The sequence below is a fragment of the Patagioenas fasciata genome, chromosome 28 (genome assembly GCF_037038585.1).
Source record: "Patagioenas fasciata isolate bPatFas1 chromosome 28, bPatFas1.hap1, whole genome shotgun sequence".
NCBI classification, from domain to species: Eukaryota; Metazoa; Chordata; class Aves; order Columbiformes; family Columbidae; genus Patagioenas; species Patagioenas fasciata.
Window position 1 is genome coordinate 2,532,459 of NC_092547.1, and position 142,091 is coordinate 2,674,549.

The window sequence follows — 142,091 nt, forward strand, 5'->3', positions numbered from 1 at the left end:
TGTCAGCCCTCGCCATGAACAGCCAAATGCTCGGTGCAACCGCCCTGGCTGGTTCATCCTTCACCTCTATCCATTCTCCACACCTTCCCAACATCTTGAGGGGGAAGGTGAGTTTTAGTACGCAGCACATGGCTGTGCAGCAAAACCCACATCTGTAGGTGTGCTGGGCGGGGTGGTGGAAAATCTCTGAAGCTCTTCCAAAGCACCGGCCCCCCTGCTGTGACGTCCCTCTTCAACATCTCAGAGCTCAGTCTGGCTGGAAGGTCCCAATGTGAACACCAGTACTAATCCTTATTTGAAGCTCCACTCCTGTCCCGGCCTGCTCTCCCTATTTTGCCTGCTTTGCTGGGACACCGTCTCCTGCAACCAGAATCCCACCTGCCAGAAAAGGCACCCCACAGCCTCTGGGGTGAAGATGCTCTGATGCTTCCAACCCTCCCAGGAAACGGAGGGACACTTCAAAATCTTTGGTTATTTTAATAGTATGAAAGGGACTCAACAGCTGGGCAGGACAAAACAGCTAGAAAGGTTCTGAAACTTCACTGACGTAACACAACACCCATAGGGCTCTCTGTCCTCCTCTTGCCCTTAATGCTCGCGCTTAGCTGCTCGCCGGTGGCTCTCCATGTCCTTCCGTTTCACCTCCGTAACGATGCCTCTGAGGTCCGGGATAGACTGCTGAATCTAAGGTAGGGAAGAGAGATGGTAGAGGTCACAGCAGGGGTGGGAACAGGAGGCAGAGAGGAGCCCATTGGCCCTTTTGGAGTGCAAATTTCACCAACCAAAGTGAGCAGGAGGATGAAGGCAATTGCCCTGCTGGATCTGCACCACCACAATGGGCTTTTACAGGTGACTCAGAGGGGTGAATGAAGCCAGACTATAGACATGGGTGGATCTGCACCCCCTGCCCCAGCCTGCCCAGCTCCCAACAGGCATCCACCCCCTGCTCTGCCTCCTGGGACGAGACAGGTTTGCCTGGTGTCCTCCGCCCATTCCCCATGCCCAAGAGACAGCCCAGGGGGAAAGGGAAGTGTCTGTTGGGCACCTTGATTTCTCTGGGCTTTCCCCTCCCTTTGGGCAGCTGAGGGTCATTACTGCTCCTCTTTCTGGGCAGGGAGGGGTCTGGCTTGGCTCTACCATGTCCAGCTGTCTGAGGCTGTCATCCTCCGGCACATGCACTTTGGCTTTCAGCTGCGTGTTCACGCACTGGAAGAGGTTGTGGACGGCCATCTTCATCGTCGTCAGCATCAGGGCATTCTTGGCATTCCTGTTCTGGATGTCGGCCCAGCGAGCAGTCTGAGGAGGGGAGGAGAAGGAGAGACACACAGCATGGTGATATGTCCCAGCAAAGATGCTGCTTCAGTGCTGGAGAGCCTGGCTTCCGCACTCCTTTGTTTTGCTAGGAAGAACCTGTCCTCACCCAGGGCTATGCTGGAGCTGGTTCAGCTTGGTGTGGTGGAAGCAGATCCAGGAACTACCACAGCTGCTCCTTGAGCAGCCCCATCTCTCTGCCAGCTCCTGCACCCCTCATTCCAGTGGGTCCTCCAGATACCCCGATAGTTGACACCCTGGGGGCAGCGCATCCCACCACCACCCGCCCAGACCACGCGCTTTCCAGCTTTGCCTGGTGGGACTCAACTCCTGCAGCCTGGAGTATCCAGGAAGGGAATTTGGCAAGGCCCCCTCAGAGTGATGCAAAGGGAAGAGAGGCCAGCAGAGCTGCGCGCGTTTCTACACATTCATGTGCCTTGGTACAGCCCAGATGACCACCAGTTGGGTCACTGTTGGACTTGTTTTAAGCCCTGACATAACCTGCTCCAGACCTGGTCTGTCATTTGTCATTCTGCAGCCCCCTGCTGCAGGGATGAAATGAGGCATCTCCTCCAATTACAAAGTCTGCCACTGTGCCTTGCCATGACCCTGTGGCTTCACCCAGCCAGGCCTTGGAGATCTTCCCCTGCCCATCCCGCAGTTCCTCACCCAGAAGCGGACATCACTTTGAGCCTGCGCAAAACGTCGTTGGAGCTGCTCCAGCTCATTTTGGCACTGCAGGATCTCAGCTGCTTTCTCTGCCTCGTACTGATCCAGGAGCACCTTGGCTTGCTCCATCATTTCCCTGTCCTTCTCTTGGGACTGCTGCAGGTCCTTGCGCGTCCTCACCAGCAGCTTGTAGCGGGAAATGACGTCCTGGATGTCCTCAAACTGCAGCACAAGGATCCTGGGTTTAGTAATGCCCCTGCCCTCCCCTCATGACTGCAAGTCTCGTGCTGTTTGGCACCCTGTCCTGACCAGGGACAACACCTCCCCCAGCTGAAAGATTTCCCCTCTTGGCGAGCCTGCTGCCCCAGTTGGTTTGTGAGCGTCACACATTCCCTGTTTGATGGCCCCATTGTGCCGGTCCCAGAGCTGCCACTGCCAGCAGCAAGGGGAGATGTCGTACCACCCCCCAGTGCTCTGATAGGAAACAAAGCACAAGTGCAGCTGCCAGGGCCAAGTCACCCAGCCATGGGAGTGGGGCAGCCGGGCCGGAGGAGTGCGAGCGATGCAGGGAGGGACGCCCGCACACCCTTGAGAAGGGCTCAGCTTTCCCGACAGCTGCCTGGGCTCCCATTCTTGGGCAGCTTGGCCCTCCTCCCAAACCATCCATGTCACGTGAAACAGTGACACAAAGGGGTCCCCATGCCCCTCAGCTCTGTGCTGTTCCCCCTTCTAACACTTTTTCTTTGGTTTTCTCAAGCTTTTGTCTCCTTTTCTGCTTTTCCTCCCCTCACTCTGGTCCCCTTGGCTCACCTGGCTTGCAGGGAACCTCCTCCCATCCCACCTGAGGTCTCTGGGTTTGACCAAGTGTCATGATTTCCCTGGACTTGCCTTATCTCCTCCAGGTTTAACATCCACATACAGCCCTCCCTGAGGCCATGATCTGTCTCTCATGTCCAAACTCACCTGTGGGGAGATCTTCACCACATCCTCCAGGTAGTTTTTGAAGATGGAGTGCTTCTGCACTTGGCTGCTGAGCTTCTGGTGTTCCTTTTTCAGGGCTTCGAGTTTCTTCTTAGCCCTCAAAAGCTCCATCTCCTTTTGTGTTTTCTCCTCTCTTTCTCTCACGGCTTTCTTCAGAGCTTGGACTCGCAGCTGATCGTCTTCCTAGTGATGTTTCCCCCACCAATACACACACACACAGAAGGAAAGGAAGGCAAGGGCAGATGGAGCTGGGTCACCCAGCAGCACTGGGAGGAGATACACTCACAGGGGACAGAGCAGTGCTGCAGCACCCCGGGAACATCTTCCACATCTTTCCACACAAGCAGAGCTGTGGAGCCCTGTGTGTCCTTGTCTGCAGTGGCTGTGCTGCTCTGGCTGAAAACGAGTTCATTTCCTTCCTGCAGTTAGAAACCTTTCTTTATCACAGCTAGCACGCTCATTATTTGGAAGGCATCCAAATGCACCCAAAGCATTTCAAGATGAAAGAAACCTGTGAGCGTCCCCAGGTCATGAGCAAGGGAAAGAACACGTTTCAGAGCCAATATATTCCTATTGCTTCACTGAGGTTATACCGCCCATGACACAAACTCCGTGCTGTCAGACCACAGACTAGTGCAGAGATCATTGCTAAAAATGCAGTTGCAACCAAAGAAAGATTTTCTAAAACTTGATTCCTATGTCTTATCTTGATTTCAGAATTGAAATAGTTGCTTTTAAAGGAAATTATCAAACTTAAAAAAAATCATGTAGGAAGATACATCACAGGTGACAATCTGTCACTACAGTGGTACTAATCAAGGTGAAATTAAGCCGTATTCAGTGTAAAGCACACACACACATATTTATATGAAAAGAATTGCAACCATCATTTCTATGTTTCTTTTTAATGAAATATTTTCTTCTATTTTGTGGTTCTTCTATGTGAGCCACAATCTACCTCCATGTCACACGTTCAATGTGATTTTGTTAGTCTGCAGAAAGACACAGGGCAATACTCATCCTTCAAAATCTCCCCGGAAACATCAATGGCTCTTTCAAAAGAAAAAGCTACTTTCCTGTTTTAATTAAATGCTTCAGAAGCATTCAGCGAGATTTAACCTGAAGAACATGAAAGCATAAAACTCCTTCAGCGGTTGCATAAAACAGATCTAAATCGGCACAGGAAGGGACTTTTCTGCTGTTTGTCTTTGACCCCGGATATCTGAGCATCTCAGAGTCCCAAACGCATTTGTCGGCAAAGCAGCCGCCTGTGCCGCAGCCGGGCTGCACGCGGCTCTTCCAACGCAGGCACACAGATATTCAAGATGAAGGGTCTTTTTTCCGAAGTTTCCCAGTACCCAAGCACGCAGCAGGTGAACTCCGCACTTTTGGGGAACACTTTCCTGCCCTTTTTCATGTGTCTGTGAAAACTCACCCGAAATCTAAACAGTTCTGAAAATCCAGGCTAAAGCAATTTGCTGAAGGTCACTTAAGAAGGTCTGAGAGTACGAAATGTGGAACAGAGCACAACTCTGCATGTCCAAAGCAAAAAGCTTAACCATTTGACTTCTATATTTATCACTGCATGCTACATTGGGATAGATGCAAACAGATATTTTACTTTATATACAGATTACAGCCAATCAGAGAATCCTGCATCACTTCTAGACATACCTTTGTACTGGGATGCAGCTGCCACCAGCTCCACCAGCAGTAGCAGCTTCAACAACACAGAGACCAACCTGCATCCCTGAAGATGGGCAGAGCAGGCAGGATGGTCTCCTGGAGATACAGGCCGAGTCTCTTGGGAAAGAGAGCGGTTCAAACACAGCATCTCCCCTGCCGCTGGGAGGAAGAGCAGCACGGCCGCTTGCCTTTCAGGGCTGCTGCAGGCCCAGGCTGCAGGTCACAAAGCAGGGGCCACACGTTTCAGTGAGTTTTGCCGGGTCACAGGACAGGCTCGGCAGCTGTGCACATATCCCTCACCCAAAACAGGGCACGGGAGGAGCTCTGCACATGAAGAGCTGCAATGTGGGAACGCAACTGCCTAAGTCCAGACCTCCACCTGCATCTTCCCTGCAGGTCTAGCATGTCGGATATTTTAAAAACATGGAAAAATCGGGGCTTTCCACTGAGATTATATCAATGTGTTCAGTTTTTGGCCCCTCACACCAAGAAAGGCCTTGAGGTGCTGGAGAGAGTTGAGAGAAGGGAGCGGAGCTGGTGAGGGGCTGGAGCACAAGTGTGATGGGAGCGGCTGAGGGACCTGGGGGGTTCAGCTGGAGAACAGGAGCTGAGGGGAGACCTTCTGATCTCTGAACTGCCTGAAAGGAGCTTGGAGCCTGGGGTTCGGGCTCTGCTCCCCAGGAACAAGCGATGGGATGAGAGGAAACGGCCTCAAGTTGCGCCAGGGGAGGCTGAGGTTGGATCTGGGGAACAATTTCTTCCCCAAAGGGCTGTGGGGCATTGGAACAGGCTGCCCAGGGCAGTGCTGGAGTCACCATCCCTGGAGGGGTTGAATAGATGGAGATGACACTCTCAGGGACATGGGGCAGTGCCAGGGTGGGTTAACTGTTCGACTTGATGATCTTGAGGGGCTCTTCCAACCAAATGATTCTGTGATTCTATGATAATGGTGCCTTTGTGTGCAAGAGGGGGAGCTTGAGTCAGCAGAATCAGCTGCTAGAACCAGCTCCAACACCACCGCCTGGCAGGGCAGAGCTCAAGCACCAGTCAGTCTCCTGCAGCCCTGTTCCATTGCTCAGAGGAAGAACTGGCTCGCTCGGAGCTGACAGCCAGTGCGGAAGCCAAAATGCAAAGCATTAAGGGCAATTAAGGCACTGGATGCGAGCTGGGGCTCCAGCTAGTGTGAACAGAAGCCATCATCTCTCAGTGTCTTATCTGTGAAGTAGTGACAAGGGCATTGCCCCTGCAGAGGACTAGGAGGCTGCGTATTTTGAAGATACAATAGACTGCAATGCATAGCGATGGACTGATAATGGAGACATGCGCTGCTTTTTTAGAGCTTTTCACTATTAACTTTTCATAATTTCTAAACCTGCAAAGCTACTGGCATATTCCTGTCTTTTTTTTTTTTAATGATACGATTTTTGAGTAATATAGTTTTGGCTCATCAGTACTTGATCAAGCTTTTAAGTAACAAAAAGGAGATGAGACCTGTGAAGAGGGTATAGCAATACGAGCAGTGCCTACCCTGATGTATGAAAACAGCCAATGCAAAATCATTTTCATTACTGAAACTTGCTGCAGTGCAGGAAACATATTCCAAAAAAATGAGAGGATGTAACGTGCTGTGCGCACGTGGTTCGCATCTCAGCAGCACCTGGTACCTCCCATTCATGCCACCAGAGCTGCATCTGCTGACACTCACCAGTCGATTCGCAAGAGCAATGGTACACGCTGTCGCTTCGGCTTCTTGCTGACACTTGAGTTTGTCGGAAGTGCCCTTCTCAAACTTGGCTGTGAGCTTCCTCAGGTTCTCGTTGAGGCGCTGTACATGAGAAAAGAAAATAAAAGGAGAAAATCACAGCACAGTTTTAAGGCAAACCCTTCTGGAGAGATACTCCCCCTGCGGCAGCAGGAGCAGCGCGGAGCAGCCAGGTCCTGGGTTACATTGTGTGCTTGGAACTCACACCCTCAGCGCAGGGCACAGGCGAAGAACCTGCAAAACTAATGTATTTGGTGTGAATTTAAACTGGGAAAAGGGGTCCTTATGGCCAAGCACCTATGAGTGGTGCTATAGCTATGAACAGGGCAGCTAAGAAAACCAAGTCTTTTGTTCTCTGATGCTGCAGCCCCTCTGGTCTCGGTCCAGTCCTTGAGGCTCTGCTGAGTTGCGCGCAGAACCCCAAGGGGCTCCTGGGGCTTGAACCATCGCCAGAACACACCTCCTGTGCCCTCTTTCTAGAAAGGACTATGACATAGAAGTCAATAAAGTGATCCTGCTCCTAAAGCTGCCTGAGCTGCCTTGGACACTGTGACAGAGGAGCGCAAGCAGCTCCAGGTGGGACCATCTCACGTGCAGGCCGGCTGCAAAGTGTTTGAGGGCTGGGAAGGGGCAGAAGCTCCCAAAGCACCTGGAGCCCCCCACACTGTCCCTTTGCTTGGCCAGAGCTGCTCACACTCAGGTCTAAAACAAATCAAGGGCTCCCACAAGCACTTGGAGCATCTCACTTCTGATAAGAGAGGCAGAAGTAATAATAGATTTTATCTCCACCCAGTGCAAACTGCTTAAGGATAAACTGCTCGTAAATCACTCTAACGCTGTTTGAGCTACGCTAGAAACAAACCTGAAAACAAAAAAGGATTCTATTCTATTCTATTCTATTCTATTCTATTCTATTCTATTCTATTCTATTCCATTCCATTCCATTCCATTCCATTCCATTCCATTCCATTCCATTCCATTCCATTCCATTCCATTCCATTCCATTCCATTCCAGTATCTGCAGCTCTCCAGGATACTGGAAAACACAAAGCGCTCCCTCCTTGACCTGTCTTGGAATTAATAACACAAAAAGTTTCTGTCCCTGCAGGTACATGAATGTGTGTGCATACGTACACTCCTATATATAAAACCCCATTACACAAGCACAATCTGATACATGAGCGTGAGCTGTGAGAACAGGTCAGAGCTGCAATGCCCACCAGACCCACTCTGCAGTAACACACAAACACATCTGTGTGCAGCTGGGAGGACAGCTCTCACTTCTATATCTACCCTCCCCAGATTTGTAGTGACCTTACTTCCCAGGCAAAGTGATAAGTATTTTTGAAAATCCAAATAGTCTCATTTATTCCTAAAAATAGATATGCGGCAGCTCAGGGCCCTGTTGTGAGCAGGTATGAATCAGCCTCACGTCAATGAAGGTATCCAAGATATCACAGTTTGATAAGCAGGGATATCCCTACAGATCCAGCCCTGCGCCGAGCAGTGTGTCATTACCCATCTGCAGAGGGGAAAACTCACCTAAACCAATCAGTTTTGCAAGCGCATGCTGGTGAGGTACCAGTAATCCCCCCAAAGATAGGGGGGATTGCCACTTCCTTTACCAAATCCCACTTCTTCGAAAAAAGAAAGAAGAGAAAAAGCTCAGACATTAAAAGCTTCAGAAACAAGAACCATAAAGGGATAAAAAAATGTTTCCCAGGGCTGTATTTCACATCTGAGATGGGAGAATTAGAGGCTAAATAGCTCTAAATCCAGCCCTGCTCCAGGTGCTGTGCCCACCTCTGCAGCAGGAAGGGGCTACTGGAGGAATCTGCAGCCTTTTCTTTAATATTTTTAGTTAAAAAGTGTAGTAAGCATTTTAAGAAGCCTAGGAGGCATCAAAAGAGCTATATATTTTCTAAAACGAAGATGGAACAGATGAGTCCTCGCACGAGCTGGGCTGCAGGAACAGCGCTGCCCCTCTCTAAGTGCACATCTCAAAGCCGCATATTTCAACACAGAACTGTCAGCCCAGCTGACAACACATGTTGATTTTTAAAGGGGATTTTGCACACACTGTGGTGTCAGTACGAAGGCACAGACACACAGGATCCTTCACTCATGAAGGAGGATGCCAGATCCACAGCATGTTAAGAAAAGGCAGGTTTCGGGGCACATGCTCCAAAATAAGTCAATATTTTTACTTACTTGTCAATATTTTTTACGTATTTTGATTTTATTGACTTATTTGTCTGGGTTTTTTGTGGGGTTTTTTTGCTGTCTGCAGTGCTGGTCCAGCTCTGGGTCCTCAGCACAGGACACACATGGACCTGCTGGAGCGGGGCCAGAGGAGCCCCAGGAATGATCCGAGGCTGGAACAGCTCTGCTGGGAGGACAGGATGAGAGAGCTGGGGGGTTCAGCTGGAGAAGAGAAGCTCCGGGGAGACCTTAGTGTGGCCTTTTCATACGTCAATGGGGTTGATAAGAAAGATGGGGACAGACTTTTGAGCAGGGCCTGTTGCGATAGGACAAGGGGTGATGGTTTAAACTAAAGGAGGGAGATTCAGGCTGGACATGAGGAAGAAATTGTTGCCCTGAGGGTGGTGAGAGCCTGGCCCAGCTTGGCCAGAGAGGTGGTGGCTGAACCATCCCTGGAGACATCCCAGGCCAGGCTGGGTAAAGATGTCCCTGCTGCGCTGCCTTTTTTCTTTTTTTTTTTTTTAATTAGCAAAAAACTAAATAAGGATGATGCACAAGATTTGCCATCAGGGAGCTGTGCAGGGACAAACTTTTAGCCTCGTACTTCAGCAGTCGTCATCCTGCAAAAAACGCCCATCATCGGGGACTGAGCGCAGGGAGCCAGCCCAGCACATGCTATGAGTGCTCTGAATGAGCCTCCGGTTCCTCTTCCCCCCCAGGAACACACTGGTTTGAGACAATGAGTGTCCTGAGGACCCAGGTGTAGAGGTAAATTACGTTTTGAAAAACTAGGTGGGAATAATAAGAATTATTAATTAGCCTTTCTTTCAAGGTGTAAGCAAGGCTGGCGAAGAACAGATGAAATGTAGAAAGCAGCAGTAAAAAAAAATCTTTGGATTCCCACTCCACACGTGAGCACAGAGAAGCAGTTTGCTCCAAAGTGGAGGATTTCTCCCCAGGCAGTGACCAGTGTGACAAGTCACGGAATCCCAGAATGTCAGGGGTTGAAGGGACCTGGAAAGCTCATCCAGTGCAATCCCCCCATGGAGCAGGAACACCCAGCTGAGGTTCCACAGGAAGGTGTCCAGGCGGGTTTGAATGTCTGCAGAGAAGGAGACTCCACAACCCCCCTGGGCAGCCTGGGCCAGGCTCTGCCACCCTCACCATGAAGAAGTTTCTTCTCGTATTTAAGTGGAACCTCCTGTGTTCCAGTTTGCACCCATTGCCCCTTGTCCTGTCACTGGTTGTCACCCAGAAGAGCCTGGCTCCATCCTCCTGACACTGCCCCTTTCCATATTGATCCCCATGAATGAGTCCCCCCTCAGTCTCCTCTTCTCCAGCTCCAGAGCCCCAGCTCCCTCAGCCTTTCCTCACACGGGAGATGCTCCACTCCCTCCAGCATCTTGGTGGCTGCGCTGGACTCTCTGCAGCAGTTCCCTGTCCTTCTGGAACTGAGGGGCCACAACTGGACACAATATTCCAGGTGTGGTCTCCCCAGGGCAGAGCAGAGGGGCAGGAGAACCTCTCTGACCTACTGACCACCCCCTTCTAACCCACCCCAGGTACCATTGGCTTCCTGGCCACAAGGGCCCAGTGCTGGCTCATGGTCACCCTGCTGTCCCCAGGACCCCCAGCTCCCTTTCCCTTACACTGCTCCCACCGAAGGGCAAGCACTTACAGCAATCTTGGCCTTGATACTGGCCAGCTTGTCCTGGGCAGCCGCCAGCTCGGCGTTGGCCCTGCTCAGAGCCTGCCGCTTGGGCTGCACCTCGCAGAACACAGCGTGGAACCGCACCATGTTCACCACCCAGGAGCAGAGCCCGGCCGCCGCCAAGGACTTGGTGGTCACAAATTCGGGTTTAAACTTGGGATCCTGTAAATAGGGCTGAAGGGCTTTGAGGCAGTTCTCATGGATGTTCTCCTTGTCGAACTTGATCAAGGAGTCCAGGAAGCCATCCACCCTGGCCATGGCGGCTTTGGCTGCTTTCCAGCTCCTGTCCTTGGGAATCTTTCCTCCTGGGGCCATCAGCACCATCACGGCTGCGGTGACATTGCTGACAGCTGAAGGTGGTGAGCCAAAGGACCTCAGCTCCGTCAGATTCTTCTGAAAACGGGAAAACAAGGTTGTTAGACAAAAATTAATGGGTTTGCTTTCTACTTTGCAACTAATAGAGTCAGGCTCCCAAGCTATCAATCTGATAAATTGGGTTTCTTCCAGCCCAAACATTCTTGCCTCTAAATCACCGCTGTGCATGTCTGCAGCACATGTGCTCAGTTCCCTGCACCCGGACCAGCCCAGCCCCATGTTCCTCCCCACACTCCCACCCTTTCCCTGCTGCAGGAGGTTTTTTGCCGTCTCAGAAGATCAGGATAAGGAAAAAGGAAAACTTTCCAAATAATAACCTCTTCAAATTGCCCCCAGCCCCTCTAAAACTGCCTTGAAGCTCTTCTCTTTGTGCTCAACTACTCCCTGTGCCAGACACCCTTGCACTGAGGTCTTGTTGAACTATCTGTGTGCACCCCTGGGGCCATCATCCAGCCCAAATTTAGGCACTTAAACAAAGCACCTTTAGCAGGATGGCAGTCATTGGGGTGAACAGACAGTCCCCTCACAAGAAAATCAGCTAATCCACCTCCTCCACTGTCAACACAGGCAGCTTCAGTGAGTCCCTAATAGAAAGTGGGATGAATCTTAACCTAAGTTAAAAAAAGGTGAATTGCGGAGAAAGCACCTATTTCCTAACACCCTTGCAACTGTGACAATAAAGCAGTGCTGAGGATTTGATCTGCTGACATCTTAAATCTTGTCTCCACGCACACGCGATTTAGCTTTAGCATAGGAAAAACCAGCGCGGGTAACTCAGCTGTGCTCAGATGACACGCTGTTGTCAAAACAAGGATAAGGGCTGTTTCAACACTGGTTTAAGGAAAATCTATGAGTTTCAGTCAGCTCCTGTTTCTATCAGTTCTGAATAGTTTTTAATCTATTTTCTCTGATGTTCTGCTTCTATCAGTTTCTATCTGTGGCAGCAAGGTGCGAGAGTCTGGTACTTCTGAGCATTCATTTTTTAGATAAAGGTATCTGCCATGAATCTATTCCTAAATGTGTCTTCGTTTGCTTTGAGCTTTTCTGAATCATCGAGCTGGCAGAAACAGGCCCTTGGGAGCTGTGTGCATTTCCAGTGTGAAACGTCTCTAATTAACATGCTCGATGACACGGAGCCAACCGTGAGCACAGGCGAGCAGCCCGACATTCCCTCCTGTGTCCCCAGCACCCAGCTCAGCTCAGCCGGGAGCAGCACGGACGATGTGGCCTCTCCGGAGCCCCCGTGTGCTGGGGGTGCTGCTTGGGGGGCTCTGGCAAAGCAGCCTGTCTTTCACAGCCTGCATCTTGCTGGCAATGGGATGCTGAGTGGGTGCTGTTGTTCTTTCCCTAGGAAGTGAACACTTCACGGCATGACAGGAACGGGGACGCCACTGCCCTGGGTGGAGGGGAGGATGATGCTGTCCTGGTCAGGAGATGGAGGAAGCCCTGGGCAGCATGGGGTGCCTGGTTTCCTTCCCTATTGTGAGAGTTTCTGGCGCCACGGGAAGAGGACAAGTCAAGCCCATGGTGAGCGCCACGCTGATGAACTTGAGTACCATGTAAAAGGAGCTCTGCCCTTTTCCCTGATGGCATCAATCTGTTGCATTTTAATCACAGAATCATGGAATCATTTTGGTTGGAAGAGACCCTCAAGATCATCAAGTGCAACCCATGACCTGACTCTGGCACTAATCCATGTTCCTATGAACCTCATCTCCGCATCTGTTCCACCCCTCCAGGGATGGTGGCTCCACCACTGCCCTGGGCAGCCTGTTCCAATGCTTGACAACCCTTTCCATTCAGAAATTTTTCCTGATATCCAATCTAAACCTCCCCTCGTGCAACTTGAAGCCATTCCCTCTCATCCTATCGCTTGCTATTCAGGAGAAGAGATCAACACCCTCCATGCTACAACCTTATATCACTCTAAATTCTTCTTCTGCACACTGGAGTATCCCCAGGATGGAAACCAGACAGGACACTGACACCGAGTGCCACCTGCCTCAGGAACCACTATGGCATCCTCAGATGTCTCTGGACCATCTCCAGGGGGATATTCCTTGCAGGCAATTGCATGGCAAGTTTGTTGCTTTTGATACTGTCACTGTTTTCTGCTCTCTGTAACCTGTGCGGAGACTGAGCAGCACTGGCCAAGCACCATCCTCCTCCTCACACGGGCACAGGCTGCCCAGAGAGACAACTCTGCCTCCTCTTGCAAGTGCTCTGTGCCAAGCAGAGACCCACGGGCAGGGGAAGGCAGTCCCGGAGTCGCTGTGCCTTCATCTCCTCCTTCCCTCCTCCCAAAATGAGATGAGGATGTCGAAACATCAGATCCCCCGAGTTCCACGTCCTGCACTCCTTAGGGGATGCAGGTGCTGAGGAACAGCCCGCAGACAAATTGCACTGCAAGAGATAAAGGGCATTTTTGTCTCTAAAACCTGATTTCCTAAGTTTTCAAACTCACTGTCACATCTGGCTTTGCATTTTTTTGATTTTGCAGGTGCTCTGTGCTGGGTCTGTCATAACCTGCTGGGCATCCATCATGGTCCATATACTTATTACCTTAATTATTTTATGCATATACTATACAAGTCTGAATAGACATGGTTGTTCTTCTTTTAAACTAGCAGGTGACACTGGCACAGAAATGTCCATGTATCCACATACTTACTGAGCTTCTTGGTAGCTAACTATGTATATTTACTGCTGCATTCTACTTGACAGTTTTTCTCACTATTTTCCATATTAATGTTGCATATAGCAGTGCTGCCCAAAGAAGACAGATAATTGGGGAGAAACTGTATATACACACACAAATATTGCAGATTATTCACATTAGTAAGCAGGTCAAGCTCTCCGGCGCATCTCCGATCAGCAGGTAAAGGAGACCATGCCTTCCAGTGCTCTGCTACTGCAGCTTCACAGGTCCCTAGAGAAAAATCCCAGCATCTCCCTAATCTTTGCCTAATGAAATATTCTACAGCTCCAGTACGAAACCAAAACTAATAAGGAGACAAACATTTTCCCTTTGTACAGTCCTTTCCCTTCCAGGAACAAGAGCCAAAGCAACACATCTCTGCAGCAAAGCCATGTTTTCTGAAAGCTAATTAAACAGCAAACCCATTCCTGATGACGGAGAGTTGTTTTCCTCTCCCCCAACAGGGCTATGACTGAGCCATGGTTTGAGGCATGACAGAGCCTTGCCTTGCTGCAATCATGGGATTCATTCTGATTTTCCAGCTGCACCAGGTGCTTGGCCACTCCTCTGCCCTGGGTGCAGCAGGAGTTTTCTGCTCCAGGATGCCGTGTGAACTTCAAGTCAAGATAAATTGTAGGTCCGTCCAGGTTCCAGTATAAGTTGGGGAATGACCTGAGCAACCTGAGCTGTTGAAGGTGTCCCTGCTCATGGCAGGGGTGGCACTGGGGGAGCTTTGAAGGTCCCTCCGACCTAAACCATCCTGTGATTCTATGGATCTATGATTCTAAGGTGACCTTCCCTTCCTTGTGGGGCAGAACCAACGAGCAGTGGAGCCAGCCAACAGTGGAGAAGAGGTGCAAACGAAACACCCACCTCCAGTTCCTCCTGCTCTCCATAAACATGAGTAAAAGGCAACTTGGTGCAGCCTTGCTGCTACTCTAAGTTACACCAAGAACCCAGTATGCACCAGCTGGGAGGAAGCTGGAGGAGGGTGAATACATCGCCCAAAAATTTGGGCCATCAGATGATATTTCCCCCTGCTCCAATGCAGTCGGCAGATACTGGATTCCCAGGGGAATCTTTACCCTACCTTGTTAAGGGTGTTCAGAGCAGCCTGGGCAGCCTCCAGGGCAGGCTCAGCTTTGGCCAGGTCCTCCTCGCAGTCCTTCTGTTTCTGCTCGACCTCCTGGGTGATAAGTGCCACTTTCTGCTCCTCCTCATCAGCAATCGCCTTTTCCCTGCTCACTTTCTCCGTCTCCACTCCCACCACCCGGATCAGCTTGTCAGCATCCTCATTCTTCTGCTTCAGCTCCACTTCTTGGGCTGCCAGCCTGGCCTTCAGCTCATCCACCTGGAGGGAAGAAACACATGTGGGAGCACAGACATGCACCAACCTGTTCCTGCCCTGCACAGCAGCACAGGCTCACACTCCGGAGGGGCTGAGCAGCACTCAAAAGCACAGAGGGCCTGTGGGCAAAGCAAGCAATGCCACGGTAGCACAGAAAAGTGGTATTCTAGCTGTTAGCAAGATTTGCTGCTCTCCTTTGCCCATGGTTGCTTGGGTCAGGGTCGGTGTGTGTGGTGCACACAGTGGAGCAGCCTGCGAGCGGTGAGGAACCCAGCAGGGGAGAAACCCCATCAGCAGATGGAGCTGCTGAGGTTGTCCCAGCCCTGCTCCCTGCCTGGAAAGAGGACTGAGGTGCCAGGGCAATGCAAATGCTGCTTTGAGTATGATCTGATGGGAAGCAGGTGGAAACTTTCATTTCAGCTGTTCCTGGGATTGCCTTTGTGCAATCAGGAGCCTCACCATAGGCCAGGCACTTGCAGCAAGCTGTTCTCATCAGAAAACCAAATACACCCAGCTGTCACCTCTCTTTGAACACGAGATCTGGTGTCACATCACGTCCCCTCTAACAGAGGCACGCATGCACTGCACATATGTGTTTGGCAGTGGCGATGACGCACTACAATTCAGCTACGCTTTCTTTCTCTTCTCAGCCTTGACACCTACAGAACAGAGCAGGTGTTATTTTGCCACGTGCAGGTTTTGAGGAGGTCCTGTGCACCAGGAACCCCCTGCTTGCCAGGCACACCCTGCAACACACCTCCTCCCCCCCGCACCCCGCACACACACGGCAGAAGAAGATGCCCATCAGTTCCCTTACAACCATCAGGTCCTACAGACTTGTGGCACTAAGGGCATTTTTCACACCACAAACATCATGATTGTGATCTGCTGACACATACAGCCCTTGTCAGACGCCCAAGGCTTGAGGGACTTTACATTGTGGAATCATAGAATCATTTTGGTTGGAAAAGACCTTTAAGATCACCAAGTTCAACTGTTTAACCTACACTGGCACTAACTCACATCCGTAAGAACCTCATCTCCACGTCTGTCCACCCCTCCAGGGATGGTGACTCCAGCACTGCCCTGGGCAGCCTGTTCCAATGCCCCACAGCCCTTTGGGGAAGAAATTGTTCCCCACATCCAACCTCAACCTCCCCTGGCGCAACTTGAGGCCGTTTCCTCTGCTCCTGGCGCTTGTTCCTGGGGAGCAGAGCCCGACCCCCCCTGGCTCCGAGCTCCTTTCAGGCAGTTCAGAGATCAGAAGGTCTCCCCTCAGCTCCTGTTCTCCAGCTGAACCCCCCAGGTCCCTCAGCCGCTCCCATCACACTTCTGTTCCAATTCGTGATGTCAAATGAGCTTGAGAAGGGATCCCCCATTCAGCTGGCAGCCTCGAGGCACAGCAGTGGTAGCAGCTCCACCAAGCAGCTCCTCAGACGCGTAAGGTAGGAGCACTTTCAGCAACAGGCTGGAGCGCTCACATGGTGGGGCAGCTCACACTGGCTCTCACTCCAAGACAGAAAGTCTCTTTCTAAAAGCACCGTATCGATTAATTTCCACAGGCTCTGTGCAGACCATGGAGTTTTTCCCTGTCCTGAGGTCAGGCGCATAAAGGATTACTTAATGCTCCTTCAATACATCTTTACCTACATAAAAGTACTTACTAGAAGGGAAGTCAGACACTTGCTTTTGTTGATAATTCCATTTTTATACCAGAAGAGAGAGCAAGATTTGCAATCATATAAACTGAAGCTATTGACATTCGGCATCAGCTTCAAGTGGAGGGCGGTTTCTTAGAAGTCTCTTTGTGCGCTTCAGTCATTGTCACCTCCTGCTGCCCAGCACTACAATGCTGTTTTCACCTGGGCAAAGACGCAACTGTAAATCCAGATGACTCCAGCCTTCAGGAGCATGTAATCCCTTCATTCAGCAAACTCAGCAGCAGCTTCTTGTTCAGCTCCACATCTTTGGGGATTGCAGGAAACTGAAGTGGGAGGCTTCACTGATAGCAGATATGGCTTGTGAGCTTCTGCCCAAAAATGATGTGCTGGATATAGACATGAATGGGAGCTTTAGGGGTTTACGTGGCCACAACAAAACAAGTGAGGGATTAAAACCCACCAGCACTCAACAGCTGATGTAAATTCAGCCCTCAGCACAGCCCCTGAGAACAGAAAATGTTCTGACAAAACCTTCTTTCAGCCAAGCACATGTAATAGCGGAAGGGTAAATGACTTGCTATAACACTGTCAGGATTTTAAAATCAAGAAATTCAGTTGGGGCTTTGCCCGAATGAAACATTTGGAAGGCCAGAGGTGTGTGTTACTGTGAAGGTGTGTGTTACTGCCCAGTTTGGCTTGGGCAACACGTTAAATTCCCAGTGGAAATGATCCAAGTGGGAGCTGAGGACCCTCTGCTAACAGACCTCGCCACATCTGGGGGACGTTTGCTGACCTCCAGCCTCCCTCACCTGTGTAAGGAAACAAATCACACTTCCCCAGTGAGGCTACAGCTCAAACACAGTTGAACAGGGACAATTTAATAGTGTTTGTGCAGTGGAAAGAGAGAAACAGGAGCTACGCCTAAACAACTAAATCCACTCTCTTTAGTGGTATCCTGGGGGCAGCACCAGGAATGCAGATTTATGAACTTCACTCCTCCAGTTTCACCCCCTCAACACATCAAACAAGCTTCCTTTAATGTCAGGCTCGTTTCCGCAGCAAAACCAGTCTGTCACATCCATTTCTCCTCCCTTCCCACACAGCCTGATGCCCAGACATGAAAACGCCTGATGAGACAGCGCTGAGCGGGGCGGGCTCACACCGCCGCCTCGGGAAGGCACAGCTGGAATATCTAATGCGCTCCCATGGGTGGCCTGCGGAGCCGTCCCTGGCACAGCAATGCCAGGAATAAAGGCATGAAAAATTCTCCTCTTTCTACAAACGTCACGGTAACCAGGTACTCAGATTTCCCCTCTCTCACACCAAAAAGGGTGGCAGCTTGCACACAGAGCTATTTGCTGCTTCTTCGGAAACTTTTGGGTAACACTTCAAGAATAATTGTACAAAGAGAGACCGAGGTGGCAGGAAAAATGACAGCAGACCATCACCCCAGAGTGAGGAGAGAACACTATTAATCTCTCTGTGTGTGGTATTTCCAGCAGACATTGGTGGGTTGAAGTCCCCCACAAGAACAAGGGCTGGCGATCAGGAGACTTCTCCCAGCTGCCCACAGAATATTGCACCTGCCTCTTCATCCTGGTTGGGTGGGCTGTAACAAACCCCCACCAGGATATTGGCCTTGTTGGTCTTCTTACCCATGAACACTCAACCAGGACAGAGCAAGAAGAATTATTAAAGAACAGAAAACCTGCAGGGCAGGTTCCCAGAAGACTCATTTTACCTCATTTTCCCTGCTTTGTTTCAAGAACACAAAATACATCACAAAGGTCAGCGACTAATTGATAGAGCAAGCAAGACTTGGATCTGGAATCCAGTGATGCAATATTAACCAAGGTCATCCAAAAAATGACTCAGCAATGAGCTCTGAACAGAGCGCTGACCTCTTCATGGTGAACATCACTTGGAAAAACAAATTACTCATCCCATGCATCTTCCTAAGTCTTCTATGTCCTAATAACTGGAAGCCGGCTCCTGCTTTTCAGGGTACTGAGGACAGTCGCTGTCTTCAGGGAAAGATGGTGAGGAAACATAGGAAATGGAAAACATTTCTTTAGAAGAAAAGTTGGTCAACAGTATCAAGTTGTCCAGAGCAGGGACGAGGGGTGGAGAGGGGAAACAAGTCAAAGGAGGGGGAAGAGGTTATTTTGAAGTTGGAATGGTTAAGTCAAAATGTACCCCGCAACTATTTGCACAACAGCTCCCTCATGCTGAGGCCACACTGGAAGGTCTATAGAAATGCATAAAACTCATAATTAACTTGTCGTGGCATCCAAGCAGCAGGAAACTGGAGAATCCTGGTGACAGGAGCACTAGTCCTCAGACGTAAGGCCACACCCAGGTATCGAAATCCTCCACCTTTGCTTTGAAATTTAAAGAAAAAAACAAAACCAAAACAACCCACAACATATCACTTTCAAGCACCACGACACAGCTTGGAGATGACACACCTGAGACATAAGACTCGTCAGCTCCTCAGCACCAGGACCAACCATGGGTGAGTGTAAAGTTCAGACAAGATTGAACGTTCTGGTATGATTTTCACTACTGCTAAATATCCACACCCTTGTTTCAACTCAGCAGCAGTTTTGACTATTGCACACATCTGATATTTCAGGTGTTTAATTTTAGGCCCCCAGTGCTAATCTCAGATTCAAATTTGACACATTTCTCCTCACTGCTCTGCATCTTCAGGAACCTCACAAACAGGCGTTTCTCACCCAGCCTTACTCCAACCAGATATGAACATCGCTTCCTTTTATCCTTCTCGCAACAGTAAAATAGACAAGACCCCAAGGTGCTGTGGCTCCCCATCTCCTCCCCAGCCCTCCACCACTCCTCAGCACCTCTTCTGTGGCTGGTCAGAGAACCCTTGCCAACAAAACACCTATATGCAGATACAACTGAAGAATACAAAAGGTTCCCATGTTTGACCGACACTACAGGGACTTGTTTCCCCTCAAAAGGTTGGTTTCATATTAGTTGCTTGCAATAAAAAATAGACCTAACACAAATTTTCCATCACTGGGACACCACCAAAACCAGCAGCAATGCACAGGTCAGCAAAATGATTTCCCCCCATAGGTAGGGTGGGTGTGAGGTCGCTCTGGTTGACATCACTGGTTCTAACTGGTGTTCTCTGCTACTGGCTGTTCAACCGCAGCCCCATCCTTCCGCAGGAGATGACAGAACCTGCAAAGGGGACATGAAACATGCCCCCTCCCATTCTGTGTCCTCAAAGACCTGTCCTGCACCATGAAGAAAGCAAGTGCTCAAGTGAGACGCAGGCTCTCAGAGCCAAGAGGCACTAATAAAGCCCATACATCACCCTCCAGCGAGGCACATACCCTTCTGAGCACGACAGACGTTGTTTGTGTCAGCAGCACTACCCAGAGCACATAGGCAGAAGGGAGTGAACCCGCTAGTCCTTCATTCCCACCAACCCCCTGCATTTCCTCAGAGCAGCTTCAGGAGAGGTCCATTTGCCACAGCAGAAGCTTGTAAGAGAACATTTGAAACAGTTAATAGAATATGAAATGGAGAGAAAAACGGGAGCTAGCAACTGGTGTAGACAGCAAAGCTCTGAAAGGCAGTTTGAGTCACTACAGAGGGGTTTGTGAAATACTCAGAACAACATCTAGTCTTTACTGCACAAGAGTGCCAGTGCTGGTCCTTAGCAGGGCGATTTGGGGATGGCTGGTCTACATTTCAGACACGCAGTAGTTTCCCTCAAAGATGGACAGCATAATGCAAGGAAAAATGACCATCAGCTATATTTTAAAAGGATTCTTGCTGAAGTCATTGTAGATCCCCTGGATGCTACTCCAAAAATCACTGATCTCCCTCTATTTTATAAGGTATCTTGTCACAACTGAAAGATAATAATTAAAAGATGTACACAGCCAGTTGGATCCCTATCTCATTTCAGTTCCTGTGATCTGTCACCAGGGACTGGCACCACCCCAGCAGCAGGGACTGAATATACATCCCTCCCCTTCTCCTTTCCAGCACAGACACAACTCCTGCTCCTCAAAGAACCAGTTCACACCAGACTAGAGCCAGGATCTAGTGCAAATTTTACACTCTGCACAGTTCCAGCCGGTAAAGTTCTCCTTCAAACCAGGATGAGGAGATGCCTCTAACAGAGAAACACGAAAACCCATCAGCTTTTAACCCCAAGGGTTTGCTTACCTGTGCAGATGTGCTCTTGAGCTTCTCCAGGCCATTCTCCAGCCGCTCCATTTTTGCTTTTAAATCCTTGCCCTTCTTCAGTAGCAAATTCTGATAGAGTTTGATTTGCTCAAGGAAGGACTTTGGAGTGGTGTAGTTATATCGTCGCTCATTGCTCAGATACAATCGCGAAATCTCGTTGACACTTGTGTGGACATAGGCCATGAATTTGCTTATTGAATCTTTCACTGAATCCTAAAAGTAAGATGAGAAGACAAGGAGAAAATATTTCAAACTGAACAACTATATGTAGTGCAGATCTGTGCCATATACAAAGGAATTTATTAACATTTTATTCTGCTGCAGCAAAATCCAGGCTGGAACATCTAAGTTGATCCCTTTTCATTTGTTATCTCTAAAATAACTTTGTCTGTTCATGTACTGTATACCTCTTTTTATATCTTTTTATCTCATATTTTATCTTATTCCAAGCAATTTTTCTAGCATTAAGCTCTATAAAATAACAGCCTTTCAAGCATAAATTTGGGCTTTTCTCCTCTACAAATAGGGAAAGCACACACATAAAAAGAAACATTGTAGACTTTGTTCTACAAAAATCCTGCCCAGAAAAGCTAAATAAACATAACTGAATCTCTTTTAGTCTAGCAGCAGGTTGTCATCAATGAGAACTTGACATAATTTTGCCCTTGAGAATTACAGGCGCTCAGACACGCCTGTGGAGAGCAAAGCCCATGTTCCCTGCAATAACCATAAGCATTAGGTTATTTCCTGCACCGATTTGTAAGCTGCCGCTCTTGCTTGCAAAGCAGTGGTGTGTCTGGCAGTGCTATCAGTGCACAAACACAACATGGTGCCCACGGCCATGCTTCAGCTGAGGGCTGTGCCCCTCTCTGAAAAACCTGCTTTGCTTAAGTTAATTAGCATCATAGAAACATTTTGGTTGGAAGAGACACTTGAGAACATCAAGTGTAACGATAACTTAACTCTGGTATTAAATCATGGCCCTAAGAACTTAATCTCTGTCTAACCCCTCCACAAGGATGGTGACTCCAGCACTGCCCTGGGCAGCCTGTTCCAATGCCCGACAGCCCTTTGGGGAAGAAACCTTAGTTAATATCCAACCTGAACCTTCCCTGGCACAACTTGAGGCCATTTTCTCTCATCCTAAAGCAGTAGAGAGTTACCAGCAATTCCTCTCTGAACGGTCACCCAGATGTCCTGGGTGAGTGCTGTCCCTGCAGTGCTGTCCCCATCGCGAGAGGCACTGCTTGCACCAAGCAGAGGGACATGTCACACCTGGCTGCCACCAGCACCCCCCACAGAGGAACCCAAACCCAGGCACGGCCATGGCAGCCCCAGATGCCAGTGGGTGAGGTGCTCACCTCCACGGTCTCTGTTTCTTGCAGAAAGCGGAGGCTGACAGACTCGAGGGCCTCCTGCGGCCACTCCTGGAACCAGTCTATGGCCGTGCAGCTGATGATGGCAGGGAACCTCCTGCTGCGGACACGGAGCTTGCTGCCCACGGGCGAAAAACACAGCACAACCTGCAGAGCCCAGGGAAGGAGAACATGAGAAGACACAGCCAGGAGCAGGCATGGGGTTCCAGCTGCACAGCCCAGCTCGGGCTCTTCCATCCACTTCCAACAGGCACAGACTGAAACACAGGAGGCTCCATCTGAACATGAGCAGAAACTTGTTTGCTGGGAGGTGCCAGAGCCTGGCCCAGGCTGCCCAGAGCGGGTGTGGAGTCTCCTTCTCTGAGACATTGAAACCCGCCTGGACCCACCTGTGTGATCTGCTCTGGGACCCTGCGTGAGCAGGGCTTGGACTGGGGATCTGCAGAGGGCCCTTCAGCCCCCACCAGGCTGGGATTCCATGAATGGAAGATCTCACAGCACCAGCTGAGGTTACAGCAACCTCAGTCCTTGAGCCCTTGCACTTCAGGCCAGCAAGCCTGGCATGGAAAAAAACGTAATGTGGCAGTGAACACATTTTTTCTCTGCAATAAAGACAAGCAGTGGTGTTAAACATTGCCATGGTCAAAAGCAGAAGCCTGGCACACTTTCAAGCTTGAAGCTGGGTTTTAATAAAACCACCCTTCCCTGCTTCAGCAGTGAAACAAAGCTTTGCCCAGCAGGGAACTGGCATCTGTATTCAAGTGGTGCAACCAGGAATTAAAGTGAATGGATCTAAATTCTCCTGGCAGGACCACAGGCCCACCTGGGCTGTTTCCCCGAAAGCAGCATTGAAAAGAGTCGAGGTGGCTCAAACTCAAAATCTGCTTCTATCAGAGTGAGACATTTTTTGAATAGAGAAACCTCAAAACAAAGCAGAACAGAAATAAAAGCATTTATGAATATATTTTCCCTACTCATTGCATTTTTGTGCAGCAGGTCCTTTGCTTTTCAGGCTTTTATTTCAGTCCAGCTGCTAAAAGTTTCTGAGTTGCAGCAAATTGTGCAGTGTATGTGGGCCCCTGGGGGTCTCTCTTTGCATTATTCTGGGGCCTGGTCAAGGGGCTGTTACTCCCTTGCCCAGCATCCCCTCTGCCCTGCACCATTTCTCCTTCCTCCAGCCTTATCCCTTCCCTCATCCCCTGCCTTTCCTGCAGGCTGGGAGCCTCCTGCCCCACAGCCGCTTGGCCCACAGCTCCTCTTGGCAGCACAAGCTCTGCCTTTGCCAGCAGGAAACTCCTTCTGGAAGGACGTAAAGTCAGGACAAGGCAAAGTACCTTTCCTCTTTGTTGCCTCACAACCAGCTTTAACAGCAAGATAAGACCCAAGAACCAAAACCTACCACTACTGTTCATCACAGCCCTTTTCCTGTGAGCCCGCTGTGGCTCATAAATCCATATAAGCTTTGTTAATTGGCCACAAAGAAGGACATGGACAAGATGCCACCATGCAATGAAGTAGCAACATGTGAGCAAGGACCAGCTTGGGAAGCAGTGTATCTCACTCAGTGCATCATCCCTCTCCCACTTGTTAGCCCTGGCTGGTACCTTAGCAAGTGTCATAGGACAGGCTGCTGTTAGCTCAGATGTCGCTATAGTGGGTCAACACCTCCATCATGATCTGTTTTTTAGAAGCCACAAAAGAACTGCCTGTAACAAACCCACTTTAGTTTCCATTTCAGAAGAGGTAGCTGAACTTAGAGCTCCTGCTCCTCTGCCATGGCCACTGCGCATGGGGACAGACACACAGAAATCCTTCCTGCACCTTCAAGCATATGCCTTGGGCACCTCTACGTTTTTCTGTCAGGGCCAGGCAAGTTTCAGGAAGCTGTCCATGTACAAAAGCCTCTTCACAGGATCCCAGACGATTGGGCTGAAGGGCCCTCTGCAGATCCCCCAGTCCAAGCCCTGCTCACGCAGGGTCACAGAGCAGATCACACAGGTGGGTCCAGGCGGGTTTCAATGTCTCACAGAAGGAGACTCCACACCCGCTCTGGGCAGCCTGGGCCAGGCTCTGGCACCTCCCAGCAAGCAAGTTTCTGCTCATGTTCAGATGGAGCCTCCTGTGTTTCAGTCTGTGCCTGTTGCCCCTCACCCTGGCGCTGGGCACCACTGTCCATCCTCTGACACCCACCCTGGAGATATTTATAAGCATAAATAATACTTCCTAGCTGACCCCATCCATCTGCTGTAACACACGGTTAAGGAGAAGGGTAGAAAAAAGAGAAGGGATCAGCCTCAAGTAAATCATATTCACACTGCCCTTCCAGTGCACCACAATAACAGGAATAGATCCATGAGGGGACGGGAGGCAGAAGACAACCAAGATGCTGAAAAGTCACAAAACAGCATCAGGACTCATCAGAAAATCCCCTCTACACCCAGAGAGGGAAAGAGCAGGACTGCATTCCCTCTCCTTGGGCACCTACACTGTGGCATGGTCCTCAAATTTTCCCTCAAAAATTCATTTTCCAGTTGTTCCCCATCCTAAACATGTACCTTCCCACATCAAAAAAGCAACGGGCCACCCTATCGCAGTGACCGTGTCCCACCAACACAAACGGAGCAGTAAGGAGGAGGACATGCTTTCATTGAGCAAAGATCAAGGCTTCTCTCTTTGCCCTCCCCAGCTCCTGGCCCTGTGCCGGCAGCAGTGAACAGCGCTGCAGAGGGGTAAACACCTTCTGGAACAGTCTCACTCTCCTGTGCGCCTCACTGTGCTTTCCCCGTGAGCTGAGCACACATGGGAAATAGTCCTGAAACTGTTCTGGGATCTTTTGGACATATTCATAAGGCCTTTCTATGCTGGATTATGGGCTGTGCTGGAAGAAATCCTGTAGGCACATTGCATGCCACTCAGTTTCCAGCACTCTGTTTTTAACATAATACTTCATTTCTTCTGGCAATGGAACCCCAACAACATGAACACTGATCCCTTCAGCAGCTCTTTCAAGCAGCAAGACCTCGTCCTGATGCACCCCTGTGCCCGGCTTTGAAAAGGGAGCGGCTGGTCCTGCTCAGCTCTTGAAAGAGAACGTTCTCAACTTCCATAGTGCTTTCTAACACCCAAGAAGTGATGGCAACAGAGAGCATTTCCTGCACTTCAGTACTACTTGCTGAGTGCATCACAGCTCTCATCATGAACAGGCAGAAAAGCCTTTCAGGCTGCGGTCTGACCTTCCTACCAGGCAGCCCAAAGCATCTTCACCCCATGCTCCTGCACCAAGGCAGATGGCGAAGACCTGAACTCCCCCAGCCTGTCTCACCTTCAGCTGCCGTCGAACACGCTCTGTAAAAAACTTCCAGCAAGTCTCCCTGGAGTCCACCAGCCCTCGGCCTTTGACTTCATTCCTCACGCTGTTGATTATGTTTTCTACTTCATCATCGGGGAAGAGATCAGGGATTTCACCTGAGAAGAAGGCAGGTTTGGGTTTACTGGTCTGGATTTTGTTGCAGTCGCAGAGCAAAGTGAAGCAGGTGCCTCCCTCTTCAGGGCCTTGGGGAAAACCCTTCCTTGAGAAAAATCGTTGTGCCAGGCGCCCATAGGCCCCAGCAGCAGCAAAGTGGCACAGAACATCATTCTGCTAAAAAATAAGCCCTTGTGAGAGCAACATTTCTCATAAAAGTATGAGCTAAACAAACACAGAATAAAGCCAAAGTACAGAAAGTCCATTTTTGTCAGATCGACAGTGCTGATTAGATTACAAAAAAAAAATCGCAAATACCTAATATGCTATACACAATAATGAAATAATTTCAGTTTTGCAAATCCATTAGTTACCTGTACCGTTCCTGCAGCTGTTCAATGCCATTGCCAGTGCTGGTAAAATAACTCCCACATCACCAAAACATTTTAAAAGTCAGAAATCTTTTAAAAACTTTTTAAAGTTAATAGTTATGCAACTGATTGCCAAAAACATAACCAGCCAATTTTTCTTTTTTTTCTGGTTACTTAATTTATCACCTATTCACTTCCCTTCTGGCTTCTGATTTGATTGAAATCATTATTATTGAGTGAGATACTGTCAATATGAGCACTAATTACTTAGGAAAATACACTAATCAGATATCTGCTTGTTTATAAGAGAGTCTAAAATATATATTCTGTTCTAGCTCCTTAGGTGATGGAAAGAAGTGAAACAAGTAAGAAAAACAAGCCTGCAGAGAGCGGGAAGCAGCCAGAGCCCTCAGGCAGCACCCGCTGGGTGGCACTAGGTCACGTTTTGGGAGGTCATAGAACCATAGAACGTCCTGACATGGACAGGACCCCCAAGGATCATGGAGTCCAACTCCTGTCCCTGCAATGACAACCCCACAGTTCACACCGTGTGTCTGAGGACGTTGCCCAGTCTCTCCTTGAACACTGTCAGGCTGGGGCCGTGACATCGCCCTGGGAGCCTGTTCAGTGTCCAGCACCTCTGGGTGAAGAACCTTTTCCTCATGTCCCACTGACCCTCCCTGGCACATCTTCTGCCATTCCCTGGGTTCTGTCACTGTCACAGAGAAGAGCTCAGCCCTGCCCCTCCTGCTCCTGCTGAGGAACCTGCAGCCCCATGAGCTCTGCCCTCAGTCTGCTCTGCTCCAGCTGAACAAACCCAGGGACTTCAGCCGCTCCTCATATGGCTTCCCCTCCAAACCTTCACCAGCTTCATGTCCCTCTGGACACTCTCCAGTAGCTTTATCTCCTTTTCTCCTGTGTCCCCAGCCCTGCACACAGTGAATGCTGCAGGTGAGGCCGCCCCAGCACAGAGCAGAGCGGGACAATCCCCTCCCTGCCCGGCTGGCCGTGCTGTGCTGGATGCACCAGGACACGGGGCCCTCTTGGCTCCAGGGACACTGTTGGTTCATGTTCAACTTGCCACTGACCAGAACCCCCAGAGCTCTCCATGGAGCTGCTCTCCAGCATCTCGTCCCCCAGTCTGTCTGTACAGCCAGGGTTGCTGTGTCCCAGGTGCAAAATCTGGCACTTGCCCTTGTTACACTTGTCATGGTCCCTCCCATGGTCCCTTCCTCAGTCCTCAGTCCAGCCACAATTCTGAGCTGCCTCCCCAGACCCTGAGTGGGGACTTCTGATCTGTCCCCTCTTCCCCACATAGCAGCTACAGGAAAATGTGACACCTTTCTGAACCACCGCAAAATGACCTGGACATCCCAAACCAGGCTGCTTGGCCTGCCCCTTGCTGCAGGACACTGCAGAGCTTCACTTCATGTCATGAGATATTTGTGCCATCTACACAGGTGACAGGAGCTACTCACCAGCCTCCACAACAACCCCTGTCTTTACTCCTGATTACAAATTTATCACAGGCAGAGATTGTTTGCTGCTCAAACCATCTGGCCAATTTACAGCCACATATGTCAACTCTGGAGTTTCGCACAAACTATCGCTTCCCTGTGCTTTCAACTCTCCAGTCCTCACCATGCACAGAGGTCACCCGAACCAGCTGGAGTCTTCCCACTCCTGACTCATAAATAAGGAAAAAAGCATCATGCAGTTGGTAGCAGTGATTTTCCAGGGACTCTGGGGAATATGCCCAGGCTGGGTTACCCCCTGCGGTCACGGTGACACAGCCGCACGCTCCCATGTGCGCTGTAGCTGCAGTGCGCCCTGCATGGGGAGTGCTCCACCACACATACTCATGCCATGTTCTGCAGCGAAACAGAGCATCTGTGTGTAGGCTGGCTATTCTGCAATTGTTTGGGCAAGCAACAACTCAAAAACTTTAATGGAAAAACAAAGAGGAAAAGGACTGCAATGGGACAAGCAGCTAGGTGACGCACACAGACACGGTCATTTGGTGGCTTTGTACCATCCACCAACTTGCAGTCAAATATTCCAGCCAGGAAAAACCTTATTAGGTAACTAGAGTGTGGATGCATGAGATCCACAGGTCAAACTCTTCATCTGTTGATACATTCCTTGGGCTCTGTCCTCAGCTGCAATGTCACAACAGACACGTCTCTTAACTGTAGAGAGTATACCATGAAGTATGGAAAAACTAGGTACACAACATCAGAGAAAGAAAAACTATCAGATGATGGAGTACATCCTCACAAAGGAGACCTTATCATGGCTTTTAGTCCAGAACTTAACCCACATATCTTCTAGCTCACTTCATATATTGCCCTTCTGTATATTCTAAAACCACAGATGCTACCATGAGCACAACCACACTGAGAAGGGGGAAAGGGGAAATCAAGCAATGACAGAGGTACCTGATGCTAAGAAGTCACTCACCAGCACCAAGAACTGCTCATCTGCCACTTGAGCGTCGGTCATCAGGAACACGATGCCTATGTTCTTCACACCGGCTTTCAGGTACAGGTTTGCCAGGTCTGCCTGGACGTTGAAGAGCAAGAGGACTTAGGGGGTGCACCTCCATTCTGCAAAACTCAGGTAGGTACCACATCTACAAGCAGGAGATTTCAGAATCTTCCCATTAACCAAGAATAAAGCAATGGCAATTAATTAGCGTGAAACTGCACTTTGGCCACTCTCCATCTTCATGGCTGAGTCTGCCAGGTTATATGGGGGAGTCTATCGCTGTCATCATTGTAAGACTTTACCCAGTAAGACTTGACGTTACGGCCAGGTCTGTGTAACACAAAAAAAAAGAGAAAGAAGCCCTGGCCAGCACCGCTACACACAGGGAAATGCTTGTAGCTGGAACACCTGGAGGTCAATGGATGTGGCTAAAGACATCAGTGCAGTCCCTGGTTGTGGAGGCTGCCCTGGGAGTTCAGAAAGGCTTACTGTGGGCACAATAAGTCACTATACGGGGACATTAAAGCACCACAGGGACTGGGAGGGACAGCAGCCACTGAAAATGTTGGACCTTGGTGTCCCCATGCTGTAGATTTCTCTGATTTCACAACTATACCTGAATTTTCTTTTTTTTTTCTGAGGTGCTGCAACACATTTCTTTCTGCTTGTGAAGAAAGGAGAAGGACACCTTGTGCAAACAGGGATGTTTTCAGTTTTATTCCTTTCCAGAGTCTGAGCAGGGACTCGCCCTTCAGTGTCCCACTCAGTGCAGTGATGCTGACAGAGAAACTGCTCATATGGAAAAGCTGTTTCACCTCAAAGGGGACAGTGTCCTGATGAAGGACACAGTGTCCTCCTGATGAAGGACACCAACTTCTTGAAATCCAAGTTGTTCATGAGATGGGAAAAACGCCATCATCCCGCTCAAACTCCATCATTTCCTTCCTGCCCCTCCAAGCAGGATACAAGGCATGCGGGAGACACTGAAGGAATTTACTGGCCTGTGTTCCAGAAACTTTCTTAGAAATTCAGCAAATACACACGCTCCCTCAAAAAGAATCATTTGTTACTTCCATCACTGGAAATTTGAATTAGATCAATTATAACAGCACGAGGGGCCAATGCCAGACAGGGTAATCTGTCACCATCCTGCTCTTCCATATCTAAGAAAAAAAGATGACTCCATATTTCATAAACTCTTTGAAAATGAATAGAGAGTGAAGGGAACATCAAATTATCTTCCACCTCCACAGACAGAAGTAAAGACATGCTTTGAAAACAAGTTTATTAATGCTGGTTTCAAGCTATATTCCTAGATGGGAGCACAGGTTTTCTCAATGAATAGGCAGGTAGGAGCTAGAAAATTGTACGAGTGGGGCTGAAGAACACAGAGGAAAGTTGAAAATACCCAATGGATGGAGGATCAGGCTTGTGTGACGTGACAAAAACATGACAAAAACAACCTGTACACAACTACAGGTCATCAGGCCCTGCCTCTGATGGGGAAGGAAGGCAAGGGTTCATTGGCCATCGCATCTCCCGAGCAGAATGGCGTGAAGTTACTGAGGTTGTGATTTTTACAACATTTCTGATGAGAATCCTTTTGCCAGCAGCTAAAATACTTGAAAATCATTTCAACGATATTTTACAATGTTGATTTGTAACTTCTGTGCTCACTAGCCTGCGCATAGATATAAGCACAGGCACCTGTTCTCTATAGTGAACCATCCACCATCCCCTCAGTCCCTCCCTCATACAAAATCCTGGTGGAAGGACTGGATACGACTTTGGAACTCTCCTCCTGCTCTCTCCTGCTCCTTTTCCACCTCCAAATCACTCCACAACAGGCACCTCACAGATGAGCTAATTACCACATCTTGGTTTAATTAGAAATAATAGTCAAATACGGTTTCTTGAACAAGCATTAACTGAATGTCCACACCAGGGGTTTATCATCGGAGCCCAGCGCTGACTCTGAGCCTTGGGCTGGGATGTTGTTGGGTCTGGCCAGCTCAGAGGGCTGGCAGGGGACATCAGGCCTGTCTGCACCCCACAGATGTGTTGGGAAGCACTGCTCCTCTCTGCAGTCCCATATAGTCTCTGGAGCTTTTTACTGTCTTCACAATGGCGTCATTCAACACGCAACAAGACAGAATCACAGGATCCCAGCCTGGTGGGGGCTGAAGGGCCCTCTGCAGATCCCCCAGTCCAAGCCCTGCTCACGCAGGGTCACAGAGCAGATCACACAGGTGGGTCCAGGCGGGTTTCAATGTCTCACAGAAGGAGACTCCACACCCGCTCTGGGCAGCCTGGGCCAGGCTCTGGCACCTCCCAGCAAACAAGTTTCTGCTCATGTTCAGATGGAGCCTCCTGTGTTTCAGTCTGTGCCCGCTGCCCCTCACCCTGGCGTTGGGCACCACTGAACAGAGTCTGGTCCATCCTCTGACACCCACCCTGAGATATTGATCCATTGATCAGATCCCTCTCAGCTTCTCCAGCTCAACAGCCCCAACTCTCACTGAGTCTTTCCTCATCAGAAAGATGCTCCAGACCCCTCAGCATCTTTGTCTCCCTCTGGTAATTCCTTGTCCTTCTTAAATTGGGGATCCCAAAGTTTTCAGGGCAAGTTCTGCTTTTTATTCCCTTCCGCTCCACCTCAGCCCCAGGAGTCACCCACCTTCAGGTCAGGGATCCCGTACCCTTTCCTCAGCGTGATCTGGAAAAGCTCCAGGGAGCTGATGAAGGCCGCCAGCCTGGTCAGGCTCTGCTTCCCGCTTCCACCCACGCCGACCAGGAGAGCGTTCCCTCGGGGGGACTCCAGGATCCGGTTGATGCGGCAACTAAATTGAAGCATATAAAATCTGTCATTAATAAGAGTATTTTTCTTATTCTCTGCCCACTGCTTTTCAATATATATTTTAATCACTAGGAAACCGTAGTCTGAATGGGATGAAAAATGTCAATCTAAGAGACATGTCAGCAATCAATCCCCATCTCTGCTGAGGCCCAAACAAAGGACGTAGCTGATTAAAAAAATAGTTTGGTGGCGATTCAAACTGTGTCCAATATTTTTCCACCTGCCAAGTCCTGCTGGATAGAAATATTTTAAGGTGAAGGCCTGGATGTCTTTGCAGGGAGGACAAGGGAAAAAACACATTACATGGACATGCAAATAGTGAGAACAGAATTCATGGCTCTGGTGCACCTCTCCAGTGAAGGTTCCTCTTCACAAAGCATTTTGGGTTCATGTTCAGGTGAAGGGTCCTGCTATGCATTAAAGCATATTCATATACATCTGGAATAGCATAATACCTGTCTGGAAAATACAGTCCAACATTATTTACCCAAGCCACCATTAAGAGTGAGATTTTGTCACACTTAAAATGAACTTGCTATTGTTTTTCAGGTCTGTTCACTTGTCCTTGAGAGTTGCACAGTGAGCTCTGCCCCCAGTCTATTCTCTTTAAGCAATTGCTGACATCCCCACGTTAAAATCCCAAGTGAGGGAGGTTTAGAGGATCCTACCTGTGAAAACCTCACTGTCAGGTGTCTGAAATGCAAGCACCATTCCCCTCTTGACATCACTGCCTTTATTCAACTCACTTAACTGAGTATTTTCCTAGACTAATCTAATTAATTTTTCAAATAAGACTGCAAGAAATACTGTACTGCTTTATTACAACTCAAGCGTCTTATGATCTATGTGCAGACTCCCACAGATTGTGAAATTAAACCCAGAATAGCAATCCAGCTTGTGTGGAGAGCTGGAATGTTCCTGCTTTTCATTCTCTAGCTGGCTGTCCCCAAAAGCAAGGGCACGGGGTGTGCGTTGGGAATGGGCACCATGAGCCCCGGGTCAGGAGGTGACTGACCCATATCCCCCACCTCCCCACATACATTAACTCCCTTACTTTTTTTTCCCAACAGAAACTTCACAACAAATTCAAGATGTCATCCATAAGCTGTTGGAGATGGGCAAGGAAAACCTCCATTCTCTACTGGACTTTGAGGGAAATATAGTTAACAAAGATGAGGAGAAAGCTGAGGTACTTAATACCTACTTTGCCTCAATATTTACCAGTCAAACAGATGGCCCTCAGGATAACTGGCCTCTGGAGATGGTTGACAGGAATAGGAAGCCAAATAGTCCCCTTGTATTCCAAGAGGAAATAGTTGGTGGCTTACTGAGCCATCTGGATCCTCATAAGTCTATGGGACCAGACGGGATCCATCCTAGGGTGATGAGGGAGCTAGCAGAAGAGCTCGCCAAGCCGCTCTCCATCATCTTCCAACAGTCTTGGCTCACTGGGGAGGTCCCAAATGATTGGAAACTGGCAAATGTTACCCCAATCCACAAAAAGGGCTGCAAAGCTGACCCTGGCAACTACAGGCCTGTCAGCCTGACCTCGGTGCCTGGCAGGGTGATGGAGCAGATCATCCTGAATGCAATCACACAGCACCTCCAGGATGGACCAGGGATCAGACCCAGCCAGCATGGGTTTAGGAGGGGCAGGTCCTGTCTGACCAACCTGATTTCCTTTTATGATCAGGTGACCCACCTAGTGGATGAGGGGAAAGCTGTAGATGTGATCTATCTAGACTTCAGCAAAGCCTTTGACACTGTCTCCCATAATATACTCCTTCAAAAGCTGATAGCCCATGGCTTGGACAAGCGCACTCTCTGCTGGGTTAAGAACTGGCTGGAGGGCCGGGCCCAGAGAGTGCTGGTAAATGGGGCTGCATCCAGCTGGCGGCCAGTCACTAGTGGTGTCCCCCAGGGGTCAGTGTTGGGTCCAGTCCTGTTTAACATCTTTATTGACGATTTAGATGAGGGGATTGAGACCACCATCAGCAAATTTGCTGATGACACCAAGTTGGGGGGCAGTGTTGACCTGCTGGAAGGCAGGAGGGCTCTGCAAAGAGATCTGGATAGACTGGAAAAATGGGCTGATTCCAATGGGATGAAGTTCAACAAGGCCAAGTGCCGGGTCCTGCACTTTGGCCACAACAACCCCCTTCAGCGCTACAGGCTGGGCACAGAGTGGCTGGAGAGCAGCCAGACAGAAAGGGACCTGGGGGTACTGATTGACAGCAAGCTCAACATGAGCCAACAGTGTGCCCAGGTGGCCAAGAAGGCCAATGGTATCCTGGCCTGTATCAAAAATAGTGTGGTCAGCAGGACAAGGGAAGTGATCCTTCCCCTGTACTCTGCATTGGTGAGGCCACACCTGGAGTATTGTGTTCAGTTCTGGGCCCCTCAGTTCAGGAAAGATATTGAGGTGCTGGAGCGGGTCCAGAGAAGAGCAACAAGACTGGTGAAGGGACTTGAGCACATGACCTATGGTGAGAGGCTGAGGGAGCTGGGGTTGTTCAGCCTGGAGAAGAGGAGGCTTAGAGGTGACCTCATCACTCTCTATAACTACCTGAAGGGAAGTTATAGCCAGGTGGGAACTGGTCTCTTCTCCCAGGCAGTTAGCAATAGGACAAGGGGACATGGGCTTAAACTCTGCCAGGGGAAGTTTAGGCTGGATATTAGGAAGAAGTTCTTTACGGAAAGAGTGATCAGGCATTGGAATGGCCTGCCTAGGGAGGTGGTGGACTCACCGTCCCTGGAGGTTTTTAAACTGAGATTGGACATGGCTCTTAGTGCCATGATCTAGTAAATGGGCTGAAGTTGGACCAAGGGTTGGACTTGATGATCTCTGAGGTCTTTTCCAACCCAGTCCATTCTGTGATTCTGTGAAAACGCAATTTCCAAATGCGCTGAATCGAAATCACTCAGCTCCAGTGAAAATCATGCTGAATACTCAAACCTCGCCTTCCCGATTACTCACAATATTAACTGGAGGGATACTGACAGGTTTTGTTGAAAATCCCAATTTATGTAAAGTGCAAAAGAAGCACAAGATTAAAATTACTGTCACCTTTCTGCAAGCAGAAACACCAATGGACATCAGGTTGCATATGACTCATTAATACAAAGAAGTAAATGCCCAAACTATAAGGGAAGCCATGCCCCAGCACAGCCAGCACGCTGCACCGCAAAAGGAACAGATTGCTGAGCTCTTAGAACAGAACTGGTTAAACAGCTAGTTAAAAGGAGTAGAAATTTATATATATATATGTATTTTTTTAATTTGCATGAGAGTAACTGCATTAGGTTACCAGGTCCAGCAAACCTGAAATCACCCACACAAGCGTGCAGCAGGACAGCGGCTTCCTTCTAGCTTAGTCACAAACCTGCTCTTCATGATACAATGTTTCCAGGCAAAATCAGTTAAAACTATGATTTACAGGGGAGGCTCATCTTCAGAAATTATCTGAGGCCAGGTCTGCATTTCAGCCCCCAAAAATCAGACCACACCTGGAATATTGTGTCCAGTTGTGGCCCCTCAGCTCCAGAAGGACAGGGAACTGCTGGAGAGAGTCCAGCGCAGCCACCAAGATGCTGAAGGGAGTGGAGCATCTCCCGTGTGAGGAAAGGCTGAGGGAGCTGGGGCTCTGGAGCTGGACAAGAGGAGACTGAGGGGTGACCTCATTAATGTTTATAAATATGTAAAGGGTGAGTGTCAGGAGGATGGAGCCAGGCTCTTCTCGGTGACAACCAATGACAGGACAAGAGGCAATGGGTACAAACTGGAACACAGGAGGTTCCACTTAAATTGGAGAAGAAACTTCTTCATGGTGAGGGTGTCAGAGCCTGGCCCAGGCTGCCCAGGGAGGTTGTGGAGTCTCCTTCTGTGCAGACATTCAAACCCGCCTGGACCCCTTCCTGTGGAACCTCAGCTGGGTGTTCCTGCTCCATGGGGGATTGCACTGGATGAGCTTTCCAGGTCCCTTCAACCCCTGACATTCTGTGATTCTGTGATTCTGTGGAATTCCCAACAAGCATTTAAATCATGTGTAAGAGCTGGAGGTACGTGTCACGATCCATACCACAGGCATGTAAATAGCTTCATAATGATCAACGGAGGCTCGCTATTTTCATATAGTCCCACGTGTCCAGTTTCCACAGGGAATCCAGCTGGACCTCCAGGCATCGGAATGCAAGCAGGCTTTCCAAAGGATCCAGGCAATTTCAGTGCCTCAGTCCATTCAAACTAGTAGCCTGAATTCACGTAATCTCACATTATATACATTTGAAAATCCCACTGAGAATTGTGTAAACGTGCCTCTAACCCAGTTGTGAAAGCATTTAGGGACATCCTGGTGTAACTAGTTCTGTGGCTGGCTGTCAAGTGAAGACAAAAAGCACTTGATCCATGTCATGTACAATAAACGTCTGTGCCGTACGCAGAGCATCAAGGGCCAAAGATGTAACAGCAACCAGACTTCAAACGACCAGCAGCATGCTGACCCTCCATCCGACAGCCCCGCATCCTCACAGTGTCAAAAGATCCCCCCAGCAGCAGCTGGAGAAGCAGGGGAGTATTTGTGCAGGACACACCACGTGGGCAGATGAAGCTTCTGCACACCTCCAGCTCCTTCTGCTCTAATAATGGATACCGACATCCTCCAGAAACCTCCATGGAAACAATCTGCATGGATAAAAGCTACAATGAGAGCATAAAGACAGAAAACTCCCTTACACGTGGCACATGGCGTCCTCAAACAGCACCAGGCTCATGGCAGCGTTGACTTCGTTGTAGCTGTCCAAGGCTTCCACAAGGATCTTGTTCAGCTCCTCCCAGGTCGGAACTGGCCTGTAGCTGGGTTCTCCAACGCCTTTAGCGAAATGGCAATAAATGTTCATTCGCTTGGTCTGCTCTAAAGTTTCCTCAATGTCCTGTCAAATTTAAAAATAATTTTTAAAAAAGGTATATAAGAAGTAAAGGAGAAAACACTGCAGCTCTATGTCATCTTTCCAAGTGAAGCACAGTGTTCCAAAAAATGTCCATATAGCTGCACCTGTGTGTTGAAAAAGGGGAAAGAGCGACAAAAGGGAAGGAAAGGGAAAGGATAAAGCCCCAATACTTGCTCTGGACCTTTTGTAAATCACAAGAACTCATCACCTTAAGAAAATGTGAGCACAAGAAAAGCCCCACGGCAACAGCTACAGCATGACACTGTTGCATGGACAATGATTAACAGCCAGAGGAAAAAGCACTGTCTGCGTTACTGTGATATTTGCAGGACTCCAATGGCAACACTGCCGGTGATGACAGGACTGAAGCAAAGCAGGTCTAGAGCTTCCATTAGGAAGATATTTTGGAAAAAAAGGAAAGCACTAGGGATTTGTGCCTGCATCTCACTTTACTCCCACCAAGACTGGGGATCTGACTCTTTTGCTTTTGCCACAAGACTCAAGACATTTAAATAAAATAATTTCATTAATTCACAGAGCCGAAATCTCCTCTCCCCGGTGCCCTTAGGGAGAGCATCGTTCACCCAAATACCAACATTGGCAGCCCAGGAAGCAGTTGACAGAGATTTTGCTCCTGGTGTCCCACCAAGAGCATCACACTCCCTGCAAGTGAGAGACTGGCAGACCTTGGGTCAAACTTCTCTTGCCCAAGGAACCTTTTTCCTGTAAGCACGTACGTTATTATCAGAGTTATGAACCTCAACACTTACGTCATATAATTTCTTCACCGTCTCCAGCTGGATTTTATCAAAGGTACCATAATCCTTTTCTTCAACCATCTTATCCCGGTAGACTCGGTTTGACTCGTGCAGGTAGAGTTTCACCAGGTCTTGGGGGTGCTGCAGACATTCCGGGGTAGAGAACAGAAGGCCCTGTGGGGTGCAGAGACCAGCAGTAAACCCCACCTTGACCTGAAGGGCCTGATGTCTCCCCAGCATCCAGGCTGAATGGGGCTGAATCACTCAAAATGCAGAGTTACTGTAACAACCTGCAAATCAACTTCTGAAGAAGCCCCTGGAGAACGTGCCCTTCGTTACCTCCAATTTCCCAAAGCAATTGTATATATTACACCAATTTTAACAGCCAAAGTGCATCCCCAGCGCAGCCTGATCTCCAAGAGTGCGTAGGGTCAGACACCAGCCCGACGGGCGGGTTTCTGCATCCCAACACCACAGCACGGCTGCTTTGTCAAGAAGAAGATAGTTTGGACATCTTAGCGGTGATGATTTTTTTCTAAAATCAATTAATTTTAATTAGGTGCATTCTGGCTGCAGGAAATATTAGTTTCTGTCTGCTTATCACAGCATGTTTACCATGAACTCTATTCAAATGCATAAAAGAATTATATTTCAAAGAGGTGTCACCTATTACTAAGCCTATTAACAGCACCCAGGGTTTTCAATGGCATGTATTAAACAGACAGTTTTTATTCCTAACATCTAATTATTTACACACAAAACATAAAATGTATTAAAAGCAATGTAAAGCAGGCCATCTCAGCTCGATGGATCATGGCTCAAATCATTTGGGTTTCACATTTGTCATTACAGCTGTCAAGCTGTTATTTTATTTATTTCAGAGAAAAGATAGTGAGAAGAGCTGATGACTCAAAGAGAATAAGGTGAAACCCATCAGGTCCTAAAAAAAAGTCACTCTAAAGACACTCCAAGCCACAAAAGTTGTGTTCTTGATGCAAGCAAATGTAAGGCTCAGAGGGAAGAAAATCCACGTTTCACAAATCTGTAAGCAGTTTATTAACTTAACACCTGAACATCTCCCCTTCCTTCACTTTACAGACCCGACTCTCCCGACTCCTCTCAGCAGAGCTACCAGGCTCTGCCACGGCAACCAGCGGCGTCCCCAGAGAGCGACGGGGACGCTCTAGATATGGAAGAAATTGCTGCCCCTGAGGGTGGTGAGAGCCTGGCCCAGGTTGGCCAGAGAGGTGGTGGATGAAACATCCCTGGAGACCAGGCAAGAAAAATAAATAACTTTTTCTTTGCAGTCTAAATAACATTTAAAATTATACTAACTAGTGCAGCATAGCGACCCCTTTCTAGCTGTCCTGCACTGCTGGATGAAGCACCTGCTCTCCTTTCTCCTGACGTTCTTCTTGGGGAGCCTGGAGCTGCCTCAGCAGCGGTGACATGAAAACAATGACAAACACAACAACAGCGTGTGGGCCACAAACTCAAGAGTCCTATTTAAAGTGCCAATTTTTAAATCTGCTCTGATATCAGGGAGGGTTGACGAGAGGCTCCAGTCACCCCCTTGGCACTGCATAGAATCACAGAATCATTTCAGCTGGAAGAGACCCTCACGAGCATCGAGCCCAACCATACCCTAATTCTAGCATGAAACCATGTCCCTAAGCACCTTGTTTAAACACCTTTCAAACCCCTCCGGGGATGATGACTCCACCACTGCCCTGGGCAGCCTGTTCCAGAGCACCGTGGTTGCCATGTGCGATAGAGCAGCTGCTGGCACCTGGATCTCTGTTAGGAAGAAAAATAGCAGAGATGGGAAGAGAGAAGGAGGGGGAAGCTGTGAAACCAGACTGGCTCAGGTAACCACACGCCAGCCAAACCCAAGGTAAAGCTGTGCCAAACAACCGTGCCAGACCAAGGCACAAAACAAACTCTTGCTGACCCTGCGCCCATCTCGCCGCCGTCATTCCCAACTCAGCCACAATGTCAGCACGTAACACACAAGGTGCATTTCGGTGCTTCAAGCCTGAAGTTTGCAGGGCTCTTTAGTGAGCTCAACCAAGGGTGAACATGAAAATCCCTCCCCATGCAAAGGAGTGAGGAGTTCACTGGCAGCGGAGCCGACGTGGAGCAGCAGGACACGCCGGAGCCCCCGCTGCTGTCTGGCTGTCAGGAGGAGAGAGCCTGCTCTTCCCCAGCTGCCACAGATCTTAATGTGACATGCTGCTTCAAAATCTTGTTAGAAATAGGAATAAAAAGCAAAATACAACCCTGCTGGGTCTATGATTATTATTTTACAGAGATGACAGATATAATTTAGAGCATAATACCATGGTAACCCTTTCAGATGGAAAGAAAGACAGCAGCAGGGCTTTCTCTGGTGGGAGCCAGCGGGGAATGTATTTTTAAAAAGCATAATCCACAACTCTGTCACTGCAGAGACCTGTCTGCTTTAATCAAGGGTAAATTGCTTGGAGCGTACCAATCAATTTAACTCTGCAGTGCATGGTGGGACCCAGAGGCACGAAAAGGTGCTGTAGAAGTGCAAGACAAAGTAGTGTCGGACTTGAACCACAGACGGGACCCACTACAGAGCGAAAGTAACAGATAATACCTTCTGATGAGCCCAAAGGATTACAAAGGACTGAAGGGTGACCTTGCCCCTGCAGCAGTAACATCAGTAACAGTAAATTATATACTCACAACAACCAGGAGCCAGGCTGCCGTTCCTGCAGACCTTGCCTAACCCTGCTCCAGCCCCTTCTTGCCTGTCATCCCTGACTGTGGTTTCCAGCCCCTCCTCATATTTCCAGTGAAACGTGACAGCAAATTAAAGTTAGATTATTACAAATTATTACGGTACTTGCTGAGCCTTCTGTAGTCATTTAAAACCAGCCACGAGCCCAGGGGGCTGAAGATGGTCATAGATTTTGAGGTTCCTTGTTATTCTTTTTAAAAATCAGGAAGCAGCATCCTTCAGCCCAGACCCTGGTGTGTTCCCAGGTCAGCAGTGACCCGAATGTGTTTGTGTACTCAGCAGAGGAACCATGCCCAGTGCTGGCTTCCCCTCTTCATCCCCCTTCTTCACCCACAGCCCTTCTGCCAGTCGCCACCTCCCTGGAGACTCATGTTCCCCTTTGGGAGCCAAACCCCCCCACAACACACACATTACCCTGGTGTCACATAGGACAGACCAGCTTATCTCTACTTGAGGGCCTGAACCAAAGTTTCACCCTTGGCCAGCTGACGCCAGACAAGCAGCAGCACTGAGTACAATGCTGAGGCATTTAATGCTGTCCAGCTGAAGGTGAAGTCCAGAGACAAAATCAAATTAGAACAGTGGATGAAAATCATTGTTCTGCAAGGATACATGGAATTTCTCACAGCCTTCCCAAGTCAACACAACTAGATGGTTTGGTAGGGGTCTGGAGCATCTTTCTGATGAGGAAAGACTCAGTGAGAGTTGGGGCTGTTAAGCTGGAGAAGAGAAGCTGAGAGGGATCTGATCAATGGGATCAATATCTCAGGGTGGGTGTCAGAGGATGGACCAGACTCTGTTCAGTGGTGCCCAACGCCAGGGTGAGGGGCAACGGGCACAGACTGAAACACAGGAGGCTCCATCTGAACATGAGCAGAAACTTGTTTGCTGGGAGGTGCCAGAGCCTGGCCCAGGCTGCCCAGAGCGGGTGTGGAGTCTCCTTCTCTGAGACATTGAAACCCGCCTGGACCCACCTGTGTGATCTGCTCTGTGACCCTGCGTGAGCAGGGCTTGGACTGGGGGATCTCCAGAGGTCCCTCCAACTCAACCAGGCTGGGATTATGTGGGATTCTGTAATGCTGAGGCATTTAGTGTTTTCCAGCTGAAGGTGATGTCCAGAGACAAAAATCAAATGAGAACAGTGGATGAAAATCATTGTTCTGTAGGGATACGTGGAATTTCCCACAGCCTTCCCAAGTCAACACAACTAGATGGTTCATCTCAGGAGAAACCTATTGTACAGCCAGGGCAGCCTGGAAAACAACATGGCTCAAGCAGTTCAGACAGGAACCCACACAACAGAAGAAGACACCTGTGTCCTTGAACAGCCGCTGGAACCCAGGCTGGATATCCTGACATGTTTCAAAAAGCATTAGAGACCCACACTTGGGCAACAGAGTGAAACCACACCTGTGTCCCTGATGGGGCGCTGGACACCCTTCTGGCCTCCACAGCCTCGGATGAACCTGGATATCCTCACCTACCTGAATCTGAGCACCTTGAACTGGAGCCTAATCCCACCTTAGATCTGCAAAGTGCTGATGTCTGACAAGAGGACAGTCACCTTGGACTCCTTTCACCTCCAGTGAATGAGGTGCTTCAGAAACACAGTTCCTCTGAGCTCTTCTCCGTGTTTGTCCATGAGGAAGAGCTGATGCACTACAGACAGAAATGCCCATTTTTCTCTGCTGGGGGAGAGGACGCGACTCGCCAGGCAAAAGGGAATCCCACTGAAGATACTCAGACCCCCAGAGACGATCATTCCAATCAGTCAGGACAAACATGAACAGTGCTTGACAAAGTCAATCCACTGCTGCCTGCCGAGCCTCCTACCCCTGGGTGTATAGGTTGCTCTTTTCCCTTTGGTTTCACCAATACCTGACAAATCTCTCTGGTATTTTGCCATCATTTGTAGTGAACACCTGGAGTCACCTTCAGCTGAACCCTCGCTCCAAGCAACGCAGACATCAGCCTGACCAGCTGGAGCCAGGTGGCAATGGGTCTTGGGTGCAGAAGGGAAAACATGAGAGCAGTAAGGACCTGTACCTGTTGAAAGGAATTATTGCTGACTTGATTTGGGGCCGTCTTCCTTGTTCTGTGCAACACTCACATGCGTACAATGTCCAAATTCATTAGCTGCAGCAATTAAGATACAAGTTCTTGGAGTGTTTTGTAATGAGGTAATTAGCACAGGACTCCTTGTCATAAGAGCTGTCAGGCAGTTTTGACAAAGGGAATCAAGCTGGGCTTCTAAGGTTGGTAGGTGCAGCATTAATATATAATATATTATGTATATAACAGTATGTATATAATAGTGAGATAACAACAGAGCCACTGGACAGGCTGCAAATGGAGCCATTTTAAGGACCTGTGCAGAGCCAGCAGTATCACAGCACAGCGGCAGCAAGTCCAGGGGCTGACCCCTCCACAGCTGCAATTTCTACGTGCTTTGTGCCTTTAACAGTTGTCATTGGCTGCTTGTATAACTACAGAACAGTCGGTAAAACAACAATCTCCCAATGCCCTTCACACACACAGCTATTGTGCAGGCGGTGTTTGATTGCTTGTCTGGGATTAAAAGGAATTTGAAAAAGGCAACATGCACCGAGCTACATCCACCAGTTCTCCATCTGCCCACAAGCTAAGGAAACTCACATGTCCCTAACCAGGAAAAGGGGGTTGTTTATTCCTTTATCTTTTTTTTTTTTCCCAGTTAGCATCATATCAAGGGTCATGGGCCATGGTAGACTGGAAGGTGGGTGGAGAACTGGCTGGCCCAGCAGGCTCCGAGGTCTCACTGGAGCTCCAGTGCTCCGCAGGGGCTGGTACCGGGGCAGTGGGTGTCTCCATGCGGGAGCCAGCAGTGCTCTCCCAGCAGGGCTGCAGCTGGCACTGACCACGCAGAACGCAAAGGGAAGGACCTTGACAGGCAGACAAAAGCTGTGTGAGGTTCAATCCACTTTTGGGGCCCCCAGGACAAGAAAGACATTGACATACTGGAACGAGTTCAACGGAGGCCACCAAGGTCATAAAATGGTGGAGGACAGGACATGCAAGGAAAGGCTGAGAGAAATCGGTTTGTTCAGCTCGGGGAAAAGGTGAAGGGGAATTTTAATTCTGTTTCTATCCCTGGAGACATCCCAGGCCAGGCTGGATGGGGCTCTGAGCAACCTGAGCTGGTGAAGATGTCCCTGCTCATGGTAGGGGTGGCACTGGGGGAGCTGGGAAGGTCCCTCCAACCCAAACTGTTCTGTGATTCTTTGACTCTGTCTACAACTACCTAATAGGGAGTTATAGAGAAGACTGAGCCAATTTTTTTTGGAGGTGTATAGCAAAAGGACAAGAGGTAACAAACTGCAGGAAGGGAAATTCCAACTGAAATAAAAATATATCAGCTTCACCGTGGAGTGGGTTTAGTGGTGTGACAAGGGTCGGAGAGGTTATGGGAACTCCAGTCATGGAAACATTCAAAACTTGGCTGATCAGCCTGACCTGACTTTGAAGCCAGCACTGCACAAGAAGGGTTTGGACAAGAGAGTGTGAGCTAAATTATGAGTTTATGAAGATTGAATGAAAGTAACACATGGAAATGCATTCCCGGAGTCCAGAGCTTCTTTCACACTCAATTTCAGGAAGAAAATTGTGTTCCCGTAGGGACAAACAGGATATCAGGAGATCTCAAAAACTCAAGAATATTTAATGTGAAGGAATAATCAAGAATGAATCCAAAAGGTAAGGAAGGATTTCAAGAAAAATTGGACCACTATTTCAATAAACATTATGAAGCCCAGGAGCCAGACTCCCCCACTCCTGAAGCCACGCGATAAACCAAACAACACCTGAGCTCAGTCGCTGCTCCTGCCCCAGCATCCAGACCTGGCAGGACATTTCCTAATATCCCACAACCTGAGCACCTTTCAAGCAGGTTACAGTTAAAATTAAAGCTTCCCATGGAAATGCTGCTTTTCTCTCTCTGCCTTTCAAAGCACAGATTAACTAGAAGTCAGGAGTTAACACGACCCACATCTAACATCAAAAGCTGCTGATGTTTAGCTGAGCATAAGTGACAGGTCTGATTCTTTCTTGGCACAAAAGAGTTATTAACTTTTTCAAGGCCCTGTTTTTGCATTTCCCACTACGTCATTACTTCAGTTCTTGTGTGATGGACCAGACCACAAGGCACCAAACTTTCAGTACGTACTTAGGAGAACAGGTGTTAAGAAGGACAGCAACAAGTTACAAACCGGGGTTCTACAAGAGTTTATGGTGTTCCAAACCTCTCGATTCGGCTGCTGAGAACCTTCTCAAATTTTACTAATCAGCCTTAAACTCTGAAAGGCTCTTTGAGCAGTAATATCTACTGCTTCAAAGTATGAGATTTCAGGGGAAAAAAAAGTCTCTCCGTTGTTGGAAGAAAATATTTCTAAATCTGAACAACTTCCCCTTGGTACAGAACTGGCTCTGGTGGAAATTCAGTTTTAGCAATTAAGTCAAAGCTGGGTTTGATTCAATTATCACCTTTTTAAATGCCACCCTTCATGCACATACTGAGCATCTGACCATCAAGAAGCTAAGAGGACATGCCAGTACAGGCCAACAAGCTAAGCTGGATCTAACTTCAGGGCCAGTAACCCACTAACTATCCACCACCTGCTTCAGTACAATAAAATAATTTGCCTGTGTGGTGGAACAGTGCCATTAATCCCCACATTTACACGTGTGGAACTGAGGCTCCCAAAGATGAGCGCAGCTCCATCGCACTCACCATCAGTCATTTAAGTGCTGAAGTCGGAAGCCCAAAGCTCCCTTCAGCTGGTCCCTTCTACAGCCAGAGGGCGTTTCAACCCACCCCAAACCTGCACATCCATCTGGAACTACTCATCCCTCCCCGCTGACCACAAGAGGCTGGAAAGTAACTAAGCTTCTCAAAGCCATGGGCAATGGTTCTGGAATCCATCCAAAACTAACAAGGAATTAAGGAATGGCCTAAGGTCACCCACTTTACCCAGGGCACACATGTGCTGTGTCATTTTTAGGTAGGAGACTGCATTCTGCCCACCAGAGCTAGAGGAACACAGCTCCGCAGCCTCTTGTAGCATCGGGACAAGCTTCAAGTCCCACAGGACAGCAACTGCACTTACTTGGAAGATATTGGAGAAGTCTCTCAAGTTGAAAATGTAGTGGAACTTGATGGCTGTTGGAAGGAATGTAGCGGCTACTTTCTGGTGCAGTCCCAGGGCAAGGGCAATCAGCTGCTGAGCTGATTTTTGCACAGCCCCCGAGAAATTCCCACTTGTCAGGTGCTGCGTTAAAATGGTGCTATAGATCCTGGACAAGGCATCCTGCCCAGGGATGGACAGCGCGAAGACACAGAAGTGACGCTGAGGGAGAGAAAGGAAGGCATGGAAAGGTCAGAGAGGTAGAAAAACACCTTTCAAGCAAAATGCCCTTGGGGATTTGCTGTGATAATCTCATCTAGGCTCCCTTTCCCATGAAATGCTGGACCAGATGATCTTTTGAGGTCCCTTCCAACCTGGGTTGTTCTATGAGTCTCTGATTTGCAGTCCACCTGAACAAGGTTATTTCCCTCTCCCAGTTTGCCAGCAGAGCTCAGGTGGGAAGTGACATCACTCTGCTCACTAAACCAGGGATTTTCAACTGCATCTCACCAATGCTACACTGGAAGTGCAGTCCATTGAAGAGCCAAAGGGCTCTGAAGGTCCCACCGACCTCTGACAAAGCCCAGTCACTGTCTCTATTAAGAGCAGCCCCTGGAAGGTGCCATCTCCCAGAGGACCTCTTTACTAATTTGGAACTTGCAAAGTTGCCCATGGGACACTTCATTTTAACTCCACACCTTGCTGAAGAGGAGCCAGGGTCCAAGCTGACTCTGGTCATTAGGTTTCTCCATGATGAAATGAATTTTGCTCACTGCTACCCAGTCCCTCCATCGGTTGGCAGCTCCCAAAAATCAAAGTCTAATGTTTAAGATCTCTTCCCAAATCTTCTGTTATCAGCAGCGCTTGAACTGCTTTTTGTTTGGCTTGGGGTTTTTTTGTTCGGTTAGGTTTTTGGGGGGATTTGGTTGGTTGGTTGGTTTTGGTGTTCTTTGTTTTGTTGGTTTTGTTTGGTTGCTTGGTTTGGGGTTTGTTGGGGTTTTTGTTGTTGTTGTGTTTTGGTGTGGCTTGGGTTTTTTTTTAGTTTTGTCTGTTTTCTTCGTTTGGGTTTCTCCCCCACACCTCTTTTTACTGACAGCTGCATCAGACAATTCTGGAAAGCAGGCGGCGTTAATGCACCATGCTTCAGAGCTAAATACGAGCTAAATGAAGGCAAAATCTGCCTGTATGGACCAGAAGGTTGTCCTGAAAGTAGGTGTTAAGCTGGCTGGCAACTTTTGACTTCCTCCTCTGACGGAGCTGCAGAATGCGAGGAAAAACAAACAAGGGAATAAGGGACCCAGTTCGGTGCTTCACTATTAGGAATCACAGTCACTCGACAGATTCGTGCCATTTGTACTGATAAAACAACAGCAGGATCTGCCAGTGGTTGTCCTCTAACCTCACGTTTAAATGATCCACCCCAAAATAAACCCAGCGATGCACCTGCCGTTGTGCAGGGCTTTACCTGCAGCCGAGGGTTGATGGTGAAGCTCCCCGCCGTCGGGTTCACGCACGACACATACTGCACGTTCGTGATCTCCTTCAGCGACAGCTTGGTCCGGTCGTACCTTCGGGCAAAACACAAGCAGCAGCACAGTGACCACGGCCACTGCCTCTCTCAGTACGTGTCCCTGGGCTGCCAGAGGCCGCTTGTCTTCAGGGGGTCAAATTCTGCGTCCTGCCAAGATGAGGCCCAGGCCCAGGTTGCCGGCCTATCTGTACACGGCCTGGCACACGCGAGTCCTGCTCCTGGTGGAAATCCTTCAGCTTCAACAACCTGTAGCTAATATTTCTATCAGTAATAAGCACTGAGCAAAGCCCCTGGGCCATACTCTTCACTTGCATGGAAATGGCAGAAAACAGCAGGAGTGTCTCTGGTTTGATCCCAACCCGGGACAGGGTGTGAGAGACTACAAGGGTGACTCTCAAACACTGTGGCAAACCCAGCCCTGCAACACCCAGTCATGGGAGACGGGCCATCGTGAGCAGGTGAATGGTGATTTACATGTCAAGGCCGAGGTGACAGCCACAGACAAAGGCTGGGTGACACAGGCAGTGCTGTGTTGAAGGACACGCAGCCTGTGCGCTGACAGGCCCGACACGGTGTCAAGGCCCAGGCTGAGAGACCCTCCGGGCCTCCCCCATCTTCCACAATCACCCCCAGTGACGCCTGCACAAAAGCCCAGGTGATCCCGAGGGCTATAAACCCTATAAAACCTGTGCCAGCACGGGCAGGGTGCCACCCTGGGGACCCTTCCACCCACCGGGCTGACCACGGGAACCGAACCACACACCACAGGGTGCTGAACCCTGACTACAGACCCAAGCATTCCTGCATAGGAACTGGACCTGAGACTACAAACCCCTCAAACACACCACGGAGCCCTAAGGGTGGTGAGACCTTTCCTTTCCCTTTCCTTTTCCTTCCCTTCCCATTTCCTTCCCCCTTCCTTTCCCCTTCTTTTCTTCCTCTCTCTTTCCTTCCTATATTCCTATTTCTTTGCCTTCCTTTTTGTGAGTAATACAGTAACATAAGGTTTAGAGCCCCACTTGTGCCACAAAACTCTTTCATGTGAATCTTTTCGCTGCTAAACTGTTTATCGATTGAGCTTAAGTAACATAAATCCTTCTGCCACTGAGTCATTTGCCAACTGGACCAAGCTACAAAAAATAAAGGTCTTTTGTTTGTGGACCTTCAGGATTGTATGTACTTTTTTCCAACCCAGGGGACTGACAAATCTCAGTCACACTTCCCCCAACCATAGCGCCAGGTGGGACATGACAAGGGTCAGCAGGCTGCTGCTGCCGGGGGAGGACAGGGAGTCCTGGGCTCCCTGGTTTAAGAAGGACAAGGAATTACTGGAGAGAGTCCAGCGGTGGCTACAAAGATGCTAAGGGATCTGGAGCACCTTTCTTGTGACAAGAAACTGAGAGAGCTGGGGCTGTTGAGCTGGAGAAGAGAAGCTGAGAGGGATCTGATCAATGGGATCAATATCTCAGGGTGGGTGTCAGAGGATGGACCAGACTCTGTTCAGTGGTGCCCAACGCCAGGGTGAGGGGCAACGGGCACAGACTGAAACACAGGAGGCTCCATCTGAACATGAGCAGAAACTTGTTTGCTGGGAGGTGCCAGAGCCTGGCCCAGGCTGCCCAGAGCGGGTGTGGAGGAATTGAAAACCATTCCAGTGGTTAAAATTCAGACAGTCAAGAAAACACACCTTCAATGAAAATAAAGAAATAATGGGAAGGGTTATTAGAATGGAGTCGTGAGACAGGTAAACTGAGCCTTGGCAGCTAGGAAGTGTCAGGTAGTCTGTAAACCCTGCCGTACCCAACCAACGGGGAACTGGGGAGGGAATTTGCAGTTGGGATTAGGGGTGGATATAAGCAGTGGCTTTTTGCCCTGTTTTGTGTGCCTACCTTTAGGTGGAACACCCGACCTTGCAAAATCGTTAATAAAATATGCTTTGCTGAGAGATCCTACCTGAGCCTATTATATTGGTGAGATGATAACTTCCTGCATGCAATACAGTGCCCAGTGGGCACTGCTGAGCACATGGGCAGAAGGCCTCGATGTGTCTGGGAGGGGACCCATGGCATGCTGCATCCGCCCGCACCTCGCTGCATCCCCTGTACGTTGCTGCATCCGCCCGCACCTCGCTGCATCCCCTGTACGTTGCTGCATCCGCCCGCACCTCGCTGCATCCCCTGTACGTTGCTGCATCCGCCCGCACCTCGCTGCATCCCCTGTACGTTGCTGCATCCCCCCGCACCTCGCTGCATCCCCTGTACGTTGCTGCATCCCACCGCACATCGCTGCATCCGCCCGCACCTCGCTGCATCCCCTGTACGTTGCTGCATCCCCCCGCACCTCGCTGCATCCCCTGTACGTTGCTGCATCCCCCCGCACCTCGCTGCATCCCCTGTACGTTGCTGCATCCCACCGCACCTCGCTGCATCCCCTGTATGTTGCTGCATCCGCCCGCACCTCGCTGCATCCCCTGTACGTTGCTGCATCCCACCGCACCTCGCTGCATCCCCTGTACGTTGCTGCATCCCACCGCACCTCGCTGCATCCTCTGTACGTTGCTGCATCCCCCCGCACCTCGCTGCATCCCCTGTACGTTGCTGCATCCCACCGCACCTCGCTGCATCCCCTGTACGTTGCTGCATCCCACCGCACCTCGCTGCATCCCCCATGCCTCACTCCATCCCCCACACCTCGTTGCATCCCTCTGCGCCTCACTGCATCCCCCTACTCCTCGCTGCAGCCCCTTGTGCCTCCAACGTTCCCTCGCAGCTCCCTCACCCTCTATCTGCCTGACTTCCCTGACACCCACAGCCCAAGATTTCTGCCTCCGCTCCACTGTCTCTGTTCCTCGGAAGCTTTTGGCAGAGCTCAGGCATGCACACAGCTGAGGAGAGTGGAAATTGCAATGCGTCCCTGCCCTGTATTCCCTGTGGAGAGATGCAAATATTCATGTCCCACACAGAGCTGCTGGCTAAAGTGTAAAACACACCAATCTCCTTCCAAAACAGTCACTGCTTTTCCTTCAAATCACCTCTGCCTAGATAATGGTTGTTTGCTGCTGCCTGACAGAAGACAATGTTAGGTGCTCACAGCAGGGGGGTTCACCCCAGCTGAGGCCAAATCCACAGCCGCCTCTGCTCTCAGCGTCGCGGGGCAGCAAGGCCGAGCATCGCGCTCCCCTCGCAGGCTTTGCACTGGGACCACAGTCACAAGCCACAGCAAGAGCAGAGCAAAGCTCCTCTCAACCCAGCTATGAGTAAGCAATCAAGCGGTATTAAAGAAGCGATGGACAACGTCCTCGGACACACGGTGTGAACTGTGGGGTTGTCCTGTGCAGGGACAGGAGCTGGACTCGATGATCCTTGCGGGTCCCTTCCAGCTCAGGACGTTTTGTGATTCTAAGTGAATTTGTTTGCTGGGGACAGGGGAAGCCCTGAGGGTGCTCAACTCTCAGTTCACCCAGAGCCTCCCAACCAGCTCTAGCCCAGCAGTATGCAATGGGAAGAGGGACCCACGCTTTGAGATTCTCTCAAACCCACTCCCCAGCACTGGAGCTGAACAAAAAGGTCTCCGACAACCAAGCCCAAGCAGGCTCCTACCAGTGGCCGTAGTCCAGGTGCTGCCGGATCAGCGTATGGGGCTGCACTGTCCCGTAAGCGTCCACCTCGGGCATGTTGAGATCATCAATGAAGTACACGAGCTTCTTGGTACCTGGAGGGCCATAATTCCTACCAGCCTTTTTCTCCAGAGGTTTCTCAAGCATACCTGTAGGGAGGCAGAGGTGCAAAGCTCATCTACTGGGAGAGCAACTGCTGCAAAATAAAAATGATTTCTCAGCCCAGCTCAATGCTGTGCTGTGTGTAGCTACAGCGGCCCCTCAAGGAGCTGAGATGTCCCCCAGCTGCAGCTGTATGAGGAGCAGCTGAGGGGCCTGGGGGTTCAGCTGGAGAACAGGAGCTGAGGGGAGACCTTCTGATCTCTGAACTGCCTGAAAGGAGCTTGGAGCCAGGGGGGGTCGGGCTCTGCTCCCCAGGAACAAGCGCCAGGAGCAGAGGAAATGGTCTCAAGTTGCGCCAGGGGAGGCTGAGGCTGGATCTGGGGAACAATTTCTTCCCCAAAGGGCTGTGGGGCATTGAACAGGCTGCCCAGGGCAGTGCTGGAGTCACCATCCCTGGAGGGTTGGACAGACGTGGAGATGAGGTTCTCAGGGACTAGAGTGCTAGAGCTGGGTTACGGTTGGACTCGATGATCCTGAAGGTCTCTTCCAACCAAACTGATTCTATGATTCTACAGTGCAGCTGGGAGCCCTGCAGGGACCCTTGGTCAGCACTTTGGTTTGACTTAAATCAGAAAGCTCTCAACTCTTCCTTCCAAACAAAAATACAACAAACTTCGTCTGCTACAAAACATGTCTACCTCAGAGCAAACAAGAGCTTTTCATGCAAGATAAAGCCTTTTGAATCTCTTCTGCATAATTTTTTAAACGAAATCTTGCTTGCAGAGGTGGCTGTGCCAGAGCAGTGAGCATCCCCTGCTGCCTGCCCCGGCGATGCGGCAACTGCAGCGTGGCCAGGGCAGCAGGCACTGGGCGCTGCGATGGAGAAAGGGAGATGGATGCTGTGGGCACAGAAGCCCACGAGCAAAGCTGCTGGTTTTGTGAATATATGCATCTTTTACCCTGTTAGACAAAAATAGGCGATCTCAGGGCCAAATTCCTGGACATCTTCAGAACAACCAACATGACACTTTTATTTAAATGCATCAAATAATCATAAGTTCCCTGATCTTCTCACCAGCGTTACCCAACCCTCCAGATAATGTGACAAGACTTAATTCCAACACGAGCTGTCAAATTACCACCTAGTTTCAAGTAGGGTCACGCACACGCAAAGGAAAGCACGGAGAGAACAGTTTCGCATTTCAAAGCCTTGGAAGACTTTAATTTGTTTTAGCAGAAGGCTGGGGTCATATGTTGCTCTAGCTCATAAAACGTGGGGAATATTTATAATCCTGGGCTGATATTTAATAAAAATCACCCCACGTCGCTGCACATCATGTTCTATAGGTTATTGATTCCTCTGATTGCAGCCCAGGCAACCTTTACTGTCTCAGTAAGTGGAAAAGCAAACGGAAGCAACGCTCCTCTGCCCAGACCCCGGGTGGGTTTTCTGCCCTGTGCTTACTCGAAGAATTTGTTTCATTAGCAGTTTTGGGTTGGCAACAGACCTATAAGGTGCTATAAAGCAGCACACGGTAAGTAGCAATTCTTTGTAATTAGGGAAGACTGGCAAATGTAAACGGGACTGGGAGTTTTTTTAAGCCATTTATTATCACGTGCAAAAGTTGTTAAGGAAGATTTATATTCCGTTGGTTTGTTTCAGATCACAGACCTTTCAAAACGCTGGGTTTTTCCTGCTTGGGTGCACTGCAGACAGCTCGCCTTGCTCACCACTCAAAACGCAGCTGATTTCTTGTCACAGACAGTTGCTGCACAAAGGAATGGATTGTGCTACGAAAAATGATGAATCTTTCCTCAGCGGAGCCTCTCTCCCCGTTCAATAAAACCACAATATTTGAAATTTCTGGTAGCAAGTTAAATTAAGTGTTTCAAATAAGCATTTAATTTAAATTTAATTAGTCCCTAATTAACATATAAAATCAGCCCTTTTTGAGGTTAAACAAGTACGCAAGAGATTCATCACACTGAAATGCAATTACTGGGGATCAAGTGACATGTTCGTGGAAGTGGTATTTTAATTCAAAGCCGTATCTCACAATAATAATAAGGGGCGGTGTGTCTGTGTGAGATCCTGACACATACTCAAACCAGCACCTCAAAGAAACAGTCTGGACACCTCGTACCTTCTGGTTGGTGAGCAAGGGAGAGGGAAAAAAAGAACCCAAACAAAAAAAACCACAAGATTTATTGCAATTTCTCTGAATGACAGAAGTCAGGGCTACATCTGATGGAGGGGCAGAGGCCCAAGAGGGCACGAAGCAGAGCGAGGCCCAGGGCAAATGCCACAGAATGTGGTATTTAGTCACAATAAACTACAGAAAATCCCCAAACTGGCCCCAGGTTCAGGCAGAGAGAGTGTTGGGCTCCTTTTAACCCCTGTGCACATGGCGCTTCTGGAAGCCACAGGATGCAGGGATGGGTTGAACAACAACTCTGCTTCCCCTAAGGGCTGCATCTTATACATCTCTGCAGCAACAGGCACCTTGTCTAAGGAACTACTGGAACTCAGGTTAGGATCTTTTTTAAGTAAGAAAAAATCCAAAATTACTTTGTGCCCATGTTTTACAAATTTAAAGATGTGCCTGCTGGGGAAAAGAATAAAGCAGCCAAGTGACAAACTACACAAAAAGGGACAAATTAACTCTAAAAAATGAGCAGCAGGGATCCAGGCCAAGCAGTATAAATCATGCTTCTCAATGCAAATCTCACCACCACATCTTCATCCACACACAAGACAACTTGCTCCTCTGTGCAGGGGAAGAAAATCACTGACTCAGCCCACAGCTCATGACCAGGGACACGGTGCCAGGTCTGCCTGTACAAATAACACCTGCACACACTCGCCCATCCAGCTGGAGACAAACGGCTGCACATTCACAGAATCACAGGATCCCAGCCTGGTGGGGCTGAAGGGACCTCTGCAGATCCCCCAGTCCAACCCCCCTGCTCACGCAGGGTCACAGAGCAGATCACACAGGTGGGTCCAGGCGGGTTTCAATGTCTCAGAGAAGGAGACTCCACACCCGCTCTGGGCAGCCTGGGCCAGGCTCTGGCACCTCCCAGCAAACAAGTTTCTGCTCATGTTCAGATGGAGCCTCCTGTGTTTCAGTCTGTGCCCGCTGCCCCTCACCCTGGCGTTGGGCACCACTGAACAGACTCTGGTCCATCCTCTGACAGCCACCCTGAGATATTGATCCCATTGATCAGATCCCTCTCAGCTTCTCTTCTCCAGCTCAACAGCCCCAGAGCTCTCAGTCTCTCCCCATAAGAAAGAATCTCTAGGTCCCTCAGCATCTTTGTCCCCCACCCAGGCAGCTGGACAGAGAGACAGACAGACAGACAGACAGACAGACTGCCAGACAGCTCAGCCCATTTAGCAGCTCAAGGACATTTTGCAGAGACCCCAACACAGGGAAAAAAGCAAAGGGGCACCTGGGAGGGAGGAGGGAGACTGCAGCCATCACACACTAGCAAGACCCAAAACCCTTCAGACCTGCCCCAGAAAGCTGCCGTGACTCCACGACACAGCCCCAGGTGACACAGCGTGGGCTGAGCCTGTGCTGTCACCTCTGCGAGTGGATCAGTCCCACAGGGCAACTTTAAACTCTGACACCTTCCTTAAAACATCTGCAGTGTCGGGAGCCCAGCAGAGCACAGACAGGGGCTGTGATGCTCATGGCCGTGAGCGTGTTCGCCCCAGGGCCACCTGGCCAGGAAAAACCCACATGGTGAAGGTTAAAACCTTGGTCTCACTGGTGCTGGTCCTGTAGAGGGAGTAAAGGGATTTCAGGACACTTGGGTCAGACCAAACTCCATAAAGGAAGTTATTTTGGTTTACAGTGACCCACAGCTGTTGTTCAACTCAAAACAAGCAAGGTTGTTTCATTCCTGATTAATAAATACATGTAGAAAATTATCCTCTCTCTTTAGGTCAACTGAAAGTGAAAATACCATTCCAAAATGAGTCACTTTTCAACAATTCCCTCTTTCTCTTCATCTGTGAAAAGACTACACAGCAGAACTGACCTTATCCTGGTCTCAAACTTCATCTTTCACTGATGTGCCAAAATCCTCATCAAAGATATTCTCATGGGCTTCCCCAGGTCAGAGCCTCCCAGGGTCAGCAGCCGTGTCCCCTGGGGCGGTGGGATGTGGCACCCGCTCCGTGGGAGCACACGGGGCTGCATCAGGATGCGGGGGACAGCCCAGGAACCAGCAGCACCTGCACATCCCCATTAGCACTGTCCTCACTGACAACTGGGATGCAATTCCCATCATTGCACTCTGAGGACAGCTTAGATCCCAGCCAAGCAACCCATTCTATTCAGCACGGGCTTAAATTCAAGCGTATTAAAGACACACCTCAAGTCAAGTACGAGCTGTGTGCTGTAGAGAACAGCAGCAGATTTAAGTGTGTGCTTTGCACAGCCCTGAACCAGAGTCGTGGTGTTCAGAATTCAATCCCTCATGTTGGGAAATGCCATTTTCCATAAAACCAGGAGTCTGCGGACCAGTGAGTTTCACAGTGGGATTTAAGAGTCAGTGGGTGCCAGTGCAGTGCCCACAGTGCACACCCAGCTCCAAACCCCGACGGACACCCCAGGAATTTGGTGACCTGCCAGGCAGAAGTCCCACATCTCAGCCATTGTCTTACCTTGCAGCATGGCAGAGGTGGTGTAGTAGTTAAACGGGACCTTCTTCACCACATAGGCGTCTGTATCCAGTGAGCAGAGCTTGTCCCCCACCAGCACAGACTTCCCCGTGCCGGCGTTGCCCACCAGCATCACGGGGCGCCGGCGCTCCAGGAGCCTGTCCATGAAGTACCGCACACGGACCGTCTCGGTGGTGGGCACCAGGCAAGCCTGAGAGGGGCAAAACGAGCAGGTAAGTGTACCCATCTGTGGCACCACCCCACTGCCATGTTCTGAGGAGACATCAAACTGGGAGAGCCAGGAATGAGTGCGGTGACCTGAGTTTCTAGATGGCGCTAGGAAGGGAACAATACACTGCTACCAACCATTCAAGTCAAACCATCTGTACAGACGAAACAATGACAGCGGGATGCTGAGAGCAACATCTGGATCTCCCCGCAAACACACATTTTGCTAAAATGGTAACAATTTTTACAAGTCATCTGCTCACTGTGGCACCTCTAAAAGGAAAGAAAGGCATAGCTGGCAAACGCAATTCACTACCTGCAGCAACTCTCATTTTTCGTCCAAATCATATAAACAACCCTATTTTCAGCCACGCAGAATGACGAGATGGTGTCTCAGGGACTTTGTCACTACGTTGTCCCACATCCTGCTTCTCTCTGCAGGCCAAACGCACCTCCATCCCGCACCCTGGGCACACCAGCCCTGGCTCATAGGTGTCTCTGAGCCTGCGCCTCATGTACATCACTCAGCTCTGGAAGATGGATGGAGGATGAGTCTTCACAGTCAAAGTACAGTAAAGAAAGATGGGTAATTGAGTTGTACTTCATAAAGAATGTGTCAAGGGTTTTGATTGTGGGGTGACAATACAACCATGGCAGATGTGTTGTTAGCCCCCTCTCCCCCACCTTCAGCCCCTCTCTCTCCCCCATTCCCACTCAGGACAGGTGATTGGGAGGGAAAGAAGGATAGATAGAAGAGAATTGGAAAAATTAAAAATGTTTTACTAATGCTACTAATAAGAATAGAGAAAATAATACAAAATATACAAAACCAATCTTGAAAGCCCCAGCAACTGCAGAGCTGGCACCTGAAGTCCTGGACTGGACTGTGCAGCCAACCGGAGCTGGATTCAGTCTGTCATGAGGCCTCAGTTCGCAGGGACGACCAGCAAGGTCCTCTCCTAATCTCGGCCATAAGCAAAATGGACGAGATCCTCGTGATCTCCCACTTTTATATGAAGCATTCACGTGAATGGGATGTTATACTCTGTTTGTCAGCTTCTTGGTCACCTGTTTCTCATCGCCCCTCTCGCGAGATGCGAATCTGTCCTTATCAATAACCTCACATTCCATTGCTATGTTTACCAAAACATGGATCTGGTTCTCCAGGAAAACGCAGCTGATATGAAGGTTTTACCTGACAGGCAAATTCACTAAAAGAGAAACTTGTTTTTAACAAAACCAGGACGGAATGCCATTCTTATTATGAAGTGCTTGACCTCGAATGAGACTTCAATTGAAATGCCTGCATACAGTCACTAAAATGCATGTGCTCTTCCCAGACAAAACACGTGCAAGGTTCACATACCTGTAAGGGCATTTCTGGATCAAATTCAAACTGAGGAATAAGTTTAGACCAAGGTTCAAACTTCTTCGTTTCTGGATCAATGTAGAAGTCAAAGACTGTGCCCTGAGAGGGAAACTTGATAGTCTTGAATTCTGCCACCCACCACCTGCTGAACTCCACTCTGTAGTCCACAAGCTATAAGACAAAAAGTGGAGAAAATACACTAATCTGGATCAATTAATTAGTAATGGAGAATGTTATCTATCCCAGTCCACCAGAGCGGGATTAGTCCTTAAAATATATTCCACAGCATAAAGTTCTTATCATTTTTCCTGCTATTAAGCCTAATTTTTCATTTTCTTCATTTCTGCTCATCAGTCCTATTTATTCATCTAAATAATTCATCCTCTGTGTTGATCACTCTTGGTATGTCTGAGACTAGATAGATGGATCAATTTGAGAAAGAGAAATACGTGCCTATGACTAAACAGACCACTTGATTGATTCTTGGTGCCTACTTCTTCCAACAGACAAGGACACAACATCCGTCTACATCTGTGCTCATGGTCAGTCACAGCATGCATACCAAAGCCTTTCCTCATCAATCACACCACTCTATTCAGAGTGAGTTGTTGTCTTCTGGCTTCTTTTCAAGCCACAACGTTTCAGACAAGCAGGACTGCAGACACCAGCGTACCAAAGCAGCAGCGAGGGTCTGCCCCTTTGACCCCGCCGTGATTCTGCGCTGCCACATTCCCCTCAAAGCACCCGTTTCCTTGCTTTTCCCCATTGTATCTTTCTACACATGGAGATTTTGGAGCATCTGAATTTTTTCAACTGGGGTGACAGTTTTGCTTTAGATGCTGGGTCAGGACTCACAAAATGTGCTTAGTCCCCTCCTCTGCCCTAGGTCTCCTGTATGACATTGGGCCAGCCATTCTGCCCAAACACCTTCCCATGTGGACAATGGGAACTGGAGAGAGGTGGAGGGGAGGAGGAGAGGAAAATTGCTGTGAGAAAGATGTTTGTGAAATACCGGACGCATCATTTAGCCCGTTTTAACAGCACAGTTTGTTCCTGGGGTGTCTGCGGGTCTCTCCTCCCCATAGCCATACAATGTGGGGTCACCAACACATTGTCCATAGGCTGCTCGGCCTCCATAAGGAAACCTGGGTTTGTTGCTGAACTGAACCAAGTGTCCTCCATAAAGCCTCCTGAGCCACAGTCCCTCAAAAGACCAGTGGATTTGAAAAACACATTAATAGTATCCACGATTTTGCAGACTCCTGCTATTCAGAGAGGCAGAATCCCTGTAATTCTCCATTCTCCTGTTGTTATAACTCCTCAGCAGCGGCAGCAGAGTCGCCCGCAGTGGAGCGGGACGTGCGTGGCTGCTAAAAGCTTTCCCACAAGGGTGCCCTTACCCCGCACAGCCAGACCGCCTGCAAGCGCGCTGTGCCGCGCTGCCCGCCCTCCCTGACCCCGCGGTTAAATGGAGCCACTCCAGCCCCAGCTCTATTGCCAGAACGGTGTGGAATTCAAACCACTTCCTTAATAAAAACCCCATATGGATTACCGCTAATTTCAGAGCCAGGAAATGGCAAATCTATCATCTGTTTTTATACAGGGGCCCCGCTACCCACCAACAAGCACCGAGTAGTGGGAAGCCTCCCAGACTGTTTCTCCTGACATTTCGGCCGCGAAAGGTCAGCGCGAAGGGCACCTTCGGTGGAAAGCAATAAACAGATTTTATATTGGATCATTTTTCATCAGGCTCCCCATTGCTCGGACTGCTGTATCCTCGCACTCTCAGCTCTGACATTTACAGAGCATCGCGGGCAGTAACGCACAGCCAGGCTCCCGGCGGAGCCTCCCGGAGGGTCGCTGTGCCTGCAGCTGCTCCTGCAGCCCACCCAGAGCCACTACCGCAGGCAGGAGCCCGGCCTGATGCACCCGAGACTGACTGTGCGGCACGGGGAACACAGCGGCCAGCTGCCACAGCACCGCACACCAGCATACTTGCGCTTGTACTGCTGAAGCAAAGACAAGTAGTGCTTCCCAGGCTTTATTGTGTTTTGTTTTGTTTCTTTAAGTCATCCTAGACTGGCAACACTAAGGCTGAGTATTTCCCAGCTGGCACATGGGAAATGGAGGCTCCACAAGGACCAAGGAAGCTGGTCTCGCACAGGTCATTCAATGGTCACAAGGTGTGATGGCACCAAGTGAGCACCCAGCTGAGCTTGAGCTGTGTTGTTCAGCACTTCCTGAAGCATCTGATCCTTGGCATGGAGCAAATCTGAAGAGACCAGCAGACACTCTAGGTCTGGCGTTAAGGTACATGAAAACACACAAAGAGACCCCTGGGAGCACTTGAGCAGCCATCAAGAACGGCAGTGCCTCCACCCGAGCTGGGGAGGGGTGTCTGGTGTTACATTCGTGGAGAGACCTCCCGCATAGTCCAGACAACACAGAGTTTGACACGAGCCCAGCGGAGATCAGACGTGGATCTCCAAGCCCTTGACAGCAGTGCAGTGTGGGCAGACCCAGACATCAGGACTGCACACTTTAGATCTGAGGATAAGGCGTCCTCTGACTAGGGGATGCAACCACCCAAGAGCAGGTGTGCCCCTGTGGCCACGAAAGTCAATGGCACCTGGGGTGCGTTAGGAAAAGTATGACCAGCAGGTCAAGGGAGGTTGTTCCTCCGGCTCTGCTCTGCCCTGGTGACAAAACACCGGCTGGTTTGTGTTATGTAGCACGTCTACCTGTGCAGTCAGAAGGCTGAAAGACTGCTCCACTGATACATCCATCTGATAAATCAGTCTTAATTTGATCACATTATGCACATCCACAGGCTTCTATAAGTTAACCTTATGTTTCTCCCCAGTGAAATGCATCTGCATAAGCAAACATCCCTCCACCTTTACCACTGACCCCTCAGCTGTTCTCCGGTGGTGTTACACCCTGGATAACGAGGCCTTTCGTAAAAGGAATTGTTGTGTTTCTAGTTTATTATCACCTATATGAGAGCCCCAGGAAAACAGCATTACTGGCATAGCACTATGTTTCAGAAAGTATGAAGAAATCAAAGCAACACAAAACCACACAAACAAACTGTGTGAAAGATGCTGAAGAGGCATCTTCCGTCTTACCTGATCTCGAAACATTGATCCACCAAAGGCCCAGACGGCAGCAAAGACAAAGTAAAGTTCATAAAGCTCCTTGGGACAGTCAGGAGGTGTGTTCTCCTCTGCCAGGAGACATTCAAGGAGGTAGCACAACATCTGAACCATACTCTGTTCAGGAATGGGAATAATCTTCTTAAATCTAAGGGATGGAAATTAGAAAGCAATACGTCCATCACAACCCAGGAAGACTAGAAATGCTCTCTCAGAATACTGGCATTCTGCTTGTCAGCGGTACGTGTCCTATTCCCAGGTACAATAAAGAGAACACCCATTCTCACACTCAGACCCGCTGGCACCGGCACATATACAAGTAATAACAATAATCAGAAGTTTCAAGCATTTTAAAACTTTGATCTTCTTGAAAGAAGCAGAATGGAAGACTTGCTAAAGGCAATGATTTCCTGCGAGCACGATGAGTTCAAAAGCGGTCAAATAGAGGAGTAATAAAATAAACCCTTTCATCTTGCCATTTTACATTCATTTAAGCTACACTTACAGAATTCCAAACTAATATTGTAGCTGCACTGAAGTCCTCCATAAAGTAATTATAGCTATTTGAAAGGTTGGTTCTACGATTTCTGAATTAAGCAAGCTACCAAAACACTCAGCTCAGGGTTGCCCCACTGCAGAGCAGAAACATGAACAGTGAAGAAACTTCACCCTTGAAACCACGGCGCTTTTCATGACCTTGCCCTAAATTCAGAACATTGTCTTGTCTGAGCAGTTTCATTGCTCTGGGCCCCATTTCCCCATGTGTAAAACTAGGGGACACCTCCATTCCCTTCTCCCATACTTCATGCACTTCTTCAGAAGATCAAGAACTCTTTGAGACAGATACTGTCCTTCTCCTCATAAAGTCCATCCAAAGGGCTTTGCACAACAGGAGCACTCAGCAACGCTGAAGCCATGATCACCCACCAACAGTCAGAGTGCTCTGGGTAAATCTCCAGGATGATGACAGCTCCACATGTGCATTTGGGGTCAGGATCCTCAGTTTGTCTGTCAGAAACCTGCCCTGTCCACCCACGGCCGCTGTGATCTCAGGTTGGGTACTTGCAACAGGAGTCAAGTTGGCCAACAGAAGACTGGTTAATGGCACTAGATCCTCCTGGGTTCACGGCAAATCCCAGTGCGGAGCTCAGGCCAGGACTCACCCGCTCGGGACACGGTTGCTGGGGTGGCTGTGCGCAGGTGGCTGATCTCAAACACCAACCGCATCGTTGGGTTCAGAGGGATTCTCTCATTGCTCGCCAGGGTCAGCACCTGCATTGGGCAGACAGACAGACAGAATGACATCTTCCCCAGGAACAGGAACGAAAAGCATTCAGCACTTTGCACTAAAAAGCTTGGTTGCTGCCAGCACAGTTCCTTGAGGGAATGCAGCTGATTTCCAGCAGGTAGTAGAACTGTCTTCCATGACTCAAAGGAACAGCACTCCCTTCGAGCGGCGGAAAAAGGTGTGGAATTATGACCCCACCCTATTTTTGAAGGGCCTGGAGTTACAATCAGGACATCTGTGATTATCCATGAGCCCAGTTCCAGGAAGGGAAATTACAATGAAACCATGATTTGAGCTATTTCCCCTCATGCACCATTTTCTATATGTGATATTGTTTGGTGTATCTGAAGAAACACAACCGCATTATTCTAGGAGGTGTTATTTCAGCATCTGCATTTTTAGGCTGAACCATGCCATGCAGTCAAAGAATATCTCCTTCTTTAACTTATATTCATTACCTTATTATCATCCATCACAGTATTAAGAGACTCAATCCACATTGGATCAATATCTCCATCTAGTACCATCCACTTGGGACCGTCATGCGTGATGTTGGCCAGCTCTCGCATGATTGATGAAAACAGGCCTGGGAGGGTGACAGGAAGATGGTGATGAACACTGAACTTGACACCTGCTCTAACGGTTTTCTCCAGCAACACAGTAAAAATTACTCTAATTAATGCTTTCCTCTCAAACATGCAAAACTCTATGTGCCTATACGTAAATATTACTATATCACAATACGGTTCTAGTTTGCTTTAAAGTGAAAAAAGGGTTATCAGTTATCACTACTGAAAATGATTGCAGACCTACGCACGAGCTTCATTCCCACCGAGAATCATAAGGGATAAGAAAAATGTAGAGTAGCTACTCAAAGGCAAAAGGCGGCATGAGTTATACAATGCAGAGAAAACCACCTGAATATGCCTAGGAAATCCTTATAAATATTTTTTTGTGGCTCAAAGTATATCAGGGCAATCAAGATGCATTAAACGCTGGGTCATGGCTTTAGTGAGACTGAGGGGAGAACAAGCACAGAATGACATTGAATGACAGAACAAAATGTTGGTAAAATCAAGGAGAGAGAGGATACAGAGTCTCAAGGGGAGTAAATAATGAATGTTAAGAAGACCACGAAGGCTGGGAATAGAGCAGCAGCACTGCAGAGCAAATGAAAACTCCACAAAACTATTGCTCTCCTCTACATGTGAAAATACCTCGGGAGATGCTGGTCTTCATGAAAAAACATCAGGCAAACATTAAAAAAAAGCCTCTCTTCCAGTGAATTGTGACAAGAACTCTTTTTTTTTTTCTTTTTTTCTCCAGGACAAGCTATTTCTTTGTGATCCAGATCAGGAACAGCTAGTGGCACCATCTGACTGAAGACAAAGCTTGTGCTCAGCAAATGCAGAACGGCTCACCTGGAACAGGTGTGTGATCCCGAGACTGGGTCAACAAAAATAACGCTTCAGCGCCTCTGCCTCCAGCCAGTTCCTTACGTGTTGGACACACGCCTTGGGAACCACTCCGACATTATTAGCATCAGAAACAGTTGCTGTCTCAGGGCATCAGGGCTTCCCTCGGATACACCGCGGCAGCGGGGAGAGGAAAGCGCCTCTGTCCTGACCTTGTGCATCCACAGCACACGGCTCTCTTGGGGTTTAAAAGAAGAGTTTTGTTCTGCAAAGAACACTTTTGGGATTCCCATATGGGACCTTTTACCACCTAACATGTAGGACCTTTTCAACTTCTGATAATGTGACAGGATAAAACTGGGGAGCGGAAAAGCAGGGGCTGATCTGTAAGGGAACAGGTCACCTCTTGCTAGGCTGTGGTGAAGATTGCCTTGCTGGTCTTTGACAACATGAAACAACATTTTCAGGAATGGTTACTGCAGAAAATATCTGCCTTGAAAGCTCAGGGAGGAGTGCCACTATTTCATTTAAACCATCGCAGGCCAGAAACCACCGGACAGTCACCTGTAAAATGTCCCTCCTGCTGTTCGGTGTCACCGCTGCCCTCGATCTGCAGCCACTGCTGCAGCCAGTCTGCACAGTTCAGGCTGCACCCTGCACGTCCCTCTGCCACTTTGATTTAGGCTCCCTAATTACAATTAGAAAGAAATTAACCTGGCATTGGAGCAAAGCAGGGGGTCGGGAAGGGTCCATGGCGGGGCCAGGGGAGGTGGGTGGCAGCTCATCTGCTGCTGTGGATGATTCATGGTAATGTCTTCCCTCACCTCCCCCACACCTCCCAAACCCGCCGCACACGTAAATCGAAGCTGCCTTTATGTATCAGTCACAACCAACATTTCCACTCCAGATTTTCTGTAATCTTCCAGCAAGTTTGAAATGTTCCTCAGGAGTAAGCAGGATCAACAGCTTGGCAAACGCTGGTGTGCTACAGAGATCGGGCAGCCATACTGAGTGGAAAAACTGACGTTAAGGCTGCTGTGCGTGCTATCAGCAATGAAAACCTGGGGATGGGACATTTTTTGGGGTCCCAGTGCACACCACAGTGCAGGAGGGACATCTCTTCCATCACTGGTCCAGCCAACTCCCAAAAACTGCCTGCCCCACTTAGGAACTGGTAAGTGTTGGTATTAATGGGCATTAAAATTATTCTTGGGGCAATAGGATCAAGTAGGCTTATGCTATATTTCCCATTTGAAGATCAAAGAGCTAAAACATCCTGTGTATCCTTTCAACAACAAACTGTCATGTGGCTGTAGGCAGCAGACAAGCACCTGGGCTCTCAGACCTGCACATGAAGAACCAGTCACCCTGCTGCTGCTCGGGAAAGTCATTAAAAATACCCGTCTTTATCTACATATTTCAGACATGAAATGACATTTACCGTCTTTCCATTCTCTTGTTGCTGGGTTAATGATGCCAAAGAGCTCATCATTGGTGACTGCCTTGGGGTTGAGGTCTGTCCAGACAGGACGTCGCTTCATTATCTGGTAAGTCCTGTTCGGGGATCTCATCACCTGAGACTTGCCCGTGCCCGCGTTACCCACCACGAAGACAGAGTGCCGGACCGTCAGCAACTCCTCCAGCTGCACCACCTGAGAAAAACACTCCCAAATTTTAGACAAAGATGCCAAACTGAAGTTCAGGTCTATAAAATAGGTCCCACTGGGCCACCTCTTTAGAAAGACGTGACCCTGAGACACAAGCAGATTTGACAATTGAGTTTGGTCCAGCCACTCTAATCACAATGGGTGAAATCCTCAGCCTGCAGATAAACTTTCAGCGCTGTTTATACTTGACAACCACCACCTGATGAGGCCCTGCTCTCCAGGGGCTACACTTTCATGAGCCTACAAAAGTTGGCCCCTTTGGAAGCCCAGAGACTGATCCAGTGCTGACTTCAGGAGCAGGTGCAACTGCCTCAGACCCAGCACAGCTGACTGCCCTCCAGCGAGATCTGCCTGCAAGGACAATGCTGTGCAGAGCTCTCTTTGTAGAAGCAAAGCTGTTTGAGAAAACCCAAATGATTTGATGGCGACGTGGGTGTAGCAGAAGATCTCTTGGTCTTACTTTGAGCACAAAGTCGTCCTCAGCCTGCAGCCGGAGGTCCAGCACAGCCTGCCTCACAAACGACTCAAAATTCAGGTCACGCTTCCGAGGCACATCCAGGGCAGGGAATAGATCCCCAATCAGCCCCATAAACACCGGCACATCATCCGTCACAATCTTGGGGATGTTGAAGTCACGAAGAGAGCGCATCAGAACCTGGTCTTCGGGTCGCTCTGGGTCATCTCGCTTGAGGGAGCCAGCAACAACTAGCACTGACTTAATGGCACGCAAGCCCCAGTCGTAGTGATCCTATACCAGAGGAAGAAAAAAAAAGAGGCATGAGTTTATGCTTAGACAGTACCATGTAGGGTGAAGAACCACCATTCCCAAACTGCCAGACTAGTAAGCAATGAAAATACATCTAAACCTGTTATTTGCATTGTGGCCAGAGACCTTCTCCAGCCTGAGTGACCTGGTTTCCATCTCAGTAGGTGAGATTCCCGTCAGGGACAGTATTAAAGAGTCAAATAATTCAGCTGTTCAGACCATCACATGGGCTCACAGTTGGCAGTAAGACAGCAGCAGGATTTGCACTCCAGAGACCAAAGCAATTTGTTTCACCTAAATCATAAAGCACCTATAGCAAGGCCAGCCAGCCCCCTGCATCTGCAGGAGCCACCAAGGTGAAAGGCTTGTTAGTCCATTATGAGGCCCCAAAGACCCAAGTTTCTCCACCCTGCCCATCACAAGATGACAAGCCTGTTTGGTCTCAGAGGAGGTCCAGGAATAAGGGGTCAGTAAAGACATTGCTGAAAAAGTACCACAAAACGGCATGAGAAGAACTCTCAAGCCAACAAACAACTGTTGATATTTCTGTCCTGTTAACACCCTCCAGAGCACAGCTCGACAGCTGACTGCTCTGTGTGGGAGGCCATGGCTTCCACCAGGCCCCTCAAGGCACAGCACCAAGTTTCTGCGACAGAGCATATCCCACCCAGCCTCATGCTGGCACAGCCAAGATCAGGTTTGTATCATCAGGAATCCTGATTCAGGTCTCCTCTGGACCCAGCTTCGATCTACACAAATAATGACACGGAAAAATCTGATTTGCTTTGCACTGACAGTAACTCTAACAAGACCTGGAACCAGCCTAAGGCTGAACTCAGAGAGGGACACCATAAACCCTTTGCAGGCAGGAGAATCAATAGGAAGAGACTGGAAAGCAAAAGGTCACTGAATACTACCCCAAACATGGTGTCATTTAAACTCACTGAAAGGTCTCCCATTAATGCAGCTGGTCAAATGCTTTTGTCCCTGCAGATGCTCCAGTAAAGCAGTCTGCAAATTTTATTGCTCCGATGATCACCAACCCTCTCCTCCCCCAGCAGCCAGTGCAAATGCAGTCATTAAATAAAAGCTGTGAAACGTTAGCCATGGAGCTGAGCAGCACAGTGCCATGTTTCTGCTGATTTTGGAGATTCATCATACCACTCAGCCACAGAATCAGGCTCACCTGCTTGGACAGGAGCTCTTTGCAGAGTTGGTAGAGAGTAATGAACTTCCTGGCTAACACCCGGGCCTCGATGAATCCCTCAGCCACCAACATAATTTCACAGATCAGCTCAAAGTCTGGCACAACCATCGCACACGGCCTAAAATGACAGGTGAGGAGGCACTGCAGAACAAGTATTTCTTGACTACAGGTCTTACAGGCAGCGCATTTGCAGCTTCATCTTCTAGGCCTTCTTTTATGAGCCAGGTCACCCTCTGCCTTCCCCACGACAAGGGACAGAGCTCCTTTGCCCTGCCTGTGCGTGCCCAGACCCAGGCCTGTTGTGCAAGGCTTAAACTACCTGCGAATGCCCTATGCAAGTGAATTCCCCAAGGACATGAGGTCGAGCCTGGATGTTCCAAAAGACAGTTTCTGCCAGGTCACAAACCCTGACCTGGACTCACCTGGAGAGAGCTTTTAAATTCTCAGGTAGCTCTGTTCACCCTGCGTAACCAGGGTTCATGGTGATGAAAATGCCTACTGATGGTACTAAGTTGATGTCTTCTCCAAGAAAATTGAAGGATTTCTTCTTCTCCCGTATTGCATCCTGCACGCTCTTCACCTAGAAATCAAGACAGTACTATAGTATCAGCGTTCACTGATGAAAAACACATCAGACAACGGTGCTTCCTTCGTTACTCTTGGCCTCGTGACAAATGGGGCTAATCACTGTTTTATTTTTTACCGGCAGCATAAAGCTTTATACACTGTTTGGAGTACATCAGCATGGCAATATCAATTTCCCATCTCAGTCAAACTCTGGCAAAGCAGAAAAAAGAGCTGAAGAGAGTGGAAAGTCAAAATGCAAAGGAGTTGCAAGACTTCACACCTTTGCTCCATGAGACAATGATGAACGTGGGTCAGGAAGAGCAACTCAGGAGCGGGAAATGTCCCCAGCACTGCCTGCATTCACCTTGGCTTTTGACACCACCTGTGGGACACTGCTCAGCACATCTCACAGCAAAAACACCACCAGAGGCTCCACCATCTCTGAACCAGCCAGCCCAGCAGAGGTCTGATGTGTGAGAGAGACACAGGGCAGTACAGGTATCCACAACATAGCCAACACCCAAACGCACTCCCCAAAGTCTATCACAATATGGGCCCATTATTCCCTTTACCCATCTCACCTCTCCCCACACAGCGTTGCTCTTCAGGACATCCCAAAACCCTCCTGTGCCTGCTCCGTTCCCTGACCAGGCCCAGAGAAGGGGTAGCACCTCCCAATAAGCTTGGCCTCAGCTCAGTTGTAAACTGACCACTTGATATCACTTTTAAAGATTTTGGGACATCAGACGTTTGATTTAAAACCAAAACCAGAAGGCAGAAGCTGTAAAACCTCTCCTAACACCTTCACTCACTAATATTATATTGGTTTTTATATTTGCCTGATTGCAGCTTTGTTCTGCTCATTCCTCTCCTTCCGAAGAGTTCACCTCTCTGCAAACAGCACCTCAGCGAGGGGCAAATCTCTCTCTATTCACCGCTCTAACCTCACTACTGTTTGCCATCTCAAAGTAAAGCAATTAATCGAATTTTTCCCTGTAAGGAACCATATCAACATCAGCTGCATGAGTAAGACAGCCAATTAAACATCGCCATGGTAACACTCCTAATAGCAGCCAGGAGACACCATGATGGAATGACGGCCGTGCCGCTTTCTTCAGCTGCCACGCTCCAGCCAGGAGCGAGGGAACCATCAGCAGTTGAGTCATTCCTGGGCTTCTTTTGTTCAGCTTCCCTTTTTATTTCAAGATCCTCAAAGACTTTTTTTCAACGACAACTTTAAACTAGGACCTGACGGAAGAGAAATTGAGAGGGAATGATACATAAACTCTTGTACCTGCCTGGGGCTTCTCTGGGATGCCACATAAGGTACCAATTATGAGTGAAACAGATGAGAAGAATGAGGAGTTCATGGAGGGGTTAAGAACAATGTCTTTGACCGAAACATTTACAGAAGTGTAGAAACTTCTGAGCTTTATATCTTTCTATAACACTGAGCCCAAAAGGGAGTCCAGGAACAATTCAGCACCTCAATCAGATATTAGGATCCTAAAACACGCACTCAGCTGACAGTTGGATCCTGAAGAACTTGGGCACTTTGGCACCTCAGTTTTCTGCACTGAAGCCCCCCAAGGCTTCCCCTGTATAAAATAATGCCAGGTTTCCTCATGGGCTGGTAAGAGGAGGGGAAGGAGGACGCGAAGTGACAGATTATATATATAAGCACGAGAGCACAGGACTTTCTGGCACGATGGGGAGGCCAGTCTCCCTTCCAGCCCTTCTCCAGGGATGCTGCTGCGCTTCACACGAGACTCACCAACACAATGCACTGAGCAGCTAAACTACAGAGGAGATGAGAAACCATTCGCCAGGGGAAACACCCATGCCCAGCTGGGCACCGCTCCAATAGCTCTGTCCCAGGTTTAATCCCACGGTGTCAGGGTACCCTGGGCAAGCGCGTCAGCAAGGGCCGCAGATCTGCCCCAGATTCCAGCTCCCGAGTGTCACCAGCTGACACTGGCTTTTGGGAGCACCACGGGGCTGCGCACATTCCTCCAAGGAATGGTGCCAGTTGGCCAGGAATACCTTCCAAAGCCACTTAGCAGAGCTGTCGTTACAGACACCAGAACTAAATCCACAGCCATATAGTTTTGGAGACAGGTTAAGAAAATTAATCCTGAATGTATTCCCATTTCCTGAGTATGACACACAACCTGTGCCTGACCAGGGGTGATAAGGAACCCCCAGAAGTCCAGCGGATCTGCCCCAAACACCCCTCTTCCCCTCTGTGAAAATTATTCCCTACATTGCAGACTGAGCAGCCGCAAGTCAAGGCAGCTTCTCTGTCTTGAAACGATGTGCTGCAATTATCTCACAGCAGATTAATGACACGAGTGCTTTCCTGAGGAGGAACAGGTACAGAGCCATGGTGCGTAGTGGTCTGGGAAAAGATGCTACAAAGAATTGTCTTGGCACAAATGCTGTAACTGGGGCAAGAAAAGTGACAAATATCTTTGCAGCACGTAACTGCGACATCTTGGCAGTGCTGTGATATTCATGTGATTAATCTTGAGATCTAATCCCACACCTGCCTATACACAGAACTGAAACCGGCAATATGCAATTGCCATTTTTACCCTTGCTCCAAAGACTGCAGAATGGCTCTGCTCTGTTTGTATTTATTTATGAGTGTTTCTCCACTCACCTGTACAGCAACCACAGAAAGGACCTCAACTGAGATCCTGTTAAATTCATCAAAACAGCCCCAGGCTCCCGTCTGGGAAAGGCCTTTGTAAATATTCCCACAAGACTGGAAAAACAAAACAAAAACAAAGATTACAGGAGTGAAATCATAAATGGAATCAACTCCAGCAAAAAATTGATTTTATTTCCCAGCCTGTTTATTTATAGCAATTTACAGTCTATTGTGGGTATTTAGAAAAGTGCATGGAAACAGCAGGCACAACTCAATTATAATATTTATAGCTCTGCGCAGCTTGCCACTTTATCTGCTAATTGCACTTTCTCGATATATCTGTGCACCAGTTTCATTTAAAGGTCACTTGTGCTGAATTACTGATGGTCCCGTTTCCTGGGAGAGCCCATAAGCTAAATGAAATATGATCCGAGGCTACCAAAATCACTGTACCGTGCCAGACTGGCAGAGAGCAAGACTCAGCCTAATGATTCAGTGCTCTGTAGCGGCTGAAGGTTCACTATGTTTTGGGTTTATTCTGGGAGAGGATCCTGAGAAAACCAGGACAGGTCCCTCCCCGTGCCAGGGGCTGCCAGGTCACGAGCACGCCGAGAAGAAACGACCAGGGTCCAACTATCAGCACAGCCTTGGTCTCAACTGAACAGACCAACATTTTTGAAGAATTACACATGAAATCTAACTCCAGAAAGGAAGGGAAATGCATAATGAGGCAGAGAAGATAGTTCGGGTCTCTGCCTCCTGAAGAACCTTGTGCAAATCTTAGAGAAGGAACGGGAGGAGAAGGAAAAGGCATTCAGCTTAAAGGAGTGTAGCAGGGATTTGGAGAGAGGTGATCACAGAATCCCAGCCTGGTGGGGCTGAAGGGACCTCTGCAGATCCCCCAGTCCAACCCCCCTGCTCACGCAGGGTCACAGAGCAGATCACACAGGTGGGTCCAGGCGGGTTTCAATGTCTCAGAGAAGGAGGCTCCACACCCGCTCTGGGCAGCCTGGGCCAGGCTCTGGCACCTCCCAGCAAACAAGTTTCTGCTCATGTTCAGATGGAGCCTCCTGTGTTTCAGTCTGTGCCCGTTGCCCCTCACCCTGGCGTTGGGCACCACTGAACAGAGTCTGGTCCATCCTCTGACACCCACCCTGAGATATTGATCCCATTGATCAGATCCCTCTCAGCTTCTCTTCTCCAGCTCAACAGCTCCAGCTCTCTCAGTCTCTCCTCACAAGAAAGAAGCTCCAGACCCCTCAGCATCTTTGTAGCCCACTGCTGGACTCTGTGCAGTTATTCCTTCTTAAACTGGGGAGCCCAGAACTGGACACAACTCCAGATGTGGCATCACCAGGGCAGAGCAGAGCGGAAGGAACAACCTCCCTTGACCTGCTGGTCATACCTCTCCTAATGCACCCCAGGTACCATTGGATTACTCTCATCCTTCAGGTTTGCTCGGGCCCTGAGCATCCCCAGCCCCATGTGACCGCACTGCAGCCGAGGTGGGAGCCATACCTTGTAGTCCATCTGCTCGGAGCAGTTAAACACGTACACCATGATGCCCAGGGCTCGCCCCAAATCTTTCGTAGTCTCCGTCTTGCCAGTGCCCGCAGGGCCTGCAGGTGCTCCGCTCATGGTCAGGTGCAGTGACTGGGTCAGGGTGATGTAACATCTGTCACAGTGAATGATGAATGAAAAAAGGAAATATGTCCAATAGGTCAACTGTGGGCTGCAGGGCAATAGCACTAGAGCATTGCACTCAGCAGAGCCTCTCCTCTGAAAAGCTGTACGTGAGCAGGGGTCATGTCTGAGCTGAAAGCCTTCTTGGCATTAATTACCACCTCTGCTCAGCTCTGTTTTCTCCAAGAGATACTCATCTTCCACCAAGGTCTGCCCAAACCTCTTCATGTCCAGCTTGTGTTCTCTCTGGATCCTCATACAACTCATGGATATTGGGCACATCTCAGGCAGTATGAGAAAAGGACAGCTTTTCTGGAAGACCTGTCACTGACAGAAACCTGCTCAGGTGGCCTATGAGTGAACCCAACTCAAAGCTGCAGCAAGTCCCAAAGTTTCTCCATCATGTTGATGATGGACACTGGGGTGGTGTCCACATGTGAGTATCTATACTACCTGTATAAGCCACAGAGGTGTAGTCAATATAGCCAACAAAACCTGATGATACCTGGGGGCTTGACGCAGCTGACTAACACAGGTGACTAGAGCCACCTGAGATGCTCTTGGTTGCTGAAATGTCACATAGGGTGGAGAGATATGACAAGGGGTCCATAGGAGACTTTTACACTTCTGGATTGGCAGCTGGAAGCCAGGTGGGACAACACAGAGTATCTCAAGTAACCCTAGGTGTCCCCACTGAGGCAACCAGGTAGATGTCTGCTTCAAGATGGGATGAAAGCTCTCTAGACTCACCAGCTTTATGGACTGTGGACATCTTGTGCACAGGAAGACACCCACAAGTGTTTTAATGTGTGAGCTGAATCCCACCCAGGGATCTGATGTACAAATTCCCCAGAGGGTACCACCAAAAACCAGATAAGAGTTAGAGCTCGACCACTGGAGTGCTGGGACATGGAGACAGAACAAGAGGGATACAGGTGTCTGAACTAAATCCATCTTTGGTTGGCATCTCTCTCTCTACCTGTGTGGCAAAGCCCAGCTGTGACATTGTGTCCCAGGGACTTACCTGTCGGTCAGCGGAGTGATCACAAGCCGAGGGGTATTGCCAAGGTATTCATAGGAGTACAGGAACTGGGCGTCACAGATGTTGGCAAAGCAGTGCCGTTCCTCATCTGACCATCTGTGCCGGAGCTGTGACAGCCAAATGAAGGCCTGGGCATTGTCCACCTGCAACACACCCACAAACACCATCACAGGAAGGCCGGGGATGCCAGACACATGCAGCTCGGGGGCCAAAATAGCGACTGCTATAAAATTTTCATGGGGGATGACTGGTCCTCACTGCAAGGCAGGTGTGGTGAGGAAGGCCGCCTCCTTGCAATGCGGTGAGAAATGTCACCTCCCCATCTCCCATCAGTAAAGGGGAGGAACCAAATTAGTGACCACATTGGTGGGAGAGGAAAAAATTAATGGCCAAGAGAAAGAGCCTTACAAAAAGACTCCTGAATAGATTTAAGAAGCAGCAAGTCATGAAGAAGGTCTCATAATGCAACCAGAGTGAGAGAAGGAGCAGAGGCCATCTAGACAAGGAAGAGGTTGCAGACAGCACCAAGGAAACAGACTGGGGACAGGTGGACAAAGACAGGCATGGCCAGCGCTCTCTGCACAACCAGCAGGCAGGTCCAGATGCATCACTTCACCCCAGGCTGGACCGAGGCACCACTGAGCCCAGCTGAGCCTTGAAGACAGAAACCCTGTGAGCAGCCTGGCTGCCTCTGAGATGACACAGATGAGGGAAGAGCCACAACCCAATACATTCAGGGCATCTTCCCACGCACCTGCAAGGCTAAACACTTGGCATGGTGTCAGGGACAGGGGAGTAGTGTGGGAGAGGTGTTGCAGGAGAAGGGAGTCCCACATAAGTCCCTGTGGCCCCACACCAGACAAAGGACGCTACAAAGAACAAAGCTTGAATGCTTTTTCTTACTTTCTAAAGTCAAAACTGAGACTGAGTCCAGCAGCCTCCCAACACACCACCATCATCCACCAGCACATGTCTTGGCACCAGGACGCAGTGCCGCGCTCTCACTCCTGGTGTGAATCTGCAGCAACTACAAGTTGGTGTTGCAGGGCCATGACACAGCACAGCTCTGCAGGCTTACAGGGGCTTTCTGCACACTTACTACAAACATTGTAGAAATAAATTTAGTCATACGTCTCCCACTGAGACCGGCAGTGATCTGAATGGCCAGTGGTTGGGCCCCCTGAAGCCCCCTCTCCAGCACCCACAGAACTGTGCTGAACTGCCAACACCAACCTTCTGTGCTATCATCTTTGCCACCACATCCCGAGCATGCACGTCGATGGTGCAAATGGTCATGATTTTCTGTCTGTCGCCCTTGGAGAGCTGCCCGATCAGCATGGTAACGAGGGTGTTCAGCTGGGTCACTTGCTTCTTGTGCTATTCCTTCATCGCATTCTCGTAGCCTTCCTCCACCCTGGCAAAGGCAATCCCAACCTCGGTTGTCCACCAGATCTGGGTGCAGCAAAGCGCCACCTAGGGAAATAGGCTGGTTCAGTATCAGGGAAAATACCAAAGCTTCCTTATGTTCAAGAGTGTCGGATCCACAGGGAGATCAAGGATGAAACATCCGTGACATGAAATTAAGTATTTTTTCATACAGTAGTCACAGCAGACAGTACAACAAGGATCTGCTCCATGACATTCATTTAAAACACCATATCAGTGATAGACACATTTAGCAGCTAGTTATAAGTAAATCAGCACCTTTCACATGCCTGACACAGCAGAGGAGGAAGAGTTGGAGACCACGAGGTTGTCAGAGGTGCATCTGAGGGGCTCTTCACTCTTATCAGGCCTCACCACTTTGCCTTCCTGCTGCACCTCTCACTGCTCTGGCTGTACAGACTGCACTGCCCAAGCCCCTGGGCTCTGTCACCCAACCAAGAGCCCCAACCAGAGCATGGAGCTCAGCCTGAAAACTCCATCAGGAGACCGCCAGGATAAAGGACAACTCATCCTCCCTCTCTCCTGGATAGCAAGGTGGAGGCCAGAAACATGCCTGTCCACAGCTGCTGAAAGAAGGGAAGGGCAGGACTGATGGGGAACCCAAGAGCTACCTTTCCACGAGCCAGCCTGAGTGGTGATAAGAAGCAGTGGCAGATACCTGGGCAGGATAGTCAAAGAGCCATTGTTCCCTTGGTTTTTCCTCATAAGCCATGACGGCTTCTGTCATCTCATCTCTCACAGTAGCCCTCATGCTGTCTAGTACATGACTGAGCCAGACTTCAACCTGGAAAAGAGATTAAATCCCAGTAACACATTTGCTCTTCTTAAGTGCCTTTGGTAATTAGTGAAGATAGGAAATGAGGCAAGCATCTCAGTTCTCTTTAGACTGGACATGAGGGAAAGGTTCTTCACCCAGAGGTGCTGGACACTGAACAGGCTCCCAGGGAGGTGTCACAGCCCCAACCTGACAGTGTTCAAGGAGAGACTGGACAACGTCCTCAGACACACGGGGTGACCTGTGGGGTTGTCACTGCAGGGACAGGACTTGGACTCCATGATCCTGGTGGGTCCCTTCCAGCTCAGGACATTCTATGAGTTAACCAAACCTCACAGCCTCCTTCAGACTGGGTAGATTTGGCTAATTCTGGTACTGTAGGATTAGCATCTACTTCCAGACACCAAGAACAGAAGACAGATTTTTTTCTTGAACTCTAGCTACAGGAGGAACCAAAATGAACTCCGTCAATGAATAATTTGGTCAGGTGTGTTCCACCTCCAGGCCATGACAGAATCCCTGGTGGGATGTGGGCAGTCTGCCAGCAGCAGAAGAAAGATGCTGCCAAACTTGGGAACACAATTCCTGCTGAATTTCATATTTCACAGGCAAAGCCCTCAACAAGAAGACAGACTGAACGCAGCAAGCTCCATTGCTGGGGAGCTCAGTAGCCGGTATTACGTACTTTAGCTTCCTGTAATAGACCATGCAGAAAGGTGAAACTACCAGGATAGATAAGCTGAGCAGTAGCTTGATTCTTACATTTCATACTTTCACTCGTGGTATGAAATAATGAAGACTTGAGAAACAGGTAAAAGGCCTTCTCCTGCCAAACACACCCGTGCAGAGGTACTATGGAATAGCTTAGTCTCTTTTCAGTCTGCATCCCCTCCCTCACCGAGGATATTTGTAGCAAGCTTTAAGACTAACCTTCAAAAGGTCTTAGAAAAAATCAAATTAAAAACCTAGTCAGAAAAATGGCACAGCTCTTTCTCTCACAGTGGACTGCGACATCCACGTCCCCCCTTAGTGAGGACCTATCCAGAGTGACACGAAAGGTTGTGGTGTAAGGAGGTACTAAATCACCACCTCTTCCAGCTTTTCTCATGCACCAAGGGAGAGCAGTGAAGCTCTATGACGTCTTGGCAAGGGATCTCACACGAGGGGCAGGGGAGCAGGCTCCACCGGACAGTTTTGATAGACAAGGACTTCCCTCTCACCTGCCCACTGCAGTCACAGGGCTCGCTGAAGCTGACGTACTCCTCCTCTCTACTGTACATTCCCAGGCCAACCTTGGTTGGCTTTTGCTCAGAGTCCAGCTGGAATTTCATCCTGGCCAAGCTGTCAAAGAGTTTGGAAAGATGACGTTGCACCTGCAAAACGGGTTGTATAAATAAAGCAACCGAGATAGGACGAGCGGAATGAAGATCACTATACATGTCACAAGCAAAATCATGTTAACAAAATATCTTGGATATTTAGGTAGCACCACATCTTCTCAAATGTGGCCAACATACTGCCAACAAAAGCCTCTTGCTGTCTCTTGTAATACTTCCACCTATTTCTACGTAATTTAGAAAACAGACATGCCTTAATAAATCATGTTTCTCCATTGGGAAATCTTCCATACAGAGCAAAAGCATAGAAAACATTGAAACACCTCATGACTCCTACCCCAAATTTCCCTACATGTAGTGATGAGAAGTCTGTAGCCATTTCTCCACCTCATCCTATTCTCAGCACAACGTGGAGTTTTCTTCACTATGAACTTTCCTGTTTTTCCACTACTAGAAACTGATTTTGTGCTAGTGAAATATCCTAAATTCTCTTTCATGGAGAAGAAAGATCTTTATTTCTGCCTAAGACCTATGATAAACAGCCCAGACCTCCTATAGAACAACCATGTTCACCAAAAGCACTCTTCCAGAAGGAAAAGAATAATTCAGTTCTTTCCTGTTCACCTCCATCTGAGTCTGCAAAGCCAACAGGGAGATGCTGTGGGCTCTCAACATCAGCATCTGCCTGCTGGGAGCTGAGCAGGTCACCAGCACTTCTTCCAGACCACTGCGTAACACACAACTGCATCACTGCGCGCCCCACGCCAATGAAGGTGAGATTCTCCTAGGACTGACGTCCCCACAGAAAGGGGAAGCTCCCAAAGCAGTCCCAGACAGGAGCTGCCTCTCTCAATTACAGCAGAGAGGTAGAAAAACTCCCATAGGGGAGATGAGAAATGAGGGAAAGGGACCTGGGGGTCCTGGGGACAGCAGGGTGACCATGAGCCAGCACTGGGCCCTTGTGGCCAGGAAGGCCAATGGTACCTGGGGTGGGTTAGAAGGGGGTGGTCAGTAGGTCAGAGAGGTTCTCCTGCCCCTCTGCTCTGCCCTGGGGAGACCACATCTGGAATATTGTGTCCAGTTGTGGCCCCTCAGTTCCAGAAGGACAGGGAACTGCTGGAGAGAGTCCAGCGCAGCCACCAAGATGCTGGAGGGAGTGGAGCATCTCCCGTGTGAGGAAAGGCTGAGGGAGCTGGGGCTCTGGAGCTGGACAAGAGGAGACTGAGGGGGGACTCATTCATGTTTACAGATATATAAAGGGGCAGTGTCAGGAGAATGGAGCCAGGCTCTCCTCGGTGACAACCAGTGATAGGACAAGGGGGAATGGGTGCAAACTGGAACACAGGAGGTTTCACTTAAATTTGAGAAGAAACTTCTTCTCAGTGAGGGTGTCAGAGCCTGGCCCAGGGTGCCCAGGGGGGTTGTGGAGTCTCCTTCTCTGCAGACATTCAAACCCCCTGGACCCCTTCCTGTGGAACCTCAGCTGGGTGTTCCTGCTCCATGGGGGGATTGCACTGGATGAGCTTTCCAGGTCCCTTCCAACCCTGACATTCTGGGATTCTGCGTGAGATGCCCAATGCTCTGATGCTTTCAGAGAAGGAAGGGTGGAGGTGGATTTGTCCATCTAATTCTGACTCACTGACTCACAAAGAACTACAACCCTCCCTCTCATGAGCTGTGCTGCAAGTGGACGCAGCTTCTCACACACATACAAGCAGGGCCAAACCCTGGGAGGTGCTAAGTGACTCTGAGAAGCACAGGGCACTCAGCATCCCCCCAGATCACAGAATCATTTTGGGTGGAAGAAACCCTCAGGATCAAGTCCAGCCATACCCTAGCTCTGGCACTAATCCATGTCCCTAAGAACCTCGTCTAAATGTCTTTTAAACCCCTCCAGGGATGGTGACTCCAGCACTGCCCTGGGCAGCCTGTTCCCATGCCCCACAGCCCTTTCTGGGAAGAATTTTTTTACAATATCCAATCTGAACCTCCCCTGGCACAACTTGAGGCCATTAAGCGTATCTTGAGGCCATAAGCTTATCTCTTTTCAAACCGTAAGTAAACCGTAGAAACTTTTTCTTACATGTAGAAGCTTCTGGTCACAAATCCCCAGCTGCCCCTTCCCAGACCCTGTCCAGTCTGGAGGGTTCGGACACAACCCCAGCACTTGCTGCGATCCTGCTGCCAGAGCCCGAACGCACCTGAATCTGCACAAGTTCAGCACCCAGTTCACGAGGATAATGTCATTGTGTATTTAATCCTCCTTTAGGAATCATCAGACTTTGAAACTACATTGGGAAGGCTGAGAGTGTATCTATGTATGATACTGCTTGACATTTACTTTGATTTTACTGCAAATACTTTTGAATAACAGAAAACACCAGGAATTTCTTCCTACTCAACAGAGCATTTCAACACAGTATCTTTGCTTCCTGTGGTTTTTTTTTCCTCTTCATTTTAAATATCAATCAACTATGTATTTATGATACTCTGTGGGCTGAAATCACCCAGCAGCAGACACAGATAGAAGCAGCGTTAAAGGTTAGAGGTAAACAACAGCATTTCCAAATACACATGCAAACCTGCTCCATTCCTGTGCTCACATCAATACTGAAAATGGTGGAAAGCCTGAAGAAAGTGAAAATACTCGCTACCAAAAGACAGAATTAGGACTTTGTTCATCATCCAACACTCGCCTTTTGCTGTGAACGTTTTGACTGGTTTTATGCACCAACCTCTGAATAAAAGATGCGTCCCAAACAAGGCCAAGCAGAGCTGTGCAGGGGTGGGTGGCAACCCAAGGAAGTCCTGCCTTGGCCACAGCCACTGTCTGACCACCAGCTGTCTTACCTCTTCCAGGCTGTGTTCTGCTCTTCCCCTGGAAACAGGCCATCCCAAAGACCTTTGCATGGGGGAAGGAAGAAGTGGCTGACTAGCAGATGTCTCCTCTGCCTAAAAACAGAGACGTCTCCAAGCCCTCGGTTGTCAACACTGTCACATTTGAATGATCGGTCTGTGGCTCTTTCAACAACAGATGCTGTTTGCTGGCATCCCAGCTTGGGGAACCAAGCTCAGCAACAAGTTTTGGCTGAGATCCTCAAGAAATGGTTTCCCCCAACCTCACTGTATCCCAGCAGAAACAAACCCACTGTTTTTATGGTATCAAGAACATAGCTCTGCTCTGTGCAGTGCTTTCAGAACCATCTGCAAGCATCACCAGGGACAGATGGGACAACATACAGTGTGCGCATTGCCTTTCAGAGACGACAGATGAAGGCCAGCAGTGAAAGAGTTATTGTTAATCCAAGTGAGGGTGGGAGAAAAGGCACTCAAGAAAGGATAAGCTACAGCTGAGTCCCTAGACAGCATCTTCCACCCTGACATTACTGACAGCTGGAAAATGTGAAGGTGACATAGTGCAAGGCTTACCAGCTGTGGGTTGGTGCCATTGGAAAGAATATCCAATAAATCTGCTGAAGAAACAAAGTAAAATCTGGGAAAGGCCAATCTTTTCATGTCCAAATATTCAGCCAAAGCCTTCTCACACAGGGACAACCTGGGGAGAAGAGCAGAAAAATAGAGCCCAGGACAGGCGGGTGAATATCCTTTAATGTGTCGTGCTACAGTTTGGGTTATCGAGCAGATTCTCCCCTCCCATGGGGAAATGCCAGACATGAGCTGAGCCTGCAGGCTGCTCCTTTACAGCATTTTCCAAATAGATAACAAAGCACATAGTAACTCATAGATCTCTCTCCACTCCCAAGGGTCAAACAGACAAAGAGGCAGAGAATCCTCACCAAAAAGCAGAAACACAGGTGGAAGAAGAGGCTAGAAAGGCTTTGCAGTCTGACTTACTGTTTTAGACAAGCTCTCAACTGCCACAGGTGATTTCACACTAGGATGAAAGTTTCCAAAACTGCTTTTATTCTAATGAGCACATTTTAAAGCCTGATTCAAACCTACTCAGCTTTTTGTGCTTGTGAAGCCTGAAAAGAAACTTGTTTGCTCCGTTCTAAAATGCATCTCTCAGTGTTTACATGTTAAACTGCTGCTGAGCTTTCAAAGTTCATAAATAACATGCAGTTAGTCCTCTGTGGGGAACACGGGCCTTATCTGTTTAGGAAGTAAAATTAGATCTCTATTTTAAATGGATAGTTATTACTGACACAACAGCTATCACGTTAACTTGTTAGGTGTGTTCCAGGTAGAGTAGCTCATATGTTAGGTGAGAACTGTATCCATCTCTGGACATTAAGGTCTTTCTCAGGGAGTTTAGTTATACCATCTGTGAAGGGTACACACACAAAGATAATTTTGTTAATTAAAGCACATGGGATCAGCTCTGCTGCAGATATCCCTGCTTGGACTGCTAAATAGATATTTAAGACACCAAATTTGGGGTGGCAGTGAGGCCACATGTTATTAAAACCAACTGAGTGCCTAGCTTTGTATGTGTGCAAATCAATATTCAAGATAAGAGTTTGCACATACGCAAAGCCAGAATCCACCTTGGGGGCTTCAGGGTGATGGATCATGAATAAAAAGACTCAATGTGTGAATGCAAAGAACGCACAGTCCAGAAGGAAAGCCTTGGAGCACAGGTTAAACCAACTTATTAGAGCTGATCCCAGTCTCTGACAAAATCCTGGGACTGAAGTTGTACCTACCTACTCTGAATGTCCTCCAGTTGTTGGGACAGACCTGGTTTATTGGTGGCCTCAACCACATTTGGGGTTTTCTGAGTTTCATAGGCCAGTTCTTTAAAGTCCACATCAATCCCTTCAAAGCGTTTGGAGTCCTAAAAAGCAACACAAACATGTTCATGGTAAAACATGGATTTTGTGCTAAAGGTCTCCATCCTCTGGGTGCTGTCTTTGGGTTGAGGGGAAAACCTTCTGTCCAGTGCAGACAGGGACCCCTCCACCATTCCAGAATGGCTCTTCCACTGACTTGCCTGAAACTAGTCTTCAAACAGGCACTTGCCTTCTTGTCACTGTATCCCAAAGGGGTTGTGGATAAAGTGCTCCATGCAGGAGGCAATGTCTAGGACCAACCATTTTCATGGGATTTAATTCCCCTTGGAAAACCTCATAAATCTCTCTCTCCCATGTCCAGGTGAAGTACCAAGTTTCCCTGGCTGCAGCAGCAGGAGATGCTCCCACACCGTGGAAAGGCTCCCAGCCTCATGTGAGTGCACTCCTCCCCTCCTGCTACAGCACAGGAATCCCAACACCCATCCACAAAACGGGTATGATGACTCTTGTAGAGGAGAGCCCTTCCTTGCCTTCAATGAGGGTATGGAAACCCCATGTCAGCACCGGAGGCCCACGTCAACAATTATGCTCCATATCTAACAGGGACTCTGAATTTCTGGAGCTAAACACTGAAGAATAAAGCAAGCTATGTTCAAAACATCTCTGCTCCTCCCTTCTTCCCAGGTCAGGCCTCCTAAGTGAGGCGGGACACTGAACAAGTGTTCCAAGCAGTCCAGGTAACACTTCCACGCTACCCTGTGTTCAGCCCCAGGAGCAAGGCTCCATCTGGAAGGTTGAGCCCTCCCTACACTCACGCCACAGATCCAGCTCCAGGTGAGCATCCCACAGCCTGTCAGCACATCCCCCCAGCCCTGGATGCATCCTGAGGGTGCTCAGCTACAGAGACTTTGAGCTTCAGTCTTTCTTTTACGGAAGAGAAGCTGCTGACTGAGCCACCTGTGTCCCTGGAGCCAAGAGGGCCCCGTGTCCTGGTGCATCCAGCACAGCACGGCCAGCCGGGCAGGGAGGGGATTGTCCCGCTCTGCTCTGTGCTGGGGCGGCCTCACCTGCAGCATTCACTGTGTGCAGGGCTGGGGACACAGGAAAAAAGGAGATAAAGCTACTGGAGGGTGTCCAGAGGAGGGACATGAACTTGGTGAAGGGTTCGGAGGGGAAACCGTATGAGGAGCGGCTGAAGTCCCTGGGTTTGCTCAGCTGGAGCAGAGCAGACTGAGGGCAGAGCTCATGGGGCTGCAGGTTCCTCAGCAGGAGCAGGAGGGGCAGGGCTGAGCTCTTCTCTGTGACAGTGACAGAACCCCAGGGAATGGCAGAAGATGTGCCAGGGAGGGCAGTGGGACATGAGGAAAAGGTTCTTCACCCAGAGGTGCTGGACACTGAACAGGCTCCCAGGGAGGGGTCACAGCCCCAACCTGACAGTGTTCAAGGAGAGACTGGACAACGTCCTCAGACACATGGGGTGAATTGTGGGGTGTCCTGTGCAGGGACAGGAGTTGGACTTGACAATCCTGATGGGTCCTTCCAAGTCAGGACATCCTATGGTTCTATGGTTCATACCACTGCCAGACAGCTACTGAGATGCAGACAGCTGCCCAGCAGGATGCAAATGTAAATCATGATGCAATTTCATACATGACATTAGATAGCTCCTGGATATTAAGAGCTTGCTGGCACATGGTACAGCCTCAGGGCACTGGTTATCAGCACCTGTATATATTGCCCAGTGAGCGAGGTGTGCCCAGAATCATAGAATCATTTAGCTGGAGGAGACCATTGAGATCACTGAGTCCAACCATAACCTAAATCTAGTACTAAACCATGTTCCTCATCTATACATCTTCCAGGGCTGGTGACTCCAGCACTGCCCTGGGCAGCCTGTTCCAGTGCCCCACAGCCCTTTGGGGAAGAAATTGTTCCCCAGATCCAACCTCAGCCTCCCCTGGCGCAACTTGAGGCCGTTTCCTCTGCTCCTGGCGCTTGTTCCTGGGGAGCAGAGCCCGACCCCCCTGGCTCCAAGCTCCCTTCAGGCAGTTCAGAGATCAGAAGGTCTCCCCTCACCTCCTGTTCTCCAGCTGAATCCCCCAGGTCCCTCAGCCGCTCCCATCACACTTGTGCTCCAGCCCCTCACCAGCTCCATTCCCTTCTCTCAACTTGCTCCAGCACCACAAGGGCTTTCTTGGTGTGAGGGGCCAAAAACTGCCCCCAGGACACTCAGCACAGCGTGCTCTCTGAAGCAGATGGAGGAACAGTCCAAGCAGAGCAGAGTGCAGGGTTGGAGACAGAACAGTGTGTTGTCCAGGGGTCAATGGGCTGCGCACATCCCCTCGTGGGTGCTCGTCCCACAGTGGTGCTGTCAGCGATGCTGCTCGTGAACAGGGACGGGGGTCACACAGCCAACTGTGGGTCACTCGTGAGTGAAAGGCAGGTTCCTCCACAGGGCTGCGAGTGGTCCAGCGGGGCCAGGAACAAGCTTGGAAGATTTTCTAAATAATCAAGAGAATAGGGAATAAGACTGGAAGCTGGACTCAAAGACAGCCCTGAGGAGGTCACAACCCTGAGGAGGGCATCAATGACAACTCTGCTCAATTTTCTGAAGCTGAAGTGGGAGAAGAGCTGCTCTCCTGCTGCACCAGCACTGGAGGCAGGGAAGCGGATACTGCAAAGCTGCCTGGTCCAGCTCTGATTTGACAATTTGCACCATCTGAGTAATTATCTCCGTCTTCTCCCCTCCAAGGAAAGAGGGAACATGCCTGTATCACTGAAGGAAGCCAGCAGCCTCCTGCTCAGCCTCCAGGAACTCTGCATCTGCTGTGCAATGGTGGAGGGGAGGAAAAACAGTTTCTCAGCAGGGTTCAGGCACAACCAACAGTACAAAAACAGCCTGGGGCTACACTGGGGAAACTGCTGTAGCATTAAGGGAGCCTCCAAGAAAGCAATGCAGCAAGAGAACAGTCCTGCTTGGGGGAACACGGCAATATAGACAACCTTCTTCTGTGTAATGGAGGCTCTTCTTCAACGCTTTCCACACAGGAAAAATAGGATTTGGGATTTCATACCTTAGGAAGCTGTGCCCGTATATCTTCTGAGCCTATGAATATGCTCTCCAAGTGAGACCACGTACGCTGCACTTCGAACCAGAGAGAAATGACGGAATCTGTTGTGGACAGCTTCCTCTGCCATATGGACACTTCCTCCAAGAAGAAAGCAATACATTTGGATGTCATTAAATTCTGCAGCTGCACCTGGTTGTCTTCTAAAGTTTCTATGAGTTCCTCGTCTGACTTCAGCAACGGGATGTTCGTCCGGGGGTGAGGCTCATACTGAAACTCCATGGTGCTCCAAGTCATTTTTAGCTCCTTCAGGACTTTCTCCATACTCATTTCTCGTACCGCTTTGTCCACAATGCCACGAACCTCATCCTCAAAGTTATGGAGGTTGAGCTTCAGGAGGTCAGCCAGCGCGGTGTCCGAGTCCATCACAAACCTCACACCCGTCACCTGCATCAGCTGATTCCAGTGCCTTTCCCTAATGGCGGGATTTTGAAGTTCTGCCACAGCTTTCAGGGCCGTCAGCATGTTCTTCACCTTGCTGTCCAGCCCAGTGAAAGCATCCCACGCCCTCACCTCCTTATCCAAATTCCGAATCTCTCTTGCAAACTTTTTACACTCCAGATCCATGTTTTCCACGTTAATATCCGCCCATTTGGTGGTCTGCCAGTCATCAAGGCAAGTGCCCACAAGGGAGATCATATCCCAGAGCTCTTTGAGAAGACACAGCTCCTTTCGGCACTGCTTCAGTTGTTTATAGTCTGGCACTATGACTTCAAACAGACCAGCTGATTCATAAATCGAGGTCATGGCTGACTCCATTTGTTTAATCTCAATGTGCTTTGTATCCAGCAGTTGATAAGGCTTTTTGGTGTCAAACCTAGAAAGAAATGTTTATTCTTCATAAGTGATATTGTAACAACTTCTAAAGAAAACATAAAACAAATGGTGCCTCTGAGACACAAAGCAGACATGATACATCTATAGTACCCATTGATGGTGCAGCCACATGGCACTGCTGACAACCCCTTTAAGCAATATTGTGCACTCAGCATCCAGATTGAATCTCTTGCTAACACCTTACAGTGTTTGCAGGGACAAAACACCCAGGGCATAACAGATACAACACCGTGAGCAGGTAGGAAATGTATGCAAGGGTTCAAGAACACATCCTCAGGACACTCCGAGATGATCCCATGAAGCTTCTCTTCCTCAGGGCTTCTCTGATGTTATAATTTCACTGTACCTGAATGGTGCTTCTTTCCGAAATCGCTCTCTGAATCTGTGTTGCTCAACATCAAACGCCGCACAGCTCTTGCGCACAACTGTCATTTCGTTCGCCTGCAGAGGAGCCACATGCTGCTTCACAGCTATCGCCAGCTTCTTTATATTGTTCCATTTTTCTGGCAGCTCCTGCAAGCAAAATTTAAATGACGGTAGGCAGTATTTGCTATTTGATATAAGATGTGACTGATCTGTTTATGGACAATCACAGAACAGGAAAAGCAACAGATTCCATGCCTAAAACTGCAAGGAAGTTTTGTTGTGATGCAAAAGCTAAACACAATTTGGGATAAAACTTATCAGTTATCCACAATTTTGAAGACGAATGAAGACTGAGACTTTAAAACTGACTGCTCTGATTGCAAAAACATGTTAAATAACTTCAGAAGAAGGGTCCCAGACCAGATCCTGGGCTCCCAGGATGGCTCGGTGGTTGAGAGAGCACAGTTCTCCTGACACCGAGCCCAGCGGGACCCAGAGCTGGCTGGAGGCAGGAGGGTGGGCTGAGGATGCAAGTTCATCAGATCGTCCGGCTTCCCAGAGCTAATTAAGAAACAGAGCCTGGGAAATTTCCAGCCAGCTCTTAGAGCAGAAGATATTATGCCAGAAGGACTTCTACAGAGCTTTCTGGGGCAAATCCCTCCAGCCTGCCTGTATAATATTAGTACTAAATAAGACAGTTTCTTTCTCAGGACTGCATCCAAGCTGCTGGTGCACAGCACTGCTAACAATCCACCCTTTGCACCTGGGATTTTATTTAGAAAGAGATTTGATTTCTTCTCTTCTCACCAGACTTCTCGAGCCAAATCCTCACCCCAGACAGTGACACCAGCCAGGGCTCTGCTGTCCTCAAGTCCCACAGCTTTGCTCTCCCACTTCCCCAGGTACTGTGCCAGCCTACAGGAAAGACTTTGGGCTTCTTTTCATCCCAGTGCACATAGTTGAGAAGACTAATGGAGATGCACCAACACTATGCAAAGAAGCGAAATAACCTGGAGGCAGCAGAGGCGGCCAGAGCAGGGCCAGTCCCTCCTGAGGGGTCTCTTTCTGGCACTTCATGTTCCAGTCTCTGTAGAAATCACTATCCATGACCATAGCAGGGCACACATGGAGCTGCTTCCTTGTCCTTCTCATACAAACTATCAGCTCCAGCCCATCCATCTTCATGGCCATGGAGGGAGCGGTACCTGGAGGAACTTACTTTGGTTTTCCTACTGTGTACAGCAGTGAATGAATTATTCAACTATGTGTTGCTGTCACTTGCCAGAAAGAACGAAACTGTTTTGTTACCTCCTACATCTGAATGGCTGCCCTGCATACCTCATTTCTTCTGTCAGAAAAATAAATCAGTTGTTCAAATCTACACGCACAAACAGGCACCAAGCAAGCAGCTCTTGGGCAGAGGAATCAGCAGAGCTGGGTTCCCCATAGCACCATTTTTTATGCTGAACTGAAGCTGCTGTAGCAGCCAAAACATTCATTTAATGCAGTTCTTCTGTTTTTCAGGGTGTCTGTAGGAATCCAGTTATCTTTAGGACCCTTACCCGTGTCAGATTTGGTGATACAACCATCCGTGGATCACGGCTGCACCAGCAGAAAACTGGGGGATTGCTAAACCCCGCTCAGGTCCCATCCAAGCCTGCAGCAGAGGGAGGAACTTCTCCCCAAAAAGCTCTGCCTTAAACCTGGTGTCCTACACAGAGCCCTCTGCACACAACGCCCCGTGACTAAGGGGTATCCATCAGTATGTAGCCACACGCTCCTCCACCGTAACATGGTGACTGCTGCCAGTTCCCCAAGGCTGGCTGGGCATCCCACAGGCTTTTCCAACCGTCACCTCATGGTCCCCTGTCCAGAAATGAGAAGAATTCCCCAAAGAAAAATTGATTCATCAGGGCCAGATGTGGAAAGGTGCTGAAATACTTCCATAACGTGCTCCCAGTGATGTCCTTTGGGTCAAGCAGATTGGGTGTTATAGACCTAGTGGAGGACTGAAGTCCTATGAGAAGGCGACTCCTCTGCCAACATTATCCTTCCCATCTCCACAGTTGCCAAGAACTGGCTTATTTAAAAATAATTATAATTCAAACTAATTAACAGATGTATTTGAAAATGCATTAATTTTTTTCAAGAGTAATCGCTGAGAGTTGGAGCAGGCAATTCTATGTTTTTCATACATAACAAAAGGCTTAATCTCTGCTTTAAAAGAAAAACCTCAATATAACTCCAAAATTTAGAGCTATTAAGGCACATCCCACAATAGTAAAATACTATCCACTGAGGCCCTCTAATGACAGGGAGTGGGGCTTTAAATATTCCTGCAATGCTCTTAAGCTCATACTCTTTGACGCTGGCTACTTGGCAAACCGCCGTGTCCACCGCAGCTTTTCACCCACCTCCAGTTGCTTATAGACTTCCTCCGGCAGCTCTTGCTCATACGTCTTCAGCAGTTCGACGGTTTGCTTCAGGGGCTCGAACATGGCATCGGTGACACTGTGCCTTTCCTTAACGGCCAGGAGATGCCCCATGATCTCCACCAAACCATCATAATCGCCTTTTTCAACCTTTTTGCTCAAACCTTTGTCAGCAGTTTTTATGAACTCGTCCAGGTCAGACAAGCTGTAGAACACAAAACAGGAAAGCACCAAATGAGAGCAGTTCCTACCGGAATCATCCAGGCAGCTGGACTGGCGCGGAGAGGGAAAGGCCTGGCTAACTCTGCCCATCACATGGCAACATGCTGAGGGCATCAGAACCACAGTTCATGCTCACAGGGATCCATAGATGTGGTACAGCTTCCTGTGAGGAACGGATAAATGGGTTGGGACTTCACAGGTTGGAGAAAAGGCATTTGAGGAGCACAAGTCTTACGAGGAGCAGCTGAGGGAGCTGGGGCTGTTCAGCCTGGAGAACAGGAGATGAGGGGAGACCTGATCTCTGCAACTGTCTGAAAGGAGGTTGGAGCATGGAGGGGGTTGGTCTCTTCTCTCAGGTAGCAAGTGATAAGATAAAATGGCCTCAAATTTCTCCAGGGGAGGTTCAGATTGGGTATTAGGAAAAAAATTATTCACAGAAATGGCTGTCGGGCCTTGGAACAGGCTGCCCTGGGCAGTGGTGGAGTCACCATCCCTGGAGGGGTTGGATAGACATATAGATGAGGTTCTCAGGGACATGGGGTAGTGCCAGAGTTAGGTTATGGTTGGACTCTGTGATCTTGATGGTCTCTTCCAACCAAACAGATTCTATGACTCTATCCTATGATTCTATAAGGGAGACCTGTGAGCTCGGGTCTGTGGTCTGAAGAGAGTGAATGTGAAAGGACAGTTTTCATGTCATCTCTTCCAATACAAGAATTCAACAAATGAACCTGGTAGGTTGTAAAGCTACAACAAACAGGGATTCTTCTTCGCACGCTGCCTTATTTCAGAGGGTAAGTCTCTGCTGCAGAAGGATGCAGATGTTAAAAATTCACAGCGGTTCAGAAAAGCAACCGAACATTTGTGGGAGAAAAAAAAATCCATCCAGGTCTTTAGATACAAAGGTACAACCCATGACTCTCAAAGTCCTCAGGTATGAATGGTTAGAGACAAGGAGACTATTTGGGGGAAGTTTCCCTACCTGCTTCTTGATCTCACCAGCTGCTGGACACTGTTAGCAGAGCTTGATGGGCTCCTGGATCTTTGGTCCTTTCCATTCTTCCCTTCTCAAAACGCTTACTTTTGAAGTGCCCGCTTAAATTCTGTGGATGCTGCTGGACCAAAACATAGCCCTAAACACTTCACCTATTAAAGACTAAACTGCTGAGTCAGGAGCTCTTAATAAGAACTCCTAAATGCCTGTTCTAACCTATGCAAAAACCTCTTTGCACAGGAATCATCGTGCTGAAAAGAACACAAGAGATCACAGCAGCCACCACACGCAGCAGCCTTCACTAGTACATATGTCTGTAAATATTTCTTCGTAAGCATCCAAGCCCTGTGGCATCCTTCAGCTGCTACTACTCAAATAAATCACCTAACACATCATCCTGCAGAGACCAGGCGGCTGAGCAGCTATTCAGAGCAGGGAACACATGTTAATTCGAAACTTACATCCAAAGCTCCTCCTTTTTGTAACCTTGAAACTGCCTCCCCATGACTGCTCATGCCAGGCAACCCAAATTACTTTTTTTACAAAGAGCGCACTCAAAAGAGCACTGCATTTAGAAACGGAGCAAGTATCTCATGGCATTAATGCAGCTTTACTGATGGCAAATTCAACAAAATAAGCATAGAGCCCTAGAAGAGATTAGATTAGTTGGACCAGGATGAACAGACAAACAGACATCCTGTCCAACACCACACAGTAGGTCGTAGGAGCATCAGCTCGCAGGATGTCGATGGTACCGAGTTCGTGAACTGTTTGCACTTTACACACTCAGCTGGACCAGCTGCTCCCAGCAGAGACGAGGGGATGAAAGTTAGCAGAGATGCGATGGAGCTGGCAGGGGGTGTGTGCCCCCTCCTCTTGCTCCTGTATTAGCCTTTTGCTTATCAGTGTGAAATGATAAAGCCCAGCCAACACAAGAGAAACCCACTTTGGTTCTGGGAAGAAGAGGTAGAACGGTTCCTACCTGTGCATGACGTGGTCCATGAGATGCTGCTTGAACACCAAGCTCCACCGTTTAATCACATTCAGCAGAGACGCTTTGAAAGGCCGAGCATCAACTTTCATCCAACTCTGGAAAACGCTGATGGGCTCGATGCGATTCACCTCCTCATAGATCTTCTCGTAGGAGTCAATCTGCTCTCGGAACTGCTGCAGCGTGGGAGGTGACTCAGGGACCCCGTTCTCTGCATGGGCCTCGATTTCTGCCGCAGTGAGAATGTGCCCGTAGAGGAGGAACTGGCGGAAGAACTCCTTTCTGTCCTCCCCGTACAGGTAGGAGTAGTGGTCGAAGGCACTGCGGTAATCACAGCAGGCCGCCATCACGGCCTGCACACGCCCCATCAGCTCATGGCGCATGTCGGCCAGGTCAGCCATGTCCTCCATGTCAGCCTGGAGAGAAGAGGAGAGGAGCTCGCAGTGATGCGGGGGCAGCGTGGCACCTCCTCACTGCCACACAGCGTGAGGGAGCTCCACAGCCACGGACCTGGTAGTGGAGGAAGCCGCTGTGCTCAGCCAGCCTGGGCACCAGCGATGAGATCCGGTAGATGTCGTTGAGAAGACCTTCCACCACGTCGTAGAAGCCGTCGTTTGTGCCAGGGTCCAAGGAGGGTTGAAATATCAAATCTGGGATCACCAAATCCAGCTGCACCTCAAACAGGGGAGGAAGCCCTGCCCTGGGATCTGGTAGGGAAGAACAGAGGTGCCAGGTTATTTTTGAAGGGGAGAAAAGTGATCTAGAGCCACCACTAACATCCCACCACAAGACACACACATGCCCCACAGGGACACCAGGCAGGTGGGACACCCACTCGCTGGGTCCAGTGACATTGTGTCTGCATACAACGCAGAGGGGAGGCTGCCAAACCAGCTGGTGTTCTGGTACCCACAGGAGATACTGGAGAACAGATGAGACACAAGTGATTTAAGGACCGGAAAAATGCTGTGGAGGGAAGACTTAAAGAGACCAGGCTCTTCAGCTAATCAAAAGGGAGTCTGAGAGCTGAACAATTACAGCGCATAAGTACTTAAAGAGGAGAAAAACAACAGGAACCAAGAGGCTCTTTAATTTAGTGGAGAAAGGCATGAAAAAATAAAACACCAACTGGTTTCACAAATGTGAAATTATGTGCTTGTTTTTAACAAGATGGTGAGGAACTGGATGCAATTCTCCAGCTCAGTGTGCCTCCACATCCAGGAGGGAAGCGTTCTGAAGATGTGCTTTAGCTGGACACAGCTGCTCTCAGCAGAGTGACCCTCCGTGGCAGCCTTAGGCAGGAGCTCTGCTTTGGTGACCCCTCTCCTCACTCCTCAGTGATGGAGGTTTTTCTTTCATGTCTTTCATCCACAGAACCAACTCTTGAGACTCTCCACAAACGAAAGGTTGTGTCACCTTGATGCTTTGTGCATGGGAGGTCAGGAGATGGCTGATGCCCAAGAACAGACTTGGAATGATGCCTCAATTTTGTCTGTTCACAAATCCCAGCAAATGGTGCACAGTCATCTCTGTCCCTTCCCTTGAGCAAGGCTTTGCTCCAGTGACCAGGGGACAGAGTTACCCTCTGAGTCTGGAGGCTCCTCCAGCACTTGCTGTAGACAATGCAAGAGGCAGAGTAGAAAGACCACCACAAGTCAAAGCACAAAACAGAAACTTCCTTTTGGTGAGACTGAAGATGGTATCACGGCCAGAGCTGAGGAACCAGCAGTTACCTGTGTTTTCGAGGAGGTACTTGAGTGAGCACTCAATGGCAGTGAAGAATCCATCCAGAACTATCTCATCCACGTAATCCACATAGGCCTTCCAGATGTCAGATGCTGGGTCTGCAAGTAAGAGGCTCTGGTTTTCCTGGAAGAAAAAGACGACACTTTGAAATACAGCGGGGCTGAGTCTGTCCTACAAGAGCTGCCCACAGCTGAGGACTCATGGCAATGAGCACACAGGTACCAGCCCTGCGGGGGGTGAGAAACCAGACAGAGGGATGTTGCTGCTGGTAGCATGGCCACAATTTTCTCCTTCTGTCAAGGGCTGCTTTGTCATCTGAAGCAACTCAAAATAATCACAAGGTAAAAATGGGGTGCGTGAGAGACTTAGCAGCCCTGCAACCTTCTCCTCCCTCTTCTCTGAGGCCAAAGGCCTCAAGGGTGCTTTGCAGACCTGGGCCAAAGGCTCATCCCAATGCATGAAGCCTCAGTCCTTGTGGCCTGTATAATGTTACCTTGGGTGGATGAGTCCTTCCAAGTGGACTGCTTACACCTCTGCCCTACAAATGGTCATCTCAAAACAAGAGAACTTTAAAATTCAGAAAAGGGTTTTTAAATAAACCAAGTGAAAATAGTTAAAGATTGGGATCAGAAGACAAAGGGTTGGCTTACAGCCTCCCTTCTCAGCTTATTGCGTTCCTTACCTCCAGGCAAGTTCACAGTCAGGAAATTCACGGTTTTCTAGGCCACAGAATGGCCCCATCCTTCTTGCGTCTCCTCTTCCACACCCACAAGACCAGCCTGGGTATCCATCCCCTGCACCTCCCAGGCTCTGCCGTGATCCTGTTCCAGCCTTGCTATGCCCTCTGAGGGCTCTTTCTCCTAAGCCTGCCAGGGGCTCTCAACACAGGCACGGGCTCAAAAAAAACGTAAGGTCCAGCTTGCAGTCTGCTGCCAGGGGTTCAAAGCTGGCTGTATTTCATCTCTGGGGACACAGGAGAGGGTGCCATTCCCAGTGGCATGGCAGCTTGGCACACATGAGATCATAGAATCATTCTGGTTGGAAGAGACCCTCAAGATCATCGAATCCAACCATAACCTAACTCCACCACTAACCCACGTCCCTAAGAACCCCATCTGTACATTTGTTAACACCTCCAGGGATGTGACTCCACCACTGCTCTGGGCAGCCTATTCCAAAGCTTCACAATCCTCTCTGTGAATTATTTTTTCCTAATATCCAATCTGAACTTTCCTTGGTGCAACTTGAGGCCACTTCCTCTCATCCTATCTCTTACTACTTGGGAGAAGAGACCAACCCCCTCCATGCTCCAACCTCCTTTCAGACAGTTGCAGAGAGCAAGAAGGTCTGGCCTCAGCCTCCTCAAGATAGAGTGGCATTGCCAATTGGGCTTGAGTCAATCCAGAGTTGCTGCTCCCCAACTTTACACATCAACGCTGAGTGATTAAACTGTTAACAGAGCAAGCCAGGGCTCTGGTGCCTTGCAGACTCACCTCCACATTTTGCTGACACAAGAGAAAGGGGAACTTCACAGGACTGAACACTATGGGAATGCCCATTTGAAAGCACCACCCCCTCTTCACCGTCCCATGCCCTTGTATTTGACAATGCCCCCTTGTCACTGGTGTTCTACTGAACCTTTACTCCAGAGGCCTCATCCTGGTGCAAAAGGGCAATGCAAGCCAGCATCTCACTGTCCTGCCTGTGCTTGTGGGTGCACGTACCCAAACTCTCTGTGCTCTTCTCTCAGCAGCCTCAAGACTCACCTGCTCAAAAGAAGACCTGAACACCCAAGGGAAACACAGCAGACCAGCTCTTGGCCCCTTTGCTGCTGTTCCTCCAGGTTTGACCAGCACAGCAGGACAGAGGCATGGGGACATCCTATTTTGGGCCACGGTGCCTTTCCCTCCCCAGGACCTTCATGCTGCTTTGCAGTTGGTCCTGCCCTGTGAGCCACCAGAGCAGCGGTGCCAGCCCTTCTGCCTTGGCCACAGCCCCATGTTCTCTCCGGTCAATTTAGGAAGTGTTCCCATCTTTTGGGTGTAGCTGGAGGTGGTTGAGCCTGTCACAGCTGTAGCAGCAGGACAACGTGGGCATAGTAAAATCCTCGCCGTGGGTTCAGAGGGTACAGAAGTGGGTCAGAAGCCCAAGGCTGAGTGCAGACAGTGAAGTAAGGTGAGCAACAAGGGCTCAGTGTCCCAGAGAGGGTCAGCCCAGTCTCTCCAGAGTCCAAGGCCAGATGGTGACCCTCAGGAGTGGGCTGGACCTAAAATCCATCTGCCTTCCAGCCAAGGTGCTGTCCCTGACACGCTAAAACCTCTGGGCAGGTGAGGCGCAGAGATTTGGGCTTTCTCCTGCTCTGCAAAGAGGACTCTCAGCTCTGGCAAAGCCACTGGAAAAAACCCAGGGTTCAGACAGCAGCTTTTTTCTTGTTACTCAGCTTCTCCCTGGACTGACAGCGTCACCTCCTGCTCCCACAGAGGAACAACAAGCCTAAAGCAGAAAGGTCAGCCACAGCCAGCTGCCTCTCCATTTTAAGGTGAATATTTCGGAGGAGTTTTTCCTCTGAGCAGGATCCCAAAGCCTGATGCACGACTCCCCTCTAGTGGCTTCACAAGAACCAGGACTGGGAGCCAGACTGGGCTGCATCGGCTCCCACTCCTGCTCCAAACTCGGTGCCTGGTCAGCAGCCCCGCACACTCAGTTGTACCAGCTCACCCATCAAAGTATTCCTTAATCAACAACAGGTAAGTTTTTCAAATGAGTTAAGGGAGTTAATTTTAAGGTGAAGCAGCTCTGGACATTTTCACCAGAGCGGAGAGACACCCAGAGCCTATGAAGAGTCAACAAACCCCTGGAGAAGGTCCCCCCTCACCTTCACCAGCAGATGAATCCTCTGCCCTGACTCTCGGACAAGGCTGTAACGCCGTTCCAGGCGGTCCTGACAGTCCTCCAGGCTCAGCAGCGATTCTCTTTTACAATCTCTTCTCACAAATATGGGCGACGCCCACGATCCCACGATGGTCTGGATCTCCTCAACATTGTTTTTGGCTTTCTGTATCCTCTGCTCGAGGTCATGGACATCATCCATCACCATGGAGATGTGATCCCAGACACCTGGTAAAAAATGAGATGATTGACTACTTTTTTTCAGAGCTGCATGGCCAAGCTCTTGTGCACTCTCCATAAGACTTTTCCCCCACGGTTTCATGTATTTCTCACCCATCATTAACACAAGACACTTACCACCTCAACCAAAAGAGTCACTTCTAGCTCCCTCCTACCCCAACAATCCATGGTACAGCTGCAGCCTCTGTTTTCTGCCAGGAGCACCAGCACCGTGGGGACGTCTGACACTTCCCCCTTTCCCGTACCCAGATTTAATCTGCTACCAGAGAGAGAACAAGGACAACAGGCTGAGTGTTCCTGCCACTGTCACCAGAGCAGGGACCCACAGCCCCACAAACACAGGCTGTGACAGCCCAAGGTACCAGCGAGGGCTGCATTTAGATTCAGGGAACTTCATCTGCAGGAAAGTCCCTTCATCTTTGTTGTGCAATGGAGAAAGAGTTTTTCAGCATGAGGAACTCTGCTTTGCAAGTTCCCAAGGGAGGACACTTGTTCCTGTTCATACCACAAGCCTGATGACAGAAATATATATTCCAACAGCGAGCAGTTTGCTTTCACCAAGAGGAAACAAATTGTCTTCCTCCATTCTGCTTTGCAGTTAAAACTGATCAAGCAAGAACACTGGTTAAATCATCCCAAAGTCACGGTGCACAAACCTCACCACTAACCACAGTATTTCATCTGGCTGGAAAGGATAACGAGGTGGCCCTGGCCCCCACCGGGAGAAGTCTGTCCCAAGCCAGATGGCTGGGCCAAGGGGTCCCAGTCCCTGCACAACTCAGGGAGAAAGCAGTGCCTTGGGGACACAGGGACATGACCACACAGTGGGTCACTTGGGCTGGCACGGGCAGGGAGCAGACTCTTCAACCCCAGCCTTGCCAGCTCTCACAAACCCCAATCTTGCCGTTTCCTCAGCATCACTGCTTACAGGGCAGCCTCTCTTCCCCAAAAGCCCAGAGGGAAGCTGAAGGGATCAGGATCCTGTCCCCAGCCCAAGCAGATCAAGGTAAGATGGGAAGGAGCAGGCAGGCTGGGGGCTGCCCTTTGTCTCCCCAGTGCTGGCTCTGCTGGAGAGTCCCCTGCCCTGCTGTGAACTGTCACTGGGAACCAGGTGATGGAGGCTGGGGACATGGGAGGAATCTGATGAGACCCAAGTGAGCAGGTTAACCATGAGCAATGTGCCCTGTGGCCAAGAAGGTTGATGGTACCTGGGCTGCGTGAGTAGGAGTGTGGCCAGCAGGTCGAGGGAGGTGAATCCTCCCCCTCTGCTCTGCACTCGTGAGGCCCCATCTGAGTGGTGTGTCCAGTTCTGGGCACCCCAGTTTAAGAAGGACAAGGAATTACTGGGGAGAGCCCAGCGGTGGCTACCAAGATGCTGAGGGGTCTAGAGCATTTTTCTTCTGAGGAAAGGCTGAGAGAGCTGGGGCTGTTGAGCTGGAGAAGAGAAGCTGAGAGGGATCTGATCAATGGGATCAATATCTCAGGTGGGTGTCAGAGGATGGAGCAGACTCTGTTCAGTGGTGCCCAGCACCAGGGTGAGGGGCAACGGGCACAGACTGAAACACAGGAGGCTCCATCTGAACATGAGCAGAAACTTGTTTGCTGGGAGGTGCCAGAGCCTGGCCCAGGCTGCCCAGAGCGGGTGTGGAGTCTCCTTCTCTGAGACATTGAAACCCGCCTGGACCCACCTGTGTGATCTGCTCTGTGACCCTGCGTGAGCAGGGCTTGGACTGGGGGATCTGCAGAGGTCTCTTCAGCCCTCACCAGTCTGGGATTCTGTGAAATCCTGTACGGCCTCTTTTGCCCTAACACAGAGCTAGCTCACCCTCCATCTTCCAGTTGAGTGTTTCTTCTGCCTTCTTCAGCTTCAAGTTAATATCCCACAGCTGCTCCTGTATGAGAGGGTATTCGACCTCCAGGACGGTCTTCAGGACCTTGTTGTATCTGTTCACCATCAGCTCCAAGTTGGCCGCCAGCTGCCGGTATGACTCCTTGGAGGAACAGATTTCTGCTGCCGTGGGTGGGATGGCTCCCAGCCGGCTGCCAGACAGGTAGCTCAGCTCCCTCAGCACCGACACCAGCTGCAGAAACAAGGCAGAGAGCTGAATGTGAGACAATCCTCCCCATTCACCTGGTAGACACCCTCCCGTCAATTCTGGGGATCTTAGGGGGTTCCTGCTGTTTTATTCACAAAGCAGTACGCTCTGAGAAGGGCCTGGACACCTCCTAGTCCAGACCATCTCCCTCCCATTGATCTTTGCCTCTGATTTGCTTCCCAATCAAAGACATATAGCTCTGTTAACTACCCAGCCAGCAAACCCTGTGCAGCCTCTAAAAGCCATGATGATCTCTGGTCTTCTCAGCTATCCTCATCAATACAGTCTTTCAGCAATACTGTGCCTGCAGGAGGAGGCACAACCAAAAGCATCTTTGAGTTGTGATGGAACGGGATTGAGTGGGTTATTAAACTATAAACCCAAGTAGAAGTGAGTCCCTGCAACAAACGGAGCAGCAAGGTCTTCCAACGCAATATATCACTTCTAAGACAAAAAAAAAAAATCTTTGCTCAGTTTAGTGGCTTGTGAGAGGGAAAATGCTCCTGAAACGGCACATTTTGGCTGGGTGACAGAAATTCAGTATATTGTATGGGCAATGGCAGGGGTGAGGAGTATCTACAATACTAAAGTGACTATGTCCACAATGACAAGAAGAGGAAAGAAAGACGGAGCGCAGAAGGGTGAAGGGAGCAGTTTGAGGAGGTGGATGGAAGAGGATGGGATGGGAGGAAGGGAAAAGCAGGGGATTGAGGGAGCAGGAGGCCAAGTGAGATAGAACCAAACTCCCCTCCCTTTTATGCACTGGATTGTCTGAGACATCCCCACCATGGTGTCAAGGATGTCTTACCCTCTTTCCCTCTCCTCCATGGAAGGTGAGCTCTGGAAGATTCTTTAATGTTGAAGGGTTGCAAATACATCCTCCCTTTAGGCAAAATGAGGTGCTCCTATCTGCTCTGAAGGGCATGAAGGGGCTGCTAAGCAGGCACCTGAGGACATGAGGCAGTCCTCAGTACGGAAAGCTGAGAGCAGCGCAGAAGCACTCAGAGACTGGAGCTGAGAACATGCTCAGCACGTCACAGGCTCCAAACCCTGGCACCAGGGTGAAGGGTGGAAAACATCCCCTGGGGCCATTTGCTTCCCACCTTAGCAAGGAGATTCCAAGGAGCTGGACAAATCCTTTGTCTGAGAGCCAAGCTGGAATGAGCTCTGGAACCTCAACACTTTTCTCTAACAGCAGCAAGTCCCAGGGAAAGGGGGAAGTGTTTGATGTTTTCCCAGGCCCCTGAGATTCAGCACCTCCGCAGCAAATGGCATTTCACATTTGAGAGGCCCCAGCTCTCATCAGGCCCCAGAACCTTTGAATCCACCTCTGCACTCTGCTGGCTTGGACCCTGCCTCTGCTTTGGGCAGGGGGATGGTCAGGCCTCCCTGTGCTGGAGAGGGCAGCCCTAGGGAACAGAGACCTACTGGAAGCCTCCTGCACCACAATTAAGGAAATCCAACAGCCACAACACTGAAGTAACAAAACAAACCTTTCCTGGGATTTTTATACCCTTTCAGGAAGCTCAGATTTCAGGTAAACATAACACGAACCCACGTCTGTAGGATGATGCTCCTACGCTCCCCACACCAGCGTCAAACCAACCTGCTCTGGAGATGTTGACACCAGTTAACCTCTGGCTACTCACAGACTTTCTGGCTTTAATTACAATCTGCGCTGCTTAAACTGTAATCCTGATATTTTACCAGGAGACAGAGCCCACAAAGGGGATGGTTAATTCATGTCACCCATAACAGATGCTCCAGGGACCTCAGCAGAACAGATCTAGTAGCGATCCCACCAGACTTGCCATGCACGGTGGGGCACAGCTTGGAGACGTGCCCTCCAGCAGACAGGAAAGCTCGTTCTTACCTGGGGATCAAAAGTAACTGTGATCAGTTTGGTTTCTGGATCTCGCCGGATAAGCGGTTGAGTAAGGTTGTACTGTGATTTTTCAGAGACTGTCTGGGACCAGTCTGCATAGAGCTTCTCCTGATACCTGCCGAAAAACAAACAAACAAATTAAAACATCCACCACGTAGCTGCCAAGCCCGCACACCAAGACATAGAACCAAATAAAAGCCAAGTCCACTTCTGAGGGCTGAAGAACATCAAGGAATATTTAAAACCCACCCACACCACCTCCATAAAGATCTTGGCTTCAAAGACAAACACCTGAAAACCAGTGACAGCATCAAGTCAGGAAAACAAAGATCCCCCAAGTACCATTCTTAGCAGAGGATTCAAATTTGGGGACAAACATTCAAAAGCTCAGAGCAATCAGTTCAGTTTTAGCATCAAACATTAAGATATTAAGTGAGGTGCAACGAATCCCACTCCCACTTGTGGAATACACACATTACAGCCACGGTAAGTACACTGTGAATGGGCACAAGTGGATTGAGACTTCTGGTCAGCTCAGGTTTTCTACCACAGCATCTCCTACATCCAAAAGAATCTCGTTCCAACATTTCTGCTGGGCTGCACAGCCCCTGTCCCTCCCATGCAAACTTCTCATTTCAAGATATCACAGAAAGACTGTGGTGTGTAGCAAAGGATTCCTCCTCCTCTCTCATCACAAAATTCCTTCTGGCTTAGAAAGAGACATTCTCAGGCCCTGGGCTTGCAAATGTGCTGAAAGGTGGTTTAGAGAAGGAGAAGGAAATGGCCTCAAGTTGCACCAGGGGAGGTTCAGACTGGATATTAGGAAACACTTCTTCCCCAAAGGGCTGTCGGGCATTGGAACAGGCTGCGAGGGCAGTGGTGGAGTCACCATCCCTGGAGGGGTGGACAGACGTGGAGACGAGGTTCTCAGGGACACGGGGCAGTGCCAGGGTTGTGTTAATGGATGGACATGAGGGTCTCTTCCAACCAAAACAATTCTATGATTCTATAAGGTTTGGCTTTTTTTCATATAGTTACAGTCATGCCTGAGCCACCACTTACCTGTCGAGCAGCTGGATCATTTCTGCATACTTCTCTATCACCCTTCTTCCTTCAGCAGAGTCCAAGCAGCTGGTGGCACAACAGACAAGCTCAGCGTTACATTCAGCCCTGTGAGGCTGCAGTCTCTATTTACCCCTTCCCAAAACCACCCACCACCTTGCAGGCAGAGCCTGGCTGGGGATCTTACATTCCAACCCCACCATATCGCCCAAAACCATTTCACTGCACAAAAGCTCTCCAAGCCCCAGTGCGCCCTTTTGCGGGTGTTTGCATGGCAACTGGCAAATGAGAACCACGTCCTGGGGGAAGAACAAGGGCCCAGAGCTGCTGGAGGAACACTGGTCTCCGTAACATACTCAATGCTCCGGTGTTTGCACAGAGCAGGGCAACCTCTGCTCACCAGCCACCACTTTCTGAGGTCAAAGAGGCACAGAAAGAAGCAGAGTGTGGCTCCCGGCAGATGAAGCTCTTGGCGGTGCCCAATTCATGCCCCTCCAACCGAAGAGCAAAGGTGTCCCAGAGCGCGGGAGGCAGAGCCCTGGCCACGCTGCCAGGGCTGTACAGCCCAGGGAACAGCAGGCCAGAGGAATTCTTATCATGCTGTCTTTTCCCCACTGTTTCATCTACAATATCCAAGCTTTCCTCAAGATGGTTGTTGATTTTGGAGGACATATTGACAAAACTTGAATTAACTTAACCAAAAGCTGGAAAAAAGGAGCGCCTGAGCAGTCACCGCTGGGCAAGTGCTGAGAAACCTGCTGGAAGTAAACAAGTCCTCTGAGCAAATCCAAGTAAATCCCAGCAAAACCACTTTTGTTTCTCCTTTTTAATCCTTTTTCCCTTTCAACAGCATCATGTCACCACCGTTGCAGAGCATGTTATTCACTACTCTAAACAGAGGACAGAAAATCAGTGTGAAATGCAGATCTGGGTCCTTCATGGTGGACAAAAATTTGCCATTTAGGTTCAAATCAGACATGATAACTTGGGCTCTGTGCTGGGAACAGCCCAAGAGTTTGTTTCATTGCACCAATGTCTTTGCTGCTGCAGAATAACTGTGCACTTAAAGACACTTAATGGCAAGATACAGTGAGAGAAGGTTACAAACATGGTACAGTGACGGTCAAGTTATTTTGGTCAAGTACATTAAAAAAGCGGATCCATTTACACAGAATCCTGACCAGCACACGTGAAGCCATTCCTGTGAGCTACCAGGTGCAGTCCCTAGAACACCCTCAGTTGTCATAAGTCCAACACTGCCTTGCTTACAGAGCTCTTAAATGTTGTCTCAGGTGGTGCCAGCTGTGAGTATGAGGCCATACTTCCCTGACACCATCCGTTATAACAAGCATTTCGGTGATAAATATACCAGCATTGGTTTCTTTCCTTGATCTTGGGAGATGGCTCCTTTGTTTAACGCTGAGAAAGTTTTCTTCTGCCCAACAAAATGCTCGTCTGCTCCCCAACATGCAAACCCAGCTCCATCGACCCATCTCAGCTGAGTCCAGCCCAGCACTTCTCTGCTATTCACAGTTTGGATGATGCCAGAACCAGGACTTGCAGCTGAGGAGGTCCTGGAGAACATGCTGAGTGGGATTGCAGCAGGAAAGGTTCTGATACCTCTTTCAATTGCAACCCGGGAACTATGTCTGAAAGCTGAATAGCCCACTGTGCCTCTTAATCGCTTCAAAACAAATCCAGTTAATGAGTTTCTTAAAAAAAATAATGATCACAAGGAAGCTGAAAAGCACCAGTGCAACCACTTCACACCTCTTTGACTAAGAATTATTTCAGCTATAACCATGGGATAATGTTCACCACAGAAAGAAAATCAGATTGATTACAGAGAAGATAGCAAGGTGGTCATAAAGCAACTTAGCTGGAACAGACACGCACAGATGTGGGATGTGCCTGAAGTGATCAAACGGCACCTGGATTCGCGCTCGCAGCTCCTGCGCCCAGCGCAGCGCTCCAGCCACCGGCGGCATGTTCTTGTGCACAGGGGGGGATCCTGGGGAGGGCACATTGGAACAGCATTGGACTGAACACTGCACTTGTAACCCCAAAGATGCAACAACAGAACCTCATTTGCAGAAAACTGCTCTGATTTCCCAGCTTCCTTCCTTAAATCCAACATCTGCCACACTGATGTAGGTCTGTGACCAAGGCGAGTGCCTCTGGATCTTGAATAAGGAGCTGAGATCGAACGAGAAGCCCAGACTATGTCCAAACCTGAGCTGATGTGAGGTGTCCCTTGCCTGGGACACATTCCCCGCCCCTCACAAACACTGACATAGGGATTTCTGACCAGGAGTTACTTCTGTCCGCCTTATCTAACAGCCACAGAACAATAACCACAAATTCACAGCAAATGATTCTCTCCATGATTCTCTCCAGTCCAGGACTTGTCTCGTTCCAGTATGATCTTTCTGAGGCAAGTAAATAGGTTATTGTTCAAAATGACACACTTGAATCCTCATAATCTGATAGAAATCCACCCATTCCCCCCTGTGCCAACAGTCACGGGGAATAATAAACTTGGAAAAGGCTGATTAAACCCTTGGTTACAAAGTCCCACTCGCATACTTTGCATTTTAAGCATTGTAAGGGAAACAAAATAAATTCATTCTGAGGAGCACATGAGTGGGTTTGCAGGTCCCATGGGGTGCTGGAGGCAGCACACAAATGTGGAGAGAAACCTCCTGTCACAGCCTCGCTGGGAGAAAAGCTCAGCATGTGTCTCCATTCCCAGTCACATATCATGCATACACATTTGAAAAAGGGTATTTTTACTCCTAACCAATTATTTGCTTTAATACTAAGAACAGAGCTTTCCCAGGCATTTCCATTGCCACTAGGAGCTACAGAGGCTGAAAACATCTGCAATTTGTAAAGTTTTGGGTTCCTTAGAAAAATAAATCATTTCCCCCCCAAATTAATCTCAATCAAACTCCCTGTAAAACCCATTTTACTCAGCACGTTCTACCTACCGAGCTTCAGCTCTGCCTGGATGTGCCGGGAGTAGATCAGCCTGGCGTGGTCCAGGGCCCTGCTGAACATGCTGATGAGGACGGAGTATGTGCCAGCAGCACCTGCAGCGACTACCGGTCGCTCCAAAAGGCTCCCGAACATGTCCAGCAGCTGTTGGGGTGAACACGCAGGAAAAGAAGAGGGGAAAAATTTACGACCCCGACTCCTGCAGAGAGATCAGCTGGGACCTTCCTCCCCAGCCCAGAGGCTTCAATACTGTCCGCACCGATGGGCACTTTGGAAAAAGGAAATTTGCTCCCTTTGTTACGGGGCCTCTCAGACTTTCTCTGGGGTTGGACCACATTCCAACTGTTGTTCTTCAAATGCTTCAAGATTTTCTATTTTTTTCAAAAAGCTTACAAAGATAAACACTGTCACTTGCTAAAGTCTTTTCTACAAATGCTTATATTGATTTTTTTAAAAAAATACCATTTATTATTTCTGCAAGATAGATTAATTGATAAATAAACCAGCTTTGTTTCTAGAAAACCTGTTTCCAAAACTGAAACAGATCCATGTATTAATAATATTAACAAATTGATACTAACAATATCAATTCTCACCAGGAAATCCTAGAAAAAGCATGATTTCCCCCAACTTGCAGAGAGAGACACAAATATATCTCCTGGCATCCAAAAGCTTTGTGAGGGACCCACCAGCCTGAGCATCCCAAACCAAGAGCAGCCCAAAAGCTACAAGTCCCACTGTCCCACCAGCAAACACCAGCCCCATGTGCCTGTGGCTCCAGCACTGCCTGGTCTCCTCAGCGTGATTCTCACCGAGCCGGGTGCCCTGATTTCCCTTTTAGGGAAGAGCAAGGGAGCGATAAACAAACCTTGAAGGCGTGGTCCAAGTTGGAGGCGTCATCAAAAGCCTGGATGAAAATGGTGCCCAGCCGACGGTCCATGTCTTCTACTTTCTGCTGGAAACCAAAGGCATCCTGCTCAAAGTCCTGCACAAAGGCAAAACACAAGCTGTGAGGCTGCAAGATGGCACTAGGAAGGTACCTGTAACTCCTCGATCCAGAGATGCCCTCTCTTATTCACCGTGAACTAAGCCACTCCTCTGGCCAATCTTCAGCCATCGCAACGTGGCAAAGTCCTCACGAAGCTTGAGAACATTTCTGTGCTGTCCCATGGCTGAGATGTTGGCCCTTTCTCTGGGAGGGACCCTTTGGTCCTGAGGGCTTTCCACAGCCCACATGGCACTATCTTCAGCCTACAGGCAAGATGGACTATTTCCACACCCTCTCCCCCACCACTTGGCCTGAAGACCACACCATCATCCAGAAAACCCACGGATGCACCTGCTGAGTCCCAAATCCAACCTACTTTCAAGTCAAAACAAGCCTGTGGTTCCATGGTGAGCTGGTTGTGAGTGAGGCAGTTTCAAAACACTCGCACAGGTTGCCCAGAGAGGCTGTGGAGTCTCCACACTTGGACATAGGTAATCTTGGAGATATTTCACCTGACCAGTCACAGTCCTGCTCTAGCTGAGCCTGCTTTGAGCAGGGAAGGTGGACTGGGTGATCTCCAGAGGTCCTTTTCAAACTCAACAGTACTGGGTTTCTGTAATTTCCATCATCTTCTTGCACTGCTTTTCTTGCTTCAATTGTAATAAATCCTTTGAACTTCAAGAGTAACATCTATATTTGTTTTCCTACACGTAAAAGAGTCCAAATCAAAGACTGAACTTGACAGTCCGTGACAGTCCTTCTGTTCTAGCTTGGACAAAACCACTAAAAATGAGGTCATGTGTCTCTTTTCCAAAGGACAAAGTGCAAGGAAATAGCTTTTACTATTGCTACTGCTGAGCTCCAGCAGATCCAGATGCCATGTTTTAGCTAAAAAAAACGGCTCCAGCAGTGGCAGAGGGTGCAAAACTAGAGCACTGAAAGAACAAACATGACTCAGAGTCACACAAATGGCCATGGGGTCACCAAACCCAAGCCACCTCCTGCAGAGCCACTGTCACCTCTCCTCTGTGCCTGCCCTGCTGAAGGAGGGGTGCTATGGAGCAAGCAGCTTTCCAGCAAGAAACACTGGGGACGTGCCACCCCCTGCAGAGATGTACTGGGAGCTGCAGGAAGCAAAGCACGAGCCACCCATCCCCACACCAGGCAGGTCCCAGAGGGCTGGGAATATTCCTTTAATTAAAGCACTACTGATAATAAAATAGAGCATCCTTGAATTCTGAGAGCCCCAGATGCCATGTGTTCATCTAGGCAGGAGCGAACACATCCCAGAGATGATCTGAGTTGGCCCTCATCAGGCAAACTACCTTGTTTTTCCAAAACTAAGACAGAGTCTTATATTAATTTTTGCTGCAAAAGATGCTTACTTTTTTACATGTATAGCTGCCTGGACCCTATTTAAATTGACTTTTTTATGAACTGTAACTAGGGCTAATTTTTTGAATAGGGTTCATATTTCAAGCATCCTGAAAAATCATGCTATAGCTTGTTTTTGGGGTAGGTCTTATTTTTGGGGAAACATGGTAAATACCAAGAGCAGGAAAGCAAAGAGATGTGGGTGTTGGTATAGCTCTTATACCTCAGCAAGCACCATGTACAGCAAAAGCTTGTGCATAACTCATGGAAATCCCAGTTTCCCAGCTGCACTGATCTAAGGTGCTGATCTAGCAAGATATGTTAGATATAGACGTGCAAGAAGTCCCAAATCTCTGCAGGAAAGGCCAGCGGCTCCCTGTTCCCTCCAGTACCAGATCAGATCATAATGAAAGGAGGAAAGAGCTGGGAAGAAGATAGCAGGAAACTGCTGCTTTGGAAACATGCACATGTTCCTGATGTTCCCGCAAACTGGTCCCACCTACCGTGTTGGTCAGGTCAAGACAGTCATAGGTTCGCTCTGAAAACACCTTGTATGCCTCCTGGAATTCCTCATACATGTCCAGGACCTGCTGGCCCAGGGTCTTCCCTTTAATCCCACTGAATTCAATTTTCTCCAGCTTCATCAAGTCCAAGGAAGTTGCCAGGAGATCCTTCAAAGTCAACGGAGGGAGACACAGGTCATGATGTTGACAAAAGAAGATGACAACAGTTGTCACGACAGAGTTGCACTTGCTGAGGGACCTTCCCAAGCACAGCGCTGGTGCTCAGGCTGGGTGGCAGGGATGGGAAGGGGGGAGCCTGATCTGCCTGTCCTGAGCATCAGTGGCTGCTCATAACACGTCCCTGCCCAGTGAGACCTGCTGCAGCCACTAGAAATACCATGACAACTGTAAAATCGCTTTTAAGTGTATTTAAAGGACAGATCCAAAGCAGGATATGAGACTCTTATGTGTCATCCAGCATAGCTAAGAATCCCAATTTTATAGGTATTAACCAAGGACAGATTTCTAATATTTACAGGTACCCAAACTGTCCAAAGCTCCTGCGCAGTCAAACCTCCACGTGTCCAAGTGGGTGTTGCAGCACCTGCCCCGCTGGCCCTCTCTGCTGAGGTGGCACACGGGTCCTTCCCTTCCCTTCCCATCCTCTGCAGCCTGGCAGTGTCACCTCTTGGGAAAATGTCCCGCTCCCCCAGTGGTGGTGGCAGCACTGGGCAGCTCTGCTGCCATCCCACCTCATCTGTCTCCCTAGGTAGGGCCAAGTAAGGGCTGGTTGAACATCCATTGTCTCAGAGGACCAGGAGAAATGTGCACAGGAATGTACTGGTGGCCACTCTCTGCTTGCACTTGTCCTGGGGCCACCCGAGCAGGGCAGCAGGTTTTACCACAGACACGTAATATGAAACAGTGCAACGAACCAAAGGAAAGGGATCCTTCCCTCTTCACGTGCTCATGGGCTACCCATGCACCAGTGTAACTGCAGCTTTTATGAAAATTCGAAAACAAATGCACATATGCATTCATATTCACTTCGACACACCAGCACATCCGCTTGAACAAATACCTAGTAAGGCAAAAAAATAATGTGGAAATACCAGTTGTCCCTTGCTTTGTCTTGCAAGGTTGCTTGAAATGAAGTGATGAGGGGAAATTGAGACGGAGAGAGATGCAGCAGTTTTCCTCATTAACAGGCTGGTGTGCACTATGCTTTTAATTCTTGTTTTACAGCTCACTCCGCAGGCTCTCCCTCTGACTCCAGATACTGCAGCTTCTACTGTCCCTGGAGTGTGGGACAGCCACGGAAGGAGGAAACAGACACTGGTCAAAACGCACAGTGCCCCAGCTCAAAACCTCCCCACTGGCTTTTGTCTGCAGCCCATATCCACAGTGTGCCCATGGCATCCATGGAATCCCAGCAGTCAGTGCCCCAGAGCCTTTACAGGGTCCCAGTAAACCTGTCACCAACACTGTCCTCATGATAACCTGCAGTTATTCCTGTGTCTATTTATATTCCTCTCTACACTGACCAGCATAATTTGGTTTATTTCACATCAAACCCTACTGGAAACCATCATTATGAATACTTTTAAAATAGGCACCAGTCATGACAGTTTTCAACATAGTTAATTAAGGAACACATAAAAGTATATGGCACATTTAAAGCAGTAAAACTGCAAACACCAGCAACCTGTACACTGGCCATCCAACCCTACACACTGAGAACGCAGCAACAATCAACAAAGAAATTCATTTGGGATGTGTGTGGAGAGCAGATGAATGTGTGTGGTTAGCCACGTGAGAGATAACAGGTACATGCAAGGTCTGTACAAGAGGTACATACAGTATCTGTATAAGAGGTATATACAGTGTCTGTATAACAGGTACATATGGTGTCTGTATGTCTGTGGTCTCCAGACACAGCCATGTGGTAAGGAGAGCATAGGGAGCTCCCACATTCACACTCAGACCTGCTCTCTGCAGAACATCTCCTGTGGCTCAAGGAGCCCTTGGCCACACTGGGAGCTCAGGGATGACACCCCAATGTCCCTGCCTCAGGTGACAGATCTGGCAAACAGGGACACCCCTGAGCCACAGCACCCCAGTTTGATGGACTATGAGGATGCGAAGGGACAACCTGGTGAGGAACGTGTCCCTGCTCCTCCCCAGGCCCACGTGGCACAGCCAAGGGGATCCTGCCATCTGGCCTCTCCAAGACAGGCAGGACCCAGCTCTAGGGTGTCATAGAATCATAGAACCATTTCAGTTGCAAGAGACCCTTAAGATCATTGAGTCCAACCATAACCTAAATCTGTCTCTGATGGCACCAGGAGACCTGGGAGATTACATTGCTTTATTTACAGCTGTGCAAACCACACCTCCAGTAATCCTCCTTTTCTTGCCCCAACAGGAGCAAGGAGTCCAACGGGACTCCTGAGAGCAAAAAACACACCTATCAACCTGACCAGCTTACATATGCACTGAGCAGGACATAGTAAAACACAGTCTTAGACTCGCTGTAACAGGAGACCTAACAGCAAAAGAGTGGCCCCATTCCCTGGTATCAGGTGAAGCTATAGAAAGGAAAGATGCCAGCAAGTGATCTCCTGGCTACAGAGTTCTCCTGACGGTTTGCAATGTTTTTCAAGACCAGAGTCTCACCTCCACCATCTCCAGCCTCTTCAGGAAGGTGTCCAGCCTCGCAAACACCATCGTGGAGCTGACGTCCCACTCCCTCACTTCTTGGCCTGGTTCATAATACATGTGCAGTTTTTCCCTTCTCTCCTCAAATGCCTCTTTGAACATGTTCAGGATACCGAGCACCATTCGCACCTTGCCCAGGCTCTCCTCCATGTCCCCTTTCAGAAGGTCTTCTGGAGACAGGTACACCAGGGCCTGGAAGAGCAAAATCACACCTGAGAGGTCACTTCTGCCATCATGGAAAACAAGGACTTCTTGTGTTGAACACATTTGAACCTGTTTATTAAGTTAAATGTTGCCTAAAGAATCACTTTTCCAGGGAAGGACAATAGGAAGAAGGGGAGAGGGGACACAGGGGACTGCAAACACAGGCATCACAGCCACAGACCTGCTCAATGAGAAGGTTGCAGATCTCCTGGAGCAGCACCACTATCCGCACGGGCATGTTGTAGTGCTTGGAGGTGACCCAGATCAAACACACCACGTGGAGCAGGGGGAGCAGGAAAGGCTTCACCTCGCTGAACTCAACCCTCTCTACGTCTTCCAAGCGGCGCTTGAGGGGTGTCAGGTGCAGGTGAACGTCCTGAGCTTCAGTCAAAGCTGTGTTGAGAGACGTGAGAAGCGGTAAGAACCACCCAGCTGCGGTGTGCTGGGTTCCCAGCTAGGTGCTGGCCTCACCACATGGAAAAGTGCCTGGGAAAAGAAACTGTCCTGACAAGCACTGAGCACCCTCAGCCACCTGTGTGCTGCAGGTCACTCACTCGTGAACATCACTCACCTGCGGCAGTAACCAGAACAGAAATAAGCTGATGTGATGGCAGGGGACAGGGAGCTGGGACAGGGCTTCGTGGAGAGCCTGAGTCCACAACTGCTAAAAAGTCACACGGAATTTGCCCAACAGCACCAAAAATACAGTGCTGCCATGGCTGTGAGCCATGGCCTTGCTGTACAGCACGACAGGCTGTACAGCCTTGGCCTGAGCCCTTTTTAGCTCAGTTTTGGCTCAAGCAACTCCTTGTCCAGTGGGCAGATGACGACGGCCCCACTAGTCCTGACTGTAATAGAAAACCTGTCAACAGTAAAGCAACTGATGTCTGACTCGTCGAAAGCTTTAGCTTAGCTCTGTACAGCTGTGTGGTTTTACCCTGAAGAATTACCCCAGAGCGCAAGCATTAATAAAACCAGATCGTTGTGCAATTAAACCTGTGGACCAACAAGAAGTGACAGAAGTGCTTGAATGCATGCAAAAATAACCCCTAAGGCCCAAGACCAAGGAAGAAGAGACTCCCACTATCAGCATCACCCTCCCAGCAAATCCACCAACAGCAGCCACACCAGTACAATGCCAGGGAAAGGGGCAGAGACTTAAAAGCAGGTGCACACAAATCTGAACTGCGCTGTAATGGAAATTAACAATTATAGTCCAAATTATCCAATTAGGGTTAGTATCGCTGTAGCCGGATTAAAACCAAATATTTGTTGTATTTTGATTAAACCCTTAAAGTATTAATTAGTTTAACAATGAACCCTTGGCTCCTTATATAAGGGGTGTTTCTCCAGCCCATTTAAACTGCACAATGCAGAGTGTGACACAGATCCTTAAGAGATTCAATGTTTGCACGTGAAGTGGTGAAGAACAGTGTTTTCTGCCAGCACGTGCACAGCTAACACAGTCTAGATGGTTTCATTGTGCCAGAGAGCAGCTGGGTTGGACATGGATGTCCAGCTGTGTTGGTCTGCAGGGACAGACCAGCAGGACTACACTGTTTTTCACTACAGACAGGGATTTGCAATATTTCCTTGGGCTGCGCTCAACTCCCCTAAGCAAAGCAAAGCAAGGAAATTCGGGCTGCAGTGGCCAAAGCCTGAGAAGCAGCGCTCTAACAAAGCAGTCTTAGGTACAAGATCTGCCCTCTTAGTCTGAACTCCCATTCCTGCATAATAACACCAGAGGAGCTGGTGGAAGTTGAGGTGAGTCCTGTTAGAGTAATGCAAACACTTTATTACAGCAGAATAAATTCCCAAACCCATTCACCCTGAACTTTGGCAAGAGTCTGGCTCAACAGACCAGCGATGGAGCTTGTCCCAGCCTGGAAACAAAAGCCTAGACTCAAGCACAAGCAGCCCAGTCTCAATTCACAAACTAGAAAGATTTGGCTTGAAATCAGTCACACCAGGCCATGAAGAAAGGCCAGAAGCCAGCACTGTGGTAAAGTTGCCCCAGCATCTCACCTGCCTCAACATCCATTAGCATGGTTTTGAAGGCTGGGATGTAGCTGCTCTCAACTCTCTCCAGCAGCTCCATCATGTTCCTGACCTTCCTCGTTGTCAGCTGGTTGTAAATGCATTCCAGGTCATCACACCTACAGCAACCGAGACACAGAATCACAGAATCAGTTGGTTGGAAGAGACCCTCAAGATCATCGAGTCCAACCATAACCTAACCCCTGGCACTGCCCCGTGTCCCTGAGAATGTCATCTCTGTGACTGTTCAACCCCTCCAGGAATGGTGACTCCACCACTGCCCTGGGCAGCCTGTTCCAATGCTTCACAACCCCTTCTGGGAAGAAATGTTTCCTAATATCCAACCTCAGCCTCCCCTGGCGCAACTTGAGGCCGTTTCCTCTCATCCTGGCGCTTGTTCCTGGGGAGCAGAGCCCGACCCCCCCTGGCTCCAAGCTCCTTTCAGGCAGTTCAGAGATCAGAAGGTCTCCCCTCAGCTCCTGTTCTCCAGCTGAACCCCCCAGGTCCCTCAGCCGCTCCCATCACACTTGTGCTCCAGCCCCTCACCAGCTCTATTCCCTTCTCTCAACTCACTCCACTACCTCAAGGTCTCTCTTGGCCTGAGGGGCCCAAAACTGATTTGAGGTTTGGCTTCCCCAGCGCTGAGTACAGTGGGACAGTCATTGCCCTGGGCCTGCTGGCCACACTGTTCTTGATGCACACCAGGATGCTGGTGGCCATGTTACCCACCTACACTGGGCCATCAGCTGTCCCCCAACATCATCTGTTTCCCCTGGGCCTGATTCAGGGCTTCCTCCAGCTACACATGGACTGTGGAAATGGGAGAAAGCTGCATGAGGCACAGACAAACCCTACAGGACAGAAAGTGCTGAGTTCAGCATGACAGCAGCTCTGCTACTGACAGAACATCGCTGAAAAAAAGCCATCGTGTTTCTGCAGGCATTAGCAACAGCTCTCCAGCCAGCAGGGCTTTGCCCCGAGTCACCCTGAACCAGTACAGCACAAAGGTTTTCAAAGGGCAGGAGGAAATACCACTCCCAGGCTCCTGAGCATCTAAAGCCCCTCTGGCCCTGACAGATGAACAGCAGCCAGCTGAGATGCACCATTTCCAGACAGCCCCCAGCAGGTGTCCATCAGCAATTACTCCTGTGGATGGCTCCTAGTGAACAGCGACGAAAGAGTGCCCAGAGCGGGTGTGGAGTCTCCTTCTCTGAGACATTCGAACCCGCCTGGACCCACCTGTGTGATCTGCTCTGTGACCCTGCGTGAGCAGGGCTTGGACTGGGGGATCTGCAGAGGTCCCTTCAGCCCAACCAGCCTGGGATCCTGTAAAGGGCATTTCTGAAAAAAGTCCCTTGAGGTGTAGCCCCTGTGGTGGGGCTAAGTTAAAACACAGCCAGCTGCCCAGTGACCTCCCAGGCACTTTGCAGATCATGATGATTTTCTGTGTGGGAGCAATTTTCCTTAGTTGAAGCCTACATGAACCCCAAGTGGCCTGTTCTTCTCAACTCATGGAATTAGCAGCTCCACCACCAGCACTCTCCCTCTACACAAAACCAGCACCACAGGGCACCATGCACTGGCCAGGCTGCTCTGGGTACCTGTTCTTCCAGAACTCCAGCTCCACCTTCGGGTTCGGATTGCTGCCTTGCAGGAGAGGCTCTGAAGACTCTTTCTTCAGTGCCTCCTGGATCTGGTGGCTCCAGTCTATGATGGCCGACTCCATGGCATACACCAGAGATTTATCTATCCGTTCCATGCTGTAGTAAACAGAGTACGTGATTAACTTTGTTGATGTGCATTGCTCAGTTGGATCTACTTCCAATGGCCGTGTGGGCAGCTGGATTTTACAGGGTTTCACATTTCAAAACCACAAAACAATCAAACCCCATAAGATTTTGTCACTGGTTTAATATAGGAATTACACTCTGGAGAAAATGGCTGAATGTCTGCAGCAGTGTGGGCAACAACACTGTTCATAAAGTGAATGGTGGAAATGAAGAGCCAGTCGCCACCTCTCTGCACAGCCAGTCATTGTCACATCAGATCCATTCAGGTTCAGGATCTGACCTGGAGACTCACACATCCAGCAAGATTCTCTCTCCCCATACCATTCTCCCTCAAAATATTCTACATCCCTGCAGTCATTAACTCACTTAATTCAGCAAGAAACACCACCAAGTGGGCTGGGAAGCTGAGGACAGGTCACCCCACTGCCTTGGAAGCAGTAACTTCTCACAAAATCCCACCCGCACCACGTCCTGTCTGAGGAGTGATTCATTCCACTGCACCCACACATCTCCTGGGGTTCCACAGGGCCACGCACGCAGCCCAGACACGATGACAACTTGATGTACAAACGCATCTGCTTCTCTGGACCTTCCAGAACCTGTTATTTTGGGGTGGTACTCACGATTTCTCATTTTCCAGATCAATGTCCTCAATTCCCTCTGAGCCAGCTGGGAGAGGCAGCAAGGTCTTGCCATCTACTTGGCCAACAACTGTGAAAATGGTACTTTTGAGGTTGTGGACATGACGCACGATGTCTTGTGACACCACTTGTGGCCAGCCCTGATGGTTCTTCTTGTTCGTTAGGATGGGCACGATCACCTACAGCGGGAGTCACGGAAGACCAATGGAGAAAAAAGTGCAGCAGGAGACGGACGGGCCACCAGGCTCTGAGGTCTGTGCTTGGCCAAGCCTGGAGACCCATATTCATTGCTGTCTCAAGCAGTTCCCATGTGAAATAGAGGCAGCTGATGATGAATGGGCATCTCTACAGGCCCACTTTATACAGCAGAACACCCTTTTCCCCAAATCCAAGCAGCCAAGGAGGGTGGAAGCCAGTAGGCAAAGTGAGCAGCCCCATCCCCAGGCTCTCCCAGCCTTTCAAGCCCGCAACTGGAGATGGCCCCATGGGCTGCTGTCCCTTGCCCTCACAACTGTCCCCGGTGCTTGGTCCCCATGTCCCTGCCCATGGGCACAGCCGTCAGGCTGCCCTTTGAGCCTGCCAGGGCTGGGCTGAGCTCAGTGTGCTGCAAGGGAAGGTCTGCTGGTACCCCCTGGGATACACTGGTGGTGAGGGTCCCCCAGGTCCCAGCTGCAGCCCACCAAACAGGAGCTTTGCCTTTATCAGCACTTTTACTGACCCGGCAGCATGGGGTTGTGGGGCTGGTCGGGGTTTGCCCAGATTTGAGCTGCTTTTGGCTTGTTTGAGCTGTGACAGCAACACCGTGTCTGTCACCTATCCTGGCTGGCTCTGCACTGGGACCAGCCTGTGGCAACAGCCTAACAAAGCCAGGTTGTCCCTAGTGACAAACAACAGCCCTTTGTGTTACTGGACTCAGGGTGGGGGTAGGGGAGGGGGGGGAGGTGACTAAAGGCATAAAAATAGCTGCAAATGGACATAAAATTGAAACGGAATAAAGCAGCTCAGCACCTCCATGGTGCTGTCCCAGGATGCTGAAGACTCTTTGGAACTGTGGCTGGCTCTGTAGACCCGAAGAAGACCCGACCAGCCACCTTCGTGCCCAGGGAGCCGTGGGAAGGGGGAGCACAACCCCAGGGAACACACGGGCAGGTGCTGACGAGTTCACCTTCAGCAGTTTTAGCTGCGTTATTAGCAAGATGTGTCTCTATTACTTAAAGCATGTGGACTGCTAATGCCAGTGATGTTGTAACCAGGCAAATGATAGCCGTTCATTTTCTTTCTGACTGTTAAAATGATAACTGGACTCAGGATGAAGCCCCAGCCCACAGAGCAGGTGTGTTCCCTTCGGCACCGCAGGAGTGAAGCAACAAGTGGACAAGGTCACCAGCTGTGACCCCTCACTGAATAAAGACAAAGTGTGGGCAGAGGAACACACGACCCCAACCCCAGGAAATTCAAGACCTTTTTCACCTTCACGCAGACCCACCCCATCTGCCTGACCCAGCACCACCGCTGCTTTTGCCTTCAAGTGAAGCTTGAGAGGAAAATAGGATGAAAACCAGGCACAATCTGCTCCCTGCAGAAATACTGCATGTCTGCACAGGGGAGAGCAAAGCCTGCAAACACGCAGCTGGGACGCACAATCCCGGCTCCCAAAGGCATTCAGAAAACAGGATTTAACAGGATCTGCCAAAGTGTTCCTACCCCACCATCTACCCATAGCAGACGGTGCTTGCAATGCTATTGGCCAGCCGTGATGCAAAACCACTGTTTGTGCAGACTTCGCAAGACCACGGGGCTCATCAAAACAAAAGCTCCCCGTATAAATAATGTGTTTTCTCACAAAACCAGGATAACCAGTCTGGCAGCCTGCTCTTGGGAATCCAATCTATCAGTCACCATCTTAATATACCAAACATCATGATCAGAGCTTCTCAAATCCAGCAGCTCCTCTGCTTTCCCATTACAGCCTCATTCCTGAGACTTCTCCAGGTGAGGAGCCATCAGGAATAAACCGAAACAACATTGTCTAGTTCAGGCTAATAACACAGCAAAGCAAAAGCACTCGAACCTCTTGACGATCTCTTTAAGAAAACATCAGCCCACCTGAGATAACCCGACACTGAGCTACAGGAGGCTCCTGAACATCACAAAACACTTTTTCACTATGAGAGTAATCGAGCACTGGCCCAGGTTGCTCAAAGAGGTTGTGAAGTCTCCATCCTTAGAGATAATGAAGAGCTACCTGGACATGGCCCTGGGCAACTGGCTCTGGATGGCCCTGCTTGAGCAGGGGTTTGGAGTAGGTGACCTGCAGATGTCCCCTCCAGCACCTGTGGGTACATCAGTCCCACAAGGACCCCACTGATAGACAGAGCTGATGTGGATCAGCATTCAGGTGGTTTATATGAGTTCTAAAGCCGTCCATGGTACTGCAAAGGGCAGAGTTAAGGGTACAAGTGCATCAGCAGAGAAGGGAGGGAGGCCAAGGAGCCTGTCTGTAGGAGGGGACACCTTCCCCGCTGCCATGTGCGAGGGGCACCCGGTACTCATGGGTGCCAGGGCTCCCTCTGCACCTCCGGGGCTGCCCAGGCCTCACAGGATCCCAGCCTGGTTAGGTTGAAGGGATCTCTGCAGATCCCCCAGTCCAAGCCCTGCTCACGCAGGGTCACAGAGCAGATCACACAGGTGGGTCCAGGCGAGTTTCAATGTCTCAGAGAAGGAGACTCCACACCCGCCCTGGGCAGCCTGGGCCAGGCTCTGGCACCTCCCAGCAAACAAATTTCTCCTCATGTTGAGCCTGCCCCCGTGGCCCCTCATCCTCACCTCCTCCACGAGGGCGGCAAAGTGCCGCAGGGCATCGGCGGGCAGGTCCCCGCAGAGCAGCTCCCCGGAGCCGGCGCCGGGGGCCCGCAGGAAGAACAGCCCCTTGCGGCGGGCGGCGGCGGGGGCGGCCCCAGCTCCAGCTCCCCGGCCGGGCCCCGCCAGAGCAGCGGCGCCGGCCCCGCCGGCCCCGCCAGGAAGCTCCGCAGCAGCGGCCCCGCCGCCTCCCCGCCTGCCCAGCGCTCCCAGCGCTCCGGCGGCACCCCCAGCCCCCGCGCCGCGCACCGGCACAGCCGCTCGGCGCCGGGCACCGGCTCCACCGCCTGCTCCATCCGGCCGGCACCGGCGGGTGTTGGCGGGGAAGAGCCGCGTTGCCCGGGGGAAGGGACACTGCGAGGAGCCGGGGGCGGGCCGGGGCGGGACCCAGCTCGCCTGGGAGACGCAGCTGCCCCGGGCAACCACGGGTATCAACACAAGCTGGGGATGGAGGGCCTGAGAGCAGCCCTGCGAAGGACTTGGGGGTGCTGGGGGATGCTCCCTCTGGGGGGGGTCTGGATACCACTGGATCCACCTGGGCACCCCCAAAGTGGCTTTTTAGCACTTATTTTTCTCCTGAAAAAGCAAACACAGTGGGGCTTTCTCCCATCCTGCCCCATGGAACCCCACTCAGACCACACCAGTGCTTGGTTGCCCATCACCATTTATTGCAGCTGCTGCCTGCTCAGCGCCCAGGGCAGTGGGACCGGGCCCGAGACCCCCATCCTGCCCGGCTGTCAGGGAGTGATTCACTGCGGGGGGTGGAAACTGGGGATCCCGTACCCCTATATATATGCTAAACCAAATTATTCGGTTGCAAGCAGTGGTTGAAATAATAAGCAACCAGACGGCTGAGGCACCGAATCTCATAGCGAGACAATTGTCTCAGACCAGAGCTGCAGTGTACCAAAATCAGGGAGCGTGAGATTGGCTTTTAGCTGAAGAGAGGGGGGCGTCTGTGGGAAACTGAATACTTCGGAGTGTTGTTTGGAAAGAGATAACGATGGGGAAGCCATAATGAAAATAGCAGAGGAGATAAAACGCGTTGCACATGTACCAGTACAGAAGTGGAATTCTGTACTTACTAGCCATTGGTGGGGTAACTTATTTGGGGGAGCCTGGTGGAAGAAAATAGGCTTCATGATAGTATGTGCATTTCTGGGTTTACTGTTTGTGCCACGTACGACCCCGCGCTTTGTTCAGTTAATACATTCAGTAGTCCAAGTCCTCCCCACCCCCCGCCAGCGAGTTCGCCTCCCCCCCGGGAAGCCGGGGCGTCCCTACCGGCTCCGTGCCCGGGGTGGACGAGGGTGGACGGCGGGGGGGGGTGGACGGGGGGGGTGGACGGGGGCACGCGGGCGTCCCGCGGTTTCTCAGCCCCGCTGTCGGAGGCCTAACCCCCTCACCTGCCCGTGCTGCCGCCTCCCGCGCTTCTTCCTCGGTGGCTCGCTCGCTCGGTCCCTCGGCCCGCTGCCCGCCCCGGCCGCGGGCTGAAGAAGAAACCGACCCCGCCAGCGGCTTTGCCTCCCCCCGGGGAGGCATAGAGACACCGCGTCCCCGTCCCCGTCCCCCCGTCCCGGCCCGCCTGCCTCCCTGCCTACCCGCGCGCGGGGTTCCTCGGCCGATCGGCAAGACGCTCCCGCGCTGGCCTCCCCGCGACCGCCCGCCCGACGGGCTTGACTCCGAGCGACTGACCGTTGGGCACCTGGCGGGGGGCAGGGGGCCGGTTGCCGGGCGGCGGGGAGAGCGCGCATGCGCGGCGCGCGCAGTTGCCGACCCCCTCCGGCCCTTCCCGCGGGTGGGCCGGAGGGGGCGGGGGGCAAGGCGAGGGCGGGAGAGACCGCGCTTTGGGGTGCGGGCGGGGAGGGGGGGTGTTTGTGCTCGCCGTGCAGTCTGAGCCGGAACACGAAGTGAAATTATACGGCGGCGGCAGGTGCGGGTGGGGGGCACGACGACACCACCACGACCCCGCCGCCCCTGCCGAAATAAACCCCCACCAAAAAAAAAAAAAAAACACCGCCACGAAACCCGCATCCCCACGCCACGCGCGAGCCCCGAAACTCCAGACACGGACTCGCCGAGCGTGTGCACGGATCGCGAGGGTCGAAAAGCTCGACTCGTAGAGTCGCGTACACTGTCGCGCAGCGGTCCGGTCCGGTTCGGTTCGGTTCGGTTCAGTTCAGGCCTTTCCCGCCAGTCCGGTGCAGTCCGGTTCAGTTCAGTCCTTGCCTGCTGGTCCGGTGCGGTCCGGTCCGGTTCAGTCCTTGCCCGCCGGTCCCGCTTACTTAGAGTAAGCCTAAAATGCACAGATCTCTCCATAAGGATGGGTTTTATACTCTACTTCCACAATCTGCTGGCAGTACAAAAGAATAAGCGGCAGATCTACTTAGGCTGAGTCACGGTGCTTTGCTCCTAAGACCATGCATACCATGGGAATATTTCAGCTGCATGTCCCACCCCAACCCCAGAGAGCAAGAGCTCCAGGAACAGGTGGAGAAACAGGGAAGGACACTGCAGTGCTTCTGAGAAATAAAGCAAGGACAGAAAGGCAGACGGGCATGCTGTGGAACCTTCTCCTTACCCGACTGTGCTGCTGCCACACATGAAATGACACTGTAGAGCAAGTACTTTTAGCACCTTTTTTGTGTTTCACGTTCCAGGAACCCTTCCCCTGGAGGTCCAGCTGCTGAGGTGGAGACTCAGGACCTGGACCCCATGGCTTCGGGGCAGAGGCTCTGATGGAGAGGAGAGGAGATCAGGGGTTGCACTGGGAAATGTGTCTGCACTGCAGGGGATGTGAGAGAGGTTCCTAAATCCCATCCCCAGCATTTCTGGTAGCAGTTAACTCTTCCTGCCCATGTCTGTGCTCCTGCAGCTGTGTCTCTGTCCCTGGGTCTGCTCCCTGTCCGTGTCACAGACCCCGTCCCACCCGCTGTGTGCTCAGCTCTGTCCTGCTCACACCGCCTGGCACTGCCCAGGTGTTGCTTTATCCATGCGAGCCACGGAACCTGACACACCAATATGATGTTCACAGAGTTCGCTTTATTGTCGGACCGGGCTGGCTTTATAGCAAAGCTGCCCTGTCCACGCGCCTTACAACAACGTGATTGGTTGTAACTCGTGTTATACAATAACATGATAGGCTGCATGTGCTGTCCACGCGCTCTGCACGCATGTGTCCGGCGATTGCTCACTCATTATTACCTTTAATGGTGCTCCTTTAGTCTCTTTTGTCTCTGGCTTCACCTCTCAGCCAGGCTGGCGACAACCCCATCCCCCTGGGGCGGGGGGGGCTCTGCCACTACATCTCCCCCTCTTTTATTTAATATTAACAATACGCCATATCATGCTTTAAATACAGTGTGAAATACAGGGTAAGAACATTAAGGCTAATACAATTACAATTAACAAGAACAAACCTGTTTTCAATATTCCTTTTAACCAAACAAGGCATTCACCCCAAAAAACCCAGTATCTTCTGTTATTTTCTTGTTCTGCAAATCTTCTATCTTTTTAACTTTTAAGTTCAAACAACACATACAATCAAACTCTTCATAACTGTGAACATGTCCAATAACAAAAAATTAATTGCTGCTCTGTTTTACAAAGTGGTATTCTCAACATTGGCTACATTCATTGCTTAAAGCGATAACATGTCTGAGGTTAAGGGTTGTCATCACTGCAATCGGTTTCTTCTCTGTTAGCTAGCCAAGGTCTCACCCACTTTGCTGGGATCTATGAATTTTTGTGGTTACCTGTAGAAACACAAGCATATCCCCTTCCCCAGGTTATTAGTGACATAGGACCTTCCCATTGTTGTGTTGTCGGATTAAACACACTAACCCTAGGCACATTTTCGGAAAAATCTTTGACATTTTTGATATGGTGCATAACAACCGGTTCCATTTCAGTTTCACTTTTAGGATTAAGCCAGTTCAGCACATACAATGCCTTCATCAATACCTCTTCTCGGCTCACACCAATTCCCCCTTGTTTTTTCAAAACAGACAAGAGATTTTTAATGCACGGTGTGCACGCTCAATAATTGCTTGGCCAGTAGAATTATAAGGGATTCCAAACAGGTGTTGTACCTTCCACTGGGTGAGGAAGGCTGCAAGTCTGTCAGAGTGGTATGCAGGACCATTATCTGTTTTGATTTGTGTAGGGACACCCATGACAGCAAAGGCTTGTAGTAAATGACGTTTTACTGCCTTTGCATTTGCTGAGGTCAAGGCTGTAGCCCACAGCAGTCCTGAACAGGTATCTATGGAGACATGAATGTACTTTTGTCTGCCAAATGGTGCAAATTCAGTAATATCAGTTTGCCATAACTGACCTGGCTGCAAGCCCCGAGGATTTACTCCCTTTTGTTGGAGAGGGACTATGCGGGCACAATCAGGACAAGCTGCGATAATGGCTCGAGCTTGTTCCTTTGTAATTGTAAACTGCTTTCGGAGTGCTGCTGAGGATTGATGAAAGAATTCGTGAGCTTGTCTGGCTTGTTCAAAAGGGGATATATCTGCTACTGCCACAAGTTTGTCTATGGTGCTGTTTCCCTCTACTAGACCACCTGGTATGTTAGTATGGCTTTTTATATGCATGATAAATACTGGTGCTGTCCTATAATCTAATACGTTCCACAAATCTAACAATGCTTCAAACAACAAGGAATTGGAAACTCGCTGCAAAAGCGCTCTATGTATTCTTTGTACAATTCCCACAACATAAAGAGAATCTGTTACCAGATTAACTGGAGAGTTATGCCATTTTTGCAATGCTGCTGTCACCGCTCGCAATTCTAAAATTTGAACCGATCCTTCAGCTATGACAATCTGTGAATGCCACTGACCATTCTCAAACCATACAAAGCCTCCTTTGCATGAGCGACTACTCGCATCTGTGAAAATGGTTATAGCATCTAGTGCATGCTCACTAACAATTGACATAGGCTCTAAGGGGAGGTTGGTCTTAAATATAGGATGTGGTGGATAATGATTGTCCACCTGCACCGGAATCCGGGCAAGAGCTGAGGCAAGATCGTCATGTTTGAGAAGGATCTGTTCAAACAAATTGAGGGAAATAGGGATCACAATTTTAGCAACATATAGTCCAGACAATGTCAGAAATCTGCTTAGTCCTTTCACTATCACTTGGGCAATGGCTTCCCACCTCTGAATGATGGTTTTTTGTTTTTGGCTGTTTAAAAATATCCATTCTAATATTACCAATGGATCCTTTTCTTCCGTGCTCCACTGGGCCAAAAGTCCTGCCACTTCCTTATTGGTATTATAGACATAGAGAGTAACAGGCAATTCTGATCTTACCCGCTGAGCAGTATTCTGTGAAACTTTTCTTGCAATCTGCTCAAGCGCTTTCTGTGCTTCTGGTGTGAGGCACCGTGGTTCTTGGGGGTCTCGTCCCCCACGGAGGAGACTAAACAGCGGTTGCAAATCTGTATTTGTAATACCCACAACATTTCTTATCCACTGTAAGTCCCCTACTAACTTCATTGCATCGTGAAGGGTTGCTATCTTTGCTTTCACAGTAAGCTTCTGAGGTCTAATCATGGCCTGAGTTAGTTCATATCCTAAATATTTCCATGGTGCGGTTTGCTGTACCTTTTCTGGTGCCACAACCAGACCCCATTGACCTAATTGCTTTGTCAACTGAGTTATTATGTCCTTACTAATTTTCTCTTTATTGCACAAAAGGATATCATCCATATAATGATAGATGATCATCTGAGGGTGTTGTTGCCTGAATGATTTTAAAGCCAAATCTACATACCATTGGCAAATAGTAGGAGAATTTTTCATTCCCTGAGGTAGCACTACCCAATGATATCTTTTTGTGGGAGCTTGATGATTAAGCACTGGAACAGTAAAGGCGAATTTTTCACAATCCTCTGGGTGTAAAGGAATCGTGAAAAAACAATCCTTCAGATCAATGACAGTTATATCCCAATCTTTTGGAAGCATGGTTGGGGTAGGAAGACCTGGTTGTAGTGCCCCCATATCTTTCATTACTGCATTAATTGCCCTGAGGTCCTGTAACAAACGCCACTTCCCTGATTTCTTCTGGATAGTAAAAACAGGTGTATTCCACGGGCTGGTGGAAGGGACCAAATGTCGGAGACTGAGTTGCTCTTCAACCAGCTCCTCTAAATGTGCGAGCTTTTCTTTTGGTAATGGCCATTGATCCACCCAGACAGGATCATTTGTTTCCCAACTCAGCTTCATACATGGCCGGGTGTCGCTCGCTGCAATGGCCATTATTAAAAAGGTGACTGCATAACTATTCCCCACTGAGACATCACATCCCTTCCCAATAATGCAATTGTTGTGTTTAGAACATAAGGTCGTACCCATGCCTCTAAGCCCTCGCCCTCCTCCCTTATCTTAACCATATGTGTGCTGATGTGGGTGGGAGTGGCCCCCCCTATCCCCACTACCATGGTATTTACTGCTTCTAAAGGCCAACACAAAGGCCAGTCAGTGCGAGGGATAATCGTCACATCTGCGCCTGAATCTAAAAGCATTCTTTTCCTCTTAATCTCACTGCCAGGCCCAATAATGGAAACTACCCTAGATGGTTTGTCCAAAGTCAGTTTTTCCGTGAAAGCAACCACAGGGGCTCCAGTAGAACCAAAACCTTTCTGACCTCTTTCTGTATTTAAAGCCTTTGGAACACATGCTTTAAAAGGTACCAATTGTGCTATACGGGTCCCCTGTTTAATAGTCACAGGGGGTGTTAAGACTTGCAACATAATACCTATGGGTCCAACATAATCAGAGTCTATTAATCCTGGCAAAACAAACAACCCCTGTCTTGAAGCAGAAGAACGACCTATTAAAAGTGCACTCAATCCATACCCTAGGGGCCCTGTTACTGTAGATGGAACTACATGTACAGACCGGTCTGTTATTGTGACATCTGTTCCCACGGCCAGATCGACGCCTGCGCTTCCTGAGGTTGCTGCCCTGAGCTCGGACAAGCAACCATGGCTGTTCCCCCTCTCGGCTGGTATTGTGGTGTCATCGCGCCCCAGCCCCTGGCGCTGGTCCTCCCGTTTCCCGGCAGCGGTGTCCCATCTTTTTTAAATCTTGATCGACACTCCACTACTCGGTGTCCATACTTATCACACCGACTGCACGTGCCATCAAAGCGCAAATTATTGAGAGGGGCTGGTGACTGACTAGTGCCATTACTAGGTCCCCCTCTCCGAGTATACTGAGGGCAATTTCTTCTAATATGTCCTGTTTGTCCACAAGTAAAACATGCTAGGCCGCGAGAAGAAGGGCTTCGACCTTTCATTGCAGGCTTAAGTGCTGCAGCCAAGGCCGCAGCGTGGGCTTGAGCATGTATTTTTGCTTTTTCTACCTCCTGTTGCATAATTGGTACCCGTGTGCAAGCTTCCACCATCTCTGCTAAAGAAGCACTTTTTCCCAAACCGGCTAGTATCTGTTGGCATTGGGTGTTTGCATTCATCATAGCCAAATCTTTCCCCACAGCAGCTTTTGCCTCTGGAGTCAAGTTAGGACAGGCATCTATAGCTTCTTTCAAACGATCTACAAACTTCATATATGGTTCCCCAGGATCCTGCTTTATTGTAGAATAGGGTGGCACAGGGTTACCTCTATTTGGCAATTCTTTCACTGCTGCCAAGGCAAGCCCTTGCGTTTGCTGCAAAATCCTTGGATGAAGTGCTGCCTGAGTAGCACCATCCGCATATTGCCCACGACCCAGTAACTGGTCCATGCTCGCTAACCGCAACGGATCATCAGCTGGTAAACGAACATTTTCTAATACTGCCAATTCCACTTTCCCCTGCCACGTGTCCAAGAACAGCAAATACCCCGTTGGAGGAAGCAATAACTCCATCAATGCCCTAATATCTGTTTGAGTTAGTACTTGCCCCTTGAAAAATGAATTGATTAGCTGCATCACATGCTTATTATCCATACCATATTGCATAACTGCACTTTGCAATTGCTTAACCGTTTTCCAATCAAAAGGCGACCACTGCCTTTGTCCTCTATTATCTATGTGCACTGGCATTGCTGTAATACTACCAGGTAACATGATCCCTTCAATAGTTGCATCTCTGATTACCCCTTGCCAACGTTGCCCTGCATTATAAGAATGATCTCGAGGAATATCTCTACCCTGATGCACAGGGGCAGCACCCAAATTATCATTATTATCACTGCTATACAATTCCCTTGTGTTTCCCTGTGGATCAGTAAGTCGACGCATATTTGCAAACCGATCTGCTAACCCAGTCTCCAGCCCTTTTCCATATCGCGCTCTCAAATATTCATCTGCTTCTCTTACAGACCACATCCCATCTTCAACACATTGTCTAGCCCATTTTTGTATTCGCTCCCTTTTAATACGGAGCTCCTCCGGAGTGAGGTCTAATTCCACCCCCTCCCTTTCCTGTTTTCCCCGTTTTTCACATTCCCTGCCAATTGCCTCCAGCCCGTCCTTAATTGCATCTGACGCCTTTTTATATGCTATTAACCGCGAAGTTTTACTGTTACCGCCATCTAGTCGTTTCATAGCTTCTAGAACTTCTTGCATCTGGCTCTCCTGCCGTCTCAGTAAGTCCTTCAGGCTCTGCACGTGGCTCTCCTCCTGGCAGTCAGGGCGATTCTGCGCGCTCCGTCCTGGTGTTCCATCGGCTCCTCCGGCAAGGGCACGTCGGCTGGATTAACTTGTCCTGGCTTGTTGAAACTTGCCGGTTGCTGCCATTCGTTGTCGGAGCCAGGCAATGGCTCAACGGGCGCAGAGGGTGTAATTTGCTCTCCGCCCCAGAACTCCAGATCTGATACGGGACATACCAGCGGTGTTGATTCTTCGGAGTTCTTGGAGGGTGGGCAGCTCGCAGCGGGCGGCTCCGAGGGGACGGCACACAGCTCCGGCTCCTCTGAGACTTCCTGCACCAGCTGCCTGACCTCCCGCCAGGGTCCGGCGAGATCGCAAGCCTCGCGGCTCCCCCTTGTAACCGCTTCCCATAGTTCGGTCCCTATGTCCTCCCATGTACCGGGAGAAAAAAATTCGTCCGTCGAACGAACACAGCCCTTACGCTGGGCGAATAGTAAAAGGCGCTCCACCGCGTCTTTTTCCAAAATTCTTCCTGTTCTTGCAGCCAGCTGCAGAATACTTTTCACTATTATTTTTTCTTCCACGGATGCCGTGTTTCCCATGCCACCTGCTTCTTCGTAGGCCTACTTTCCGCTATGATTGAGCGCTGGGCTGGTGTCGCCCCCAGGTGGCGTCCTCGCGTCTTCACTTCCGGCGATCTTGCTTCGATACGAAGGATCACGTCGGGGTCACCAAAGTGTTGCTTTATCCATGCGAGCCACGGAACCTGACACACCAATGTGATGTTCACAGAGTTCGCTTTATTGTCGGACCGGGCTGGCTTTATAGCAAAGCTGCCCTGTCCACGCGCCTTACAACAACGTGATTGGTTGTAACTCGTGCTATACAATAACATGATAGGCTGCATGTACTGTCCAGCGCTCTGCACGCATGTGTCCGGCGATTGCTCACTCATTATTACCTTCTAATGGTGCTCCTTTAGTCTCTTTTGTCTCTGGCTTCACCTCTCAGCCAGGCTGGGGACAACCCCATCCCCCTGGGGCGGGGGGGGCTCTGCCACTACAGGTGAGCTGTGGCCAAGTCCCAGGAAGGGACAGGGCTGGAGCCAGAGCCTTGTTGGGGACAGGGACACTGGGACCCACCATGTGGGATCAGCTCTACAGGGCAGGACCCGGGTTGTCTGGGAGGGCACAGTGACCCCGGACAGGGACAGGTGAGAGCCAGGGCAGGGGATGTTCCCTCTGCTCTGTTCTCAGCTGTGGCTGCAGACTGGACCAGTTGGGGGCTGGCGGTGCAAGGGAAATGGGGTGGGCTGGAGCTGGGCACTGACACCACCCCAGCACTTCCCCCAAGCCCAGCCCTCCTCTCCCAGAGCCCAGGATTCACCAGTGCTCCCCATTGGCAGTGCCACCAGTGACTGAGGATCCCAGTCACCAGCTGTCCACATTGCCCCAGCTGTCCTCCCACCTCCCAGAGTTCCCTAATCCTGGGGTCCCTGGTGCCCCAAGAAGAGGAGTGACTCCCAGACCCTCATTTATTTAAGGGGCTGGAAAGGGCTCAGAGATAATTGTGCTTAGAGACCCCAGATTTGAGGCTGGTGTCATCTCTAGGGGGGGTTCCATAGGGAAAGACTGGCCTGGGAGTTGAGGGGCACTGGGAGATGGTGGTGCTGGGAGGTGAGGGGCACTGGCAGGTGGGGGGATCAGGCTTTTGGGGTTGTTGCAGGATGGTTTCGAGTTGGAGCAGTGGGTCATCACCATAGGGTGTCTGGCTGTCAGGGACACACTGCTGTCCCCCCTCACCACTGTGGATGCCTGGGCCCTTCCCCGTGCAGCTGCCCCATGCAGGAAGCGGCACTGATGCCAGGGAAGGCAGCTGGATCAGTGCTCAAGGCGGGGGTGACTCTGTGCCAAGGCTGGGTTGCCAGGGCGGGTGTCTCTGCCAAGCTTTGCCCTGGGGGCTGGAGGCGTGGGGAGGGGCAGGGAGTCCTCCTGGGAGGGATAAAGGTGCCCTCACCTTTTCTGGCATCACCCAGGACTCGCTGCACCGCAGAGGAAGATGAAGGTCGCAGTGCTCAGCGTGGCCCTGCTCTTCACCATCCTGCTGTGCACCCCAGAGGATGTGCAGGTGAGGCTCCAGTGAGGGCCCCCACCGGTTTCTTGTCTTGGTGCCCCCACACCCCTCCTCTTTGGGCCTCCCCATTCCATCCTTTAAGACCCCTCAGGTATCTCCTCCTCAGGATCTCCTCTGTGTCCTATAGAGGGTCCCCAAATGCTCTCCCTTTGATGGATGCCAACGCCTTTCTTTCCATCTTTCCACTCCGCCCTTTGCCTTTCACCCTGTCCCCTGCGGTAGTGCCCCCAGATCCCCCTCCTTGAACACCCCCTCCCAAACACTTTCCCGATCCCCGCGTTTTGTTCCTCTGCTGTCCTCTTCCTCCTGCCCCCACCAACAACCTCACCTGAATTCCCCGTGTCCCCTCCCCTTGAATTCTTTACCCCTCACTTGCATCCCATGCAGTCCTGTCCCTCCAGCACCCCCAGCCCGGTCCCTTGGGTTCTGCGAGTTCACAACAGTGCCCTGCCTCTGGGTCCCCCCCAGCCACCGTCCTCCTTGGAGGCCCCAAATTCCCATGTTATCCTTTTCTCCAACCCAAGCCCTGGTCCGCCATGAACAGGTATCCCAGGTGAAACTTGGAGGAATGAGGTTGGGGGGAGCAGAAGGGATTTTCACGCTCAGATGAGGGAGAATCCAGGGGCCTTGGTGGGGCTGGGGACACCTGTGCCCCACCCACAGCCCCATTTGTCTCCAACCCCTTTCTCTTCTTTCATAGGCATTTCCAGGAACATTGCTGGAAGCAAGTGGAGGGTCTCTCCTGCATGTGAGTAGTGGGGCGGACTTGGAGGGCATCCAGTCACAGTATCACAGTATCACAGTATGTTTGGGATTGGAAGGGACCTCAAAAGATCATCTAGTCCAATCCCCCTGCTGGAGCAGGAACGCCTAGGTGAGGTCGCATAGGAAGGTGTCCAGGCGGGCTTTGAATGTCTCCAGGGAAGGAGACTCCACAACCTCCCTGGGCAGCCTGTTCCAGTGCTCTGTTACCCTCACTGAGAAGTTCTTTCTCAAATTTAAGTGGAACCTCTTGTGTTCCAGCTTGATCCCATTGCCCCTTGTCCTATCATTGTTTGCCACTGAGAAGAGCCTGACTCCATCCTCATGGCACTCACCCTTTATATATTTATAAACATTAATAAGGTCACCCCTCAGTCTCCTCTTCTCCAAACTAAAGAGCCCCAGCTCCCTCAGCCTTTCTTCATAAGGGAGATGCTCCACTCCCTTAATCATCTTTGTTGCCCTACGCTGGACCCTCTCCAGCAGTTCCCTGTCCTTCTTGAACTGAGGGGCCCAGAACTGGACACAATATTCCAGATGGGGTCTCACCAGGGCGGAGTAGAGGGGAAGGAGGACCTCTCTCGATCTACTGACCACCCACCTTGTAATACACCCAAGGATGCCATTAGCCTTCCTGGCCACAAGGGAACAGTGCTGGCTCATGGTCATCCTGTTGTCCACCAGGACCCCCAGGTCCCTTTCCCCTACACTGCTCTCTAATAGGTCATTCCCCAACCTATACTGACCCTGGGGTTGTTCCTGCCCAGATGCAGGACTCTACACTTTCCCTTGTTAAATTCCATCAGATTATCCCCCGCCCAACTCTCCAGCCTGTCCAGGTCCCGCTGGATGGCAGCACAGCTTCCAGTGTCAGCCACTCCTCCCAGCTTGGTGTCACCAGCAAACTTGCTGATAGTACACTCAATTCCCTCGTCTAAATCATTAATGAATATATTGAATAATATTGGCCCCAGTACTGACCCCTGAGGCACTCCACTAGATACTGGCCTCCAACTGGACTCCGCACCATTGACCGCCACTCTCTGGCTTCTCTCTTTAAGCCAGTTTGCAACCCAACTCACTACTCTGTTGTCGAGACCACACCTCCTCAATTTAGCTGTGAGGATGCTGTGAGGGACTGTGTCAAAGGCTTTACTGAAGTCAAGGTAGACCACATCCACCGCTCTGCCATCATCCATCCACCTTGTTACATTCTCATAAAAGGCTATGAGGTTGGTCAAGCATGACTTCCCCTTGGTAAAGCCATGCTGACTGCCCCTAATGACCCTCTTATCCCTGATGTGCCTTCAGATGGCACCAAGGACAAGCTGTTCCATTACTTTCCCAGGGACAGAGGTGAGGCTGACCGCTCTATAATTACCCGGGTCCTCCTTCTTGCCCTTTTTGAAGCCTGCAGTGACATTTGCTTTCCTCCAATCCTCGGGCACCTCTCCCGTTTCCCGAGACTTGGCAAAAATGATGGAGAGCGGTCCAGCAATGACTTCAGCCAGCTCCCTCAGCACCCGCGGATGCATCCCATCTGGACCCAGGGATTTATGGATGTCCAGACTATTTAATTGTTCCCTAACCCAGTCCTCATCGACTAAAGCAAACTCCTCCATTGACCTGGCTTCATCCGGGGTCTCAGGGGTACAGGGTTCCCCAGGACAGCCTCCAGCGGAGTAGACAGAGACAAAGAAGGCATTCAGCAATTCTGCCTTCTCTGTGTCTTCTGCCACCAGGGCACCCACCTCATTCATCAGTGGGCCTACATTGCCTCTGGTATTAGTTTTATCTGCTGTGTATTTGGAAAAGTTCTTCTTGCTGTCCTTGACCCCTCTCGCCAGCTGTAATTCTAAGGAGGCCTTGGCTATCCTGGCTGCCTTCCTGCATCCTCTATCAGCAGCCTTATATTCCTCCCAAGTGGCCAGTCCCTGCTTCCATGACCTGTAAACTCTCCTCTTCTGCTTGAGCATACCCAACAGATCCCTATTGAACCACGCAGGCCTTCTGGCTCCCTTCCTCGACTTCCTACGTGTGGGGATGCTCTGATCCTGAGCATGGAAGAAGCAATCTCTGAATGCAATCCAGCTCTCTTGGGCCCCTTTTCCTTCAAGCAGTCTTGCCCATGGGATTTCTCCCAGCAATTGCTTGAAAAGGCCGAAATTAGCCCTGCCAAAGTCCAGGGTTGCAATTCTACTTGCTGTTCTGTTCCTGCCACACGAGATGCTGAACTCCACCATCTTGTGGTCACTGCAACCCAGGCAGCCCTCGACCTTTACTGCTTCGACCAGACCCTCTTTGTTAGTGAGGATGAGATCCAGCAGTGCACCTCTCCTGGTCGGCTCCTCCACCATCTGCATGAGGAAGTTATCATCAATGCGCTGGAGGAACCTCCTGGACTGTGGCTGGCTGGCTGAATGGTCCTTCCAGCCATTAATAAATACTGGCCATCATTAATAAATACTGATCGCCATTAATAAATACTGACCATCATTAATAAATACTGATCCTTATTAATAAATGCTCATCACCATTAATAAATATTGATCCTTATTCATAATGCTGATCATCATTAATAAATACTGGCCATCATTAATAAATACTGATCATCATTAATAAATACCAATCGTTATTAATAAATACTGACCGTCATTAATAAATACTGATTGTCATTAATAAATACCGATCGTTACTAATAAATACTGACCACCATTAATACATACTGATCGCCATTAATAAATACTGACCATCACTAATAAATACTGATCGTTATTAATAAATGCTGATCACCATTAATAAATATCAATCCTTATTAATAATGCTGATTGTCATGAATAAATACTGACCATCATTAATAAATGCTGATTGTCCTTAATAAATACTGGCCATCATTAATAACTACTGATCGTCATTAATAAATACTGACCGTTATTAATAATTACTGATCACCATTAATAAATACTGATCGTCCTTAATAAATACTGACCATCATTAATAAATACTGATCACCATTAATAAATACTGACCATCACTAATAAATACTGATTGTTATTAACAAATACTGATCACCATTAATAAATATTGATCCTTATTAATAATGCTGATCATCATTAATAAATACTGACCATCATTAATAAATGCTGATTGTCCTTAATACTGACCATCATTAATAAATACTGATTGTCATTAATAAATACTGACCATCATTAATAAATTCTGATCGTCATCAATAAATACTGACCGTTATTAATAATTACTGATCACCACTAATAAATACTGATCATCATTAATAAATACTGACCATCATTAATAAATACTGACCATCATTAATAAATACTGATCGTCACTAATAAATACTAGCCGTTATTAATAATTACTGATCACCATTAATAAATACTGATCATCATTAATAAATACTGACCATCATTAGTAAATACTGATCATTAGCAAATACTGAGCTCAAGGCTCAAGTTGGGCTCCAGGTCAGGCTCCAGGCTCAGGTTGGGCTCCAGGTCAGGCTCCAGGCTCACGTTGGGCTCCAGGTCAGGCTCCAGGCTCACGTTGGGCTCCAGGTCGGGCTCCAGGCTCAGGTTGGGCTCCAGGTCGGGCTCCAGGCTCAGGTCGGGCTCCAGGCTCAGGTTGGGCTCCAGGTCGGGCTCCAGGCTCAGACTGGGCTCCAGGCTCAGACTGGGCTCCAGGCTCAGACTGGGCTCCAGGCTCAGGTCGGGCTCCAGGCTCAGGTCGGGCTCCAGGCTCAGGTCGGGCTCCAGGCTCAGGTTGGGCTCCAGGCTCAGACTGGGCTCCAGGCTCAGGTCCAGCACTTCCCCGCAGAGCAGCCCGGGGCTCTGGGCAAAGCCACGCAGCTCGTCGCCCAAGGGAAACAGGTCCATGGTCACCGGGCTCCAAACACCCCGGAGCAAAAACCAGAGCGGCCCCAGGACACCCGGGCTCCCAAAGAGCCTGGAAAAGGGACACAAAGAGTTAAATTGGGGGGAGTGAAGTGGCTGCTGATGCTGAGAAACCCCCGGGGGTTCGGGGCTGGGGGGAAAGGGGGGATCTGTATGAAAACTGCTCTGGGGAAAAGGGGGGAAGGGGTTGGGCTGCACGGGAATGGGAGGAGGGACGGGAAAACGGGAGAGGGAAACGGGGAAGAGGGAAAAGGGGGGAAAGGGGGAAAAAGGGGGGAAAGAGGGAAAAGGGGGAAAAAGGGAAAAGAGGGGAAAAGGGGGGAAAGAGGGAAAAGGGGGAAAAAGCAAGGAAAGAAGGAAAAGGGGGAAAAAGGGGGGAAAGAGGGAAAAAGAGGGAAAAAGCGAGGAAAGAGGGAAAAGAGGGAAAAAGGGGGGAAAGAGGGAAAAATAGGGAAAAAGCGAGGAAAGAGGGAAAGGGGGGGAAAAGGGAAGAAACAGGGATAAAGGGGGAAAAGAGGGATAAGATGGAAAGAGGGGGGAAGAGGGAAAGGGGGGAAAGAAGGGAAAAGAGGGAAGAGGGAAAAGGGGAGAAAAGGGGGGAAAGAGGAAAAAGGGGGAAAAGGGGGGAAAAGGGAAAAAGGGGGAAGAGGGAAAAGAGGGGGAAGAGGGGGGGAAGAGGAAAAAGAGGGAAAAAGGGGGCAAAGAGGGATAAAGGGGAAAGAGGGAAAAGAGGGAAAAAGGGGGGAAGAGGGAAAAGGGCGGAAAGAGGGAAAAGAGGGATAAAGGGGGAAAGAGGGAAAAGGGAGAAAAGAGGGGGAAGAGGGAAAAAGGGGGGAAAGGGGGAAAAAGGGGGGAAACAGGGATAAAGGGGGAAAGAGCGAAAAGAGGAAAAAACGGTGGAAAGAGGGAAAAGAGGGAAAAAGGGGGGAAGGGAAAAAGGGGGGAAAGAGGCATAAAGGGGGAAAGAGGGAAAAGAGGGAAAAGGGGGAGGAAAGAGAGAAAAAGTCTGTGGGGGGATTGATGGCGGATCTGCCCCAGCCCCGGGGTCTCTCCTGGAGGGGAGGGACGGGCGGGCTCCAGCGGGGGTGCTGAGGAGATGAGGGGACACGAGGGGACCCGAGGGACACGAGGGGACGATGAGGGGACCCGAGGGACACGAGGGGACACGATGGGACATGAAGGGACACGAGGGACCCGACGGGACGCGATCTCCTCACCCGGTGTTTCCCGCCCCGGTGCTTCCCGCCCGCCGGCGCCGCGGCCACGCCCCCTCGCCGCCGGCCACGCCCCCTCGCCGGCGTCACGTGCCGGGAGTGTGTGGCGGGAAAAGGCGGGAGGGAGGAGAGGGAGGCGCCGCCGTTTTGGTGGAGGTTGTGAGGGGAACTGGGGGTCGGCGTGAGGGGCATTGGGGGTCGGTGTGGGGGGAGGAATTGGGGTCGGCGTGAGGGGCATTGGGGGTCGGTGTGAGGGGGGGATTTGGGGGGCAGTGTGGTGGTGGGGATTTGGGGTCGGTGTGAGGGGGGAATTGGGGGGCGGTGTGGGGGAGGAACTGAGGGTCGGTGTGAGCGGGACATTGGGGGTCGGTGTGGGGAGGAATTGAGGATCGGTGGGGGGGGCTTGGGGGGTCGGTGTGAGGGGGAATTGGGGGTCGGTGTGGGGGAAGTTGGGGGTTGGTCTGGGGAGGATTTGAGGGGTCAGTGTGGGGAGGATTTGGGGGTCGATGTGAGGGGCATTAGGGGTTGGTGTGGGGGGCAGGAACTGGGGGTCAGTGTGTGGGGGGGCATTGGGGGTCGGTGCGAGGGGGAATTAGGGTCCAGTGGGGGGGCACTGGGGGTCGGTGTTTGAGGGGGGAATTGGGGGGTCGGTGTGGGGGGGTCAGTGCAGGGGGGGCCTTGGGTGTCGGTGTGAGGGGGCATTGGGGGTCAGTCTGGGGAGGAATTGGGGGTCGGTGTGGGGGGGGGCATTGGGGATCAGTGTGGGGGGAATTGGGGGTCGGTGGGGGGGGGAATTGGGGTCTGGTGTGGGGGGGGGGACATTGGGGGTCGGTGTGAGGGGGAATTGGGGGTCGGTGGGGGGGGGAAGTTGGGGGTTGGTCTGGGGAGGATTTGAGGGGTCAGTCTGGGGAGGATTTGGGGGTCGATGTGAGGGGCATTAGGGGTTGGTGTGGGGGGCGTTGGGGGTCAGTGCGAGGGGGAATTAGGGTCCGGGGGGGGATTGGGGGTCGGTGTTTGAGGGGGGAACTGGGGGGTTGGTGTGCGGGGGCGGCCTTGGGGGTCGGTGTGAGGGGGCATTGGGGGTCAGTCTGGGGAGGAATTGGGGGTCGGTGGGGGGGAGCTGGGGGTCGGGGTTTGGGGGGAGCTGGGGGTCGGGTGGGGGGTGGATTGAGGGTCGGTGTGAAGGGAATGGGGGGGCCATGAGGGGAACGGAGGCGCAGAAACAACTTTACAGCCTCCGGAGCCATGAACCTCCACACCCCGCAGGGCTCCAGAGCAGCTGCGTTCGTTTCGCCGTCGGGCGCAAGGGGAGCGATGGTTCCACCCCTCGTGCGCCGCTCCGAGCGGCAGGAGCTGCGTTTAAATACAGCGAGGTGCTCGTGTCCCAACGACCCCGGAGCGCCCGTGCACATCCATAACCTTTCCCGCTCATCACTGCCGTAGTCTCCGCCTGGACGCCCCCTGTTCGCCTGCGCGGCGCCACCTGGTGCTCTGGAGGAGGGGTCTTTGGATGAAGGCTCCTTCAGCTTCCTCAGGTTTGGCTCCTTGTGTTGAATGGACTGGGACCCAAGCTCCAGGTCGGTTGAACCCAGCCTGGCGCCCCCTTTTTGCTGTAAATCTCGGTTCTCTCGTCCCCTCGAGTTCACAGCTGGTGCCGTAAAACTCCTGATCCTGGCACTGCTGGGTTCTGGTTTCCTTACCATGAGTTCACCTAAAGCTCTGAACTAAGGGCTCGTGTGGCTCAGCCCTAAAGTGTTGGCTCGTTAGTGGGCACCCAATTATGTTTTGTTAACCCTTAAAATGTTCGTGCCCTCTATCAGACCCAGGAGTTCGGGCGGGGATTCAGTTCAGGAGGGACCCGGAAGTAACCCTAAGGACCCAGTAGTTGGGGGGTGTCAAGGGTTAAGATCGTGAAACTGTGGGGACCCCTAATGTCCCCAGGGGCCATTGTGACATCCTGGGGACCCCCTTTGTCCCCAGGGCCCATCGTGGCACTGAGGGGACCCCCCCCCCCCTAGTCCCCAGGGCCCATTGTGGCACCATGGACACCCCCTTTGTCCCCAGGGCCCATTGTGACATCCCAGGACCCCACCTTGTCCCCAGGGTCCCTTCTGACAGGGTGGGGACCCCCCTTTCTCCCCAGGGCTCATTGTGACGTCCCAGGACCCCTTGTTGTCCCCAGTGCCCATTGTGACATCCTGGGGACCCCCCTTGTCCCCAGGGCCCATTGTGAAATCCGGGGAACCCCCTGGTCTCCAGGGCCCATAGTGGTACCGTGGGGACTCGTCCTGTCACTTGGGTCCATTGTGACACCATGGGGACCCCGCCTTTGTCCCCAGTACCCATTGTGACATCCTGGGGACCCCTTTGTCCCCGGGGCCCATTGTGACATCCTGGGGACCCCCCTTTGTCCCCAAGGCCCATTGTGACACCGTGGGAACCCCACTTCTTTCCAGGACGCATTGTGGCATTCTGGGGACTTCCTTTGTCCCCAGGGCCCATTGTGACATCCTGGAGACCCCCTTTATCCCCAGAGCTCGTTGTCGCACCATGGGGACCCCCTTTGTCACTGGGGCCCATTGTGACATCCCAGGACCCCCCATTGTCCCCAGGGCCCATTCTGACACCGTGGGGACCCCGCCTTTTCCCCAGGGCCCATTGTGACATCTCAGGACCCCCTTTGTCCCCAGGGCCCACTGTGGCACCATGGGGACCCCCTTTGTCCTCTGGGCCCATTGTGACATTCCAGGACCCCACTTTGTCCCCAGGGCCCATTGTGACACCGTGGGGACCCCCCTTGTCCCCAGGGCCCATTATGACAATTAAGGGACCCCCTTTGTCCCCAGGGCCCATTGTGACATCCCAGGACCCCCCACTGTCTCCAGGCCCCATCGTGACATCCTGGGGACCCCCCTTGTCCCCAGGGCCCATAGTGGCACTGTGGGGACTCATCACTTGGGCCCATTGTGACATCCTGGAGACCCCCCTTTATCCCCAGGGCCCATTGTGACACCGTGGAGACCCCATTTGTCACTGGGGCCCATTGTGACATCCCAGGACACCCCATTGTCCCCAGGGCCCACTGAGACATCCCGGCGACCACCCTTTGTCCCCAGGGCCCATTATGCACATTCAGGGGACACCCCTTTGTCCCCAAGGCCCATTGTGACATCCTGGGGAGACCCCATTGTCCCCAAGGCCCATTGTGGCACCATGGGGACCCCCTTTGTCCCCAGTGCCCATTGTGACATCTTAGGACCCCACTTTGTTCCCCAGGGCCCATTGTGACATCCTGGGGACCACCTGTGTCCCCAGGGCCCATTGTGACATCCCAGGAGCCACCGTTGTCCCCAGGGCCCATTGTGACATCCTGGGGACCCCCTTGTCCCCAGTGTCCATTGTGGCATCCTGGGACCCCCGTTGTCCCCAGGGCCCATTGTGGCACCATGTGGACCCCCTTTTTCCCGAGGGCCCATTATAACGTCCCAGGACCCCCCATTGTCCCCTGGGCCCATTGTGACATCCTGGGGTCCCCCTTTTGTCCCCTGGGCCCATTGTGACACTGTGGGGATCTCCTTTGTCCCCAGGGACCATTGTGACACTGTGGGGACCCCCTTTGTCCCCAGGGCCCATTGTGACATCCTGGGGAATCCCTTTGTCTCCAGGGCCCATTGTGACGTCCCAGGACCCTGCTTTGTCCCCGGGGCCCATTGTGACATCCTGGGGAACCGCTTTGTCCCCAGGACCCATTGTGACGTCCCAGGACCCCCCCTTGTCCCCAGGGCTCATTGTGATGTCCCAGGATCCCCATTGTCCCCAGAGCCCATTGTGATGTCCTGGGAACCCCCATTGTCCCCATGGCTTATTGTGACACCCTGGGACCGCCTTTGTCCCCAGGGCCCATTGTGACGTCCCAGGACCCCCCATTGTCCCCAGGGACCATTGTGACATCCTGGGGACCCCCTTTGTCCCAAGACCCCATTGTGACATCCTGGGGACCCCGCCTTGTCCCCAAAGCCCATTGTGACACTATGGGGACCCTCTTTGTCCCCAGGGCCCATTGTGGCACCATGGGGACACCCTTTGTCACTGGGGCCAGTTGTGACATCCCAGGACCCCACTTTGTCCCCAGGGCTTATTGTGATACCATGGGGACCCCCCTTGTCCCCAGGGCCCATTGTGACATTCAGGGGGACTCCTCTTTGTCCCCAGGGCCTATTGTGTCATCCTGGGGATCTCCCCTTGTCTCTAGGGCCCATTGTGAGACTGTGGAAGACCCCCTTTGTCCCCAAGTCCCATTGTGACGTCCCAGGACGCCTCGTTGTCCCCAGGACCCATTGTGACTCCATGGGAACCCCCCCTTGTCCCCAGGGCCCATTGTGACATCCTGGGACCCCCCTTTGTCCCCAGTGCTCATTGTGAAATCCTGGGGACCCACTTTGTCCCCAGGGCCCATTGTGGCACCATGGGGAGCGCCTTTGTCACTGGGGACCATTGTGACATTCCAGGATTTTACTTTGTCCCCGGGGCCCATTGTGACATCCTGGGGATCCCCCTTTGTCGCCAGGGCCCACTGTGACACCGTGGGCACCCTCTTTGTCCCATGGGCCCATTGTGACCTTCAAGGGACCCCCCCATTGTCCCCGGGGCCCATTGTGACATCCTGGGGATCCCCCTTTGTCGCCAGGGCCCACTGTGACACCATGGGCACCCTCTTTGTCCCAAGGGCCCATTGTGACCTTCAAGGGACCCCCCATTGTCCCCAGGGCCCATTGTGACATCCTGGGTACCCGCTTTGTCCCCAAGACCCATTGTGACATCCTAGTACCCCCCGCAGTCCCCAGGGCCCATTATGACATCCTGGGGATCCCTTTGGCCCCAGGGCCCATTGTGACAGGGCGGGGATCCCCCTTGTCCCCAGGGCCCATTGTGAAACCGTGGGGACCCTCTTGTCCCCAGGGCCCATTGTGGCACCGTGGAGACCCCCCCTTTGTCTCCAGTGCCCATTGTGACATCCTGGGGACCCCCTTTGTCCCCAGTGCTCATTGTGACAGGGTGGGACCCCCCTTGTACCCAGGGCCCGGTGTGACATCCTGGGGACCCCCTTTGTCCCCAGGGCCTATTGTGACATCCTGGGGAGTCCCCTTTATCCCCAGGGCCCATTGTGACATCCTGGGGACCCCCTTTGTCCCTAGGGTTCATTGTGACATCCCAGGACCCCCATTGTCCCCAGGGCCCATTGTGAACAACCTGGGGACCCCCCTTTTTCCCCGGGCCCATTGTGGCGTCCCAGGATGCTTCGTTGTCCCCTGGGCCCATTGTGACATCCCGGGGACCCCTTTTGTCCCCAGGGTTCATTGTGACATCCTGGGGCCTCCCTTTGTCCCCAGGGCCCATTGTGACATCGCAGGAGCCCCCATTGTCCCAAGGGCACATTGTTAAATCCTGGGGACCCCCTTGTCCCCAGGGCCCATCGTGGCACCGTGGGGACCCCCCCTTTGTCTCCAGTGCCCATTGTGACATTCTTGGGACCCCCCTTGTCCCCAGGACCCGTTGTGACATCTTGGGGACCCCTATGTCACCAGAGCCCATTGTGATATCCTGGGGAGCCCCCTTTGTCCCCAGGGCCCATTGTGCACATCCTGTGGACCCCTCTTTGTCCCCAGGGCCCATTGTGATATCCTGGGGAGCCCCCTTTGTCCCCAGGGCCCATTGTGCACATCCTGTGGACCCCTCTTTGTCCCCAGGGCCTATTGTGACATCCTGGGGACCCCCTTTGTCCCTCGGGCCCATTGTGACATCCTGAAGACCCCCTTTGTCCCCAGGGCCTATTGTGACATCCCAGGACCCCCCCTTTTCTCCAGGGCCCATTGTGACGTCCCGGGACCCCCTATTGTCCCCAGAGCCCATTGTGACATCCCAGGACCCCCCATTGTCCCCAGGCCCCATTATACACATCCTGGGGTCCCCCTTTATCCCCAGGGCCATTGTGACACCATGGGGACCCCCTTTGTCCCCAGGGCCCATTGTGACGTCCCAGGATGCCCCATTGTCCCCTGGGCCCATTGTGAAATCATGGGGACCCCCTTTGTCCCCAGGGCCTATTGTGACATCCCAGGACCCCCCATTGTCCCCAGGGCCCATTGTGACACCGTGGAGACCCTCCTTGTCCTCAGGGCCCATTATGCATATTCTGGGGACACCCCTTTGTCCCCAAGGCCCATTGTGACATCCTGGGGAGACCCCATTGTCCCCAAGGCCCATTGTGGCACCATGGGGACCCCCTTTGTCCCCAGTGCCCATTGTGACATCTTAGGACCCCACTTTGTCTCCAGGGCCCATTGTGACATCCTGGGGACCACCTGTGTCCCCGGGGCCCATTGTGACATCCCAGGAGCCACCGTTGTCCCCAGGGCCCATTGTGACATCCTGGGGACCCCCTTGTCCCCAGTGTCCATTGTGGCATCCTGGGACCCCCGTTGTCCCCAGGGCCCATTGTGGCACCATGTGGACCCCCTTTTTCCCGAGGGCCCATTGTGACACTGTGGGGATCTCCTTTGTCCCCAGGGACCATTGTGACACTGTGGGGACCCCCTTTGTCCCCAGGGCCCATTGTGACATCCTGGGGAATCCCTTTGTCTCCAGGGCCCATTGTGACGTCCCAGGACCCTGCTTTGTCCCCGGGGCCCATTGTGACATCCTGGGGAACCGCTTTGTCCCCAGGACCCATTGTGATGTCCCAGGACCCCCCCTTGTCCCCAGGGCTCATTGTGATGTCCCAGGATCCCCATTGTCCCCAGAGCCCATTGTGATGTCCTGGGAACCCCCTTTGACCCCAGGGTCCATTGTGACACCATGGGGACCCCCTCTTGTCCCCAGGGCCCATCGTGGCACCGTGGGGACCCCCTTGTCACTGGGGACCCATTGTGACACTATGGGGACCCCCCTTTGTGCCCAGGGCCCATTGTAACATCCTGGGGACCCCCTTGCCTCCAGGGCCCCTTGTGACATCAAAGGATCACCCTTTGTCCCCAGGACCCATTGTGACATCCCAGGACCCCACTTACTCCCCAGGGCCCATTGTGGCACCATGAGGACCCCCTTTGTCACCAGGGCCCATTGTGACATCCCAGGACCCCAAGTTGTCCCCAGGGCCCATTGTGACATCCTGGGTACCCGCTTTGTCCCCAAGACCCATTGTGACATCCTAGTACCCCCCGCAGTCCCCCGGGCCCATTGTGACACCATGGGGATCGCCTTTGTCCCCGTGGCCCATTGTGACATCCCAGGACCCCGCGTTGTCCCCAGGGCCCATTCTGACATCCTGGGGACCCCCCTTGTCCCCAGGGCTTATTGTGACATCCTGGGGACCCCTTTTGTCCCAGGGGCACATTGTGGCACCATGGGGACCCCCTTTATCCCCAGGGCCACTTGTGACATCCTGGGGACCCCCCTTGTTCCCAGTGCCCATTATGACATTCTGGGGACCCCCTTTGTCCCAGGGGCACATTGTGGCACCACGGGGACCCCCTTTGTCACCGGGGCCCATTGTGACATCCCAGGACCCCAAGTTGTCCCCAGGGCCCATTGTGACACCATGGGTACCCCCTTTGTCCCATGGGCCCATTGTGACATCCTGGGGACCCCCTTGTCGCCAGGGCCCATCATGGCACCGTGGGGACCCCCCTTTGTCCCCAGTGCCCATTGTGACATCCTGGGGACCCCCCTTGTCCCCATGGCTTATTGTGACACCCTGGGACCGCCTTTGTCCCCAGGGCCCATTGTGATGTCCCAGGACCCCCCATTGTCCCCAGGGACCATTGTGACATCCTGGGGACCCCCTTTGTCCCAAGACCCCATTGTGACATCCTGGGGACCCCGCCTTGTCCCCAAAGCCCATTGTGACATCCTGGGGACCCTCTTTGTCCCCAGGGCCCATTGTGGCACCATGGGGACACCCTTTGTCACTGGGGCCAGTTGTGACATCCCAGGATCCCCATTGTCCCCAGAGCCCATTGTGATGTCCTGGGAACCCCCTTTGACCCCAGGGTCCATTGTGACACCATGGGGACCCCCCTTGTCCCCAGGGCCCATTGTGACATTCAGGGGGACTCCTCTTTGTCCCCAGGGCCTATTGTGTCATCCTGGGGATCTCCCCTTGTCTCTAGGGCCCATTGTGAGACTGTGGAAGACCCCCTTTGTCCCCAAGTCCCATTGTGACGTCCCAGGACGCCTCGTTGTCCCCAGGACCCATTGTGACTCCATGGGAACCCCCCCTTGTCCCCAGGGCCCATTGTGACATCCTGGGACCCCCCTTTGTCCCCAGTGCTCATTGTGAAATCCTGGGGACCCACTTTGTCCCCAGGGCCCATTGTGGCACCATGGGAAGCGCCTTTGTCACTGGGGACCATTGTGACATTCCAGGATTTTACTTTGTCCCCGGGGCCCATTGTGACATCCTGGGGATCCCCCTTTGTCGCCAGGGCCCACTGTGACACCGTGGGCACCCTCTTTGTCCCATGGGCCCATTGTGACCTTCAAGGGACCCCCCATTGTCCCCAGGGCCCATTGTGACATCCTGGGTACCCCCTTTGTCCCCAAGACCCATTGTGACATCCTAGTACCCCCCGCAGTCCCCAGGGCCCATTGTGACATCCTGGGGATCCCTTTGGCCCCAGGGCCCATTGTGACAGGGCGGGGATCCCCCTTGTCCCCAGGGCCCATTGTGAAACCGTGGGGACCCTCTTGTCCCCAGGGCCCATTGTGGCACCGTGGAGACCCCCCCTTTGTCTCCAGTGCCCATTGTGACATCCTGGGGACCCCCTTTGTCCCCAGTGCTCATTGTGACAGGGTGGGACCCCCCTTGTACCCACGGCCCGTTGTGACATCCTGGGGACCCCCTTTGTCCCCAGGGCCTATTGTGACATCCTGGGGAGTACCCTTTATCCCCAGGGCCCATTGTGACATCCTGGGGACCCCCTTTGTCCCTAGGGTTCATTGTGACATCCCAGGACCCCCATTGTCCCCAGGGCCCATTGTGAACAACCTGGGGACCCCCCTTTTTCCCCGGGCCCATTGTGGCGTCCCAGGATGCTTCGTTGTCCCCTGGGCCCATTGTGACATCCCGGGGACCCCTTTTGTCCCCAGGGTCCATTGTGACATCCTGGGGCCTCCCTTTGTCCCCAGGGCCCATTGTGACATCGCAGGAGCCCCCATTGTCCCAAGGGCACATTGTTACATCCTGGGGACCCCCCTTGTCCCCAGGGCCCATCGTGGCACCGTGGGGACCCCCCCTTTGTCTCCAGTGCCCATTGTGACATCCTTGGGACCCCCCTTGTCCCCAGGACCCGTTGTGACATCTTGCAGACCCCTATGTCACCAGAGCCCATTGTGATATCCTGGGGAGCCCCCTTTGTCCCCAGGGCCCATTGTGCACATCCTGTGGACCCCTCTTTGTCCCCAGGGCCCATTGTGATATCCTGGGGAGCCCTCTTTTTCCCCAGGGCCTATTCTGACATCCTGGGGACCCCCTTTGTCCCCCGGGCCCATTGTGACATCCTGAAGACCCCCTTTGTCCCCAGGGCCTATTGTGACATGCCAGGACCCCCCCTTTTCTCCAGGGCCCATTGTGACGTCCCAGGACCCCCTATTGTCCCCAGAGCCCATTGTGACATCCTGGGGAACCGCTTTGTCCCCAGGACCCATTGTGACGTCCCAGGACCCCCCTTGTCCCCAGGGCTCATTGTGATGTCCCAGGATCCCCATTGTCCCCAGAGCCCATTGTGATGTCCTGGGAACCCCCTTTGACCCCAGGGTCCATTGTGACACCATGGGGACCCCCTCTTGTCCCCAGGGACCATCGTGGTACCGTGGGGACCCCCTTGTCACTGGGGACCCATTGTGACACTATGGGGACCCCCCTTTGTGCCCAGGGCCCATTGTAACATCCTGGGGACCCCCTTGCCTCCAGGGCCCCTTGTGACATCAAAGGATCACCCTTTGTCCCCAGGACCCATTGTGACATCCCAGGACCCCACTTACTCCCCAGGGCCCATTGTGGCACCATGAGGACCCCCTTTGTCACTGGTGCCCATTGTGACATCCCAGGACCCCCCATTGTCTGCAGAGCCCATTGTGACACTATAGGGACCCCCCTTGTCACTGAGGACACATTGTGACACCATGGGCACCTCCCCTTGTCGTCAGAGCCGATCGTGACATCCCAAAACCCCCAATTGTCTCCAGGGCCCATTGTGACATCCTGGGGACCTCCCTTTCTCCCCAGGGCCCATTGTGACGTTCCAGGAACCCCCATTGTCCTCAGGGCCCATTGTGACATTCAGGGGACCCCCTTTGTCTTCAGGGCCCATTGT

The 142,091-nt window shown here is 50.6% G+C and overlaps 4 protein-coding genes across 5 annotated transcripts; all 4 read right to left on the bottom strand.

Moving 5' to 3' along the window:
- Nucleotides 1-461: 461 nt before the first annotated feature.
- On the bottom strand, nucleotides 462-59,649 carry LOC136115847 (dynein axonemal heavy chain 9-like). The gene is made up of 20 exons (XM_071799996.1): nucleotides 59,466-59,649; nucleotides 56,335-56,508; nucleotides 54,744-54,951; nucleotides 49,950-50,115; nucleotides 46,285-46,387; nucleotides 44,802-45,041; nucleotides 36,906-37,067; nucleotides 35,921-36,117; nucleotides 31,009-31,171; nucleotides 28,283-28,406; nucleotides 25,333-25,475; nucleotides 21,996-22,157; nucleotides 20,614-20,847; nucleotides 14,486-14,746; nucleotides 10,290-10,715; nucleotides 6,353-6,472; nucleotides 2,944-3,144; nucleotides 1,981-2,202; nucleotides 1,138-1,296; nucleotides 462-684 (listed from the first exon to the last, which is right to left on the bottom strand). Exons 1-20 carry the CDS (start codon nucleotides 59,604-59,606, stop codon nucleotides 589-591), a joined length of 3,702 nt encoding a protein of 1,233 aa, XP_071656097.1. The 5' UTR covers nucleotides 59,607-59,649; the 3' UTR covers nucleotides 462-588.
- A 535-nt stretch (nucleotides 59,650-60,184) lies between these two features.
- On the bottom strand, nucleotides 60,185-66,312 carry LOC139825445 (dynein axonemal heavy chain 9-like). Its single transcript, XM_071799999.1, has 6 exons — nucleotides 66,258-66,312; nucleotides 65,815-65,953; nucleotides 64,323-64,610; nucleotides 63,637-63,847; nucleotides 61,239-61,366; nucleotides 60,185-60,764 (listed from the first exon to the last, which is right to left on the bottom strand). Exons 2-6 carry the CDS (start codon nucleotides 65,941-65,943, stop codon nucleotides 60,600-60,602), a joined length of 921 nt encoding a protein of 306 aa, XP_071656100.1. The 5' UTR covers nucleotides 65,944-65,953; nucleotides 66,258-66,312; the 3' UTR covers nucleotides 60,185-60,599.
- A 7,521-nt stretch (nucleotides 66,313-73,833) lies between these two features.
- LOC139825452 (dynein axonemal heavy chain 9-like) lies at nucleotides 73,834-96,958 on the bottom strand. The gene is made up of 13 exons (XM_071799827.1): nucleotides 96,842-96,958; nucleotides 95,763-96,018; nucleotides 93,684-93,925; nucleotides 90,796-90,931; nucleotides 89,573-89,769; nucleotides 89,054-89,478; nucleotides 86,838-87,060; nucleotides 84,404-84,570; nucleotides 83,167-84,037; nucleotides 80,006-80,136; nucleotides 78,768-78,894; nucleotides 75,222-75,374; nucleotides 73,834-74,010 (listed from the first exon to the last, which is right to left on the bottom strand). Exons 1-13 carry the CDS (start codon nucleotides 96,956-96,958, stop codon nucleotides 73,834-73,836), a joined length of 3,222 nt encoding a protein of 1,073 aa, XP_071655928.1.
- Nucleotides 96,959-97,946: 988 nt separating this feature from the next.
- Nucleotides 97,947-116,910, bottom strand: LOC139825450 (dynein axonemal heavy chain 9-like). Of its 2 annotated transcripts, XM_071799997.1 has the most exons (12): nucleotides 116,693-116,910; nucleotides 112,215-112,411; nucleotides 111,403-111,561; nucleotides 109,790-109,920; nucleotides 107,946-108,157; nucleotides 107,519-107,752; nucleotides 104,843-105,010; nucleotides 102,846-102,962; nucleotides 101,971-102,121; nucleotides 100,912-100,991; nucleotides 98,981-99,049; nucleotides 97,947-98,033 (listed from the first exon to the last, which is right to left on the bottom strand). In XM_071799997.1, the coding sequence occupies exons 1-11, from the start codon at nucleotides 116,843-116,845 to the stop codon at nucleotides 99,032-99,034; spliced, it is 1,620 nt and encodes a 539-aa protein (XP_071656098.1). In that variant the 5' UTR covers nucleotides 116,846-116,910; the 3' UTR covers nucleotides 97,947-98,033; nucleotides 98,981-99,031. The 2 variants fall into 2 exon arrangements, with proteins under 2 accessions (XP_071656098.1, XP_071656099.1); XM_071799998.1 differs by lacking the exon at nucleotides 100,912-100,991 and having other exon boundaries at nucleotides 116,693-116,909.
- Between the last annotated feature and the right edge of the window lie 25,181 nt (nucleotides 116,911-142,091).

Coding starts and splice junctions, on each gene's coding strand:
- LOC136115847 (XM_071799996.1), bottom strand. CDS start 59,606: ATGGTTCAGATGTTGTGCTACCTCCTTGAATGTCTCCTGGCAGAGGAG. Junction 45,042..46,284: donor CCATCAACCCTCGGCTGCAG/GTAAAGCCCTGC, acceptor TCTCTCCCTCAG/CGTCACTTCTGTGTCTTCGC. Junction 37,068..44,801: donor ACTTCTCCAATATCTTCCAA/GTAAGTGCAGTT, acceptor TGCACCCCACAG/GGCCTTCTGTTCTCTACCCC.
- LOC139825445 (XM_071799999.1), bottom strand. CDS start 65,943: ATGGTTGTGCCAGACTTTGAGCTGATCTGTGAAATTATGTTGGTGGCT. Junction 63,848..64,322: donor AGGACGACTTTGTGCTCAAA/GTAAGACCAAGA, acceptor TGTTTTTCTCAG/GTGGTGCAGCTGGAGGAGTT. Junction 60,765..61,238: donor CTGTGATGGATGATAATAAG/GTAATGAATATA, acceptor TGCCCAATGCAG/GTGCTGACCCTGGCGAGCAA.
- LOC139825452 (XM_071799827.1), bottom strand. CDS start 96,958: ATGCCCTTCAGAGCAGATAGGAGCACCTCATTTTGCCTAAAGGGAGGA. Junction 93,926..95,762: donor ACTCAACTGGAAGATGGAGG/GTGAGCTAGCTC, acceptor ATTTTTTACCAG/GTGTCTGGGATCACATCTCC. Junction 87,061..89,053: donor ATGGACCACGTCATGCACAG/GTAGGAACCGTT, acceptor TGTGTTCTACAG/CTTGTCTGACCTGGACGAGT.
- LOC139825450 (XM_071799997.1), bottom strand. CDS start 116,845: ATGCGCGCTCTCCCCGCCGCCCGGCAACCGGCCCCCTGCCCCCCGCCA. Junction 102,963..104,842: donor GTCTTGACCTGACCAACACG/GTAGGTGGGACC, acceptor GCCTTTGTGCAG/GACTTTGAGCAGGATGCCTT. Junction 102,122..102,845: donor ACTTGGACCACGCCTTCAAG/GTTTGTTTATCG, acceptor TCACCCCAACAG/CTGCTGGACATGTTCGGGAG.